This window comes from Salvelinus alpinus, chromosome 14 (genome assembly GCF_045679555.1).
Source record: "Salvelinus alpinus chromosome 14, SLU_Salpinus.1, whole genome shotgun sequence".
NCBI classification, from domain to species: domain Eukaryota; kingdom Metazoa; phylum Chordata; class Actinopteri; order Salmoniformes; family Salmonidae; genus Salvelinus; species Salvelinus alpinus.
In genome coordinates, this window is record NC_092099.1 from 14,828,281 (window position 1) to 14,972,459 (window position 144,179).

A 144,179-nucleotide genomic window follows, 5' to 3' on the forward strand; every position below is an offset into this window, starting at 1 on the left:
ATTGATCAGAAATACAGTGTAGACATTGTTAATGTTGTAAATGACTATTTTAGCTGGAAACGGCTGATTTTTTATGGAATATCTACATAGGCGTACAGAGGCCCATTATCAGCAACTATCACCCCTGTGTTCCAATGGCACGTTGTGTTAGCTAATTCAGGTTTATCATTTTAAAAGGCTAATGGTCATTAGAAAACCTTTTGCAATTATGTTAGCACAGCTGAGAACTGTTGTATTAATTAAAGAAGCAATAAAACTGACCTTCTTTAGACTAGTTGAGTATCTGGAGCATCAGCATTTGTGAGTTCGTTTAGAGGCTCAAAATGGCCAGAAACAAATAACTTTATTCTGAAACTCGTCAGTCTAATCGTTTTCTGAGCAATGAAAGCTATTCCATGTGAGAAATGGCCAAGAAACTGAAGATATGGTACAAAGCTATGGTCCTATCCCTTCACAGAACAGCGCAAACTGGCTCTAACCAGAATAGAAAAAGGAGTGGGAGGCCCCGGTGTACAACTGAGCAAGAGAACAAGTACATTAGAGTGTCTAGTTTGATAAACAGATGCCTCACAAGTCCTCATCTGGCAGCTTCATTAAATAGTACTCGCAAAACACCAGTCTCAACGTCAACAGTGAAGAGGCAACTCCAGGATGCTGGCCTTCTAGGCAGAGTTCCTCTGTCCAGTGTCTGTGTTCTTTTGCCCATCTTAATCTTTTCTTTTTATTGGCCAGTCTGAGATATTGCTTTTTCTTTACAGCTCTGCCTAGAAGGACAGCATCTCGGAGTCGCCTCTTCACTGTTTACGTTGAGACTGGTGTTTTGCGGGTACTATTTAATGAAGCTGTTTATAATTACATTGTCTTCAAACAATGGAGTAAAACAAGCTTATATTTTGGGTTCTAACCGTTGCTCATGGGGCATTTCTAAGTTATATTATACAAGAATCAATGGCTATATATTAATAATTAAAATGTCCAAAAATGGATGTACCAATCCTAGATTTCCCCTTTAATGGATTTAATTAAATTAATTAATTAAATCTGATGTAAACCAGATGTTATCAAACAGGCACCAACTCACATCAACAAAACTCTCCAATCAACAAAATCACCACAAACTAACTCTATCTCGCTGTCACACACAGACACACACGAACACGCAAAACATGAATTTAGAAATTGATAATGCAGTACATAAACATGCACACACAGACTAAAATATGGAGTAAAATGTAGCTTATGGCATTTTATCCAAATCAGATAATATTTTAACACTTGCATAGGCCTATTGATTCAACTCTAGCTAGCTCTATGGTGTCAAAATTGAATGAAAAAATCACCACTATTTCCATCAGTACATGTTATAATAATAAATGAGCTTCCAAGCTCATTCCGCACTATGAACTACCTAAACGTTTTTTGACCTAGAGTTAGACAATAAGCAAACATAAAATGACAATAATAGCAAGTGAATAATATTTATTCAATACCAACAAATATATTTTAACATTTAAAAATAATAAAATTAAACATTTTAAAACTACATTAGTTAGCACGTTTCTTTGTTGAAAAAGTTGCATGTTTGGTTCTGTTTCAGGTAGGACTGTCAACAAAACAAATAGTCCTATTATGACATCTGAGTTCCAACATGGAATTATATTATGTGTCCGAATTTTTACATTATTTCTAAGTAAAACAGAACAAAATATTACACTGGAATGCTCTTTCCACCAAATACATGCAAATAATTTCATAATTCAAACGAATGTCAGTTACAATGGAATCCAACATACTTTTTCAATCCATCATCCTCAGCCAAGAAGGGGGTGTACGAAAGTGGTGGCTGATGAGGGGAGGACGGCTCATAATAATGGCTGGAACGGAGCAAATGGAATGGCATCAAACACATGGTTTTCCATACCATTATGGTTTTGATACCATTACACTTATTCTGCTCCAGTCATTACCAACAGCCCCTTCTCACCAATTAAGGTACCACCAACCTCCTGTGGTGTACGAACTGGTAAGACTACAAATATTTTGGTGGAAAAAATGTACTTTTTTATTATTATTTTAGAATTTATTTCCATAATACAGTTTATTAAATACAGTATGATGTATTTGTTTAATGTGACTTTTTCTCTGTAAAAAGTCAGCCAGCATATATTTCCAACATCGGGCTTGACTTTGTGTGCATCCTAAATGGCACCTACAGTGCATTCGGAAAGTATTCAGACCCCCTGACTTTTTCCACATGTTGTTACATTACAGCCTTATTCTAAAATGTATCAAATACCCCCCCCCCCCCCTCATCAATCTACACACAATGCCCCACGATGGCAAAGCAAAAACAGGTTTTTGACATTTTCGCCAATTTATTACAAATAAAAAGCCTAAACATCACATTTACATAAGTATTCTGACCCTTTACTCAGTACTGTTGAAGCACCTTTGACAGCAATTAGCCTCGAGTCTTCTTGGGTATGACGTTACAAGCTTGGCACACCTGTATTTGGGGAGTTTCTCCCATTCCTCTCTGCAGATCCTCTCAAGCTCTGTAAGGTTGGATGGGGAGCGTTGCTGCACAGCTATTTTCAGGTCTCTCCAGAGATGTTCGATCAGGTTCAAGTCCGGGCTCTTGCTGGGCCACTCAAGGACATTCAGAGACTTGTCCTGAAGCCACTCCTGCATTGTCTTGGCTGTGTGGGTCGTTGTCCCATACAGCCAAGATGAATGCAAGATGGCGCCGACAGAGATGGTAGCCTCGCTTCAAGTCCTTAGGAAACTATGAGGATTTTTTATTTTTTTTATGTATTATTTCTTACATTGTTAGCCCAGAAAATCTTAAGTGTTATTACATACAGCCGGGAAGAACTATTGGATATAAGAGCGACGTCAACTTACCATCATTACGACCAGGAATATGACTTTCCCGAAGCGGATCCTTTGTTCGGACCTCCACCCTGGACATTGGATCTAATCCCAGAGGCCGACCCAAAACAATGTTGTCGCCGCAGGACAGGCAGATGGAGTGGCCTCCTGGTCAGACTTAGAAGGCGAGCATACCATCCACTGCTTCTGAGCATATTACTCGCCAATATCCAGTCTCTATACAACAAGGTGGACAAAATTGGGCACGAGTTGCCTTCCAGAGAGACATCAGAGATTGTAACATTCTCTATTTCACGGAAACATGGCTCATTCGGGATATGTTCAGGAAACAGCAGAGGGAGCACCCCCCTATCCACATCGATGGGACAGTAGTAGAGAAAGTGGAAAGTTTTAAGTTCCTCGGCGTACACATCACGGACAAAATGAAATGGTTCACCCACACAGACAGCGTGGTGAAGAAGGTGCAACAGCGTCTCATCAGCCTCAGGAGGCTGAAGAAATGTGGCTTGTCACCTAAAACCCTCAAAAACTTTTACAGATGCACAATCAAGAGCATCCTGTTGGGCTGTATCACCGCTTCATACGGCAACTGCTCTGCCCTCAACCGCAAGGCTCTCCAGAGGGTAGTGCGGTCTGCACAACACATCACCGGGGGCAAACTATCTGCCATCCAGGACACCTACAGCACCCAATGTCACAGGAAGGCCAAAAAGATCATCAAGAACAACAAACATCCGAGCCACTGCCGGTTCACCCCGCTATCATCCAGAAGGCGAGGTCAGTACATGTGTATCAAAGCAGGGACCGAGAGACTGAAAAACAGCTTCTATCTCCAGGCCATCAGACTGCTAAACAGCCATCACTAACATAGAGAGGCTGCTGCCAACATACAGACTCAAATCACTGGCCACTTTAATAAATGGATTTAATAAAGGTATCACGAGTCACTTTAAATAATGCCATTTTAATAATGTTTACATATCTTACATTACTCATCTCATATGTATATACTGTATTTTATACCATATATTGCATCTTGCCTATGCCGCACGGCCATCGCACATCCATATATTTATATGTACATATTCTTATTCCATCACCTTACATTTGTGTGTATACGGTAGTCGTTGTGAATTTGTTAGATTACATGTTAGATATTATTGCACTGTCGGAACAGAAGCACAAGCATTTCGCTACATTCGCATTAACATTTGCTAACCATGTGACCAACAAAATTTGATTTGTCCTGTTGTAGGTGAACCTTCGCCCCAGTCTGAGGTCCTGAACACTCTCGAGCAGGTTTTCATCAAGGATCTCGCTCTACTTTGATTCGTTCATCTTTGCCTCAATCCTGTCTAGTCTCCCAGTCCCTGCCGCTGAAAAACATCCCCACAGCATGCTTCACCGTAGGGATGGTGCCAGGTTCCTCCAGATGAGACGCTTGGCATTCAGGTCACAGAGTTAAAAAAAAAAAAAATTAGGTAAATACCAATTGAAATAGGACATTAATTAAACCGGTTTATAATTGACTTTCAGATTATCCATAAACTAATTTACTCTGCATTCATTTAAATAAAATTTAAATTGTTTTTGTGCTTTTGATTTTGTTCACTGCATTACCAAATAAATGAGTTTCATTTTCCATTTTATATCAATTAGATATGACATGTTGCTTAGCATATAGGTACAAAACACATACACCAGGTGCAAGAAATGGGATACATTGGCATAATGCAAGAATTTGCATTACCACAATTCATTAACATAATATCAAAAGTCTAATGTATATAATCAATATATTTCATCACTGAGACAGAACATAAAACATATTTTGAGTTATAATTCTGTTGTGTGGAAATAATTGGAAATCAATCACTCAACTACAACAACTGTAGCAGGTACAATTTTAATGTCCAACTAAGGAAGGTACAAATAAGTCATTTTTATGACAGTATTATTCACAGATTTTCATTTTATGGGTTTATACAACATAAAACTGTTTAATTAAATATGTATATGTATGCATACACTCAACCAGACAAATAAATTATATTTGTCTCCTTACAAAAAGTGAGTTTTACATACATGGCATGTGAAACCCATAATAAGCACACAACAACCAGAAGGTACTTCCTTGGCACGATAGTTGACCACTCCCTCAGCCCGATAATGGACCATCCCAGTGGTACTGTAAATGCATCACACTAACACATCTCACTGCACTGAGTCATGCTTATGACCTCCCTCTGACCTCTGATTTGGATAGACAAGTCCTTGGTAAAGCCAACCTGGGGCAACATGTTGGTCCGAGCAGGGACCGTGGTGGTAGACTACAATGGTGGTGCTAGTGGTTGAGGTTTTTTAAACTTGCTTTGCATCCACACTCTGCGCATTACAACTTTCTTCCCTCTGTTCACCTGTAGTCGCCTATCCTCCAGATTCTGAATTTCTTCCAAACCAGCATTGGAAAATAAACTGTGAACTTCATCTGTGGAAAGAGTAACATAATAATACCATCACACATTAATTACCACCACTAAATTATTTGACATTAGATTTGAAATAATGTCTACACACAATATTCACAGAGACTTTTGAATCATTTTACCTTTTGTGAAGAAATAAACACAAGTTCCATCTCCCCTTGAGTAGAAATTCTCTGACAAGCATCGACCTGTTGATCAGAGAAAAGATCTCACTGTCATTATTAACAAATAGCCACTTTAGACAATAAAATGTATTCACTACTAAGTATAAACTGCCTACCTATTTCAAATGATTATGATCTGCTGTTTTTCCCCTTTTAATTATATTTATTTCCTCTGTAAAGTGTATACTTTGTGAAAATGCACTTTATCTAAAGTTAAGATTAGAATGGCACCTTTTTTAAACCGTAGTTGTGATAGGTCATATCTGCCATAATCCCGGAAGAGTAGTATCCCTCCGGGTTTCAGGAATTGAGACAACCGGGTCACAACTCCTTGGACTCTGTCAATGAAATCAATCAAATGACAAACCAACCAATCAATTAATCAGTTCCCTTCTCAAAACAACGTTTGAATTTGCAAAGGTATGATACACAAAATTGGGCAGTCGACGCAAAACTGCATAAGGACAGTAAGACACATTTTCAGAGATGTTCATTTTATCATTCCAGAGCAAGGCTTCCCAGGAAATTAACATATACAGTACTGTACAAGCTGTAAGGCTTTGCAAGGGAGAAAAGGGGTAAGAATTTGACTGTACTCTCCTCCCCAATGTTAGCTGTTCAAATGTACAGTAGCATCTCAGCTAACATACAGTGCACTCAGAAATGATTCAGACCTCATGACTTTTTCCAGATTTTGTTACGTTTCAGCCTTATTCTAAAATGTATTACGGTTTTTTTTCCCGCTCATAAATCTACATCTTTGTCATTATGGGGTATTGTGTGTAGACGTAACAAAATGGGTAAAAAGGGAAGAGGTCTGAATACTTTCAGAATACACTGTATGTGATGTCTGACAGAAAGTTAGTGAGCATATTTCAAAATCACACAGTTATACACCCACAGAAAATGCCTGCAGTAGAAGCCTTTTGACTTTGTCTTATTATGTGACTGATAAATACAGTAACAAGCTGCTTCTAATGACTGAAGCGGATCAGCAATCAATGGCCCATTGTAGAGACAATATGCTCCATGATACTCCTGGCACTACACTCAATACTCACTTAGAGCTCAATAACAACCTGAACCATTAAAGATTTTACACAGCAAGAAAATGGCAGGTGGTACTGAGATGAAACCCCAGGACAGTACCAACTTACCTCTACATCAAATATAAAATGAAAAGTGATGGAATACAGGAAAATCTATTACGGCTTGCTGTGAGAGCTGGCTGGCAGCCAGCCCATATCCATAATTCTAATCAGCTGCAATCTTCAGGGGCCTCAGTATGAAGTGAAATGTCACTGTTTGTTACAAAAAGCAAGCATCCAAGTACCCAGAGCAAATGGATCTGCAGTTAGACTTAATGCCATTTTGAAGTGAATCATAAATAGACTGCGAATAGGCACATACAGTACTGTATGAGGGGAAAGGGGGATACCTCGTCAGTTGTACAACTGAATGCATTCAACTGATGTGTCTTCTGCATTTAACCCAACCCCTCTGAAACAGAGAGGTGCGGGGGGCTGCCTTAAATCATCAGCCACGTCATTGGCGCCAGGGGAGCAGTTGTTGTTGGGGATTAACTGCCTTGCTCAGGGGCAGAACAACAGATTTTTACCTTGTCGGCTCGGGGATTCAATCCAGCAACCTTTCGGTTACTAACCCAACACACCTACCTGCCAGGCTCCCATATTCTGTGCTACTTTTAAATGGCTACATGAACAGCACACCAGAGCTTACATCCTAAACTGATCTCAGTCAGCATGCTATTTCAATGGGTATTTTGCTTACTCACTTGCAACTGCCTTATTATACAAAACATTTGCAATTAGCAAATGCATATAATCTGTATAAATAAACCCAGAATGTTCTTGATTCAAAACACACACGTTAGTACAAAATAGCATATCCTCAGTGTGAGAGAAGGCCTGTTTTTGGAGGGTGGAGAGTTAGATTAGTAATGACATTCAGACAAAGCATGGGGAGGTGATAAATGAGAGTTGGCGCTCCTGCCTTTGTCTCCTAAACATCACCTACCGCTCGGGGTGAATGGAGGACAGCACGAAGACCAGCAGAATAACATCCAGGCTCAGTGGAGGGAACGGAAAGGAGCCCACCTCGTCACAGACGTCCTGAACAAAGGCGTGACACACAGACTGGTCATAGTCTGGGTGGTCCTACATGGGGAAAAAGAGGGGACTAAGTGGCCTCTGATTCCAAATAGCACAATGATATCAATATGTTAACAATTAAACTCATTAATTGGTTAAATGTAGTGGATAGCTTAAAACCTACTGTTGAGCTCTTATGATGGCAATTTGGATTTCTTAAAATTCTTGCTTAATTCACACAAAAAAATGGCCCTGAATGTATTAACAAGCTCCTCAAAGATTTTTTTTTTTTAAATTAAAAAGTATTTTATTTAACTTGGCAAGTCAGTTAAGAACAAATTCTTATTTACAATGACGGCCCACTTGATCAGGGGCAGAACGACAGATTTTTACCTTGTCAGCTCGGGGATTCGATCTAGCAACCTTTCGGTTACTGGCCCAACGCTCTAACCACAAGGCTACCTGCCACCATAACAAATTCTACAGTTAGTTACGAAACCAATATGGCGCTGCATTGGATAGGAGCTGTCTTACGGGCTCCTGACCAATTCTGCTATTTTATGTGTTTCTTAACGCTGATCGTAATTTTGTTTTAAACTTATTTCTCCGCCATCATTTCCTATGACCGGAAACAGATTCTGGACACCTCGATTTCGAAAGAGAGGCAGGCGAGGCGGCATCCTGACGAGACTACGTCTGCAAGCAAAAAGACCGTCATTGCCCTCTGTTCTATTGGCGAACATGCAATCACTGGAGAACAAACTGGATGAGCTCCGTTCAAGACTATCCTATTAAAAGGACCTGAAGAACGGTAATATTCTATGTTTCTCAGAGTTGTGGCTGAACGAGGACATGGATAATATACATCTCACTGGTTTATCTATACATCTATACCGGATGGCAGACTCGGGTAAGACGAAGGGAGGAGGGGTGTGTCTCTTTGTTACAACAACTGGTACGCGATCTCTAATGTTAAGGAAGTCTCAAGTTATTGCGCGCCTTAGTTAGAATACCTCATGATAAGCTGCAGACTATTTACCAATTTATGTAATGTTTTTTCCCCGTAGCTGTCTATTTACCACCACAGTCCGATGCTGGCTTTAAGACCAAGCTGTATAGGGCCATAAGCAAAAAATAAAATAAAAATACATCCACTGGCGGCGTTTCTCATGGCCAGTGATTTTAATGCAGGGAAACTGAAATCCTTTTAACAAAATTTTTACCAGTGTCACCTGTGCAACTAGAAGTGACAAAACTGTAAATCACTTTTACTCCACATACAAAAATGCATACAAGGCCCTCCAAGCCCTTCATTTGGCAAATTAGACCACAACTCTATCCTCCTGCTTCCTGCTTACAAGCAAAAACTCAAACAGGAAGTACCGGTGACGCGCTCAATACGGAAGTGGTATGATGAAGCAGATACTAAGCTACAGGACTGTTTTGCTAGCACTGACTGGAATATGTTCCGGGATTAATCCAATAACATTGAGGAGTTTACCACATCAGCCACCGGCTTCATTAATAACCAGAACCAGAAGCCATGGATTACAGGCAATATCCACACTGAGCTGAAGGCTAGAGCTCCCGCTTTTAAGGAGCGGGACACTAATCCGGACGCTTATAATAAATCCCCCTACGACCTCCGACGAGCCGTCAGGCAAAGCGTCAATACAGGACTAAGATTGAATTCTACTACGCTGGCTCTGAGGCTCAACGGATGTCGCACGGCTTGCATACTATCACGAATTACAAAGGGAAACCTAGCCGCGAGCTGCCCTATGCCGCGAGCCTACCAGACGAGCTAAATGCCTTTTATGCTCGGTTCCAGGCAAGGAACACTGAACAATGCATGAGTGCACCAGCTGTTCCGGACGATCTCGCTCTCTGTAGCCAATGTGAGTAAGACCTTTAAACAGGATAACAATTGCAAGGCCACGGGGCCAAACGGAATACCAGGACGCGCACTCAGAGCATGTGTTGACCAGCTGGCAAGTGTCTTCACTGACATTTTCAACCTATCCCTCACCCAGTCTGTAATACCAACTTGTTTCAAGCAGACCACCATAGTGCCTGTGCCCAAGAACGCCAAGGTAACCTGCCTAAATGACTATCATCCCTGTATATAGCCAGGTTATTTTTACTCATTATTGTTATTTGTTATTCACTGTTTATGTATTCCTCGTGTCATTATTATACATTTTTCTTATCTTAAACTCTGCATTGTTGGAAAAGTACTCGTAAGAAAGTTTAAGAAGCATGTGACATTTTTTTTTCTTCTTTTTTTTCTTTTGACAAACCTACATCGAATATGCATTATGTGAGAATGTAATTATTTTCATAATTAGAAGAAAAAGATCCCAAGGCATTAAAAACTATTATTCACTTATTTTCTTACATTTACTGAAAAAACATTAGCATTATCAGGTTAAAAGGGGATGAATAATACTCCTGGAAACTGAACCACTCCCCCCTAAAACAAATAAGCAGTTGTGGCAAGACCTTATACTAAATCACCACTAAAAGGTGCATATAACTGAAGGCACCCGTAAACACACCAGTACTTTACAGTATAGTTTGAAATAATTACATAATTGAACTATTATGAGGTTGTTACTTCAAGCCAGCAATAGTATTAGCAATGTGAACAAACTAGGTGTGTTCCTAGTGTTTCATGAGTAGATACGTAGCATTAATTGAGCAACATCATATTAAGCTCTTAAATAGACTTGGACAGGATTGCACCCATAAATCGCAAAGCAACTGACAACAGAGAAGGATAAATGTAACAACCTCTAATGAGGGCACACAGTCTGTTCCTAGTAGACTGCTCTAGTCTCAGATTAAAGATAAATGCCCTGCATCTCAAGGACTCTATGCAATAATGTCAAGGACTGCTGGTCATGGCCATTTGATAAAAGACTGTAAATTACAAGAGCATCAAATGTCCACCAGGCCTCAAATCAAGCAAGGTGAGATGCCTAACATTTTGAGTAGAAGAGAAGGATAATGTGAAAAACAAGACAAACAAGTAGCTTGACCGTGATGTAATAACCTGTTTGGAATTATTCAATTTCGACCAGATTTCAACCTGTTTGTAATGATGTTATTTCACCCAGATTTCAACCTGTTTTCAATGTTTGTTTGTAAGAATCTCGCTTGTTTGGAAAATTGTATCTAGATCTTAAAGAGAGCTTACCTTGACCAGCTGGACAGCACGAGGGGAAAAGTCACAGCAGTATAAGAATGCCCCTGTGTCTCTATAAGACAGCAACACAGATAGGGAACTTGTCAGCTTAATTTCATATCATTTTCACCACAAACACACCAATACAAAACAAAAAGGTAAAGTGCCTTCAGAAAGTATTCATAGTCCTTGACTTATTCCACATTTCGTTGTGTTTCAGCCTGAATTCAAAATTGAATAAATAGATCCTCACCCATCTACACACAATACCACTAATGAAAGTGAAAAATAGCTTTTAGAAATGTTTGCAAATTTATTGAAAACGAAATACAGAAATATCTCATTTACATAAGTATTCACACCCCATAGTGTTCACCTATGGGGAATCATCTTTGGCAGCGATTACAGCTGTGAGTCTATGAGCTTTGCACAACTGGATTGTACAATATTTTCACATTATTCTTGTTAAATTCTTCAAATTTTGTCAAGTTGATCATTGCTAAAACTGCAATTTTCAAGTCACAAATTCAACTTTGTAACTGTTTTAAAGTCACCATTGGCCTCAGGGTGAAATCCCAGAGCAGTTTCCTTCCTCTCTAGCAACTGAGTAAGAAAGTACACCTGTATCTTTGTAGTTACTGGGTGCATTGATACACCAGCCAAAGTGTAATTAATATCTTCACCATGTTCAAAGGGATATTCAATGTCTGCTTTTTTTCTTACCCATCTACCAATAGGCGCCCTTCAATGCAAGGCATTTGAAAACCACCCTGGTGTTTGTAGTTGAATCTGTGTTTGAAATGCACTGCTCGGCTGAGGGACCTACAGATATTTGTATGTGTGGGGACCAGAGATGAGGTAGTCACTCAAAAATCATGTTAAACATGATTATTGCAGGGCCTCCCGGGTGGCGCAGTGGTCTAAGGCACTGCATCGCAGTGCAAGCTGTGCCACCAGATTCTGGGTTCGAGCCCAGGCTCTGTTGCAGCTGGCCGCGACCGGGAGGTCCATGGCGCGACGCACAATTGGTCCAGCGTCGTCCGGGTTAGGGAGGGTTTGGCCGTATCCTTGTCTCATTGCACACTAGCGACTCCTGTGGTGGGCCGGGCGCAGTGCACGCATAACAGGGGCTGAATACTTACTGACTCAAGATTTTTATTTCATTCATTTGTAAAAATGTCAAAAAATATAATTCCACTTTGACATTATGGGGTATTATTGTGTGTTGGCCCGTGACACAAAATCTAAATGTAATCCATTTTAAATTCAGGCTGTAACACAACAAAACGTGGAAAAAGTCAAGGGGTGTGGAGTAGGGATACAAGTTAAGTGTATAATGACAGGTAGACTTAACTGTATAAGATCTACAGTAGCAATCAGTAAATATTTACTGAACAAAATAGCTCTTAATCACCCACCCAGCAGGGAGACTGAGGGACTAATACATTGGCTATCAGATAACATGCTTTCCATTTCATTGAAGAGTCATTCATAGGGTTATGCATGCAGTCCAAGGTTAAACACTTCCTACTCGTTACTTTCCTCTCCTAGCCTTGCCAAGTCCTCTGGACAAAATGTTCTATGCAAGATGACATCATGCTTTGGAACAGGTTGTCTGCATAACAAAGTAAAAATCAAAACATTTGCCTTCAAGAGAGACAATGTTATTCCAGAATAGTTTATTTTTATTTTTTATTTTATCTACCATTGAACACCACAGGTTCAGTTTGTGATGTCATGCATCAACACATTCTTCTGATCTGAGTGTATAACAATTTAAAAGACAATGAAACTAAATCAAATATATGTAATGATGTTATACTTACTTAATAGAGCTGACAATAGGATACACACTGTTACCAGCCCCACATCCAACCTATGACAAAAATAACATTCTGTCAAAATAGACGACATTTGACTCAACTACTAGCCAGTGAAATCAACACCAAAGTTCTACCTACACAGAAGCATTCGAACTACATAATATATGAACAAGTGTGGGAGGTGAGGAATAAAAGCAAGATGAAAATACCTCTAAGATCCTGAAAGTTGCATGTTCGCCTGGGAAAGAGCTGGTCTGCCTGGCAGCCCCTGCAGTGTCTCTCCCATCTTGATTACAGGACTGCTGGCAATCACTAGTCAGTGGATCTATGTGCTGATGACTGGGTGCATGTTGCCACTGCTGGCCCATCTCTTTCTCCCTGCCGGACACACCAGGCTCTGGGCATGGGGCACGCAGCCCACACGGTCTCTCCTCAGTAGCACTGCTCTCTAGCCCCAAAGGAAGAAGCTCTGGGAACTCCAAGAACAGCCACTTGCGATCTTTAAAGAACTTGTCCTGGTGCATCTCATAAAAGCTATCCCAGTATTTACAGGCGTCTATGTCATATTTGCCTTAGTGGGAGATGAAGAACAAAAACAAAATAAATATTTGTTTTCATACAATCAAAATTAAGAACATAATTTGCTAGGAACGTTTAGAAAAGGGCTACCTTGCTCTTCTAATGGAATGCGTAAGCTAGAATTATCGTCTGCCTTTTGTCTGGCTTTTTCTTTCTCTTCCTCAGACCATTTCACATGGTCCCTAAAACACAATAATGTCAACATGAACGTACTGTATGCTTGATCCAAAATACACTGCTGTGCCCTTTGACACAGCATATTATCAACTTCAGACTTCACATTGAAAGTTGCATTCAATCAAAATAATAGATGTGCAAACGCATACCACATGTTATGCTGGAAGACGTCCTCAGGGTTGGTCAGAATCCTCGCTCCCAAAGGAGCGGGGGGTTGTCCCCCTCTGCTGTTTAGTCTGCAGGGAACCCTGCCCCAAACCATAGCCACTGAGGCTAGGGAGAGGCGTCGTAATCCTCTCATTTAGACTATGGATTGGGAAAACCAGGCAAGAAACCAATCAATCCATTTTAATTATGGAATACTTAGCCCATTCAAATAGACTGTAAATGGTATTAAACATTACAAATCGGTGGTTCCAGCCCTGAATGCCGATTGGCTGACAGCAGTGGTATATCAGACCGTTTTTCCACGGGTATGACAAAACATTTATCTTTACTGCTCTAATTACGTTGGTAACCAGTTTATAATAGCAATAAGGTACCGCGGGGGTTTGTGGAATATGGCCAATATACCATAACTAAGGGCTGTGTCCAGGCACTCTGCAATGTGTTGTGCCTAAGAGCAGCCATGGTATATTGGCTATATACCACACCCCCTCATGCCTTATTGCTTAATTATACCATCTATTCACGAAGCTGTCTGCCGCCTGAAGGGATTTTGCCGACGCTCCCCAAAATGTTCTGTCTAAACGCAAATACGCCTCCGCACGCGATACAGTTTTGGAAACACTTGGAATGTAACTTTCGTGTAAGCGAGAAATCATTTTTATACAAAATATACACTTATTGTGTGCAGTTTAGGAAAGTTGCACCTGGCTGTATTTTGAGAAACACAGGAAATGTGCAATGGAATGGTCCAATGGAAATGCAATCGCAAGGTGAGAGGATGTGTCGTAGCCGAGGCGATGTGTGAAAACAGCCGGGTGCATCTTTGCATTTTTTGTACTTGAAAGATTCTTTCTCGCTTATATGAAAGTTAAGTTCCAAAGGTAACCAAAACTATATCACAAGTGAGGCGTATTTTCGTTTAGACACAAAACGTCAGGATTAAACAGAGCGTCAGGATTGTAGTTCACGAGGGAGCCAGCTGTGATCGGTACCATCAGCTGAGAACTCAAGCGGGGCTGCCTGTAAACTAGGTATACCCCACTTGGGTTATTGAGAGCTACCCAAATTGTACCATCAAATTTTGATTAATCATAATGACAAGTCTGGGCAATTCCACAGTAACGGAATTGAGCTGAGACTCTGATTTTTCACTCAAAATGTACGCCAAACAAGGCCTCCCGGGTGGCGCAGTGGTCTAAGGCACTGCATCGCAGTGCTAGCTGAGCCGCCAGAGACTCTGAGACTCAGAGTCGCAGCCGGCCGCGACCGGGAGGCCCATGGGGCGGCGCACAATTGGCCTAGCGTCGTCCGGGTTAGGGAGGGTTTGGCCGGCAGGGATATTCTTGTCTCATCGCGCACTAGTGACTCCTGTGGCGGGCCGGGCGCAGTGCGCGCTGACCAGGTCGCTAGGTGTACGGTGTTTCCTCCAAAACATTGGTGCGGCTGGCTTCCAGGTTGGATGTGTTAAGAAGCAGTGCGGCTTGGTTGGGTTGTGTTTTCGGAGGACGCATGGCTCTCGACCTTCGCCTCTCCCGAGTCCGTGCGGGAGTTGCAGCGACAAGACAGTAACTATTATTTTTTATTTTTTTAAATGTACGCCAAACAAAAACCATTGATTTCAAAGTCTAACAAATCACAACGACTACTTTTAACAATTTAAAAACTTAACATTTTACAAAAACACATTTACCAGAAGAACTGTGCAGATGCAAATTTGGTAACAGAATTTTGGTAAAATCTTCCTCTATTATTTGTGTTCATGTTTCCCAAAAACTGAAATATCTGCTCCAAATTCAAATTCAACAATGTCTGCAGAAAGAGTGGGGTGTCAGCTATGACATGGCAAATTGACTATTTAATGAACTACAGTAAGTGGATTTACACCCGGTAATGGCATTGCAGTAATAGAATTTAATTATGGGTCCCTGATCTACACATGCATAATTATGGATATAAAATGGCATTCTCTTCATGGTGAAGTATCCTAAAAAGGTACACAAAAAGGTATAAATATGTAATATCATCCATATTTGGGTACTATTCTACACACTGGCTGTTTTAATGAGCTAGAGCTGCCCCCAAATAAGGACAAATTTGGTTGGTCTGGACAGTCTAGGTTTCACATGTTTGGACATCAAAATACAGCATAGAGCTCAGTAGAGTACAGTACAATACAGAACTGTAGAGTTCAGTACAGTAAAGTAAATTATAGTACAGTAGATTATATTGTACTCGACTAGTACTGTGAACCGTACTGAACTCTACAGTACTGTACTGATCTATACACTACTTTTCCTTACTGTACTCTATTCTATTGTGCTTACTGTACTGAACTATTCTCCACTTTACTCTACTGAACTATACTAATTTTCTTTAGTGTACTACGCTGTAGCCTAGTGGTTAGAGCATTGGGCCAGTAACCAAAAGGTTGGTGGATCGAATCCCCGAGCCAACAAGGTAAAAATCTGTCGTTCTGCCCCTGAGCAAGGCAGTTAACCCACTGTTCCCCGGGTGCTGAAGACGTGGATGTCGATTAAGGCAGCCCCCCGCACCTCTCTGATTCAGAGGGGTTGGGTTAAATTCTGAAGACACATTTCAGTTGAAGGCATTCATTTGTACAACTCCCTTTCCCTAATATACTTTTCTTTACTGTACACTATGAATTCCCATTTTAGCCAATTCAATTGCAGAAATTCCGTTATCGATTTTTCTGACATTCCGTTACCAATTTGGAAACAGAATTTTTAGATTTAACAACTTAACTCAGAAACAAAGTTAATATCAGTAAAAACATTAACTAATTGATGGGTCTACCTTTACTTGTTACTTCTGTTAACTCTCATTATCCTCACTCTAGGGAGAGAAATTTGTAAATATCTTAAAGATATGTTGGGTTTTGGTAACGGAATTTGAAGGCACAAGGCAAAGTTTCTTAAACTTACAGAAGGCAGAGAAATTTCTTCAATACTAAATATACCTGTTGATATTAGTTGGCAGGGGTCTTTACTTCAATATTATTGTGTTATTTATAATACCTTTTAGGAATTTTTCCTGGTAGATATTTTATAAAGACCTCTTTCCCATCTGTTTGACCAGAAATCAAAGCCTTAGCTTTTTCCAAATTTTGGGGGATTAATTTTTTTGGGGGAAAAGTATTCAGACCTCTTGACATTTTGTTACGTTACAGCCTCATTCTAAAATGTATTAAACGTTTTCCTCAATCTACACACAATACCCCATAATGACAAAGCAAAAACTGGGTAAGATTTTTTTGCAAATGTATATAAAAAAAACAACAGAAATACCTTATTTACATAAGTATTCAGACCCTTTGCTATGAGACTCGACATTGAGCTCAGTTACATCCTGTCTCCATTGAACATCCTTGTGATGTTTCTACAACTTGATTGGAGTCCACCTGTGGTAAATTCTAGTTATTGGACATGATTTGGAAAGGCACACACCTGTCTATATAAGGTCCCACAGTTGACAGTGCATGTCAGAGCAAAAACCAAGCCATGAGGTTGAAGGAATTGTCCATAGAGCTCCAAGACAGCATTGTGTCAAGGCACAGATCTGGTGAAGGGTACCAAAACTTTCTGCAGCATTGAAGGTCCCCAAAAACACAGTGGCCTCCATCATTCTTAAATGGAAGAAGTTTGGAACCACCAAGACTTTTCCTAGAGCTAGCCGCCCGGCCAAACTGAGCAATCGGGGGAGAAGGGTCTTGGTCAGGGAGGTGACCAAGAACCCGATGGTCACTCTGACAGAGCTCCAGAGTTCCTCTGTGGAGATGGGAGAACATTCCAGAGGGACAACCATCTCTGCAGCACTCCACAAATCAGGCTTTTATGGTAGAGTGGCCAGACGGAAGCCACTCAGTAAAAGGCACATGGTGCCAAAGGGCACCTAAAGGACTCTCAGACCATGAGAAACAAGATTCTCTGGTCCGATGAAACCAAGATTGAACTATTTGGCCTGAATGCCAAGCATCACGTCTGGAGGAAACCTAGCACCATCCTTACGGTGGAGCATGGTGGTGGCAGCATCATGCTGTGTGGAGTTTATTCAGCGGCAGGGACTGGGAGACTAGTCAGGATCGAGGGAAAGATGAACGGAGCAAAGTACAGAGATCCTTGATGAAAACCTGCTCCAGAGCGCTCAGGACCTCAAGACTGGGGCGAAGGTTCACCTTCCAACAGGACAAGGACCCTAAGTACACAGCCAACACAACGCAGAAGTGGCTTTGGGACAAGTCTCTGAATGTCCTTGAGTGGCCCAGCCAGAGCCCGGACATGAACTCGATCTAACATCTCTGGGGAGACCTGAAAAAGCTGTGCAGCGACGCTCCCCATCCAACCTGACAGAGCTTGAGAGGATCTGCAGAGAAAAATGGGAGAAACTCCCCAAATACAGGCAGCCAAGCTTGTAGTGTCATACCCAAGAAGACTCGAGGCTGTTCTTCAACAAAGTACTGAGTAAAGGGTCTGAACACTTGTGTGCGTGTGTGGGGGGCGGGGAGGTTATACATTGCAAACATTTCTAAAAAACTGTTTTTGCTTTGTCACTATGGGGTATTGTGTGTAGATGGATGAGGGGGGGACTATTTCATCCATAGAATACGGTTGTAACGTAACAAAATGTGGAAAACGTCAAGGGGTCTGAATACTTTCCAAATGCACTGTATGCCTTAATAAAAAGTAGACTCAGATTTCTTTTGACACCTAAATTGACATGCTCCTATGACCTTCACATCTGGTTGCTCATAGGGTCCTTTTACATGGAAATTACTGTCTCTTGAGTGATCAAAGATTGATTTTCTACAAAGAGGGGAAATGACAAGACTCCACTTCCTCTCTGGATGAACCATAAACTCAGAAATAATAACAAACGGAAGTAGCTGGGAAAGAATGAAACTACACATTAGGGGAAAGTGATCAAAGCAAATATTGAAACCCAAATTAAACTATACAATTACATTAAACTGTTAATTAGACACGAAAGGACATTGCCATAGGTTGTTTACTTTATCAGTGGCATAGCTCTCTATCACGACTTTGAAGTATACCCTCAAGAACTGCACATACCAGCATGCAGCAGTGCATTTAAGAAACCCACGCGACTGCAACACTTATTTGAAATGCTTTTCCAACTAGTTGGATGATCAGGAAAATCTTAAATTCTAACTAATATTGGACCCAGAGTGTAAAATCTAAGATTGTTTGCTTGTTAGATATGAACTTCATAAGGAAGGAAGTTGATAGTCTCGTTCAACACATACTGCTAGCTAGCTAACATAATTGAGCTAGCTATAAAAGAACGGCTAACATCACCGTGGTCAGCTGATGCTAAGGACACGTCATTTTAGCAGTCATGATTGTTAGTTATGCCCATTTAATTACCATCCTCTAAAGGACCAGGTCTGTGTAGACGTAAATTAACCAATGAAATGGTTGGAGTATCGAATACCGGCGTGGATAACAATTGAACTGCGCTTACCTTGCTTTGTTATGGCCACACTGGTGTTCTTGGGTTGTCACTAGTTATCACAGCCACAAAGTCAAAATTGGCTATATTTAAAAAAAAAATCCGCTTTAGTCTTCATTTAAGGTCAAGATTAGGCATAGGGCTAGCAAGCATTGTGGTTAGGTTTAAAATCAGATTTTAAGAAGATACATTGTAGAAATAGGCGGGGTTTAGACATAATTATGACTTGGCTATGCTGGTAACTAGTGAAGACCTTGTTTTTGGTGGAGTGGACAAGCCCCTGTGCATTGAGCGGCCTCTAATGATGACTCAGCTAAAAGGGAACCATTTTGCTGCATATCTGGACCATTGATTTAGAGCCATTTTTTTTATGCTGACACTTTGTCAAGACTCAACTTGAAGATTGTTGTTAAAGGCTTTTATTCTTTAACTCCAGGACAGCAAAGACTTAACCAAAGTCTGGACCAAGTCCTCATTGACTTTTTTTTGCACTAACTCTCTTGCACTGACTGATTCTATGCACACACACCAGACTACCCACATACTCACACTTACACAATAATGCACGCATACACACACACTTTCACGCTCACCACATACGCTGCAGCTACTGTCTATCTATCCTGTTGCCTAGTCACTTTGCCCATACCTATAATGAGTCTCCCGAGTGGCGCATTGGTCTAAGGCACTGCATCACAGTGCTAGAGGCGTCACTACAGACCCTGGTTCGATTCCAGGCTGTATCACAACCAGCCGTGATTGGGAGTCCCTTAGAATATTGTGCTGGACACAGCATCGTCCGGGTTAGGGTTTGGCCGGGGTAGGCCGTCATTGTAAATAAAAATGTGTTCTTAACTGACTTGCCTAGTTAAATTAAAAACAAATATATATTTAAGTGTATATGTATAGTACATGTCTACCTCAATTATCCCGTACCCCTGCACATCAACTCTGTACTGGTACTCCCTGTATATAGCCGTGTTGTTTTTACTCGTTATACACTGTGTATTTATTCATTGTATCACTTTATATATATTTTCAAATTTATCTTACCTTTAACTCTGCATTGTTGGAAAAGGACCCGTAAGTAAGCATTTTACTGTTAGTCTACGAAGCATGTGACATAAAATGTGATTGTAAAATCCACAATGACTTATGAAAGTGGGAGGATTACTTTAGAAAATGGTCAGTGTTGCTACAGTATGTATAGCCCTTGATGACTCATAGATCCATTACATTACACATAATAATCATTGGAGAAGGCATATTCTGTATGGGGGAGTTTTGTTAAGAGCCCTGACGCTTGGTCTGAATATTAACACGCATCGCTTGCGCTACGGTTTTTGGAAGAATAAGGACCTTATCTTTCATATAAGCAATAAATAATTTTCAAAAAACAAAATATTAAATTAATACACACCTTTTATAGTGTTAGGGTTAGTGTAACCACAAGGCCATATTTCCATGTTTGGGCGTGTTTACAGAAGACCTGTGTTAATAATTAGTTATCTAGCATGCCCCGAACACCTGTGTGTAACAAGAAGTCCGCCAGAACCGTGTTGTCACTGAAAAATACTCAGCTGCAACTGTGATAAATGCAATTGTGTGTTTTTTTGCGTTTGTGAAATTATTTTGATGTGATATGAAAATAAAGGGCTTTATGTTTCTAGAACCGTATTGCAAATCAGAATTGATTCACGTTTAGATGGAGTATTTGGCTGCCAGAGCCAGTCTACCTCTGAAAATGAAGGAGTAATGGTAATTAAGAGTATATCTTGGGCTACAGTAGGTAATGTGTACATTTTATTTTCAAACTACATTATATGGCATTGTTATTATGCTGCATTACATGACTACCATCAGGAACTACTGTAGGTTTACTTATTTTGGATGCAACGAAACCACACCTGATTTTACATCCGTCAAATCCCATGCAGTCGCATTAAAGTTCATGCAGCCGCGTTACAAGTTCAAACACTTGAATGCATAATGTACTATTGTCTAGCCTACACCTCGATTAGATAGGCTATTAATCCCCCCATTCAAATTAACATGAAAACATGCATTAGCCTGTCATTATTTCTATCATCGATAGCGCCTACACTTTCTTTCGCTGTTTCGGACTTCTAACGCGGTAGGAATAATAAGGAAGGGACTTGCGGGTGATTCACAGTTCGATATAGTGAAGGAGTTTTCCATCACAGCTCATTGAGATGATGTGAGTTAACATAGTGTGTTGTCCTAGCATTGTTGTTCTAGCAAATCTTGCTTGACAAATTGCTCTTTGCTAAGAAGCTATGTTTGTTTCTTTTTTTAAACAATCACAGTAATTGTTGCCCAGATAAAAGAACGTATGCATTGGACCGTTAAGCATATTAAGTATGCTGCTATAGTGTGTCAAAGCCTTTTGTGCATGTCAGTTTCAGATGCAGGTGTCTTTGACAGGCATTGTCTTTAACTGTCACAACAAATGTATTACTGAGAAACACAAATAATCCCCCCAAAAAAGGATGTCTAGATGGCTCAGCTGGTTGGAGCATGGTGCTGGCAGCACCATTGTTGTGAAGCCAATTTATGCATAGCTCACAAATACTTTGGGTGCTAAGTTGCTTTGAATGAAAGCTTCTGCTAAATCATTATACACACACTTATTTGACATTCTCTGATCAAGATAATTACAGTAAATTCCCTTTGAGAAAAGGTCCAATAGGCTTTATAGTTGTCATAACTCGTACAAATATCCGCAATATTCCCGCTGTACACTTTAATACGCAAAGAATGGAATGCAAGACACGAAGCGCTGTTCTCTGGAGTCTGACTTGATCTACTTCCACCCTGATGACTCAGGAATAATCATCCATGTTGCTCCATAAAATGAGTCTAAACCCCCCCCAACGAAGTTGTCTACAAGACCGGGCAGTCACTGCGGCATTATGGTATTTAGGTCAGTTCTATTCATCAGTCAGATTTCACACAATGATATTTCTCCTATGCCTTGTCTGAATCTTGAAATACTTTCCCCATGTGTGCTGAACATTGAGTGAACTGGAGAGTGATTATATCAATATAGTAAGGAGTTTATCACAGCATATCAAGGTGATGTGAGTTAACATAGTGTTTTGGCGCGTTTTTATCCATTGGTGTAACGGTGTTCCTCCTCCCCTTCATACGAAGAGGAGGAGTAGTGATTCGACCAAAATGCAGCGGGTTTTGAATACATAATGATTTATTAAATCAATCGACGAGACACGAAAACAAACACTGGGAAGGATTACAAAATAACAAAAAACGAATGTAGACTGACCTACACCATGAGTACTTACATAAAACACGAAGCACGTAGGAACAGGTACAGACTATAACAAACGAACTAACAAACGCTACAGTCCCGTGTGGTACGCAGACACAGACACGGAAGACAATCACCCACAAACAAACAGTGAGAACAACCTACCTTAATATGACTCTCAATTAGAGGAAACCGCAAAAAACACCTGCCTCTAATTAAGAGCCATACCAGGCAACCCAAAACCAACATAGAAACAGCAAACATAGACTGCCCACCCAAAACTCACGCCCTGACCATCACACACATACAAAACAACAGAAAACAGGTCAGGAACGTGACAGAACCCCCCCCTCAAGGTGCGAACGCCGGGCGCACCAGCACAAAGTCCAGGGGAGGGTCTGGGTGGGCATCTGACCACGGTGGTGGCTCAGGCTCCGGACGCTGTCCCCACACCACCATAGTCACTCCCCGTTTCTGTATCCCCCTCCCAATGACCACCCTCCAACTAAACCCACCTAAATGAAGGGGCAGCACCGGGATACGGGCCAGCACCGGGATAAGGGGCAGCACCGGGATAAGGGACTCTGGCAGGTCCTGGCTGAGGGACTCTGGCAGGTCCTGGCTGAGGGACTCTGGCAGGTCCTGGCTGAGGGACTCTGGCAGGTCCTGGCTGAGGGACTCTGGCAGGTCCTGGCTGAGGGACTCTGGCAGGTCCTGGCTGGACGGCTCTGGCAGGTCCTGGCTGGACGGCTCTGGCAGGTCCTGGCTGGACGGCTCTGGCAGGTCCTGGCTGGACGGCTCTGGCTGGTCCTGGCTGGACGGCTCTGGCTGATCCGGTCTGGCGGAAGGCTCTGGCTGATCCGGTCTGGCGGAAGGCTCTGGCTGATCCGGTCTGGCGGAAGGCTCTGGCTGATCCGGTCTGGCGGAAGGCTCTGGCTGATCCGGTCTGGCGGAAGGCTCTGGCTGATCCGGTCTGGCGGAAGGCTCTGGCTGATCCGGTCTGGCGGAAGGCTCTGGCTGATCCGGTCTGGCGGAAGGCTCTGGCTGATCCGGTCTGGCGGAAGGCTCTGTAGGCTCTTGGCAGACGGGCGGCTTTGCAGGCTCATGGCAGACGGGCAGCTTTGCAGGCTCATGGCAGACGGGCAGTTCAGGCGCCGTTGGGCAGACGGGCAGCTCAGGCGCCGCTGGGCAGACGGGCAGTTCAGGTGCCGCTGGGCAGACGGGCAGTTCAGGCGCCGCTGGGCAGACGGGCAGTTCAGGCGCCGCTGGGCAGACGGGCAGTTCTGTAGGGAGGAGACGGAGAGACAGCCTGGTGCGCGGTACCGGAACTGGAGGCACTGGGCTGGAGACACGCACCATAGGGAGAGTGCGTGGAGGAGGAACAGGGCTCTGGAGATGCACTGGAAGCCTGGTGCGAGGTGTCGGCACTGGTGGTACTAGGCTGGGGCGGGAAGGTGGCGCCGGATATACCGGACCGTGAAGGAGGACACGTGCTCTTGAGCACCGAGCCTCCCCAACCTTACCAGGTTGAATGGTCCCCGTAGCCCTGCCAGTGCGGCGAGGTGGAATAGCCCGCACTGGGCTATGCAGGCGAACCGGGGACACCACCTGTAAGGCTGGTGCCATGTACGCCGGCCCGAGGAGACGTACTGGAGACCAGATACGTTGGGCCGGCTTCATGGCACTCGGCTCGATGCCCAACCTAGCCCTCCCAGTGCGGCAAGGTGGAATAGCCCGCACTGGGCTAAGCACGCGTACTGGGGACACCGTGCGCTTTACCGCATAACACGGTGTCTGACCAGTACGACGCCCTCTTACTCCACGGCAAGCCCGGGGAGTTGGCTCAGGTATCCAACCCGGCTTCGCCACACTCCCCTTTAGCCCCCACCCAAGAAATTTTTGGGTGTTACTCACGGGCCTCCAGCCTTGCTTCCGTGCTGCCTCCTCATAACGTCGCCTCTCCGCTTTCGCTGCCTCCAGCTCCGCTTTGGGGCGGCGACACTCCACTGGCTCTGCCCAGGGTCCTTTACCATCCAGGATCTCTTCCCATGTCCAATCCTCCTTTTCCCACTGCTGCTGTCGTGGCTGTCCGTTAACCCGCTGCTTGATCTGGGTTTGGTGGGTGATTCTGTAACGGTGTTCCTCCTCCCCTTCATACGAAGAGGAGGAGTAGTGATTCGACCAAAATGCAGCGGGTTTTGAATACATAATGATTTATTAAATCAATCGACGAGACACGAAAACAAACACTGGGAAGGATTACAAAATAACAAAAAACGAATGTAGACTGACCTACACCATGAGTACTTACATAAAACACGAAGGAACAGGTACAGACTATAACAAACGAACGAACAAACGCTACAGTCCCGTGTGGTACACAGACACGGAAGACGATCACCCACAAACAAACAGTGAGAACAACCTACCTTAATATGACTCTCAATTAGAGGAAAACGCAAAACACCTGCCTCTAATTAAGAGCCATACCAGGCAACCCAAAACCAACATAGAAACAGCAAACATAGACTGCCCACCCAAAACTCACGCCCTGACCATCACACACATACAAAACAACAGAAAACAGGTCAGGAACGTGACAATTGGTCATAATACATTTTATATGAGATATATTTTCTCCATCATGGAGATATAAGGGTTAAAAGAGCCTTTCTTGCTGCTGTGCTGGATTCATAAAACCCCTTGTCTTCTATCCTCCATAGGCTGCCTCCCAGATCAGTGTCACCTAAAATAGGGGGAGGGGGTGCTTATATTTGTCCTGTTTCACATACAATATGTACAAGTGTGTAACCTGTACAAGTGTGTGGTGTGAAATGGAAATGTGATTTTTGCATATCCCACTCCCACTGAGACACCCTTGGAGAGTGGGGTAACGGCCAGTGATCAGCCATTATCGGTCAGGGATCACCTCCTCAGGCTGCATAGTGAAGAGACGATTTCATCAGCTGAATGATGACCCAGAGCAAGAGGTAGATTCTAAAGGATTATGTTGATACTGTATAATTTCAGCCCAATCAATTTCTAAAGAAGAGTCCCATCGCAAAAGTTGTCTCACTGCCGTTAATGTGAGTCGCTTATGTATTCTGATGAGAAGTTGGACTGTTGTCCTTACCTGACTCCTGACTAAATGACTTTTAATGACAATTCAGTGGCATTCCATGCAGCCATATTGGTTAATGCTGGTGAGTGTTTGTTGATGCCTCTTGCAACATGCTACTTCAAAGATATTCCAGATGGTGGAGTATTAGAATGAGCTTGACCTTCTGGCTGTTGTGGAGGTGACCCACAGAGAGGATGAGGATTAGGCCCACGTCAGACTACACACAACAACACTGGAGCGTTACTGAAGTGGGTTCCGCTTGTGGAGTCATGGGATGTGGTGAGTTCTTTATAATATTGTATATTATATTGTGTAAAGATAGCCTGATCCACCATCCTGACCTCTGCACTCTCGCTTTGTTTTAACAGAACGAAAGCTCGGGATGGTCGAACAAGGCTAGTGTAAAGGTGGAAAATTTGTGAATCTCTCATTTTCAAATGACTTTATTAAATGTATTCTCTTTTCTTGTTTCAGACTCACAGCTACAAGCTGTTCTTTGACAGAGATACGATTGTTCATATTGAACAGACGAAGAATAATAACTTATATGCCATGTCTACAAAATCAGTCGTGGACAAGCAGATGAGTGAAATGACTTGAAGCTGGGATAATCATGGGACATTCCTTTCAACTGCTAATGATATAATTCAAAAAATATTCCTAAAATAGCCCTGTTGAATATGTTTTAATACTTATTTTTTACACTTATTTATTTGCCAATAATGACTACATGCTGTCATCCTGTTGTTCTTTTCTAGATGTTGGTACTCTAATAAAGTTTCTGAAATTGTCATTAATGTTTTGTTATTCCAATCCACCTGTTGCCTAACTGGGCTACTTCTCCATTTTATTTTGAGGACACATGAAGGAAGTCTCAATTTCATAATCTACTGAATAACAGTGTTGTAACATTTTTATAATTTAAGAAGAGCTGTGAATTAAGGTCCTGATCTGTTTATTCAGTAAATCATTTCAGTGGTTTCAAAGTCCCACAATAAGAGCTAAGATGCTAATATTTGTGTAAACTCTACATAGTTGTGTTCTGTGAGTGTCACTAAGTAGGTAACGATTAAAACCGGGTGCCAATTGAATTCGGCCAGTCCTCCATCCCATGCTAAACCTTCCTTGAAGTAGAATACCCATCTCGAAACAAACATTATCGAGACAAAACCAATGGCGGACAAAGCGAACAGAAATTGCTTGAAATTCTCCATCGCCAACACTGGATTAACGGAGGAAGTGACTTGGGGTGATGTCTCAAACTAGAGGAATTTCATGAGGTTACTCGGGGGTTGGGTCATAAATCCTGATTTTCCAAATCAGGTCTGCAAATGTTTTCAAACACCAAAGTTGTGTAACCTCCTTTGTTACTAAAGGGCCAAACAGACACATAGCAGTTAAGAAAAAGTTCACCCATGTGTTGTGCACAACATTAGAGTGAGCAACAACAGAAGGATCAGCAGTTCACCTTCAAAATAAAAGTCCCCCATTGAAAGTGATGCAAATGGATAAAATGGTGGATTCATGCCACAATTGGACAAGATAATGCTAAACAATGTTGGAATCTTTTTATAAAAATTCATCAAAAATTCAGAATTGTATTGGGGGCATATTTATACTCTGAACAAAAATATAAACACAACATGCAACAATTTCAAAGATTTTACAGGGTGACAGTTCATATAAGGAAATCAGTCAATTGAAATAAATTCATCACGCCCTAATCTATGGATTTCACATGACTGGGAATAAGGATATGCGCCTGTTGGTCACAGATACCTTATAAAAAAAAGTAGGGCCGTGGATAAGAAAGCCAGTCAGTATCTGATGTGACCACCATTTGCCACATGCAGCGTGATACATCTCCTTCACATAGAATTGATCAGGCTGTTGATTGTGTCCTGTGGTATGTTGTCCCGCTCCTCTTCAATGGATGTGCGAAGTTGCTGGATATTTTCTGTTTTATTATTTTACCAGGGAAGACCTATTGCGATCTAGGTCTCTAGGCAACTCAGGTGTCTATACTTCAACAGCAAAGTTAGATAAGACGGAAGTTTATGAAGTGGGGCCTTGTAAACAAAAAGATAGTAAAATGTAGAGATCTACGGGTCTTTAGCGAAGTCCAGGCAACTTTTTGATACAGGGTGCAGTGATTAGTATCAAAACGGTCACCTGTAAAAAAGGGTGATACCTAGTCAGTTGTACAACTGAATGCCATCAACTGAAATGTGTCTTCCGCATTTAACCAAACCCCTCTGAATCAGAGAGGTGCGGAGGGCTGCCTTAATCGACATCCAGGTCTTCGTCGCCAGGGGAACAGTGGGTTAACTGCCTTGCTCAGAGGAAGGGCACTATGGTAGATGGCATCCAAAGGTTTAAGCGTAGTAGCAGCTGTACTTTGATAAATAATATCACCATAATCAAGAACATATAAAAAGGTTGACGAAATAATCTACTTCCAACTGCTTAGAGAAAGGCACGATCTGTTTCTGTAGAAAAAGCCAACTTTAAATCTTAGCTTATTTACATAATTGTGCACTCTCCTCAAACAATAGCATGATATTCTTGCACTGTAATAGCTACTGTAAATTGGACAGTGCAGGTAGATTAACAAGAATTTAAACTTTCTGCCAATATCAGATATGTCTGTCCTGGGAATTGTTTTAGTTTCTTACAACCTGATGGTAATCACATTAGCCTACGTTAGCTCAACCGTCCTGCGGGGGGGTCACCGATCTTGTAGAGGCAGCTCATCTATATGTTTTTATACATCAAATTCATATTCATTCAGAAGTATTTATGAGCGGGAACATGTTCAATTGGAGAACCATCTAATGAATGAACATGTAGATCATTTGAAACATTCTTGCTAGAGTTTTGCCCGTGTTAAGCAAAAGTTTTGAAATCAGCAAGGGATTCCTGACTGTAGTTTTGACACAGCCGGATCAACAATCAGGGCAATAGCATACATAATAGTACCAACCACATATACTGTATATGAAGTACATTTTTTTTACAGATTGATCAATGGTGTTTATATGAATAGTGACGAGAACAGGTCCCAAAATTGACCCCTGTTTATGCACTTCAAGAAATTCAGACTTAACCCCATCAATCACGATGACCGAAGTTCTCTCACTAAGCTAACCATGAACAGGTGTCAGTGTGCAGGCCTATAAAAGACAACTTATCCAATAAAATAGCATTATCAACAGTATCAAACGTTTTTAACAGGGCCTCCCGAGTGGCGCATCTATCAAAGGCCAGTCCCTCCTGCAGCAAGCATCCCCACAACATGATGCTGCCACCCCCGTGCTTCACGGTTGGGATGTTGTTCTTCGGCTTGCAAGCCTCCCTCTTTTTCCTCCAAACATAGCGATGGTCATTATGGCCAAACAGTTCTATTTTTATTTCATCAGACCAGAGGACATTTCTCCAAAAAGTACAATATTTGTCCCCATGTGCAGTTGCAAACCGTAGTCTGGCTTTTTTATGGCGGTTTTGGAGCAGTGGCTTCTTCCTTGCTGAGCGGCCTTTCAGGTTATACCAATATAGGAGTTGTTTTACATTTGTCATAAGAAACTAGCTCCCTGGTATACAGAAAATACCCGAGTTCTGAAGCAAGCTTCCAGAAAATTGGAACGGAAATGGCGCCACACCAAACTGGAAGTCTTCCGACTAGCTTGGAAAGACAGTACCGCGCAGTATCGAAGAGCCCTCACTGCTGCTCGATCATCCTACTTTTCCAACTTAATTGAGGAAAATAAGAACAATCCAAAATTTATTTTTGATACTGTCGCAAAGCTAATTAAAAAGCAGCATTCCCCAAGTGAGGATGGCTTTCACTTCAGCAGTAATAAATTCATGAACTTCTTTGAGGAAAAGATCATGATCATTAGAAAGCAAATTACGGACTCCTCTTTAAATCTGCGTATTCCTCCAAAGCTCAGCTGTCCTGAGTCTGCACAACTCTGCCAGGACCTAGGATCAAGAGAGACACTTAATAGTTTTAGTACTATATCTCTTGACACAATGATGAAAATAATCATGGCCTCTAAACCTTCAAGCTGCATACTGGATCCTATTCCAACTAAACTACTGAAAGAGCTGCTTCATGTGCTTGGCCCTCCTATGTTGAACATAATAAACGTCTCTCTATCCACCGGATGTGTACCAAACTCACTAAAAGTGGCAGTAATAAAGCCTCTCTTGAAAAAGCCAAACCTTGACCCAGAAAATATAAAAAACTATCGGCCTATATCAAATCTTCCATTCCTTTCAAAGATTTTAGAAAAAGCTGTTGCGCAGCAACTCACTGCCTTCCTGAAGACAAACAATGTATACGAAATGCTTCAGTCTGGTTTTAGACCCCATCATAGCATTGAGACTGCACTTGTGAAGGTGGTAAATGACCTTTTAATGGCGTCAGACCGAGGCTCTGCATCTGTCCTCGTGCTCCTAGACCTTAGTGCTGCCTTTGATACCATCGATTACCACATTCTTTTGGAGAGATTGGAAACCCAAATTGGTCTACACGGACAAGTTCTGGCCTGGTTTAGATCTTATCTGTCGGAAAGATATCAGTTTGTCTCTGTGAATGGTTTGTCCTCTGACAAATCAACTGTACATTTCGGTGTTCCTCAAGGTTCCGTTTTAGGACCACTATTGTTTTCACTATATATTTTACCTCTTGGGGATGTCATTCGAAAACATAATGTTAACTTTCACTGCTATGCGGATGACACACAGCTGTACATTTCAATGAAACATGGTGAAGCCCCAAAATTGCACTCGCTAGAAGCCTGTGTTTCAGACATAAGGAAGTGGATGGCTGAAAACTTTCTACTTTTAAACTCGGACAAAACAGAGATGCTTGTTCTAGGTCCCAAGAAACAAAGAAATCTTCTGTTAAATCTGACAATTAATCTTGATGGTTGTAAAGTCGTCTCAAATAAAACTGTGAAGGACCTCGGCATTACTCTGGACCCTGATCTCTCTTTTGACGAACATATCAAGACTGTTTCAAGGACAGCTTATTTCCATCTACGTAACATTGCAAAAATCAGAAATGTTCTGTCCAAGAATGATGCAGAAAAGTTAATCCATGCTTTTGTTACTTCTAGGTTGGACTACTGCAATGCTCTACTTTCCGGCTACCCGGATAAAGCACTAAATAAACTTCAGTTAGTGCTAAATAAGGCTGCTAGAATCCTGACTAGAACCCAAAAATTTGATCATATTACTCCAGTGCTAGCTTCCCTACACTGGCTTCCTATTAAGGCAAGGGCTGATTTCAATGTTTTACTGTTAACCTACAAAGCGTTACATGGGCTTGCTCCTACCTATCTTTCTGAGTTGGTCCTGCCGTACATACCTACACGTACGCTACGGTCACAAGACGCAGGCCTCCTAATTGTCCCTAGAATTTCTAAGCAAACAGCTGGAGGCAGGGCTTTCTCCTATAGATCTCCATTTTTATGGAATGGTCTGCCTACCCATGTGAGAGACGCAGACTCGGTCTCAACCTTTAAGTCTTTACTGAAGACTCTTCATCTCTTCAGGAGGTCATATGATTGAGTGTAGTCTGGCCCAGGAGTGTGAAGGTGAACGGAAAGGCTCTGGAGCAACGAACCGCCCTTGCTGTCTCTGCCTGGCCGGTTCCCCTCTCTCCACTGGGATTCTCTGCCTCTAACCCTATTACAGGGGCTGAGTCACTGGCTTACTGGTGTTCTTTCATGCCGTCCCTAGGAGGGGTGCGTCACTTGAGTGGGTTGAGTCACTGACGTGATCTTCCTGTCTGGGTTGGCGCCCCCCCTTGGTTTGTGCCGTGGCGGAGATCTTTGTGGGCTATACTCGGCCTTGTCTCAGGATAGTAAGTTGGTGGTTGAAGATATCCCTCTAGTGGTGCGGGGCTGTGCTTTGGCAAAGTGGGTGGGGTTATATCCTTCCTGTTTGGCCCTGTCCGGGGGTATCATCAGATGGGGCCACAGTGTCTCCTGACCCCTCCTGTCTCAGCCTCCAGTATTTATGCTGCAGTAGTTTATGTGTCGGGGGGCTAGGGTCAGTTTGTTATATCTGGCGTACTTCTCCTGTCTTATCCGGTGTCCTGTGTGAATTTAAGTATGCTCTCTCTAATTCTCTCCTTCTCTCTTTCTTTCTCTCTCTCGGAGGACCTGAGCCCTAGGACCATGCGTCAGGACTACCGGGCATGATGACTCCTTCCTGTCCCCAGTCCACCTGGCCTTGCTGCTGTTCCAGTTTCAACTGTTCTGCCTGCGGCTATGGAACCCTGACCTGTCCACCGGACGTGCTACCTGTCCCAGACCTGCTGTTTTCAACTCTCTAGAGACCGCAGGAGCGGTAGAGATACTCTTAATGATCGGCTATGAAAAGCCAACTGACATTTACTCCTGAGGTGCTGACTTGCTACACCCTCGATAACTTCTGTGATTATTATTATTTGACCATGCTGATCATTTATGAACATTTGAACATCTTGACCATGTTCTGTTATAATCTCCACCCTGCACAGCCAGAAGAGGACTGGCCACCCCTCATAGCCTGGTTCCTCTCTAGGTTTCTTCCTAGGTTTTGGCCTTTCTAGGGAGTTTTTCCTAGCGACCGTGCTTCTACACCTGCATTGCTTGCTGTTTGGGGTTTTAGGCTGGGTTTCTGTACAGCACTTCGAGATATTAGCTGATGTACGAAGGGCTATATAAAATAAATTTGATTTGATTTATTTGATTTACTGTGGCTATAGATACTTTTGTACCTGCTTCCTCCAGCATCTTCACAAGGCCCTTTGCTGTTGTTCTGGGATTGATTTGCACTTTTTGCACCAAAGTACATTCATCTCTAGGAGACAGAACGCGTCTCCTATCTGAGCGGTGTGATGGCTGTGTGGTCCCATGGTGTTTATACTTGTGTACTATTGTTTGTACAGATGAACGTGGTACCTTCACGCATTTGGAAATTGCTCCCAAGGATGAACCAGACTTGTGGAGGTCTACAATTTATTTTCTGAGGTCTTGGCTGATTTCTTTTTATTTTCCCATGATGTCAAGCAAAGAGGCACTGACTTTGAAGGTAGGCCTTGAAATAAATCCATGGGTACTCCTCCAATTGACTCAAATTATGTCAATTAGCCTATCATAAGCTTCTAAAGCCATGACATAATTTTCTGGAATTTTCCAAGCTGTTTAAAGGCACTGTCAACTTAGTGTATGTAAACTTCTGACCCACTGGAATTGTGATACAGTGAATTATAATTGAAATAATCTGTCTGTAAACAATTGTTGGAAACATTACTTGTGCCATGCTTTATGATTAATGACTCATGGTGTAATCATAACAACATACAGGAACTCAAGTCCTTCTGCTCACCCGATCTAGAATTCCTTACAATCAAGTGCCGGCCATTTTACCTACCAAGAGAATTCTCGTCAGTTATAGTCACAGATGTGTACATTCCCCCTCAAGCAGACACCAAGACGGCCATCAAGGATCTTCACTGGACTATATGCAAACTGGAAACCATACATCCTGAGGCTACATTTATTGTAGCTGGGTTTTTTAACAAAGCAAATTTGAGAACAAGTCTACCTAAATTCTTTCAGCATATTGATTGCACAATGTGCATGCACAACACCCTCGACCACTGCTACTCTAACTTCCACAATGCATACAAAGTCCTCCCCCGCCCTCCCTTCGGGCAAATCGGACCACGACACCATTTTGCTCCTTCCGTCTTATAAGCAAAAACTCAGGATGTACCAGTGACGAGAACCATTCAACGCTGATCCGACCAATCGGAAGCCAAGCTTCAAGATTGTTTTGATCACGCGGACTGGAATATGTTCCGGTCAGCCTCCGAGAACAACATCGACCTATAGGCTGGCTCACTGAGCGTGATTATAAAGAAGTGCATTGAAGCTGATGTACCCACTGTGACTATTAAAACCTACCCTAACCAGAAACCGTGGATGGATGGTGGCATTTGCGCAAAACTGAAAGCGATCCACCGCATTCAACCATGGAAAGATGTCTTGGAATATGTCTGAATATAAACAGTGTAGCTATTCCCTCCGTAAGGCAAGCAAAATGCCAGTACAGGGACAAGGTGGAGTCGCAATTCAACGGCTCAGACACGAGACGTATGTGTGTAGGGTCTACAGGAAATCACAGACTACAAAAATAAATCCAGCCACGTCACGGACACCAACATCACGCTTCCAGACAAACTTAACACTTTCTTTGCCCACTTTGAGGATAATACAGTCCAACCGTTGCTGCACGCTAACAAGTACTGCGCCCAGAAGGCATCCCTAGCCGCGCCCTCAAAGCATGCACAGACCAGCTGGCTGGTGTGTTTACGGACATATTCAAATCGCTCCCTATCCCAGTCTGTTGTCCCCACATGCTTCAAGATGGCTACCATTGTTCTTGTACCCAAGAAGGCAAAGATAACTGAACTAAATGACTACCGCCCCGTAGCACTCACTTCTGTCATCATGAAGTGCTTCAAATGACTAGTCAAGGATCATATCACCTTCACCTTACCGGCCACCCTAGACCCACTTCAGTTTGCATACCGCCCCAACAGGTTCACAGACGACGCAATCGCCATCACACTGCCCTATCCCATCTGGACAAAAGGAATACCTACTGTATGTAAGAATACTGTTCATTGACTACAGCTCAGCATTCAACACCATAGTATCCTCCAAGCTCATCATCAAGCTGGAGGCCCGGGGTCTCAACCCCACCCTGTGCAATTGGGTCCTGGACTTTGACAGGCCGCCCCCAGGTGGTGAAGGTAGGAAACAACATCTCCACTTTGCTGACCCTCAACACTGGGGCCCCAAAAGGGTGCGTGCTCAGCCCCCTCCAGTACTCCTTGTTCACCCACGACTGCATGGCCATGCACGCCTCCAACTCAATCATCAAGTTTGCAGATGACACAACAGTAGTGGGCTTGATTACCAACAACGATGAGACAGCCTTCAGGGAGGAGGTGAGGGTGTTGTGTCAGGAAAACAACCTCTCCATCAACAAAATGAAGGCGCTGATCGTGGACTTCAGGAAACAGCAGAGGGAGCAGCCCCCTATCCACATCGAAGGGACAGCAGTGGAGAAGGTGGAAAGTTAAGTTCCTCGGCGTACACATCACGGACAAAATGAAATGGTCCACCCACACAGACAGTGTGGTGAAGAAGGAAGGCTGAAGAAATGTGGCTTGTCACCTAAAACCCTACCAAACTTTTACAGATGCACAATCGAGAGCATCTTGTCAGGCTATGTCACAGCCTGGTACGGCAACTGCACCGTCCTCAACCACAAGGCTCTCTAGAGGGTGTTGCGGTCTACACAACGAATCACCGGGGGCAAACTACCCGCCCTCCATGACACCTACAGCACCCGATGTCACAGGTAGGCCAAAAAGATCATCAAGGACATCATCCACCCAAGCCACTGCCTGTTCACACCACTACCATCCAGAAGGCGAGGTCAGTACATGTGCATCAAAGCTGGGACCGAGAGACCTAAAAACAGTTTCTATCTCAAGGCCATCAGACTGCTAAACAGCAATCACTAACTCAGAGAGGCTGCTGCCTACATTGAGACCCAGTCACTGGCCACTTCAATAAATGGATCAGTAGTCACTTTATACAATGTACTCTAAATAATGCCACTTTAATAATGTTTACATATCTTACATTACTCATATCACATGTATATACTGTATTTTATAACATCTATTGCACTTTGCCTATGCCGCTCATCCATATACTTACATGTACATATTCTCATTCACCCCTTTAGATGTGTGTGTATTAGATAGTTGTTGGTGAATTGTTAGATTACTCGTTAGATATTACTGCAATGTCAGAACTAGAAGCACAAGCATTTCGCTACACTCACATTAACATCTGCTTACCATGTGTATGTGACAAATAAAATTGATTTTATTTAAATAAAAAATGTGGGTTATTGAGCCAACAATGATGGGCGCTGCACTCTTAAGCAGATCTGGATCCAATTGGTTGGCCCCTGTGGATTTCTTGTTGTCTATTGCTTGCAAAGCATCCAGGACTTATTTTTCTGTAAATAACCTAAAAGAAAAGCTTTGACTATCATTTCTCTGGTCATTCAGCAAGTTTCCCCTATCAGCAACCAGCCCAGTATCATTGTGAATAGGCTTAAAAGTTATTTCAAAGCGATAAAATGGTGATTAAATGCATCAATGATGGAATTTTTTTCCATAATGAGGCCAGTGTCTGGCCTAACTGAAGTTTGCAAAGTTCCTCTTTTTGATGACACGGGGCTGAAATATTAGTATTCTCACATCTCTAACACAAAACAACTGGGCAATGGTCACTAATGGCCTGGGGCGAAGACAAGAGTATAAACATATTTTGGGATGTGCATATTGACGGGAACTGGATGTCAGGCGGTGGGTGTAGCTGGTGCATGAAGTCAGGCGCAGGAGAGTAGAGATAAGTGAACAATGCACTTTAATAAAGGCAAATGCACAAAGTAACATACCCAATGTGCGAACAAAAATAATGGTTGCCACTAAACACAGGTGAAACAGCACCCGGGAATAAACCAGCCGGAAACGTACCGACCTAACAAATAAACAATCACGCACAAAGACATGGGGGAAACAGAGGGCTAAATACACAACACATAATGAGGGAAATTAAACCAGGTGTGTGGGAAAACAAGACAACACAAATGGAAAATGAAAAATGGATCAGCGATGGCTAGACGACCGGCGACGTCGACCGCCGAACACCACCCGAACAAGGAGAGGCATCGACTTCGGCAAAAGTCGTGACAGTACCCCCCCTTGACGCCCGGCTCCAGCAGCGCGCCGACAACGGCCTCGGGGACGACCCGGAGGGCGAGGCGCAGGGTGATCCGGACGAAGACGGTGGAACTCCCGCAGCATTGAAGGGTCCAACACGTCCTCCACCGGAACCCAGCATCTCTCCTCCGGACCATACCCCTCCCAGTCCATGAGGTACTGAAGGCCCCTCGCCCAATGTCTCGAATCCAGTATGGAACGAACGTAGTACGCCGGGGCCCCCTCAATGTCCAGAGGGGGCGGAGGAACCTCCCGCACCTCAGACTCCTGGAGCGGGCCAGCCACCACTGGCCTGAGGAGAGACACATGGAACGAGGGGTTAATGCGGTAAACATGCTCAATGGGTGACATGTCTGCAGACCATGGAAGAACTGGGACATTTGTAGCTTCCAGGAACTGTGTACAGATCCTTGCGACATGGGGCTGTGCATTATCATGCTGAAACCTGAGGTGATGGCGGCGGATTAATGGCATGACAATGGGCCTCAGGATCACATCACGGTATTTCTGTGCATTCAAATTGCCATCGATAAAACGCAATTGTGTTTGTTGTCCGTAGCTTATGCCTGCCCATACCATAACCCCACCACCACCATGGGGTACTTTGTTCACAACGTTGAGTTCAGCAAACCGCTCGCCGCCACAACGCCATGCACACTGTCTGCCATCTGCCCGGTACAGTTGAAACCGGGATTCATCCGTGAAGAGCACACTTCTCCAGCGGTCCAGTGGCCATCGACGGTGAGCATTTACCCACTGAAGTCCGTTACGACGCCAAACTACAGTCAGTTCAAGACCATGGTGAGGACGACGAGCACGCAGATGAGCTTCCCCGAGATGGTTTCTGACAGTTTATGCAGAAATTCTTCGGTTGTGCAAATCCTTAGTTTCATCAGCAGTCCAGGTGGCTGATCTCAGACAGTAAAGAAGCTGGATGTGGAGGTTCTGTGCTGGCGTGGTTACATGTGGTCTGCGGTTGTGAGGCCGGTTGGACGTACTGTCAAATTCTCTAAAACGACATTGGAGGCGGATTATGGTAAAGAAATGAACATTCAATTCTCTGGCAACAGATCTGGTGGACTGTTGCCAGAGAACTGCAGTCAGCGTGCCAATTACATGCTTCCTCAAAACATGAGACATCTGTGGCATTGTGTTGTGTGACAAAACTGCACATTTTAGAATGGCCCCAGCACAAGTTGCATCTGTAGGGAATCGAACCACTCGATTTCGTCCTTACGTTATATCGGCTTTGAACACGTCACCCTCCCTAGGAGAGGGGTTGACCTCGATAATTTATTGTTTGAATGAGAGGCTGCCTGGATCTTTAATTTAAAGACCCATGCTCCTTTCGGTCTCAACGTAGACTTTGATCTGAAGCCATTCCTGTGAGTATTGTGATTTTGCTATTCATTGCAAAATGTTTGTAGGCCTATGTAGCCAAGTTGTATCTATGATCTACAGTTGAAGTCGGAAGTTTACAAACACTTAGGTTGGAGTCATTAAAACTCATTTTTTAACCACTCCACAAATTTCTTGTTAACAACTATAGTTTTGGCAAGTCGGTTAGGACATCTACTTTGTGCATGACACAAGTAATTTTTCCAACAATTGTTTACAGGCAGATTATTTCACTGTATCACAGTTCCAGTGGGTCAGACGTTTACATACACTAAGTAACCAAAAGATTCTTATATTTTATATTTGAGATTCAAATTAGCCACCTTTTACCTTGATGACAGCTTTGCACACTCTTGGCATTTTCTCAACCAGCTTCATGAGGTAGTCACCTGGAATGCATTTCAATTAACAGGTGTGCCTTGTTCCAAGTTAATTTGTGGAAATTCTTTCCTTCTTACTGTGTTTGAGCCAATCAGTTGTGTTGTGACAAGGTAGGGTTGGTATACAGAAGATAGCCCATTTTGGTAAAAGACCAAGTCCATATTATGGCAAGAACAGCCCAAATAAGCCAATAGAAACGACCGTCCATCATTACTAAGAGAGTGAAGGTCAGTCAATCTGGGAAAATTTCAATAACTTTTAAAGTTTCTTCATGTGCAGTCACAAAAAACATCAAGTGCTATGATGAAACTGGCTCTCATGAGGACCGCCACAGGAAAGGAAGACCCAGAGTTACCTCTGCTGCAGAGGGTAAATTCATTAGAGTTACCAGCCTCAGATTGCAGCCAAAATAAATGCTTCACAGAGAACAAGTAACAGACACATCTCAACATCAACTGTTCAGAGGAGGCTTTGCTGGAAAGAAACCCCTTCTAAAAGGACACCAATAATAATAAGAGACTTGCTTGGGCCAAGAAACACGACCAATAGACATTAGACCATTGGAAATCTGTCCTTTGGTCTGTTGAGTCCAAATTTGAGATTTTTGGTTCCAACCGTTGTGTCTTTGTGAGAGACGCAGAGTAGGTGAACGGATGATCTCCGCATGTGTGGTTTCCACCGCAAAGCAAGGAGGAGGTGGTGTGATGGTGTGGGGGTGCTTTGCTGGTGACACTGTCTGTGATTTATTTAGAATTCGAGGCACACTTAACCAGCATGGCTACCACAGCCTTCTGCAGCAATACGCCATCCCATCTGGTTTGCGCTTAGTGGGACTATTATTTGTTTTTCAACAGGACATGGACCCAACACACCTCCAGGCTGTGTAAGGGCTATTTGACCAAGAAGGAGAGTGATGGAGTGCTGCATCAGATGACCTGGCATCCACAATCACCTGACCTCAACCCAATTGAGATGGTTTGAGATGAGTTGGACCACAGAGTGAAGGAAAAGCAGGCAACAAATGCTCAGCATATGTGGGAACTCCTTCAAGACTGTTGGAAAGGCATTCCAGGTTAAGCTGGTTGAGAGAATGCCAAGAGTGTGCAAAGCTGTCAAGGCAAAGGGTAGCTACTTTCTAGAAACTAAAATATATTTTGATTTGTTTAACACTTTTTTGGTTAATACATGATTCCATATGTGTTTACATTTACATTTACATTTAAGTCATTTAGTTTAGATGTCTTCAATATCATTCTACAATGTAGAACATTTTTAAAATAAAGAAAACCCTTGAATGAGTAGGTGTGTCCATACTTGACTGGTACTGTATATTTTTTAAATATTTTTACATATTTATACGGCTGAGCTTATAAATATGTTGCTCATTTCAGTGGTTTCAGAGTCCCGCAATAAGAGCTGAGATGCTAATATTTGTGTAAACTCTTTACAGTTGTGTTCTGTGGGTGTCACTGAGTAGGCTGATTTCCCATTTCATAGGTGCATAATCCATAGGTTAGGCTGTACAGTGCAATATGAATGTCCAACACACAGCAGACTGACTGGAAAAGTGATTACCCACAATCAAAGTCCTGCAATAAGAGCTAAGACGCTAATATTTGTGTAAACTCTTTACAGTTGTGTTCTTTGAGTGTCACAGAATAGGCTGATATGCCATTTCATGAGTCCACAATCCATACAATAGGTTAGGCTGTACAGTGCGAATAAGTATGCCCCCAATGCAATTCTGAATTCAAATACATCCACAGTTCGATTTCAAAATATTATCTTGTCCAATTGTGGCATTATTCCACAATTTGTATCTGTTTGAATCAGTTTCAATTTGGGACTTATATTTTGAACAGCGAACATCGATTCTTCTATTGTTGCTCATGCTAATGTTGTGCACGACACATTGGTGATCTGTTTTATATCTGCTGTGTCTGTGTTACCTGGCCTCAGAGCATTTCGTATCATTCTTTACCTAAATACTTCACTCTCCATTTAGTATATGTTACATTTCGTATGGTATGTATTCATTTGTGAATGTCCTTAATCCATTTCGTATGATATGTTACGAATTACAATTCCTAGCTAAGTTGCTAATTAGCTAAAATTGTCTGATGAGATTCCAACATGCAGCCTTGGAGTTATTATACATTTGTGTTATACGCCCACCGTTCCACCCAGACCAACAATTATCCTTTTATTTTTGCCTTGTCGTATGTAAGCATACCAAACGTAACATATCATACTAATTTGAGGGTCCCGGATTGACCGATTACTATGTTACGTCTAGTCTATGAGACCAGTCTGTTCTGTCTGACCCATTTGTAACAACGAAGGTTACAAAACGTTGGTGTTACAAAACATTTGTAGATTTGTTATTGGAAAATAATGACTCATGACGCCCCCCCCCCCACTCGAAATTCCTCAAATCACTTCCTTCATTAATCTAGTGTTGGCGTTCGCGCTGTTAGAGATGGCGATGGAGAATTTCAAGCAGTTCCTGTTCGCTTTGTCCGCTGCGGTTACCGTTGGTTTTGTCTCGATAATTTTTGTTTTGAGATGGGTTTTCTACTTCAAGGAAGGTTTAGCATGGGATGGAGGACTGGCCGAATTCAATTGGCACCCGGTTTTAATCGTTACCGGGTTCATTTTTATGCAGGGAATTGGTGAGAAGTTTGTATCTGTTTATTACTCTCTCAAGTACAGAATTCAGCTAAATCTGAAGCGATTGAGTTTGGCCGACAAAGTCTTCGTTTTAACAAGTTATTTTGATCTGAAAGTTATTTCACCAAGCCGTTTGGAACCTGGAAGATTTTTCTCCCAAAATTCCGAAGTAACGTTAACTCAAAGAAAAGGGCTACATTGTATCTATTCACTGTCAGGGTACTATTATTGAAAGAAATATGCATTGTTTTCTAAACCGTTTCGGTTGTTTGCTTTATTATCATCAGTTTTGTTGTATACAAATATGTTAGAGCACGATCTATGCTAATGTTGCACTGATGCATTTCTGAGTAAAACAAGACCCTTTGATTCTTTACAAAGTTTAAGCGAATGAGTTATACTCAGATTTTCTACCAACATTCCAGACCATGTGCATTCTTCCACTTGAAGTAGGCTATTTCCTTGAGTGTAGCCTAAATGACACATTTAACTTTGATTTGTATGTGCTTGGGATTACATTAGTTAAAAAGGATTTTATTGGCCTACCCGCTTAAACTAAACAAAATGATATAATGCGATGTCCATATTTTATGTGTAGAAGTAGGCCTACCTCATAGGGATGTAAGAAACAGGATGTTACAACATCTGGTATGTATAGCAAGAATTGCTCATCTCCGAGTATTATTCACATTCAATCACTTTGGATTGAATGCATTTTCATGATTAAACATCAGTTGAATAAGTATGCTACTTTTGTCGGTTTCAGCCATTGTCGTGTATAGGTTGCCATGGACCTGGAAGTGCAGCAAGTTAATGATGAAGTTTATTCATGCTGGCTTAAACATACTGGCCTTCATTTTCGCTGCCATATCTCTGGTAGCAGTATTTGACTTCCACAACGCACAAAACATCCCCAACATGTACAGCCTGCACAGCTGGGTGGGGCTAGCAGCTGTGATACTTTATTCACTACAGGTAAGTACACCAAAATATATTGTGTAGCCTATTATAATGCTGTAGAAATGTCCTTAATGAATGCTTCGTAATGTATTATATTGTTATAAAGCTTTGTCATAAAGCATCATTCTAATAGATTTTGTTGTTACTATTTAACTACAGCTCTATGCATGGACGCTTGTGTAGGCTGTTTATGAAGTACATTTTATGGCACAGTAAGACCGGTATATTCCATTCTTCATTACAATGCTTGACACAGTTTCCTGATGTTTCCTTCTTTTACTGAGCAGCTTGTCCTGGGAGTGTGTATATACCTGATACCCATCACCCCGACATACCTGAGAGCCGCGTTTATGCCCCTGCACATCTACAGTGGCCTGTTCATCTTTACCAGTGTCATAGCCACTGCACTTATGGGCATCACAGAGAAGCTCATTTTTGGCCTGTAAGTTTTATAATATGGGAAATATGGGACATACACTAAACTTTGGTACTTAGAGACCCCATCTTATAAACATATTACAGCTATAGCTAACTCTCTTCTTTGTCTCTCAGGAAAAATCCCAGTTACAAAGACTCTCCCCCAGAGGCCACCTTTGTGAATGTGCTGGGAGTACTTATAGTTATTTTTGGAGGAATCATCCTCTGGATCGCTACTCGCCCCTCTTGGAAACGCCCCAGTGAGCAGGTCCTGCGCTCCCCGCCTACTAACGGGGGTGGGTCAGTTGGCACCAAAGTGTCTCAACAAACTGACCCGATTGACCCCAAAGGCAATGGAGATGCCAGAAGAAGGAGTGGTAAATTGGAGGACTCCGGACAGGTCAACTGAGTAACATGAAATCCAACTGCTGATTCTGTCTGTCTGTTGATGCTTTAAAAAGTTGCATTTATCTACTGGCATTCCCTCAGCAAATGTAAACCTTTGTTCCAAATAGCACCTTGAGGAATTGTTTCCAACAGTTCCAGAATGTTGATCTTTAAACAGTTTTTTTATTTGATGTAATTGAATGTAATGGACAATGATTTGATAAAGGATTTAACTAGCCTATTGAAGATTAGACAGATTATCAAATATACTGAACAAAAATATAAATTCAACAATGTCAAATTTTTTACTGAGTTACAGTTTATACAAGGAAATCAGTTAATTGAAATAAATAAATTAGGCCCTAATCTATGTATTTCATATGACTGGAAATACAGATATGCATCTGTTGGTCACAGATACCTTTTTAGTAGGGGCGGGAATCAGAAAAACAGTATCTGGTGTGACCACCATTTGCCTCATGCAGCATGAAATCTTCACATATAATTGATCAGGCTGTTGGTTGTGGCCTGTAGAATGTTGTCCCACTCCTCTTCAATGGCTGTGCGAAGTTATTGGATACTGGCGGGAACTGGAACACGCTGTCGTACACGTCGATCCAGAGCATCCTCAAACATGCTCAATGCGTGACATGTCTGGTGAGTATGCAGGCCATGGAAGAACTGGGACATTTTCAGCTTCCAGGAATTTAGTACAGATCCTTGTGATATGGGGCTGTGCATTATCATGAGGTGATGGCGGCGGATGAATGGCATGACAATGGGCCTCAAGTTCTTGTCATGTAATCTCTGTGCATTCAAATTGCCATCGATCAAATGAAAGTGTGTTCGTTGTCAGTAGCTTATGCCTGCCCATAACCCCACCGCCACCATGTGGCACTCTGTTCACAACGTTGACATCAGTAAACCACTTTCCCACATGATGCCATGAATGTGGTCGGCGGTTGTGAAGCCGGTTGGAAGTACTGCCAAATTCTCTAAAACAACATTGGAGAAGGCTTATGGTAGAGAAATTAACATTCAATTATCTGGCAACAGCTCTGGTGGACATTCCTGCAGTCAGCATGCCAATTGCACGCTCCCTCAAATCTGTGGCGTTGCATTGTGTGACAAAACTGCACATTTTAGAGTGGCCTTTTATTGTCCCCATCACAAGGTGCACCTGTGTAATGATCATGCTGTTTAATTAGCTTCTTGATATGCCACACCTGTCAGCTGGATGGATTATCTTGGCAACGGAGAAATGCTCACTAACAGGGATGTAAACTAATTTGTGCACAAAATTTGAGAGAAATTAGCTTTTTGTGCTCATGGAAAATTTCAAGGACCTTTTATTTCAGCTCATGAAATGTTGCATATATATTTTTGTTCAGTGTACATATTCCTTACATTTGTGTAACTTTAATGATGATTACATACTGTATTCTTCAGTGTTTTTAACTTACTTACAGAACAAACACATCTTTAGGTGTGAGGGGTGAATCCATTATAATCCAAATATATGTATTATTACATACAGGTCTACCTAAGGCAATATAGGCAAACACAAATTTCATCATTACTCTGTTCAATATACTATTGATTTAAATCAGTGAGGAATTCATGATTGCTGCTTAATAGTATTAAAGCATATTTTGCAAATGATTTAGTACATTATAACATTACCAGCATTTTTGTAGACATGAGGTCTATATACATTTTTGTTGCATTTTGATCACTGGCAGCTCAATTAAATAGTACTCGCAAAACAACAGTCTCAATGTCAACAGCGAAGAGGCGACTCTGAGATGTTGGCCTTCTAAGCAGAGTTCCTCTGTCCAGTGTCTGTGTTCTTTTGCCCATCTTAATCTTTTATTTTTATTGGCCAGTCTAAGATATGTATTTTTCTTTGCAACTCTGCCTAGAAGGCCAGCATCCCGGAGTCGCCTCTTCACTGTTGGTGTTGAGACTGGTGTTTTGCCGGTACTATTTAATGAAGCTGCCAGTTGAGGACTTGTGAGGTGTCTGTTTCTCAGACTAGACACACTAATGTACTTGTCCTCTTGCTCAGTTGTGCACCGGGCCTCCAACTCTTTCTATTCTGGTTAGAGCCAGTTTGCGCTGTTCTGTGAAGGGAGTAGTACACAGCGTTGTACCAGATCTTCAGTTTCTTGGCAATTTCTCGCATGGAATAGCCATTTCTCAGAAAAAGAATATACTGACGAGTTTCAGAAGACAGTTCTTTGTTTCTGGCCATTTTGAGCATGTAATCGAACCCACAAATGATGATGCTCCAGAATGTCAACTAGACTAAAGGCCAGTTTTATTGCTTCTTTAAATCAGAAAAACAGTTCTTAGCTGTGCTTACATAACTGCAAAAGGTTTTTCTAATTATCAATTAGCCTTTTAAAATGATAAACTTGGATTAGCTAACACAACGTGCCATTGAAACACAGGAGTGATGGTTGCTGATAATGAGCCTCTGTAAGCCTATATAGATTTTCCATAATATTTTTTTTTAAATCAGCCGTTTCCAGCTACAATAGTAATTTACAAATTAACAGTGTCTATACACTGTATTTCTGATCAATTTTGTGTTATTTTAATGGTAAATTTTTTTTGATTTTCTTTCAAAAACAAGGACATTTCTAAGTGATCCCAAACTTTTGAACGGTATGTATGTATATATTATCTGTAGGGTTAATGGAATTTCACACCTTGGATCCAAATCATAGTATTACATGCAGATAAATTGTCAGGACTAGGACATGTATCTCTCCGGTAACGCTTATCTTCATTAGGCGCAACTGCGATCTTAGTACTTTGAGTAGACAGTGCTCCCTACTGGCGTAGTAAGATGATTTCCAGCAAATCTCTGCTGCGGATGTTCATTTGACTGTCGCTCTTCTGCATACGTAATTCCGCAATACACATCCGTTGTGTTGGGTCATGGCAACAAAAAATATCCAGTTTTTGTCAAATTAACGTTGTATTGACTTTTCTTAGCAGGTTAGTTGAATTAACGTAGCAGGATAGGGTTAGCTAAAAATGCAACAAAAAAATACGTTAATTTGACAAAAGCTGGATCCCTTCTAGCCATTGTGTTGGGTCGGCACTAGATACCACAGCCACAAAGTCAGAAGGCCCGCATACACAACCAATCAGACGAGGGAGTGTGATGACGTGTATGCCGGTTTAAGGTTCTTGGGAAACGACCAATCAGACGAGGGAGTGTGACGCGTCTGCCGACCGGCATGCAAGGACAGACATGCATTTACACTACATGATCAAATGTACGTGGACACCTGCTCATCGAACATCTCATCCCAAAATCATGGGCATTAATATGGAGTTGGTCCAACCTTTGCTGCTATAACAGCCTCCACTCTTCAGGGAAGGCTTTCCACTAGATGTTGGAACATTGCTGCGGGAACTTGCTTCCATTCAGTCACAAGAGCATTACTAAGGTCGGGATACTTATGTTGGGCGATTAGGCCTGGCTCGCATCGGCGTTCCAATTAATCTCAAAGGTGTTCGATGTGGTTCAGGTCAGGGCTCTGTGCAGGTCAGTCAAGTTTTTCCACACCGATCTCGACAAACCATTTCTGTATGATCCACAGGGGCATTGTCATGCACAGGGGCATTGTCATGCACAGGGGCATTGTCATGCACAGGGACATTGTCATGCACAGGGGCATTGTCATGCACAGGGGCATTGTCATGCACAGGGGCATTGTCATGCTGAAACAAGAAAGGTCCTTCCCCAAACTGTTGCCACAAAGTTGGAAGCACAGAATCGTCTAGAATGTCATTAAGATTAAGATGTCCCTTCACCGGAACTAAGGGGCCTAGCCTGAACCATGAAAAACAGCCCCAGCCATTATTCCTCCTCCACCAAACGTTACAGTTTGAACTATGCATTGGTGATGTAGCGTCTCCTGGCGTCACCAAACCCAGATTTGTCTGTTGGACTGCCAGAGGAAGAAGGACTTGTCACTGCTCCAGATAACTCCTCTGTGCTTGGAATGGAATCCATTATGCTAGCGAGCTCATTTTAGGACAACTTACCCTTTTGCCCAAGACTTTTGTTATTTCTCAATGTTATGTTTTAGTGACGTTGCTAATTCTTGTTCCCGAACTCGAGACATGCCATTTCGAAAACGAGGTTTTCCCACGAAATGGAATATACGTCATCACATTCCCTCATCTTATTGGTCGGATAGGCGGGCCTTCTCAATTCGTGGCTGTGGTAACTGGTGAGGACCGTTGTGTTGGTGCTTCAGGAAAGGATCCTGTATTCAAGCGTTTAGAAAGCCAAGGAGAAATACGGTTTGTTACCAAACTACAAGTGAAACGTGGAGGTAGCGTGTAAATGAAAACGTGTGCTGAGATTTAGTCGTCAGCCAGCCATCAGTTTCCCCCGAGATGGTTGGCTAGCCGCTAGCTAACTAAGTAACAGCTAACGTTAGCCTGTTGCAGGCCAATTGTGATAGCTAGCTGATCTAAACTCTGCAACTAGGCTTGAATGTAACATAGTTGAAAGATTGGTAGATCGATTTTGTTGTTGTTGTAAGAGGCAGGTAGCGAATCAATGTTTTCAACTTGAAGAGGTCATTCCGGATGCCAAGACAAAGTCAATTCTTCTAGCCAACGTTCGCTGGCTAGCAATTTTGGTTAGTCAATCTCACAGTTGCTGGGTGGGGCCGCAGCTAACTTGCTAAAGTTATGTTAGATAAATGACAGTCCTGACAGTCTTCTAACGTTAGTAAGTAAAACAATGGGGTTTTTCGGATGTGTAGAATTTTAAGATAACATTCTCTACCTGCTCTCTACAAACCGTACTAGCTATGTAACTTAGCTAGCGCACTGGTTCAAGTGATAGCGAGGCAAGAAGATGCTGATGATGCTGCTCAATGCTATCGTTCATAGCTTGACCACTGCACAGTAAACTAGTCACTGTACTTCGCGGCGTGATTCTTGCCAGCATCACTTATGTTGGAGCTCATGATGTCCTCTTTACTTCTGTTTTTAAAATGGTTATTTTCTTATTTGATATTTTACCAATAAAATACATTTTGAATGTTTGAGTTAACTAGCTACAGTCCTTGTATTAGCTTACATTTCCTGTTGCAGAAGTCTGCATTTACATGAACACTACTTGAAAAGCTTAATTTATTGGGTGTTTTTGTATGAAAATGACAATGTATGAGTTTAAAAAAAGTTGCATCAACCACATTATCTCAAGGTGGTTGATAAAATTTAATTTACTTAATGTCTGAATGTCCATCTGAAAAGGAAGGCTTAGAAACCTAATTCATTATAAAGCTCAGAGACCTCCATTCATTGTCTTAAGTTGTGCAATTAAGTCAAATGTCTTAAAGTGGTCCCTGTGTTGGGTGTTGAAAGGGTCAGGTGCTGTGGAGGATATGAGGGCTGATCAATGCTGTATACAGAATGGTAAAGCCTCTCTTGAAGTGATCAACCTAATCTCTCTGAGCGCACTCTGAAGTTGGTTAGAGTTGAGTAGACAAAAGCGCATTGAATGGGGCTTTGGACCAGAAAACGATTTTACAGGCCAGGTGGTCAGGACCCTGCTAATGGAAGAGCATCCAACCTTTCTCTGTCTGGACAGTAGAGTGTGCTCTTGAGCCTTATCATCTGTGCCCTGCTGAAACTTCATTCATGATCAAAAACTAGCAGTGGGCCCGCTAGTTAAATGGTTTGACCTGGCAGATCAGAGCAAAGGAGCAGGTGCTATTCTCGTTGATCTGAAAGGTTAAAAAGGAGTGATCTTATTACACTTTCAGAGCAGCTCATGAAATGCTGTCGGCGAAATTGCTTCTGACCATAACCGAGTCTATATTCCAATGTGTAGCATAACTCGTGGTTGTTTTCTGAGTGAAAAATAACACCTGTACAAATGATGGCTTTTTCAGATTTGCCAACTGCTGTAAAATGCTGTAGGTCACCTATCTTGTTCTGAAATGTGTTCGTGTCCTACAGTGTTGGCATCATGTCAGACAAAAGTGAGCTGAAAGCGGAGCTTGAACGGAAGAAGCAACGCCTGGCTCAGATCAGGGAGGAGAAAAAAAGGAAGGAAGATGAGCGCAAAAAGAAAGAGGTAAGTACATGCTTATAGGGACTTTAAATGCCGGGAACTAAACTGACCAAAATGGCAGTGTGCATTCTGCTCAAAGTATCTGAGTAGGCCTATTTTACATCAGTGGAAAGAGGAAGCAGTAGCTTCGATTGCAGGGAAAATGCACAGATTCTAAGGCTAGGTTAATTGTTTTATTAAACTAGAAGTGCTGAGCGACTATTGCTTTTTGAGGTGGTTTTGGTTAGACTATTAAAAAATAATCACGTTTTGATCATTTTAATTTTTTTTGTGCATTATGTGGGTTGAATGCTGTAACACCACAGAATAAACAATTAATACAAGTTGGTAGTGATGGTAGTGACCGCCCATTACTGCTTATCTCTTATTAACCTTTATTCAGATTACTTTAATAAAATATTTCAGTTCTTGTGTATACTTTCTATTTGATGACTTCATTCGGGCTTGATCTGATTTACTGCGCATTGAGCTCACAGAATAAAAAAAATGAAATAAAATTCAAGTAATTGAACAATTAGTTGTTTAAAAAACAAAAATAACCAACATTTCAGTTAATCGCCCAGCACTATAAACTAGCCAAATTCAGACAACTCTCCATCAAACCCTCTATTCATCATGCTTACAGTCAGGATACTAACCAGTGTACCTGCTCTGGTTCTCTTCCAGGCTGACCTGAAGAAAGATGCCGCCCCACTGGATGACTCGGATTTGGAGAAAAAGAGACGTGAGACAGATGCCCTTCTGCAGAGCATGGGCATCACATCAGCTGATGTCCCTGTTGGTAAGAAACCATCTACCAGCAGTATTAGAATTTTAACAAATCTCATGAGCATTTTACAAGTATTGAGTCTCTCTTGTGTAATGTAGGCCATTTGACTATTGACTGTACATTTTTCTAAACCAAGATTTATGTGAGGATATTGTCACCAAGCTAACAGAAGGGGGCAGAAGTGGTCCATAGTAGATTCATTTATGTTGCCTTATGGCTGGCTTGGTCTGTCAGTTTGTGATAACATCAGTTCCCTACTTTTCTTTATGAATCAGAAAAGGTCATATTATTTTCTATGGTTTGCCATGGTTCCTTAGACTTAATTTAAATAGCTTAAGTGACATTGACATGATTATTTACTTGTTTGTATTTTTGAATTTGATAACTGTCTCATCCATTTACTTTTGGTATGTTGATGTGTGCCTAGCTATTTCTAATACTATTGGTATTTGTCTTACTGTTGAATTTTTACTTTTGTTTTCATAGCATATGGGGTGAAATATAACATATTTTTCTTTGTCTTTTCTCCTTTTTGCTGTTCATATCCACTCCATTTTAGCCTTTTTTGCATGACACATTTGTATTCATTTTTTGCCACTTCTGGCACCCCAAAATTGACCTACCTTTGCCCTATTGTGAACATGCCAGCCTCTTTGCATAGTAACAGGGGGATACCTGTCATTTTTTTATTTTACCTTTATTTAACTAGGCAAGTCAGTTAAGAACAAATTCTTATTTTCAATGACTTCCTACGAACAGTGGGTTAACTGCCTTGTTCAGGGGCAGAGCGACATATTTTTACCTTGTCAGCTCGGGGATTTAATCTTGCAACCTTTCGGTTACTAGTCCAACGCTCTAACCACTAGACTACCTGTTTCACTATCTAGTCCCTCCTCCCATGTCTCCGACCTCCAAATCTGTGGGCACACCAAGCGAGGCAGGGAGCCAAGACTCGGGCGACGGCGCCGTGGGATCCAGGTACAAACACCCCCCAATCTAATGTTTTAATGTCAAAATGCGTTAATATCTCTCTGCAAAGAGCCTTCATCCTCTAAGCACAGTGCAGCGCTGCTGTAATTTAGGTTGCGATGCATGCCGGGGCTTTTATTGCAGGAATGAATGAGGAACGGTCTCTCCTAATGTCTGTGTCATTTTAAAGGATTTGTGTTTCACAGGTTTGAACAGGTTTCTTCTCTATAAATCCATGTCACAGCTGGAACAGTCAATCCAGTATCTTGGTTTTTAATAAGATATTGCCAATGTTCTTACAATGAAATTTAAACTACCTTTGCATGAGTTTTACTAGATGCACACAGGTGCTTATGTAACCATTTGCCTTATAAACTATGCCTATAAACATGTCCAGTTTTGAGAACACAGTACCAGTGTTGTTCTCCAAATAACACACAAATGCCCACCAACAATACCATTGAAGATCACGATGAATAGCTTATGCCGAGGGTGTGCATGTTTATTTTGTTCGTGTGCCGTTGCATTAGGATGGTCCTAAATGAGCTATAAAACAACAGGGCTGTGGAGATGCCTGGGGGACCCCTAATTAGAGCCCCGGTCCCCCTGCTGAAACTCTAGCTCCTCCAGTGTCCCATCAGAGCCAGGGAGCTCTTCCTCCACCCCAAGGCTCTACGTGTTGCCTCGTTTCCCTCAGCAGCGTGGTCATTTCCTCCACACACGGGAGGTCATGTTTTCGCCCGCAGGGCGCTCCCTCACATGGGATTCCGAGCCGTTGGCGTGACACAGTTCAGGCCTGACCAGCCCCTCAGGCTGCCTCATTAGACCCAGTGTCTTCGCACTCTCAGGACCTGTGTGTGCGATTTTACCACTCGCTACGAAAACTTCTGTGTTTCTGAAATGTTCTGAATTGAATACAAGTTTGTTTTTTAAATTGTATTTGTCAGTATAGGCATGTTGAGTGTATACGTTCTAACTTGTTTCCTCTCTTGGTTTATGCCTGCTTTCTTGCACTAATGCTGCCTTGTTGCTGTGACACTAACCAGGACTCTACACTGGGACTCTGACCCGTCTACTCTTCAGCTTCACTCTGACTCCGAGCTGGGGTACTGGAACACTACCTTCCTTTCACTTCATCCCTCTTTCAACCTCTAGCCCTGTTGCTCCTCTTGACCCTCTCGAAAGTCATCGTTTTAGATCAGGAAAAAAAGTCATGCCGGTCATGTGTCTCTTGGTGGCGTCTTTCTTTGACCTACAGACACGCTGTTATCCTTCCTTTCCTTCTCCATAAATAAGTGATTATCAGAAGACAAAATCGCACATCCGTCTTAAAGGCGACTTCGGCTTTTGAGGTGCCAATGAAAAGGCTGGAATGTGATAGTAGTACTGTTATGTGCTGTGTCTGGGTCGCCCGGGTTCTTGTTATTGTTTCAGCTCTCCTTGGCCCTGCCGTGGGTCTGAAGGTGTGCTCTGCTTTTAGGCGTGGACCTCTGAAGCTGGGCATGGCCAAGATCACCCATGTTGATTTCCCTCCAAAAGAGACGGTGTCGTACACCAAGGAGACCCAGACGCCTGTGACCACCCAGCAGAAAGAAGGTGAGAAATCTAACCCGAGTACATAGTTACTAGGATTCTATATTTTCGGCACAACTAAAGCTGCCTGACTCATTGACTGCAAGGTCAGAGAACAGTGCAGTCGATCTATCAAGGTTTCCGAAGGCTACTCTTTTTTGATGTGTGTTGTGGCCGGCTGGCTGGCTGGGTTGTCTGATCATACGAGTGGGAGCAGGAAGTGAACACAAAGTGGAAATGATCTGACCTTACCGAGCACTGAGATGAAAGCCGGGGGAAATTGCAGGGGCCCGGGAAACATAAGAAGTCAAAGGAAAGATTAAATTCGTACACGTAGACTCACTCCTCTCAAAACCCCCATCCTCAAACCAATAGGGCCTTGCTACAATGAATGTGCAGGATGAGAGGGCCAGGGTGAATTGGGAAGAAAGGCAGTAGATTGGGGCTGGATATGAAGCACCTCGTTCATGCCCGGCTAATGCATCTGAACCATGTCAATATGTATGTAATTGCTGCACAGCAGCTTTCATGTGGTCGTCTATGCGTATCTTCAAAAAAAGCACGTTTACCCATAACGTCCACATGTTGAGCACATGTGCCACAATATGCAATATTGTGATTACACCCCTAGTTTATTTTTTTCCCTTCTAAGATGTAGTTCAGAGTGTCTCATAGGCTGAAATCTGTTGTTTACACTGCTTTATCAGCAAGACATATCAGCGACCGCTATAGAGTGCTATGTAGCATAGTCGGTTTTATTTACACTGCGAGTGAGTTAAAGAGATTCATTATTTATGCTTGATGGTTTGTGTTCGGAGGTTTGGGTTGATGAACAAAGATTGATTCCCTGCACGGGTTACTTGTCTCTTCTAAGTTCCCCCTTCACACTTCAGACTGCATAGAACCCAGTTAGATGCCTGTCAGATCAATCTCCAGTGGAAACTAGCCAGAGGACTTGGTGATTTGTCATTGGGGAATGTGAAATGCAAGCGGTCTGGCTGTGAACAGATTGTGTGACTCTGTGGATACTCATACCCAATGGGTAAAGGATAAAGAGCAGAGCTCTGTCTGTTCTGTTCTGTGGAGGGAGGCATAGAGACTATGTCTTTAGGGCATTGTAACACTGTGTTAAACAAGGATGGTTTCTGTTGGCTGTTCAACACTAGACCCCCCCCCCCCCCCTCCGTTCTCTCTGCCACTCTGTAATCATTTCATCAACTCTCTCGCTTTCCTGTCTTCTCCCTTCACCCAATAGGCACATAACAAAACACACTCAGTGACATTGTGCGCTTTCGCGCCATCACTCCTGGCACTTGGTGAGGCGGCGTCCCCTCGCCTGCTCACACCCTTCTGCGCATATTTGATGTTCGGTGTGGCGTTGGTCGCGTGCACTGATTGAGCGATTCATCATGTTGTCAAGAGGAGGCGACGGCACTGTAAACTCAAGGTCAACGGGCGGTGGCATTGGAGGAAGGTGCTGCCATGCCATGCTAGACAGAGAGCGAAGGAGAGAGATCCTAAATTGTCCCCATAGATGACCCACCATCTCCAAAAAAAAGCACAACAAGCTGATTAGTGTTCTTTTATTTTGGGTAGGGGTGGACTGGTCCTTCCAGCTCCCATCCTCTAGAACAGGGCTCTCCAACCCTGGTCCTGGAGAGCTACCGTCCTGTAGAACAGGGCTCTCCAACCCTGGTCCTGGAGAGCTACCGTCCTGTAGAACAGGGCTCTCCAACCCTGGTCCTGGAGAGCTACCGTCCTGTAGAACAGGACTCTCCAACCCTGGTCCTGGAGAGCTACCGTCCTGTAGAACAGGGCTCTCCAACCCTGGTCCTGGAGAGCTACCGTCCTGTAGAACAGGGCTCTCCAACCCTGGTCCTGGAGAGCTACCGTTCTGTAGAACAGGGCTCTCCAACCCTGGTCCTGGAGAGCTACCGTCCTGTAGAACAGGGCTCTCCAACCCTGGTCCTGGAGAGCTACCGTCCTGTAGAACAGGGCTCTCCAACCCTGGTCCTGGAAAGCTACCGTCCTGTAGAACAGGACTCTCCAACCCTGGTCCTGGAGAGCTACCGTCCTGTAGAACAGGGCTCTCCAACCCTGGTCCTGGAGAGCTACCGTCCTCTAGAACAGGGCTCTCCAACCCTGGTCCTGGAGAGCTACCGTCCTGTAGAACAGGGCTCTCCAACCCTGGTCCTGGAGAGCTACCGTCCTGTAGAACAGGGTTTGTGGTTTTATCCCTAGCACTACACTGCCAATTCAAATAATCAAAGCTTGATGTTTAGTTGGTTATTTGAATCAGCTGTGTAGTGCTAGGGCAAAAACCAAAACGTGCACCCAGGGAGGGCCCTAGGACCGAGTTTGAGAAACCCTGAACTAGGTTACTAGGAGTCCAGTGTAGATGCAAATTTTGTGACCTGGTGGGAAAGAATCTATTAGTTAGAGACGTTTCCCCATAAATCGTAAGTTCCACCAATATTTATAAAAGCAATACTCGCTGTTTTGCTTGGATGGTTGAAATTCCCACTCCAGGTCATACAAGGAAAGGCAGTGAATCAGGATAGTGTGTAGAAATCAAACGTAGTGGTAGCCTTGATATAGAACACTGTTCAGGCTACAGCAGTGGACTTTATGCAATGTCAGTAAGTGCTGCTTAGCAAGATGTAATTATGGAAAAAATATATGGGGGAATTCATCGAGTGTCCTGCCTGAAGCTCTGTTTAAAAAGGCTTCAGGCAATACAAGAGAGAGTAGAGCGTTTGAGTAAATTTGAAATGTAATTAAATGTGATTTGTTTTAATCACTTGGATTCGGGGGAAGGTCATAACTTTTAATCACTAAAGGAACTCAACTCAACAGCCTCTTGTTTGAAGTGGCACTCTTTTGAACATTGTCACCTTTCATACTCTTGGCACTTGTCGATTAGTCCCCCTTAACTGACTGTATTGTTGAATTAAATGTAGGCCTAGGTTACCATTTAACTACAGTTTCAGCATGCTCATCAATTATAGTGGAGTTTATTCAAAGACACGAATGTGAGAAAATAACCAGAAATAGAGATTTTATAGGGTAAAAACATTTGCTGAATCCCTATCACATCTTCACAGAAAGGTCTTTTTTTCCTTTTGTCTCAATCCTCTGTCTGTTGAGAGAGAAGGAAAGAGCGAGAGAGACGGGGGTAGATACACAGAGAGAGCGAGAGAGGTAACCAGTGCTCCAAGTGTGTAAACTCAACAAAAGCCTCCCATTTCACAGCTGACTGAACCCTGATTAACCTGCTCGTCAGAACGGCTGCAGGGCCACTGCTGAAATCTCCCGGGTTGGGTCGGGTCGTGGTGGCTTGATGTATTTTCATCTGCTACCTCGCACAGAAAGAAAACATACCATGACCATTATGCCAACTGGTCATTGTCCCTTCAGTAAATCCCTATCTGACACTGTAGTAAAAATGTGATGCAGGCCTGTGCTATGCACGTAAAGATATTCTGTTGGTACTAGTAAAATACGTGTACATTTGCAGCATTGTGATTATTATTATTTTAGCTTTTTTTTAGCCATTTTTCTTTTTAGCTGGCAAACGCATGTAATGATTAAAAGGAATGTTCTCATATGCGATTTGTGAGCAGTTATGAGTAATGCTGCCTACTTTAGACTCAAAGGGAAGTACATTTTCATTTACGGATTGAAAACGAACTGTGAATCGATTGAAGCCATGGTGTCCTCTGTGTTTAACACTTAATTAGGGTCTCTCTGTACTCACAGACCGTCTACTCTCCACACTCCTCCACTGCAGCTAGAAAAGACCAACAGTGGACGCTGGTTTTGGTGCAACAGCCTTTAGTAAACTGGCATGTGGAAGTCCGATTTGTGTTGTCCAATCTGTGGATGAGACGAACACACCTGCAGTGGGGAGTGAAGGTCATTAGTTTTGTACTTGAACAACACACTGGGCCCACTTTGCTTTTGCATTAATATAGTGTCTTGACAAAGACCTGTGATTACACCTCCCTCCCCCGGTACCACTCCGCCCCAAAAAAGCATTTCTTGGTACAAAAGCCATAATTGGGCCTGCTTTGAGGGGAGGTGTCGGTGTGCAGTACATGGTTGATCCGGGTGAATTCTGTTAAATGCCCCCTCCCCACCCCCTGGTTCTGACCCCCACCCCCGACTCCCTCCAGCGGGGTCACCAGGATCACTAGATTTTTTCCAAATGGCCGTTTTGGCTGGCAGGTGCATTATACCCTTTATTTTCAGATTGTCCTTCCGCTCCTAATGCCTGGCAGGTTGATTGCTCTGCCTGCCTCGCCGGGGGAAAGGGCTGACGAGCGCAGCCGGGCCCATCTGAAAGACAGTGATTACTGTTTTCCTTTAAGCCTGATTGAGGCCCTTGAAAGGAAGGATTTTAACCTTCTCCTTTGGGTTCCAGGGTACGGCCGTCCATTGAAATGGCTTGCCATCAACCCAGTTCTGTAAACTCATCAGAACACCCAATGCTCCCCCCCCCCCCAACCTCCATGGGAGACAGGAACGAGAATAACTTTATATAGGCAGATGTCGTTATCAGTTAGGTGTCAAACATCCGGCCCGTGGGCGGAAAGAACAACCGTTTTAAAATGTTTATTTTACCAAATCAAAACTGTGTATAAATTATAATGGACCATTCATACAGTTTCTTGACTGTGCCCAGCCCACTAATTATCACTGAAATCAAAGCTATTGACAGTCAGGGAGCATAGAACATTCCCCAAGTTATAGATGGAGGACAATTTATAAAAAAAATTAGCTAAATTTGACGGCGAGGAAATATAACCAATTTTCAGTGGGGCCCTTGAGACCTCGTGGAAGGCCGACTGCGGCTCCCGGGGAAAAAGTGAGTTTGGCACCCCTGATTTTAGATGATCTCAGTGGAAATGGAACAGTTGTGTGCAACGCTGCTGCCGTCATAGATGAACTGTACCTAGAGCTCTAAAAGGTAGACAATTGTACATTTTTCTCATCCACATGAATGTGTTTGTTGTAAACAATCTATTTCTACGTTGAATGGGCGTGTATGGAGAGGAGACGGTGAGGTGCTTGTTTGAGATAGGAGAGTTGTCTAGTGTGTGAAAGTCTGAGCCAGTGTGTGGTTTGCCAGCTGGTCGGGCCTACAAGCTGTATTTTTGTCGTGCGTTCTCCGAGGTTGAATAGCAGTCTGTGGACCCCCTGGTGGGGTGGTAATTGCACGGGCTTGCCGTTCAGAGAGACTTGTCTAGGGGCGGTCAGGCGGAAAACCTCTGTGCCATCCTCATGCCACCTTTCTGAGGCCAACAAGACAATCAAAGCAGCGCCATCTGGCTAGCACCCGTCCTGTCAGCTGGTCGGACCAATGGGAGTGGGCCTGGGCAGCTGCTCCTCGTCCTCTGTCCCGCTGACCCCGGACCCTGGCCTGGATGGAAGGGGGCAACTTGTCGCTGGGACATGGAGGAGATAGCTACACTGAGAAGTGCAAAAAAACAACAACTGTTGAATAGCTGGGCCTCATTATCAGCGAGAGGGGGGGGGGGCAACACAGCGGGGGTCTGGTCCTAGGGCCCCCCCTTCACACAAATGACAACCTCCAGTGCTTTAGAGGCACAGGTCCTTTCAGAGAGGTGACATTGAGTTGGCAAACCAAACAAATGAGAGGCAGAGGCACATAATGATTCCATTCCCATACCCATGCTAGCCTGCTTACCATTCAGTGTGCACGTTGAAGAGAAACTATGTTGCAGATGGAGACTAGTTGTAGACATTAGGAATGAACCAAACATTGACACAGAGTTGCAGGATCAATTGTCACTTTAAAACCATTGTCATTGAAATCGTCTGCGGTTTCTAACGTTTGTCATTAGCCGCTGTCACATTTGGCATGACTAATCTTGTATAAACCATGAAATGTGAAGCGTTGCCAGTTTCTTTTTCTTATGTAGTGTTGAATTGAAATTGTCCACCTTTTACCCAACAGAGGAAGACGAGGAGGAGGAGGAGGAGGAGATTGCTCCACCACAACCAGTGCTTGAGATCCAAACGGAGAAACCAGACCAGAAAGAGGAGGAGGAAGGTAGGAGTTGTGGTGCGAAAAGATTAACGATTGAACTTCTTTGATGTCATCTTCATTGAAGAATCCTACCAACCATTTTGGCGGGATTTTGACTTCCAAGTGTTGTATGATGCCCCCCCCGAATATAATTTGAATAAGACGACCCCAATCTGTTAGATGGCTCTGTATTGTTTGTCCATAACTTTTACCGTCTCTGTCTAGCACCTCCACAAGAGCTGACTGAGGAGGAGAAGCTGCAGATTCTCCACTCTGAGCAGTTCATAACCTTCTTTGACCACAGCACCCGCATCGTGGAGCGGGCCCTGTCCCAACACGTGGACGTCTTCTTCGACTACAGTGGTCGCGAGATGGAGGAGAAGGAAGGGTAGAGAGAGAAGATATTTTTTTTCTTCCCTTCTTCCATTTGGCATCACCTGAATAGTAAAGGCAGAATACAGTCGCTGTTTTAGTCATAGGAAGGAGTGCAGCGTTGTTATTATTATGACTGTGACTATGCTGTTCCCTAGTGAGATCCAAGCTGGGGCCAAGCTGTTTCTGAACAGACAGTTTGTGGATGAGCGCTGGTCTAAGCATCGCGTGGTCACCTGTCTGGACTGGTCCCCTCAGGTAAAACACGCTCCTGGGTGAAGTTTGTCCGTGGTGCAGATCTAGGATCAGCTTCCTCTGACCCAATCCTAACCTTAACCATTGGTGGGGGAAAATGCAAAACTAACCCAAGATCAGCATCTAGGGGGAACTTCACCCTACACCGGTTAAACACAACACCATTAGTCACCATTGGCTCATCGTCATGACGCGACCTTTTCACTGACTTAGTCACTGAGTCAAAACGCCAGCAGTCGTTGTTCATGGTTTCACTGGCCCCTGTGTCTTTGTGAATCATGTCACACTGCGTCGCTGCGTGTCCGAATTCAACCACAAGTTGTTTACTGTTAGAAGGAAGTCCGTTAACACATTGAGTCTTTAGCTACCTCACCACTGCCCTAAATCTGTACCATAAACACAGCACTCGTTTTTCATATTAGACATTTAGCCACGTTCCCCCGGGAGCCGGGGCCGTGTCGTGCACAAATTGTCACTTAGTATGAGCCCGTAATCATTTGTTTCCCCTTATGTCTCTCTTCATTTGATCCCAGTTCTACAATGTCTTCTGACAGTGATTGAACACCGACTCATTGTTCGCCACTGCGTTGCTTGCTCAGAGGGATATCCATTCCCTTGTGCTAAATTGTGTATTCGCCGACTGTAAACTTCAGTTGTTCCAATATGAGAAGCAGCAGAGGTTAATGGTTTGTTTACATCTGGTAAGTGTTTGAGAGCAGGTCTTTCAAGCATTTCTTTCCTCAGCCGTTTCTCCCTGCGTTTTTAGTGTGCGCTGGGGTTGTGTTTCAAAGGTCTCCAACGACTTGCAGTGGCCAACTTTACTACCGTGGTTCACTCATCTCTCTCAGAAGTCTAGTCCCCCTAGTCCTTTAACATTATGCCAAGCCGTAGCATCCAAACGTTATTTACCAGACTGCGCTGTTGGGGGAAAAGTTTCCCGGCCATAAATCTTGTTGGAGAAGGGGGTGGTTACGCATTCTGCTCGGCATTCACCGGCACTGCTGAGGGCAGGCTTGTTCACATGGAGCCAAGCCTGGAGGCCATGTCTACTTCCTCTTGACATTCATTTGGGCTGATTTGTCTGTCACCAGTATCCTGAGCTGCTGGTTGCCTCATACAACAACAACGAGGAAGCCCCCCACGAGCCGGACGGGGTGGCCCTGGTCTGGAACATGAAGTACAAGAAGAACACTCCGGAATATGTCTTCCACTGCCAGGTACTAAAGCCACCCAGGGCCCCTCTCTCTCTCTCTCTCTCTCTCTCTCTGCCCCCTTCCTCCCCTTCCCTCTGCCTCATGGGTGGCTCTCTCCCTGACGGGTGTGGCACACCGCCAACCATCCCTCCCACCTCTCTCTGCCTCTCTCTCTTTCTCATCCACATTGTGATTTCACCGGGCTGGCGTTGACCACCACATCTATCCACATGTTAGTGAGGCGCCGGAGAAGAGCAGTGGTGCAATAGCTGGCCGGGGTTTAAGGGGCTGCAGCAGTAGTGTTACGTGTGCTGTGCTGCGCAGTGCTGGAGTGGTTATCATGTGTACCTAAACAAGGGCCCTGTGTTCAGCAGAGAGAGAGCAGCTCCTCCACTCCTTATTATCCTGCGTGCCCTGAGGTTCCCAGACCAAGACGGGTTGAGTAGAACCACATGTTGCTTCCGCCAGAGCGGATGTAGTCCCAGGCACATTGCTTCGACTAAATAAAACTGAGCAGAAGTGTGAACTCATTTTTCTCTATGCCGCCAAGTGAGCTGGGAATGTGTTTTTAAAATAAAATGTCATTTTTTTCTCACCTTTTTGGAAATAAATCGACTTGGATGGATGGATGGATGAATGAATGATTACATATGGCTAGGTTTACGGGGGGTGTGTTTCAGGCTACGGGGAAGGTAGGGCTTGGACCAGGCAGCCAGAGACCAAGTAAAGAGACCACACATAATAAACTAGCACGAATAATGTAGACATAATCCATACCATATATATCCTGTCGTGAGTAGCTTCCAGCAGGAGGCTCTGCCATGAGGGGTGTCATGGAAAACACAGGAAAACACAGGATAGTTGAAGTGTAAATGAAAATGAGCAGCCGGCTGTACAGCACACTGGCATACTGCTGCGCTACCCTGAATGGCCCAGGTCTGTGTATTATTTTGAGCTGGTCTGAAATAGGGGGGGGGGGGCACGCAGATGTTTTTTGATTGGAGGTGACATAGACGTACATCACCAGAGAGCTGTCGCTGTTTCACCGTGCGCTCGTTAGTCTCAGCAGACGCTGACATGGCCCTGTCTCTTACGCACACACACTCTCTGTCTGTGTGTGCGCCAGTCTGCAGTGATGTCGGCCGCCTTTGCCAGATTCCACCCTAACCTGGTGGTGGGGGGCACCTACTCGGGGCAGATCGTTCTGTGGGACAACAGGAGCAACAAGAGGACCCCCGTGCAGAGGACCCCTCTGTCAGCAGCAGCACACACGGTATAACACAACACACTCATCTGCCAATCAACCATCACCAAAATGATTTTATCTCAACAGTTACATTGAACACACGGTCAGACGAGCAGAGTGCAGAAACAATGGTGACGCCGGTGTGTTGTAAACAGACTGATCGTGGGGGGCCTTGTTCCCCTGTCTCCCCCTCTGTGCAGCACCCAGTGTACTGTGTGAACGTGGTGGGCACCCAGAACGCCCACAACCTCATTAGCATCTCTACCGATGGCAAGATGTGTTCCTGGAGCCTGGACATGCTGTCTCAACCGCAGGTAGGTACCGCCCATCACGCTCCGCCTATTCGCCACACACTTCACGTCGGCCCATTTTTATAGGGCATGTCAAACACCGGGACCTCACTAAACCCATTTGTTTCAGCCGCTACGTTTTTGTTTTGGGGGGGGGCACTCACTAAACTTATTTTTGCGCTCAAATAATTTTTTATTTTTTATTCAAGGAAATGAACTCTGCTAGCAATGGCAATCCAACAGCGCTGCCGAACCCACACGTCAAATGTTAATCATTTATTTAAATTGCTAGCTGAATTTCGGTTATGCAGTGTGTTAACATGCAGGCCGGGGCAGAGAGAGAGCTGGTTGGGAATGTTATTCTACTCTGTTCCCTCCCTCTAATCTACAGGACAGCCTGGAGCTGGTGTTCAAGCAGTCGAAGGCCGTCGCTGTCACCTCCATGTCTTTCCCCCTCGGAGATGTCAACAACTTTGCGGTGGGGAGCGAGGACGGGTCCGTCTACATGGCGTGTCGTCATGGAAGGTACAACAATATTAACCAGAACCCCAGCCCCCTGCGTCCCCATTGCCTCCGGCTAGGCAGATAGGAGGATAGGAGGAGGCTTGTTAGGCCCCGGTTTAAAACAGTATTTCGTCATAGGTTCCTGCCTTTCTAGGGAGTTTTTCCCAGCCACTGTGCTTCTACATTGCTTGCTCTCTGGGGTTTTAGGCTGGGTTTCTGTATAAGCACTTTGTGACATCTGCTAAGGCAAAAAGGGCTTTATAAATACTTTTGATTTGATATGTCAAATAAATACACCCCCCTCACTTCCCCAAGCAATATGAATCCAACACTTGATCTCCTGGTGTTTTGAGGTTTTCACTCCTACCCCAGTCATCCTGTGTTGCTTCGCTTCTGTCAGTTATGTTTGTAAAGGTCGCGCAACATAAACGGGACACACATGGAGGGGAAAGATATCATTTCTTCTGGAGGAGTCCTCCCTCGGTGTGAGGGAGTTTGTTTAAAACCGGATGTCCCAAAGAGACTCTCATCTGAGGATCGTTACACAATGCTCTCGTTTGAGAGCGAGAAAGACAGAGGGTGGCCCAAGCAAACAGTCAGTGTGTCCACTTGTGAGGCGACAGAGCCGCGTGGCTTGACTCGAGTGCTTCCTGCCTGCGATGGAGAGACAAATCTCTGAGCTACGGTGCTATCGCTTATGTCCTGCGTTGTGCCCGGAGATCGCCGAGGGGGATAGTTGCCAGGTTCTGCGTTGCATGATCACCTCTGTAATTGAGGGACTAATTTTCCAGCTAATTTTCTAATGGTATGATACTCTCATCCCAGTTAATAACGCATAAGCATCTCTCATGCTGGGTATTTATCTCTCGAGGTAATTATCAGAGCCACAGCCTAGTAACAGCTCTGCAACATGTGGCTCTTTAGATGAAGACTGCCCCTCTCTCACCACCGAGCTGGGAATCTACATCCATGGCACATTAAAAGGGGAGTTCTTTCAACTTAAATGTTATTCCCGACGTAAATTGAGACAAAGTGAGGTCTTGACCAAACCTTGTGTGCTCTGAAAGTCAGAAATATATGCTCGAATATTTCATGTATATTATTTTGGTAATGATATCACGTTATATATGCTAATTTTTCATCAGGGGGAAATTAATGTAACGTGGTGTTGGCTATGTATTGTTTTCTTATCCCCTGTGTGTTGTATGTTTGGTCCACAGTAAAGCAGGGATCAGTGAGATGTTTGAGGGCCACCACGGGCCTATCACAGGGATAGACTGTCACACAGCGACCGGGCCCGTTGACTTCTCCCATCTGTTTGTCACCTCCTCCTTTGACTGGACCGTCAAGCTGTGGAGCACCAAGGTACTGTACCCCCTCGCCACTAGAAAACCTGCTGTTACTGTGATGCGTCCCAAATGGCACTGTATTCCCTACATAGTGCACTACTTTTGACCAGTGCCCTATGGGTGCCATTTAGGAAGGAACATGTACACTGAGTGTACAAAACATTAAGAACACCTTGCTCTTTCCATGACAGACTGACCAGGTGAATCCAGGTAAAAGCTATGATCCCTTATTGATGTCACTTGTTAAATCCACTTCAATCAGTGTAGATGAAGGGGAGGAGATGGGTTAAAAAATGTTTTTTAAGCTGTGAGACATGGATTCAAAGGCACTTAAATATTTTGTCTTGCCCATTCACCCTCTGAATGAGCAAGACAAAAGATGTAAGTGCCTTTGAACGGGGTATGGTAGTAGGTGCCAGGCGCACCGGTTTGAGTGTGTCAAGAACTGCAACGCTGCTGGGTGTTTCACACTCAACAGTTTCCTGTGTGTATCAAGAACGGTCCACCACCAGGGTCTAAAATGTACTTTTTGGTCCATCAGCGACTATGGCAGGTAGATTAAAAAAATCTACCAGCCACTCAGATTTTTTTACATTCCAAAATATTTTTCCCCTGAAAAAATTACACCAACAAAACACAAAAACGGATGAGCAATGCTTTGCAATGTTTCTAAAACAATAAATGCGTTACTAGTAAGAAGCAAAGGTGGGATCAAGTAAGTATTATTTGAGTCACAGGGTCCGAGTCAAGCGGAGTCCCAAGTAGAACGAGAAAAGACTGAGTCCAGTCCAAGTCGTACATTCTACGAGCAAGTCAAGTAAAAACTAAATCTATATATGCAACTACTTGTTCGATGACAAATCTTTGTCTATTTATTGACGCTACCAGACAGCCCTTTTCATTATTTTGTCTACAACATATCTTTAGTAGCCTATGTAATTGTAAAATATGGACATGTAGCAGCCATTAATAAGGGTGTGAAATCAGCAGAAGGTAAGGCAGGTTGACTTGATCAGTCTACATTTATTTACAGGTCTTGGTGATCCAATGGTGAAAGGGCCATATCATACAAAATATACAAGTAGAGTGACCAAATATACACAATTGCAATAGCCCAAAAGAAATAGCCTCTGTATCAGGCTTAACCTGTCCTATCTGAACGGACACAGGTAGAGGGCAAGACTGTACAGCCTCCCCTTGAGAAACCAAATGGACTCTGTCTAACAGGTGCTCAAACAGGTAGGCCTACATTAAATGAGCACTGGGCACCCAGGACCATACAATTACCCAATTTGGCAATTACAACCAATAAACTGGTTCTACAATGTAAAAGGCAATTTCCACATCTATTGTTACATTGGGACATTCGTCTTAATGATTATTAACAATCATTTTCTCTTATTCAACGTTCTGACTCTGAAGTGTGGTGCGCAGGCCACGCAGCCTTTTTCAATGCTCACTGAGGTGCGCACAACAAAAATGACAGAGACGTTGGACTTATGCCCCGTTCAAAAAAAAACTGTGAACTCAGGGAAAAATACGAGGTCAAATCATGACGTCAGTTAACTTTCTGTTTTGAAAGTCGGATCTCGAGAAAGGCCCGAGTTCCAGATTTGGAATTCCAAGTTGGATGACCGTTCAAATCGATTATTTTTCCCCCAGTCGGAGCTTGTTTTTTTCCCCCCCAAGTTCCTTGTTGTTTTGAACGCGGCAACAGACACACTGAACTCAGGAAAGGCAAATATGAACAAAGGAAACCAGACATTGAATTAAATAAACAGAACTTCTACCGCATGAGTCTTGCGAATGTTCATGTGCACTATAAACTTTGCGCCCACTCGGAGCAAGGTAAGAAATGGTTGGCTATAAAATGAAAATGTATCGATGGCCTATGAAACAGAAATGTCTACATGTTGCAATAAACGGTATGGGGATGGAATGATGAAACGCTAGTAATTATTGTATTGGATGGAATAGATTTACCACATAGGGCCTGCATTTAAACGTGTAAAAGCAACAGCAAACATTTCAACAAGTGGAGAAAAAGCACTCTCCACTCTTATGGTGTGTCTCCGCCACTGTGATACTTAAATTTAACAACAAATTCCAAATGCAAGCTTTATAATTAAATGATACATTTCAAGCAATTGTTACATACCAAAAAAACAGTAGGCCGATGATAGTAATTGTTGCCCTAGTGTGCTTTTCACTAGCCAATCAGTTGCAGCTTCTTCTTTTTTTTTATGTTTTTTTTTTTTGTACGGTCAATGCTGCGGTTACTGTCTCTGGCTGCGTGTAGAGTAATCCACGTAGACTTTGTTCCACAAAATGAGTGACAAAACATTACCAAACCTGGCCAGACATCAGTCTCAAGTCAAAGTCTAGTCCCAAGTCTTGAGGGTCAAGTGTCAAGTTATTTGCTTTTCAATGAAGTCGAGTCTCAAGTCATCACATTTTTTACTTGAGTCAGACTCGAGTCTACAACTCTGGTAAGAAGTAATGTGGTATATTGTTTCATTTTCTTTTTTGTGACCTGAGTCTTAACCAAAATATCAAAGAAGAGACAAAAAAATGTCACCTTCCCCTTTAAGGGCAGGAGGTTACCGTGGTGATGCGACTCTAGTCATGTTTGTGCCTGTGAGATTGAGTCTGACTTAGTAGCAGCGTTGTCTTCTCTTCCCTAGCAGTTGAAACTCAAACATAGAAAAACAACCTCGCTTGTGAACAAAACAATGTAAATAGCCAAGAAACACAAGGACAGTCTCACTTCAGTAGACTTTCATTTCAACTAAATTAGTCCAACTTTTATGCCTGTGCCTTCGAAAAATGAATCTTTCACATGAGCACAGCTCCCAGCTAGGCAGTGTTGCAGGGTGAGGTGTGATAGGCTATATAGGATTTGTGCGATTCATTTACCAGCTATGAAACAAAACTGCAGAAATACTTGGAAACAGCTACTGCAGCATTTATTTTACTATAAATGCCAACATGACTGGTGAAATAGACATCCGCCAATGCTAAAATCCACCCGCATTTGGCAGGTGGTGGGTGTTAATTTTATGCCTTGTCCACCACCCAAAGGACATCCTGCCAACTTAACACAACCGTGGGAAGAATTGGAGTCAACATGGGCCAGCATCCCTGTGGAATGCTTTCAACACCTTGTAGAGTCCATTCCCTGACGAATTGAGGCTGTTCTGAGGGCAAAAGGGGGGATGCAACTCAATATTAGGAAGGTGTTCTTAATTTTTTTTTGTAAATTTGGACTCCATTAGCCCCACAAAGATCCGTGTGCGTCTGTGTTTTAGCTTTAATCCAGATATTTTGTATTGCGCACGGTCAGTTCAGAGTGGATGTGTTTTCACGCGCCGCCTCCGTTTACTCTCTTCCAGAACAACAAGCCACTGTACTCGTTCGAGGACAACTCGGATTACGTCTATGACGTCATGTGGTCCCCCACTCACCCGGCTCTGTTTGCGTGTGTGGACGGAGTGGGCCATCTTGATCTGTGGAACCTCAACAACGACACTGAGGTAACGTTACCTGGCACTCTTTCACATGCCCCCTTTTTATACGTGTTGCAGCATCTGTAGGGGGGGGGTTTCCCTGACACAGATTCTTCATTGAGAATGTTTTTTAGTCTAGGACTAGGCTTGATCTGTGTCTGGGGAAACCGGCCCATAGTGTCACAGATGTCAGTGAATCAGTATTGGTGTTGACAAATACGTTTTTTTTTCTTTTGCAGGTTCCTACAGCCAGTACCACAGTGGAGGGGAACCCAGCCCTGAACCGCGTGCGCTGGGCCCACTCTGGCAAAGAGATAGCCGTGGGAGACTCTGATGGACAGATCCTGGTCTATGATGTTGGAGAGGTGAGTGGGTTAAAAGCCTTTACTGTGCCATTAAAACGCATGGCATTCTTCATATGTTTTGGTAAGGGTAATCTCCAGGTGTGTTGCATTCAGACAGTTTAGACAGAATTGAGATGTAGGCTAAATCTAAACAGTTTTGTGAAGGTACTCCATTTCAGGCAGAATGATACAAATAAGTACTTAATTAATATTAATAAAGTATTGAAAAAAGAAATGCACTTATTTTGAGAGGTTCAACAGGGTTATTCCTGTTTTTTCTCTAGTGAAGGGGTTCTGGTAATACTTTATGCTCCATTTCTTCGGACAACAATTAAGCCATTGTCTTGTCAGAGGCTAGCTATCTGGACGGAGACGTCTCCTGAGGGTCTGAGTTTCTGTGTCAGTCAGGTCAGTGAGTGGTGAGCTGCAGATAGAGAGCAGCTCCCACCCCCTCCTGATTTCTGCCACTGACGGGTCAAGTCTCTGTGACAGTTGGAAGATTGCCAGTGATCCCCTTGCACCCTGAGTGTCCCAGCTTCAACAATATGTTAGTATTTTCACCCATATCAATATTTTTATCCCCCCCCCCCCAGCAAATCGCTGTTCCACGCAACGACGAGTGGACCCGCTTTGTCCGAACCCTGGCGGAGATCAACGAGAACCGGGATGATGCCGAGGAGCTTGCCGCTCAGCGCCTCTCTGCCTGATCAACCATGAAAACGCCGGTCTAGGGACCAGTGACAGGCTTCATAATGTCAGCCTCGTTTTGATTGGAGGAAAAGGCGCAATTGCAACAGTGTTTAGGCATGTGGACATCCTTTCTTTGGAAATGTACTCAGATTTAATACACATACTTAACTTCTCCTTTGGCTGGTTAAGCACACCAGTCTGATGGGATAACTAACAGGGCTATCTATCAACCTACAAGAAACAAAGCCATCGTCTTACTCTGCAATACAAATCAGTTGAACTCAAGATCCATAATGCCTTAAAGGCACCGTGTCAACTCCATACGGTAGTGTTGTGGGTTTAGCTGCAGGTTCAGTTTCACTGGCCACTCTAGTTGTTTGTGGTTACACAACCCTGAGCATGTTTGCTGTCATCATGACTGGTGTTTGTTGTTCACTCTGTGCTTCAATGCCCATGTCCACTTGAAGTGTAGTAGACTAGATCTATCATCATTACGGCACAGAGGAATGTAGTGGTTTCATTATACTGTTAGCCAGTGTTTTTCTATGTTCGTTTAACCTAGATGCGCCAAATGTCCACTTGTTTTGTAATATATCCCAAAATGTTACCTTCACCTTTCTTCTGAATGTCTTTGTACATGACTATTGCTCTGAAACAAAAATGTGACACTTAGGATATCAGAACCAGAATCTGTAGAATACCTCAGGATATAATGCTGTATTGGAAATTTGCTTGATATCTGCGGTATGGATTCAGTATCCATACTGCCTGTATGTAGTGTCTAAGAAAGGCTTCCCTTTGTGTGACCCAGAGAGCGTCTTCCACATATCGTGTCATGAATCTCAGAATGTACTTTTCACACAATTAAAATGAATCCATTGACGATTTATTTCAACAAAATAAATACATTACAATTATTTCCCAAGACCCTGGTCATGATTTTAAAATAAATACTTTCGAAACACATCTATGTCCTTTCAAGTCTCGTCAATCACATTTCAGAGACATCCTCACCAAAGCCTCGCTTCAAGAAACATGGTAACGCCACTCCTTTTCAATGCTATAATGTAAGACACCCTACTCAAAGAGTTGCAGCCATTTAGCAGTAAAGTGTTGAGGGAAAGACGGCCTACGAAGCTGTAGGCTCCTTTTTGGGCACTGCTGGGGCTTGGCTAACAGACAACGCTCCAGAAGACTTGAACTTGGGTAGGTGTAGACCAAACTTATTCTCCACGCCAGCGAACGTGGCAGCAGCCAGACGGTAGCCTCCTACGTGGTCGGCACTTACAGGGGGAAGGTCGGAGATCCTCGACTTAGGAGTTGGCTCAGAACCGGTGGGGCGACTGGGGGGAAAAGATTTGTGAAGGATAATTAACATACAATGCCAGACATCCTTGTAAGTGTACTTCAGTTCACTAAAGGTGAACCAAGCAGAAATACTCACTGTCCTCCAAAGTCAATGTAGAACCATCTCTGCAAGAGTTCATAAGTCACCAAGGTTACACCAAACTGTGGCGAGGACCTGCAGACACGGGCTGGTGGGAGAGAGGTTCAAATTACAATGTGGGATTTCCCATTTTCTCTGATGTCTTCAAGAGAGCAATTATGGGAGCCACAGAGTGCCTAATTTCCCAGTCATGAAACTGCTCATTTGAGGAGTCTGTCCCTACCTCCTGCTCCCTTCCACAGGGCCCTGAAGCCCTCCTCAGCAATGATCTTCCCGAAGCAGTCTATGACTCCGTTGTATGTGGTCTGGCCTGCGCGGGCCGCCACCTGAAGCCTGGTCTTGACGACATCGGCAGGGGTCACCAGGGAGGCAGCAGGTATACCTTAGGAGGTGTTGCACAACCCACATAATGAGGCACTCTCACTATGCAGGAATAGTATCACCACTGACGGCAAGCAGTGCAGTACATTGGCAGGTTTAAAATAGAAAAGGAACAGAATATCCAGTCATTTACTGTTATAGAAAGTAGATTACAATCATTGAATATATGGTATATGATTACAAATTCTTAATTGATTTGAAGCATTTCTTCGGGGCTAGTGTCGATGCTATGTCTATAGGTTGAGATGGTGAGGTTTGCAGCTGTGGTTGTTAGCGCTAGCTACCTGCTATGGCACCAGCAGTGAGCAGCTGCAAAGGCCCAATTCTGCCCTGTTCGTCTGCAAACTCAGCCTTGGTGTGGGCGTACACAGGGAAGTAGATGGCAGAGAACGGGATGTCACGCAGAAAACAGGCTTTTGCTCCCTAGGACACACAAACGCAAAGGATTTATTATCTATATCCCAAAATAACTAACATCGCATTTTCATGGTCCATGAAATGTAAAATGCATTTGGACCTGCCTGGATCTCTATAAGATATTTTCTCATGATAACGCTTTGAGTGCTTTAGAAAAAGATTCTATACTGAAAATACAGTACAGTATATTGCACAATGTTAATGTGGAATCATCAACATCAAATGAGTTAAGTAGTGTCGACATCTGGTCTCTTTAGTCCAGGTTTAGACTACTGTACTGAATATTCTACTGTAATTCATATTTTCCAATATGTTTGACCCGGATGGTGTCGAGGGTAATTGCAGTGGTTGAGGCAGCCGCTGTGGCTATGGGATCATCTGGCCTGGGAGCTCCAGTGGATTATTGTTGGCTGGCTGTGAGCCTCAGCCAACCCACAGAGGAGCCTGGCGGTGTGGTGGGTCACAGAAGATGCCAGAAGGCCCCCAGGCAGCGCTGCTCCCCCGTGGTTTCCGCCGGGGCCCCCAGAGAGCTCCCTCCCAGGCCCAGCACACAGTCTCTCAGACACTCACCGAGACGGCATTAACATGGACCCGTGGTCTACTGGGCCCATCCACAGGGAGGAAGTCAGTCTCTTTTAACAAGCTCCATATTGTCTGCTTCTCATTAAAATATGGACCATGAGCACATTACTCGAGATGTAAGTAAACCCACAAGAACTTGGAAAAGAACAGTGGCAAAGCATAAACCCCCCTAATTTTCTGTTGGTTGTTGGCAGCCGTGGTCTCTGCATGTTAAACACTGTTTTGGAAAGACATAATATGATTGTAATAGTCAGTAGGGAATCTAGCTAGTCATCCTACTGCATACTGTGCCTTCTCACCAGAACTCTCATATAACTTGTGTAATATATAATATCTGCATTGTTACACAGTCATACAGTTTGTATTGTTCAACATCCCAGCAACATAAGCTGCCCTTTGGGGTGACATCATGCAGGGGTGGTTGAGTTAGGCTATAACAGAGGTTTTAAGAGGTGATGTGTGAGTGGTGCTGCGATGTAGAGGTGTTTACCCACCTTGTAAAGGCCAAAGAGGCCCAGGTCCCTGACCACGGTCAGGGCACCGACCCTTCGGGACGTGGTGATCTCTCCGGCCACCTGGAGACGGATTTTGACTATCTCCAGAGGGTTGGTGAAGATCACCTGGGAGCCTCCGGCCTGCAGGACACAACCCAGGTTAAGGGTGAGAAGCAACAGTACATGTCACAGAGCACCAGTAACAGCAATGTTATAAGATCTTAGTTCTCAATCCGTCGAACCACTTGAATACACTATTTCTGTCTTACTCACTTTCCGTCTCACAAATAAATCTAGATTTACAATGCTAAACTTAAATTGTCAAATGAAAGTACTCACTTATAGTAATTCAATTCTTTATTTATTTTTTACTTGTGTCCTATGATTAAGGGGTCAGCCCATGGTGAGGATGATAATGAGTTATGGTGCCTTAGTATTTCACCCCAATAAGCATTTTCAAATTAGCTTTGTAAACTTAAACACAAAAGACACTCTTTTCTAAAGCCAATGTCGCGCTGTCAGAAAGTGGCCTTGATGGGAGCAGGAGAAACAAGCAGGCATTGAGGGAGGAAACAGTGGGGTAAGGGAAAGACAGGCGTGGTGTGAGGAGAAGCTTGGCTCAAGGCTGGAAGGCCCTGACCCCGGCACCAGCCCTCTGCCCCTTCCCTCTCCCCCAGGCACCTCCTGTGGAGGGCCTCGCCCCGCACACTTCCCCAATTCACTCCACTCCCAGGGGAGAGCGCTGACTCACCCTGCTCTGCTCAGGGCCAAGACAGGGATGCCCCAGGGCACAGCCCCTCTGACTCAGGGACATTTATCACCCTCTCCAAATCTAATCAGGCCCGTGGAAGCCTGGTGACACAGAGGGCAGGGCTCCTATCTGTAAACATCCGAGCGCTGTCCTAAAAAAAGCTCAGGCACGTTTAGTCATTTTCAAAGTGGAAGGGGAATATCCGCTACTCTGAAGATTTATGCATTCATCCCTCTGTCGCTATCTCCCTTATATTCTACACTTATTATTTCAGTCAGTCAGGATAACATTACAGTCCATCTCAAAAAACTAGCAGAACATTTGCCCCTTTACAACAGGGTTATTCAACCAGGGGTCCGGGGACCCCTAAGTACTGCAGGGGGTCTGTGAATGTTTTTATGAATATCGCTAGCAACAACAGAACACATTTTTTTCTCTTTTTACACGCCTACAGTAAAAAAGAGGAGAATGCAGGATCTTCTTTGTAATGATGTGAACTTTATTTCTCTACTCCTAATATTGAGCAAATTACACTCACTGGAATATTTGACATTGGTTTTGAAAAAGCACACACAAATAGGCTACTAGTGTGGCAAGTGTTGCTGGCTACCGCTAAGCTTTCTTGACTTGGCCATTCATTTTTTGCCAACACATGGCTAACCAGCTAAACAGATGCTCTTTTACCAAAAATATATTTGGAGTTACCTTTCTAGCTAGTATGTTAGAGTTAGAGTTTACACTTCCTCTTCCAATTATAATGTGGGGAGGTCAAAATAATGAAACTGTCTACCAAATCTATTCATTTTAAAATGTTGATTCTTCTCCTTGCCAATATCATTCACCTAATGATAAGACAAGATATGTGATTACTTTTGTGGTAACATATGGTGGGGTCCATGGGCAAGAAAAGGTTGAAGACCCCAGCTCTAAAACGTGAAACTACTTTACATAAAGACCATGTTCATCAGATGAAGAAATTAATACTATGGGGAAAATCTCACAAACATGAATATCAATGCTTATATAATACATTAGGGAAGATAATATTGCAGGGTGGAGTCCTATAACAAAAAAGCTATAGGGTTCATGCTATGCTAGTTGTTGTACTTGTATGGTGTATGGACCTGTGGGCCAATGGCAGATCAGGCCTCAGGTATGTGCAGTCCTGTCAAACTCAATCACAGTGAGGTAGAGCCAGCTCCATCCCATGGCCCTCCAGCCCTTCTTCCTCCAATTACAGGCTGACAGGGGTCATAACCCCACAGACCCTGCCCTCCGTAGGCAACCTGCAGGCTCTCCTCCCCGCCCTGTCTGTTTCGTTTCACTTGGACTCATTTAGTAGAGAGGTAGGCAGAGGGAATTGCGCGCTTTTTAACCAATGCACTCACCAAACGTTAGTGTGCCAAATTAGCACGCTGAGGTAAAAATAGTCCATTCACAGGCATCATTTCTCAAATTGTGCCCAATTATAGGGTTCAGAGACCAAAGAGCACCTTTCTATTCATCCCCCCTACTTATTTAGGATGTCAATACACTGGTGGGACGCTTGATTTAGAGATTACATTTATATACAACAACTCAATATCCATAATTCAAATTGAAAAGGAAAAGCTTATAATTGTAGTTTCAGATCAGTCAGAAAGAATTAAGCTAAACCTTGAAGTTGAAGGGAGTTTGAAAACCACAACAAATTTCCCCGTTCTTGGCTCAATGTCTGGAATTCAAAATGTACACCCATGAGATGCAAATGTTCATAAAACTGAAAGAGAACATCTTACAGAATGTTTTAGTTTCAACAAAAATCTTGTTCCACTTACCCCACATTCAAGGTCAATTAGATTTATGCGAGTCAATGAAGCAGCTGCCAAGGCTTTCCCTTCGCTTTGCATGAAGCACAAGAGTATTTTCAGCCCTCACTCTGTGTATGGACAGACTGTCTATAGGAAGACATCCTCGCGCCAATACTTACAGTTGCACCAGCCAGGACTTCTGCAAACAGGGGAATGGTGTTGTCCTCTGTGGTGAATTTGTCTCTTACAAAGTCATTCATCTGTAAGACGAGAAGAGAATCAGACAAGCACAATGCGCACTTACGAAGAAAGAAATACTCCAAGGAGAATGACAATGAGTGCATCTGGTCACCTCTTGGATTTTGGAAGACGTATTGTATTTTCTGTGCGATGGTATTCATGTTTGACACAACGTTTCCTTACTGTGCAATGAAAGTGAAAGCACTCTAAGGGAAATGATTGTAATGACTTGCCGTGAGTTTGATCGCTTTCTCCGGGGCAACACCGATAAGCTGTGGTACGAGACCTGCAAAAACAGTATTCATGGATGGAGTCCATTTAGATTACCTGACAGTGGAAGACACTGACTGGAAATGAATAATTCCATTGACAGTCCATACAATGACATCAGCATGGCTCTTGTCTGGGTAAAATAAACAATCAATATTTACAGGTACAGCTGATGCATCTGACGCAGCAAACGATAATGCCTCCCATTCAAATGAACAAAAATATCAAATATGACACTGGCAGTTGTATGGGGTCAGCATTGTTGTGGCCTGATCCCAGTGTGGTGTGGAACAGAGAGAGCTGTGTGGCCCTGGTGGTGGTGGTGGTGGTGGTGGTGGTGGTGGGGGGGGGGGCAGTGCTATAGCGCTTGATAACCACCATACTGTTTCACCGTCCGTCCTTCAGTGAGCCAGATAAAACTTCTGAAGGAGCGAGTGAGTGACTGCTCATGGTATGCAGCCAGAAAACCGTCAAGCGTGTCTGTCTCTCGGTCAATCCCCCTCTCATCAGTGTGGAAAGATAAAGAGGGAGGAAGGAGGACAGAGCAGAGAGGACGAACAAAGAGCTGCAGTGGCGGAGGCAGCAGTAGATGGCAGTCTTGACTTCCTTCGTCTGAGAGCCCTCTCACAGTGGGAGTGTTACATTTCACAAGCCTTCAGCACCGTTATCACTACACTGGAAAACATGGATCTGACAGTACTACATGAATTCTGTTTGCGTTTTTCCTCTGGGACGTTTTCAGCTAGCTAGGTAATGACAATGTGGCCCTCTTTGGAATTGGTGAATTTAGAACATGAAGGCAAAAGTTTCTGCTGTTATGCAAACCATGCGGATGATGATACCGGCAGAACAACATAACCTGTTTTGGAGGACCCGATGACCATATCTAGAATTACATCATAGAAACACATTCACCAGGCTTCAGTTTATACCTCTGTAGAATCCAAAGAATCCCTCATATCGGAGCACCTTCTTGGCACAGTCGAAGCTGTTCTTGTACATGAGCTCTCCTACGAAGGAGCTGGTGGAGCGCTGGTTCTGCATACGGGTCTTCACCAGGTCAATGGGGTACACAGCCGTCGCACCCGTGGCTGCAAATCACACACCATCAACAAACAGTATTCCCACCATCAACATACTGTATTCACACCATCAACAAACTGTATTCACACCATCAACATACTGTATTCACGCCATCAACAAACTGTATTCACACCATCAACAAACTGTATTCACACCATCAACATACTGTATTCACACCATCAACATACTGTATTCACACCATCAACAAACTGTATTCACACCATCAACAAACTGTATTCACACCATCAACATACTGTATTCACACCATCAACATACTGTATTCACACCATCAACATACTGTATTCACACCATCAACAAACTGTATTCACACCGTCAACATACTGTATTCACACCATCAACATACTGTATTCACACCATCAACATACTGTATTCACACCATCAACATACTGTATTCACACCATCAACATACTCTTCTTGGTGATAATGTTCTATGATGTTCATATATTCACAGCAAATATTTGTATCCTTATTTAACCATTTAGCAGACAGTTTTTAGGTACTAAAGATTGGTTAGTATAGTATAGCTAAAGATTGGTGTTTTATTGTTTTGCTGTGGGCATATAAACAAGAAAAACAGTCATTAGGCCTAGACAGAGTATTGACTATGGAGTCTGTGGGAGAGCCGTTGTGTAGATTGTGTCTACTATCTGAGGAGGAAGCCATGCAGCAGGTTGCCCTAAATGCAGCTCTTAGCCACAGCGGCTTGTCATGTCTTGTCTCTGACATCAAAGGCCTTGTAATGACTCTGGCTCTCAAGCATGCAGAGAGCTGACACCCTTCGTCAGCAGGAGAGGTTGAGAAAGGTCTCATCATCGCCATGGAGATGCACCGTTTTCCCTCAACTGTCCATTGATCATTCAGAGCTGATCACCTTCCTCGGCTGCTGGTTCAAAGACCGACAGCCCACACAGACATAGGGTCTTAGGAAGTTGCATGTTGGTTGCACACACACACACACACACACACACACACACACACACACACACACACACACACACACACACACACACACACACACACACACACACACACACACACACACACACACACACACACACACACACACACTCTCTCTCTCTCTCTCTCGCTTTCTCTCTCTCCGTCTGTGCCTATCTCAATGGCTGTCATGTCAGAGGTTCCTTGTATCAGTTCCTCCCAGTGTAATTAGACGGAGATTCCAGAGCGGTTCCGGAAGATTTGTGTCATTCCAAAGCTCCGGCTCCAAAGACAGCCTGGAGCCACCAGTGGCACAGCAGCACAATGCGGGAGCCTCAGATCAGAGCACCTCTCCCTGCAGCACAATGGGCTGACCCGGCCCCAGGGACTCAGTGCGCCAGTCTGACCGGCTTGGGTTACCCCTCAGTGGGCCGGGGGCTCTTCCGCAGACATGTCACTCACCTCCAGCGAGTGCGCCCAGACCGAACCTGTAAGCAGACTCTGCAGCCTGGAGCAAGACAGACCGATGTGGATCCCCGTGAGCTTGCTGTGGAGGGAGAAAAGACGGGGGATCAGAACACCAGGAATGAATCGACTTCTATTAAACTGTAGTGAACCAGATACATTGTGGAAAGAAAAATGTTATGGACCACTCAACAGAGGAGGGAAGCTATGGAATGTAGACATCTCGTCGTAGTATAAGTCTTATTCATAAGCCAGTATTGTATGTCACTACATAGACACTCTGGCTACGGATACAGTACATGGCTGTGTAGGAGAACTTTCCAGAACTATCCATTGATTACGGTGAAGCTAGTGAGAGGTTGGAGGCTTCAGGCTTAGTTGACTAAGCATGATTTTGCGTTATCTGCCTGATCTCTGGTTTTGTTCTTGATGTTGAAAGTGGAGACCCTTTATTTTCTCTGTGGTGCCGTGTAACAGATTAATCTCACAAGCCCTTCCCATGTAAAGATACGTATCTACATTCATTATTACACCGTCTAAGTAACAGTTAGAGTGTGTCTGCCCTCCTTGGGGCAGTGAGCAACATCTCCCAGATCAGGACCATCCACCTCCCCAGCTGCTTTCACTGAAGGCAGCATGCTAATGAGATCGAGGCCTTGATCAAAGGGTTTAAGCAATTAGCCTACTTCCACAAAGGGCCAGACCTGAGAACACCAACATGTTCTTGTCTTTCCTTTTCCCCCAAAACCACATTCCAGACCTCTAAGCAGAAGTCCTGGAGCGTGAGTGGACCAAGGCCAGACCACAGTCTGATTTACAGAACTGTGTCGTCCGGAAAGATAGGAACTATTTCCGCCTCCAGGAGCCACATCTCTCCAGCACTCTCACTGTGCTCCGAGCCTCCTACTCTTAACAGACTTAGCCAGAGGCTTCATACACCAGCAGACCCCTGAAAAGCCATCCTGATAAAAGCTTCCCAGATATGTGATAGCGTCTGATGTATATGTCCACACTGAATAAAATGGGACAGGCTTTTAGAAAAAGGGAACATTGCAACAATCCATTCCTCTTTTGTACCTATAATTGGGAGGGGGGGTGGACTTTTATCCTAGGTGTCCGTAATGCACATTCACAAAGGAAGAGAAAACATCAGCACTCGGCTAATTCCATCATCAAACACTCCCTTTCGTTGCTCTCTAATGAGAAGTGGGAGAAGAAGGTATGCAGTAGTTAAAAGGAAGCAAGTAAGCTCCATGTGGACAGTCAGTCAGGCAGGGTACCTGTCTTTGGATCTCAGCCAGGTGGTATGGGAGTGCGCCCTCCTCCAACGGTGCTATCCTCTCGATGTCCGCCAAGTTGAGCTTTCTTCAGAACAGCAGGGGAGAATCACAACGTTACGCCAGGAAAACCAAACACAGCGTCCCTCACACGGAGGTGATGCAAGATTTTCCACAGACATTTTACGGCCTTATAACTTCAGGTTATTGCAGCTTTAATATGCGTTTGTATACACAACAGACAAACAAAGCTGGATATATGCCCACAACTTAAGCAGTAAATAAAGCTGTCTTAATGCCAGCGATACACAGATATTCCCCACTGGCCCAACGCATCGGAAAGTCTGTATCCATGCTTACGTTTCTCTTGTAAATCAACTAGTGGAGCCACAGTTGTTAAACTGAATGGGCAATAATTTACATCCAATAAATATAGATGTAACTTTTTTTCCATTCACAGATTCATCAGAAAAAGCTATTTAAAAATAAATGTGTTAAATATATTGAATTCATGTGGAGGACAGTAATTAAATATTTGGCAGCGCAAATGCCATGTTGTATGCGTGTGAGTAAAAAGTACAAAGCAGCAGTGATGTGTCACTGAGACTGGAGAGAGTTTGAACCTCACCCAGAATGAGCGTGGAGGCCAGAGAGCTGGTACAGGATGTCAATCTCCATTGGATTGATCTGACCAAACTTGTTGGCAGCACTAACAAACTCCTCTGTGGAACAATACGGAACAGAGGAAGGCATGTTATGTAAGAAAAACCAGGCAAGGGGTCACTTATTAAGACTAGGGATGTAGAGATACAGTGGGTAGGTAGGCCTGCTGCAGGGGTATCCAACCACATCAGCAGTACACGACAAAGGTGAAAGGGAAAATATAACATAGATAACTATCAGAACAGGTCAACTATCAATACCACAGATCTAAGGGAACAGACTAAACTAATAAAACATCATATTACAGTGTTCATTTACCTTATTTACTTAGAGCTAAGGGAAAATGATCGTGTGTTTCCTGACACCATTCTGTCAAGAGAGGTGAAACACCCATGATGGTACTGCACAGGCTCAGTTCATGTCAGAAATCACATTTCCTCAAATTAGGCATGAGCAGGAGTAGGCTATAGATGTAGAATCTTAATTTGATCAACCTGTTGAAGGAGAACTTTCATGCAAAGCAGGACACTTAAAATGTGTAGTGTTTTTTTCGTTTTAAAAAGGTTTCTGAAGTTTGACATTTCCACTTACAAATTTAAGACTTATTTTTCTTTCAATTTACCAACCCCTATAAAAAATGTCAATGAATTACAATCCACACAATTATTCGCATTTCCTGTTGCTGCAGGTTTATTTCCTGCCGTAGCAAACTGGCTCAAATTTAGATCCTACATGTGTACCTTTGGTGACGAGGGTATCCTTGTATGTGCCAGCTAGTGTGCTGTAAATCTTGCGGATCAGCTCCATGTTGTTAAGGAGGGCGTTGAAGGCATTGAAGTAGGAGAAGCTCACCATGTGGGAAGTGCTGCCTCCAGCCGCCTATGGCGAGAGGAACAGACACTGTGAGGTCTCCTCATGCATGCTGTGCCCATACAATCATCTCATGTTGAAACTGGGAGACCATAGCGGTCTCTAACTCACTGAGACCAGGTTCTCCTCCACAAACGGGGTGAGCATATGGTGGCGGATGGTGGCCATTATGTCGCTGAAGTCCATGGCAGAGATGGTACCGCTCTTGCTCTTATCCTTCTGGGCGAAGGCCTGGCGGGCATGCTCCAACTGCAGCTCCTACAATGAGAGGAAAGGGTGTATGTTTGAACAAAATATCCAAAGAGCAGGCTCCTGTGACATAGACGCATCAGATTACCTGGGATGAAATGGAACATTGGAAAAAAACACGACATTATGTTGGATGATGTCGGACGCTGTTTTGGAGCATGTGGAAGCATTAGATGTGACAGTGTTAGACCCTGGCTCTTGTAATCATCGCTGTCTCTCAGGAGTCTAATAAAAACCATGTCCCCCCGAAGTCTGATCCCAGGCCTGTGCAGGAGAGCAGGCAGGTGTGTCAGGAGGAGCACGGGGATGATTCAATAGTACAGCCATGCAATCAGAGGGGAAGCAGGGGGGCCACTGCCCCAGGGTCAGCTCTGCTGTCAAAGCTGATCACATACTAGCAGCGGATACCTCTCATCTATATACATAACTCATTGTGCCATAACAGAATACAGTGCATCATGCTAACTTTTTTCTATACTATACACTTTTACTCCATATCTTGTAAGAGTTGGGGATTACTTTGATAACCAAATGCAGGTACAGATGTAGGATCTTAATTCAAGCCAGTTTGCTATAGCAGGAAAATAGTCCTGCAGCAACAGGAAATATTAATTATTATGTGGATTATAATAAATTGAATTTTTTTGTAGGCGCTGATACACTTTTCGTTAGGGCAAATCAAGTCTGACACTTTAAAGTGGAAATTACAAACTTTAGAAAGCCTTTTTAAACCTCAAATATACTACAGGTTTGCATTTCCTGCTGTGCAGGAAAATTCTCAGCAACAAAAGAGTGATCACATTAAGATCCTACATCTGTCCAGTACTAAGACGCTGCACTACAGATGGATACTGTAGCACATAAGACCCACATTACAGGCACTGTTTATTTTCCTTGTATACAAACAGTAACTTTTTTGTTATTGCAGTTAGACTGGAACAATGTAACCTCCACGAGGTGGCAGAACTTATTCTGTTAAAAAAATGTTTTTGTTTTGTTTACAACTACGTTAGATTGAGCTGAATCACGTTCAAGAATGTGTACGCTGGAAACAACGTTGCAAAACGTTAGCAGCGAAATAACAGCTAAACCAAATGTTGGTTCGAAAGAAAAGGGTCCCAAACAAGAGTCCTTGACGCATTGGTGGGAACCCTTAGTAAACCATGATCCACCGCAAACTGCTATGAGGCTTTACACACAGTAGAGTAGTGGAACCACAGCCAAGTCATTCCAACTCCCAGACCACCCAGCTTCATCTGAGCCCACAAACCCCTTCCCTCCAAACCAGCTACGTCCACAGCCATACTACTGCTTTTATGGCTCATATAATACTCACATACATACCACACCCTGTTTTGGGGATTACTTATATTTGTTACAACTTCAATACGTTACATAATGGTGTGTTTATTATGCTATTATAATCGGACCATTTCTATCTAAACCGTGATAGAAGAATTGCCTCCAACATGTAAGTTATAAAAAATAAAAAAACATGTATTTGTACTGTTCATATGGTGGCTGGTAATGTCCATGCCTATACTGTACCTGCAGAAACTGGGTGAACTCCAAGTAGCTGAGGTTCTTCTTTCTGTCACTGCCAAAGTGGAGCCTGACGAACTCACAGTCCCAGTTGAAGGGGATGTGGTGGTGCACTGTGGTCTGGCTGAAGATGTCCCGCACATTGGCTGCCAAATGAAAGATTGATGAGTAACATCAAGAGATTGAAAGAAAAACTAAAAAACATACAGTGTTATGTCCTCATCTCATTTCTGAGAACCTACAAATCCAATCGATATGCACAGAGGGGGAATACGGCCTTGCTGACAATCCCATCGCCTTCATATTGTGTGAGTTCTAAGCATATTTAGGACACTGTGTCTGAGCACTGCCTTCATTTTCTATCGCCTTCATGGGGGCCCGTGCTGCACAATGAGCATTGTAACCAATCTTTTGTCCCTGTTTTTGTGACACGCTGGATTGATTTCTCCCCCTGTAAAATGTGACTTATTATGAGGTGGTATTACCCACAGCTGCTCAGAGCTGACACTATTCTTCTCTTAGAAGACACCTCTAGAATAGAAGCTGCAGTCTCCAGAAGCCCAGTATAGAGAGACACATTAACACACGAACTGAATACACACTAAGCACACATGAGAGACCTAGATTTATTTTCTACACTGAAAACGGCTATACAGCAACTTTTTTGCACAAGGTCCTTAGTTATACATGCGATATATGACTCTTATATCATCCACTACTTGCATAGAAATGGGTCTTGCACAATGGGAGTGTGCCCATTAGCTATGACATGAAACAGACAGGACTGGGATGCAACAGGACGGACATCCCCACACACCAGGTCACTGGACATCCCCGTGTACATACCAAATGAGATGTCCCCTGTGCCAGTCTTGTCAAACAACTGAAAGGCAACTATGAAAAGGGCATCCGGGACACACAGAACCGATTCAAAGGCCAGAAACTCCTGGAAAGAGATCAGTCTGTTTGGACAAGAAAGAAAGAGTCCTATCTGAAAAAAAGAAATTTCTCTGCAAATCCAAAGGTACATCAGGAACCCTTAATTTGAGCACACAAATAACTGTAGCCTACCTGTATCATTTACATACAAGAGAGCAAAAGTAACAGTCGATAAAACAACCACTTTTAGATTTTGGAGCATTTTGTTTTCAAGAAAAGTTCAAGTGCTGTATAACAATTTATTTTACTCATGTTTATTATATGCTCTACAGTCTATGGTGTAGATAGGAACTTGCTGTTTAGTGGTATTTAAACGAGATGCTATCTCCAGTCTTTGGCATTATGCAAATAATATGTCCGCTTATCTTATCAGGTGGATATTCAATAAAACAAACATGGGAACTAAACAACAGATCCATATGGTTATTCAGGCAATGTGAACAACCTTGTGATGAATCATTAACCACTTTCTCCTTGTGACTGATTTCTCTTTACCAAGCCGTGTCTATGCCAATACAGATGTAGGATCATAATTTGAGCCAGTTTGCTACAACAGGATAATTCTGCAGTAACAGGAAATGTGAATTATTATGTGGATTATAGCGCTGAAATGGTCACCGGTTTCACGACAAACCACGGTAAAATTCACGACGATTAGTATTACCGTTTAAAATTTGAATTATCATAAAAACCGTGTTTGATTACCATGGTTTGAAAAACTCACTGTAAATATTGCCCAGCATCATCCAAAGTTAGCAACAGTCTGACGCAGGCGCAGCATGCAACGTGGGTTTTGTTTTGTGTGAAAACATGGCGGAAGGCAGTGACAGCGCTCGGGAGATTTTTCAGCCTTCTAAGAGGACTAAGTCTGAAGTGTGGTCGTATTTTGGGTTTTACAAGAGTGCTGAGGGAAACTTAATCGAAGATGGTCACCCGGTCTGCAGAACATGCAAAAACAAATTGCTGCGAAAGGGGGCAGCACTTCAAATCTCTTGAGTCATCTTCGTGATGACCACCCACTACTTTATAGCGAATGCAAGGTAAGTTAACTTTTAGCTCAATGCATGATGTGGGGACTTCGGAATGGGGGAAAATGTCATGGTTTGTCTGTCTAACTTGCTAATAGCTTGTCAATAACGTAAACTGAAGCTTTCAGTGTTACCTACTCTTGTAAAAACACTACACGTTGTTCTGCTGCTGTATGCGTCATGTGTCTGCAGACTATTCGCCCATTGCACACGATAACACGTTATGTAGTTTAGTCACCCAACCAACATATTTTGATCATTTAAAATACGGCAGACGTCGACTTGGTTGTAAAAGTGTTCCAACAGGAGAAACACTGTAGACTCCTATACAAGCCTCCTGTATTTATGTAAATTGTTGCGCTCACTGTAAATTGTGCATGGGGTCATTGCATATGTGTGTGTGTGTGTGTGTGTGTGTGTGTGTGTGTGTGTGTGTGTGTGTGTGTGTGTGTGTGTGTGTGTGTGTGTGTGTGTGTGTGTGTGTGTGTGCGTGCGTGCGTGCGTGCGTGCGTGCGTGCGTGCGTAAGTGAATAATTAGAATTAGAATTAGAACGTTTACAACACCAATAATAATAATAATAATGCATTTGCTATTTCCTTGTTCACAGAGTGGGCGTGTAGCAGGCAAACCCAGTGATGCTACTAGTCCCTCCTCATCTACAGTTGTGACACAGACACTCCAGCAAGCATTTAAAAGGCAGGCTGCTTATGCACCCACATCAAAAAATGTTCAAGATCTCACGGCAGCCCTTTCATATTACATTGCAAAGGACATGATGCCATTTTAAATTGTTGAGAGGCCTGGCTTTCTGAGGCTGATGAAGGTTACAGTGCCTCACTACAAAGTGAGTGCTGCTAATGTTATTTGTTGTTTGTTTATTTGTTTTGCTTACTTAAGGTTGTGTTCATTAAAACCTGCACTAGGGAAACTTTTACCTCTCATGGCCACATGGTGCCATCTTTAATGTTAATGTTATTATTGTAATGTTTATGCACATAAAAAGTGCATAGTCTGTCACGTTCCTGACCTTATTTCCTTTATTTTGTCTTTGTTTAGTATGGTCAGGACGTGAGCTGGGTGGGCATTCTATGTTATGTGTTTCTATGTTTAGGTTCATTGTTAATTAGCCTGATATGGTTCTCAATCAAGGGCAGGTGTTTTACGTTTCCTCTGATTGAGAACCATATTAAGGTAGGCTGTTCACACCGTTTGTTTGTGGGTGATTGTCTTCCGTGTCAGTGTATGTACCGCACGGGACTGTTTCGTTTGTCTAGTCTGTTCCTGTTCGTGCGTTCTTCGTTATATGTAAGTTCTCATGTTCAGGTCGGTCTACGTCGTTTTTGTTATTTTGTAATTTATCAAGTGTACTTCGTGTTCGTCTTGTCTAAATAAAATCATCATGTCTTCACAACACGCTGCGTTTTGGTCCGATCCATGCTCCTCCTCAGACGAGGAGGAGAACAATCGTTACAGAATCACCCACCTACCAAGGATCAAGCAGCGTGGGAAAAAGCAGCAGCAGTAATTGCAGGATTTCTGGACATGGGAGGAAATACTGGACGGTAAAGGACCATGGGCACAAACTGGAGAATATCGCCGCCCTCGTGAAGAGCTGGAGGCAGCTAAAGCTGAGAGGCGGCGGTATGAGGAGGCAGCACGGAAGCAGGAGCAAAATCTGGACTACACTACGTGGGAGGAGATCGACAGGTGGGCGATCGACCCAGGGAGAAGGCCGGAGCCCGCCTGGGATTCTCTGGCGCAGTGTGAGGAGGGATACCGGCGAATGGAGGCAGCACGACGACGCGGTAGGAAGCCTGTAAGTCAAGCCCAAAAATTTCTTGGGGGGGGGCTAAAGGTTAGTGTGGCGAAGTCAGGTAGGAGACCTGCGCCAACTTCCCGATCTTACCGTGGAGAGCGAGAGTACGGGCAGACACCGTGTTATGCGGTAAAGCGCACGGTGTCTCCTGTACGTGTGCATAGCCCGGTGCGGGTTATTCCACCTCCCCGCACTGGTAGGGCTAGATTGGGCATTGAGCCAGGTGCCATGAAGCCGGCTCAACGCGTCTGGTCTCCAGTGCGTCTCCTCGGGCCGGCATACATGGCACCAGCCTTACGCATGGTGTCCCCGGTTCGCCAACACAGCCCAGTGCGGGTTATTCCACCTCCCCGCACTGGTCGGGCTACGGGGAGCATACAACCAGGTAAGGTTGGGCAGGCTCAGTGCTCAAGGGAGCCAGTACGCCTGCACGGTCCGGTATATCCGGCGCCACCTCCCCGCCCCAGCCCAGTACCACCAGTGCCAACACCACGCACCAGGCTTCCTGTGCGTCTCCAGAGCCCTGTTCCTCCTCCACGCACTAGCCCTATGGTGCGTGTCTCCAGCCCGGTACCAACAGTTCCGGCACCACGCACCAAGCCTCCTGTGCGTCTCCAGAGCCCTGTTCCTCCTCCACGCACTAGCCCTATGGTGCGTGTCTCCAGCCCGGTACCACCAGTTCCGGCACCACGCACCAAGCCTCCTGTGCGTCTCCAGAGTCCTGTGCGTCCTGTTGCTGCTCCCCGCACTAGCCTTAAGGTGCGTGTCCTTAGCCCGGTACCTCCAGTTCCGGCACCACGCACCAGGCCTACAGTGCGCCTCAGCCGGCCAAAGTCTGCCGTCTGCCCAACGCCGTCTGAGCTGTCCGTCTGCCAAGCGCCGCCTGCGCTGCCCGTCTGTACTGAGCCTTCAAAGCCGCCCGTCTGTCCTGAGCCTTCAAAGCCGCCCGTCTGTCCTGAGCCTTCAAAGCCGCCCGTCTGTCCTGAGCCTTCAGAGCCGTCCGTCAGTCAGGAGCCGCTAGAGCCGTCCGCCAGACAGGAGCCGCAGAGCCGTCCGCCAGACAGGAGCCGCTAGAGCCGTCCACCAGACAGGAGCCGCTAGAGCCTTCCGCCAGACAGGAGCAGCATGAGCCGCCCGCTAGCCATGACCAGCCAGAGTCGTCAGCCAGCCATGACCAGCCAGAGCCGTCAGCCAGCCATGACCAGCCAGAGCCGTCAGCCAGCCATGACCAGCCAGAGTTGTTAGACAGTCCGGAGCTGCCCCTCAGTCCGGAGCTGCTCCTCAGTCCGGTGCTGCTCCTCAGTCCGGAGCTGACCCTCAGTCCGGAGCTGCCCCTCAGTCCGGAGCTGCCCCTCAGTCCGGAGCTGCCCCTCAGTCCGGTGCTGCCCCTCAGTCCGGTGCTACCCCTCATCCCGGTGTTGCCCCTTAGTCCGGTGCTGTCCCTTAATCCAGGTGGGTTAATTTGGAGGGTGGCCATTGGGAGGAGGCTACGGAAGCGGGGATTGACTATGGTGCGGTGGGGACAACGTCCTGAGCCAGAGCCGCCACCGTGGACAGATGCCCACCCAGACCCTCCCCTATAGGTTCAGTTTTTGCGGCCAGAGTCCGCACCTTGAGGGGGGGGTACTGTCACGTTCCTGACCTTATTTCCTTTATTTTGTCTTTGTTTAGTATGGTCAGGACGTGAACTGGGTGGGCATTCTATGTTATGTGTTTCTATGTTTAGGTTCATTGTTAATTAGCCTGATATGGTTCTCAATCAGGGGCAGGTGTTTTACGTTTCCTCTGATTGAGAACCATATTAAGGTAGGCTGTTCACACCGTTTGTTTGTGGGTGATTGTCTTCCGTGTCAGTGTATGTACCACACGGGACTGTTTCGTTTGTCTAGTCTGTTCCTGTTCGTGCGTTCTTCGTTATATGTAAGTTCTCATGTTCAGGTCGGTCTACGTCGTTTTTGTTATTTTGTAATTTATCAAGTGTACTTCGTGTTCGTCTTGTCTAAATAAAATCATGTCTTCACAACACGCTGCGTTTTGGTCCGATCCATGCTCCTCCTCAGACGAGGAGGAGAACAATCGTTACATAGTGCTGCTAATTTTATTTGTTTGTTGGTTTTCAATATAAACCTTGGTGAAATGATTTCAGTGTGTGTATCAGTACTTTTTGAAAATTTCCAGCACATTTTAACAATAATAATACTGATAACCGTGATCATTTGGTCACTATAATTGTGATATGACATTTTCATACCGTTTCCTCTCTAGTGGACTATAATTAATTGACATTTTTGTAGGGGTTGATACATTTTTCATAAGGGAAAATCAGGTCTGAAATTTCAAAGTGGAAGTTATTAACTTCAAAAGGCTTTTTATACCACAAATACACTGCACGTTTTACATTTCCTGAATTGCAGGAAAGTTCTCCTGCAACAGGGTGATCAAATTAAGATCCTATATCTGTACATGTAACATTTTGAACCACAGTGTGTATCGCAGGGTTACATTGGATTCTTGTAGATAGTGAAACTGTCATCAAAATGCTAGTGTTAGTCTCAATTCCATTTCCGCTGTATGATGTCTTGTAGAAACTCTTGTTAACCCATTCTGTATCAGGGTCACTAATGTTGAAGATTATCTACCTCAGACGTAGTGGAAGTCGACTTACCCATCCTTGCTGGTGTCGGCTACTCCAGCGATCAGCTGCACAGTCTTGCGATTGTGGTCGGGCTGGTTGTGCAGACCCAGGAAGTTCTGCACAAAGTCCCTGGGGGACATGTAATGCTCCCCGTCCTCAACCACACTGGCATGCTGAAGGGAGACAAAAGACCCAGATGAGTGTAAAATGTAAATGCTCAGAAAATCAATATAAAATTCATACTCTTACAAAACTCCATGCCTGGAGTCACTGTTCCCTCAACACCTACTGTATCTGACAACACTTACAGTAACTTTACTTCTGACAATAATGATTTGTTCAGACAACCTGATGCAGTGTGTCTGTGGTTCTATCTTGATTTTGTCTCCATGGTTATACTTTGATTCACATTATGTGCTTCTAGACATTTCATCAATGCTAGGCAAAAAGACCATAGTTCAAAACAATCTAGTTCTCGCAATTCATTGTGTTCCAGTAATGTATTTGAGTTGTTCAGTGAATAAACAGATAGAGAACTTCAGCTACTTGCTTTCAAAACACTTCAATAAAGTATCAAGCTGTATTATTACCTTCATAGATAGAAATCGTTTTTCTTTTTTTTTACCCACAACGACACAGCACAAGATGTAGCATATCTAGTCATCAAGGCAACAAAGCTTCACAAACCACTATCATGTTAAGTGTCACAATCATGTATGGAGATAAGTGCAATGCAGTATACTATATTTCATACACAATATGGGATGTTGTAAGTACAATGTAACAGATAAGTACTAGAGCAGCGTATAATGATATGTGTGACATTAGGGCTTCAGCTGTGGCATTGCAAGGGACTGCCAAGTCATCTGAAAAATATATTTCTAAATTAAGACACGGACAGTGATAATCAAATCCATGTATAACGTTACACATAATGTGCAATGAATGCATGCACACTGCTTAGAAAGGAAAAAGCAACAGCATTTATGTTGTTGCTGCTATGCTGCTGCTGCTGCAGAACATGCACCCCATGCACTGGTGGTGCTAAAACTGACCTCTAGTCTAGGCTTAAAAAACGAAAGGTCAGTTTTAGAGTCAGGTTTGGGTTACAAGCTGGAACAGAGATAGCTCAGGAAACACAAGCACTGCATGAACTGGCAGCATAAAGGCCAGGCTCTGGGTATACAGCCAAGCACAGGGAGAGAGAAAGTGAGTGAGCGAGAGAGAGAAGGGAGGTAGTGAAAGAGAGCGAGAGCGAGAGAGTGAAAAAGAAAGGAAGAAAGAGTGAGAGAGAAAGTAAAAGAGAGAGAAAGCGACCTTCACGAGGAATGCATGAGACCACATCTCACTGCACACTCTTGAGTTAATGTTTTAAGATAAAGTATTAATTCCAACCATCTTATTAACCCATTTATTCACTACATAATTTGCTATCAATTTGCCTTCACAGTAAGCCTCAAGTGCTTCTTGATCAGATTAGGCAGATTGGACAAAATGGCCCCCTTTCATCCTTTAATTAACTAGCTATTTCACTGTGATATGTTTATTACTAACTACAGGTGCGTATTAAAACAGCTATGCCTAATATTAATTACAGGTGCATATTAAAAAAGCTATGCCTAATATTAATTGGGGTGCTTTCAGAATTAATCAGTGCAGTGTTGTATGAAGAAAGAAGGCGGTCCTAAAATAGCACTCGGTCAAATAAGGAGTCCCTCCCTTGTGCTGTCTGTTGCAAGAAGCATGTTTACCCTCCAAACAATGGCCTAACAGCCTTCTGCTTGTTACTATGTGTGGCTTTGTAAAGCACAAGAACGTATGTTTGAATCTTCCCGACATCTGAAGATCCAAGCATATGTCACACCCTAAAAGAAGTTAGGCAAGGAGAAATTCCTTGGTGAAGGGGATCCAGAATTAGTCCAAGTATTTGTGTGACCTTTCCTTGTAGTATTGAACAGTAAAGACAGCACACTCAGTGTATCTCTCTCTCTCTCTGTGTGTGTGTGTGTGTGTGTGTGTGTGTGTGTGTGTGTGTGTGTGTGTGTGTGTGTGTGTGTGTGTGTGTGTGTGTGTGTGTGTGTGTGTGTGTGTGTGTGTGTGTGTGTGTGTGTGTGTGTGATAGAGAGAGAGAGAGTTAAATGATGGTCTCAGTAGGTCTCCTGGCAATAATATAATGTAAAACTTTTTTCAACTGTAGCTTTTCCATACTCTAGCTTTGCCATACAATCAAGGTTATAACCTTATATTATTAAAGACAATAAATTAAAAGATACATGCTATTTTAATGAATCCAATTACGGCTGCAGTTAAAGAATCCAAGAATATAAATAATGACTATTTATGTGCCATAAAAATATTGGGTCCTCTGAATGACAGTCTTACCTTCAGAAATATAGTCCTCAGTTCATTGGAATCGCCTCTTGCGGTTGTTTCCACCTAAAACATACAGTTGGAGTCATCAAATCCAAACCTTGATGAATGTGGTAATACAATGACAGTATGAGAATTCCATAGGACGCAACGACACTGCATAGGCTACAATAGAATAAAATAATTAATGCGGAGACAGCAATCGGTTGCTTGTCTTTGAAGTTTCGATGTTTGGAAAAGCAGTAATAGGCTACAGGACTCGTAGTCTACATTTGAATATCAGCCCTGCCACCAGCAACATAGTCGCCTTTGCCAATATAATTACTGAACCGCCTACTCGACCTTCACCACAATAAACGTGCTATACAATAAAAGTAGCGGAATAACTTCCATTAGATCAATACAAAATACACTGTAACAAGGTAAACATTACTCAATTCTCTCTCCAAGGCCGACTTGCCCACGAAAACATGCTGAAAGATGACCATTCTGTTCCTTTAAAAAAAAGCAATAATATATGCGTCCGCATCGGTAAGCTAGCGTCCATATCCAATAGAAATAAACAGTTTAAATACAGGTAATATTCATTTCTGATAAGAAATATTGACGGAGTCACCTTGACCGCCATGCTGAGTGTGACGTCACGTTGACTAGCAGTGCAGGCGCTTGGCTACTGTAGCCTATGATTGGGACATGACAGCATGACAATATTGAGGAAGACCTTAATGACAATGTATTTTAGGCAATACTGTAGCCCCGTACTGTAGCGTCGTGGTTTGCCTGTTGACGAGATACAGTGCAATGGGAGTGTTGCCAGCTGTCAGCAGAGTCTGGCACGATTCCTGCGCACGTGGCTCATATAAGGACATGATGCACTGCTGTGTGGTTTATATGTACCTGCAGATATTTTATAGCATGCATGCTCAACTTAAACAAATCATCAGAGGACTAAGCTATGCTAGCTGTGCACAGTGTAAAGCGACTCCTGTGTAAAAACCTATTTACAAATTATGCTGTCCAAAATGATTGTACATTTTTCATCATCTTAATGAAATGTGAGCTCGAGTGAGGTGCACTGAAGGTCAAATGTTGCATTACTATTCATGTCCATCCAGTATTCACGGACTAAGGGGATAAAAAAAATTTAATGAAGGACTTTGTGCACTTGGAATCTGAAATGTCATGAATAAATAACATTGAAAAGGCAACTGTCTGGCTTGTTTTCTCTTTGGTTTCATTATTTTCTTTCTCATAAAACCAAACACTGCTTTTAAAAAAATATTGCAAAAGAATATACTTTATTATCTGCTTTGTGCAGAACCTTTGTATAATAACGTTATGTTACCACAAGGATACAAAATGTATGAAGGTTAAAAGAGGAACACAGTCAAACCGCAAATGGCAATAAAATACATAAACAGACACAAACATATTGCAAAAATTCTTGACAGAAGTTTAGAAAAGACAATTCTGCTTTCAACAGAAATATTTCATAAAGGTTAGAGATCAAGCTGCATGTATTGACTCCATACTGTCATACCATAGCACATAGCAAGAGAGTAAAAGGCATTGTAGCCTATGCAGGAAAGGGTTATAATCTAGTGCTGTCAGAGTAGTAGGTAGGGGTAAAATAACAGTGGCTTAAACATGACTGTGTGGGTCAGTCATTGGTGCTTCTGGAGGACAGAATTGCCATGCCAGGGATGATAGCACAGCATTACCACAGTTCAATGTTCAGCCATTGCACTCTCTCCCAGAGAGACCATTTATTTTATTGAGCTATCACTGTACTGTAATCCACTTTTTGAAAGACAATTTTCAAGGTTCAAATTCTTAATTTAAGTCAGCGGTAGGGTGGACTGTCATAATGGGACAATTAAAGGGTACATTTTGTTTACTACAACAGAGTGCTTAGGTAAGCTACATATTTTTTGACAGTAACCTTGTGTTTTTTTCTCTTTATGGTAGTACTATAGGAAGAACAACTCACGCGAGGAATGTTTAATCTTATTTAAACTTTGAGTGTGTGTGATGAGGTTGGTTGTGTGGAAATCAAATACATAACAATAGTTAATAGTTAGTGTTAAATTGTGGGGGAAAAATCTAGTTTTTATATTTTCAAAGGATTCACATTTTTAGGCTTCCAGTAGCCTATGTCAGAAAATAAAAAATAAGAATACAATTCAGAATATAATAGAATAAAACATCCGCACAGACACAGCACCAAATCATCTCATCAGTATAAAAATAACGAGATACACTTGCGCGGAGAAGAGTTTTCTTTTTTCCATCGATTGGTGATGCGCAATAGTACGTGGTTAAACTGTAGCACACAGTGGAAGGGTGACAAAACAAATCGATGGAGAGCGAGCGATGAGAAAAATTATGGATTTCTTCCGTATACATCAGATGCGGCGGAAACACGTGGACAAACAGGAAGTCTTCGGTGCGTATTTTCCGCGGGCCTTTGACAACAACAGAGATGCAGCAGTGTTCAGGAGTCAGTGATGATGTTGTGGCTAGGGACAAGCTACGCCATTTATAGACACGAACTGCTTTAGCGCCTTTTGACGATAGTATCTTCTTTACTTCTTTTTTTTTTTAAGAGCCCGACGCTCGATCTGAAAGTTAACACGCATCGCTTGCGGTAGTATTACGGTTTGTGTTCCCACACAGGCCATATCTCCATGTTACAGGAGTTGTTTATGGAAGACGAGGCGACCACTAGCTTTGGGACACATCGGGAGCCAGAGTATTGGTTGTGCATCGTTCTGGTGGTTGCCGAAGGAAAGTAACCATACCACAATATAACTGGCTTCACCAAAAAATGTGCCGTAAAATGTTTTGTGAAACTTACTTAAAGGTAAGGAAAATAAGGGGGTAATGTTTTATACAACCCGGCCCAGGACCTTAAGAACAGTTTGCAGTTCTCCAGAGATCCCGAAAGAAACTTGCAGCAAGATGACGACACACTGTAAATCCTCTCGAGATGACACCAGCACTTTCTGTGAATCATTACTAACAATAACTGGCGAAACAGATTATCTAAAGGGACAATCCCGGAGGAATAACAACGTTGTGGATGGCATACCATAATCTTCACATTAGATCTTGGCACAGTCTGAGGAGAAAGTAATAAAAATGATCACTGAAAAGTAGGGCTGACCCCACTTAGTCATTGTTTGGTTGATAGGCTGTTGGTCACAGATTTCTTTTGTTTGTTTTGTTGTTGAGCAGTGGCAAATGGATAAAAAAAAAAATTGGCACACAAGACACCTGTCTGATTCGCACCTGTCTCAAGTGGCATTAGTGGACAAAGTACCCAATTGTCATACTTGAGTACTAGAAAATGACTGACTCAAGTAACAGCAAAATACTGTTTAAAAGTATTTGGTTTTAAATATACTTAAATATCAAAAGTAAATGTAATTGTTAAAATATACTTAAGTATCAGAAGTAAAACTATAAATCATTTCAAATTCCTTATATTAAGCAAACCAGATGGCACAATATTTTTTTATAGCTAGCCCGGGGAATACGCCAGCACTCACATAATTATTTTTGTAGCATTTTTTTATATATTTTTTGACTTATGGTATCCAATTGGTAGTTACAGTCTTGTCTCATCGCTGCAACTCCCGTACGGACTCAGGAGAGGTGAAGGTCGACCCAACCAAGCCGCACTGCTTCTTAACACAATGCCCGCTTAACCCGGAAGCCAGCCACACCAATGTGTCGGAGGAAACACTGTGCACATGGCGACCGTGCGAGCCCCAGCTCGCAACGGGAATTACTAGAGCGCAATGGGACAAAGATATCCCTGCCGGCCAATGAGATATCCCTGCCGGCCAATGAGATATCCCTGCCGGCCAATGAGATATCCCTGCCGGCCAAACCCTCCCCTAACCCGGACCAATTGTGCACCACCCCATGAGTCTCCCGGTCGCGGCCGGCTGCGACAGAGCCTGGATTCGAACCAGGATCTCTAGTGACACAGCTAGCAACTGCGATGCAGTGCCTTGGACCACTGCACCACTTGGGAGGCCAGATATAATTTACACTCTGCCAGATCAGAGGCAGTAGGGATGATCAAGGATGTTCTCTTTAAGTGCGTTAAATGGACAATTTCCCTGTCCTGCTAAGCACTCAAAATGTAACGAGTACTTTTGAGTGTCAGGGAAAATGTATGGCGTAAAAAGTACATTATTTTCTTTAGCGAATGTAGTGGAGTAAAAGTTGTAAAAAATATATAAATTGTAAGGTACATATACACAAAAAAATTACTTAAGTAGTACTTTAAAATATTTTTACTTATTTACTTTAAATTAGTGATGCACTGATATTACATTTTCGGCCGATACCGATATCCAATTATTTTCCTTGCCCCAAAAAACTATACCGATAACCGATATTTAAAATTTAAGCGGCCTTTTAATGATTCTAGTACAGTTAAATAGTTAAAACACACACAAGGACGCAGTGGTCTAAGGCACTGCGTCTTAGTGCAAGTCCCTGGTTCGAATCCAGCCGTGATTGGGAGTCCCATAGGGCGGCGCACAATTGGCCTAGCGCCGTCCGAGTTTGGCCAGGGTAGTTCGTCATTGTAAATAATAATTTGTTCTTAACTCACTTGCCTAGTTAAATAAAGGTTACACACACACCACTCTGACCAAAACGTTATTTTGTTGGCATTTACGTATGTCCCCATTACCAGTAAAACATAATCAAAACCTATTTCTTTCACTTACTTGCTGTGCTGTATCGTTGTTCAGTCGTTTCATTCTCAAGCAGGACTTCTAAGGAACGGCGTTTGGGTCTTTGCATGCCAAAAAAGATACACGTCAAATAACACTGTTTGACGTGTCAAATAAGCTTGTTGACCAGTCAGGACCTGAATATGACTGCATGTCACATAATAATTGAACGCGTTCATAAAATTTTTACGTAGTTATTACACATTGATTACACTATCACTCGTATTTCATATGTCACAACGATTCATTGATACGTATGCTGTGATGCTGGTGAAGTTGTCTCGCGCATCTACATTGCTGGTCATAAAAAAAGATACCTAGCTCATGGATGCAACCAATGTTCTTCCCCAAAAACATAGTAGAACGACAATCGGTTTCAGGAGCTATAGTTAGCTAGCTAACTATATAGCTAGGTGTCATCATAATAACCCAAAAATATAAGACAGTTCTTATTTGATTAATAGTGGTTGGACCCATCTATGTGAAGCTAGCCACAATAAGGATTAGCCACAATGGTGGACTTTGCGGTTAGCCTTCAAAATAAAAGTATGTCATTGACAGTGATGCAAATTAATAGAAATAGTATAATTTAATAGAGCATGCTAAACGATGTTGGAATGTTATATAAATCAACAAAAGACAATTTGTTAATTTGACAATCTGTTGAAATCACACTGGATGTTTTGCAGTGGGGGCATACTTATTTCACTGTGGATCAATGACATGGGGTATCAGTCTACTCAGTGACACCCAGAGAACATTAGTATCGTAGCTCTTGTTGCAGGACTCTGAAACTACTGTGAATTGAGCCACATTTATTGTCAACCTATGTATTGAACACCTTTTTCCAGAGGAAAAACAATACTGCGTGGATCTTTTGGAGTCTGATAACTCTGAGGTGGACGTTGGGAAAAAATATATTGGGTATTGAGTAGACTGTTACCCCATTTCATTGATCCCCAATCCTTAGGTAAAGTTGTACAGTGCAATATGAATGTCAATACACACAATAGGCTGACTGGGGAGGTGATTTGTCACAGTCCCGTGATAAGAGCTATAACGCTAATATTTGCGTAAACTCTTCACAGTTCTGTGGGTGTCACCGAGTAGACTGATACCCCATTTCATTGCTTCACATTCCAACCTTGTTTAACATTATCTAGTCTAATATATACCGTACCCATTTCATTGCTTCACATTCCAACCTTATCTAGTCTAAATATGGCATGATTCCAACAATTGTAACCTTCTGCATCACTTTCAGAGGTACTTTTATTTTGAAGGCAAACTGCAAATTCCACTATTGTGCCTAATCCTTATTGTGGCTAGCGTCACAACACAACCCGGTCAGGTCGAGCCTCACTAGCCAGATGAAGCCAGCAGGCTGCTTATAATGTTAGCTTTGGGCAACAGGGTTAAGTAGCTGGCTATCTATTTATTTTCATGAACTGAAGTTCAATTTCAATAGGCAAACAACAAGTGGCTACCTAGCTAATACTTACTCACAAGGATTCCTAAATCATTGCTGAGAATAGTGAAAATGACTGCAGTTTCTACTTGTCATTGTTTTCAGACTGGTTGTATTGGTGCTATTTAGGTACCAAGCTTAAGCTAGCTAGCTACCCCAGAAGTTGCGGTCGAACAAATAATGCTTTATTACCAACGCGGTATTGTAAACACATCGTTCATGGCCGGTGTTTGCTTGTTTGCAGACTTTTTTTGTACAGCTTTGAGTGCTACTGATAGTAGTAGTGGTGCTTGACTTGCACGTGCAAATTCAGAACACACAACATTCTATATTAGAACTGTGTTATTTGACGTGTCAAATTCTAAGCTTATTTAACGCGTCAAATAGTGTTATTTGAGGTGTATCTTTTTTGACACGCAAAGACCCAAACGGCTTTCCATAGTATGTCATGAAGCTAATAGCAGTGACGCTATTACTGGGTAACTCCGGTAGGGCAACATCTGAACAATAGGGCACTTGTTAGTGTGTACCGGTGCTCGAACAGCTGCGAAAGCCAACTTGACCCACGACAGAACGGTTGATTGTCAAGGGCAATGAATTCCATTATCTTGCCGTTTTAATGGATTTCGCCTTTGAGTTGTCTCGCTGAAATGTTCTTACTCTTTCAAATGACTGCTCGACTGGTTGACTGCTCGATCCACACAGCAGACATTGCGGGCTAGGTTAGGAATGCTGTGATGCACGTGTAGCGCAAAATTGTATGTGCCGTCATTACGTCATGTACCTACGTTATATAGGTATGCACGTCAGCTTTGACATCGGTTTTTCACATTGGTGTTAAACTTCTTACGGCTGAGATCCCGTTAACGGGATCAATATGAGCCAGTGAAAGTGCAGGGCGCCAAATTCAAACAACAGAAATCTCATAATTAAAATTCCTCAAACATACAAGTATTTTACACCATTTTAAAGATAAACTTGTTGTTAATCCCACCACAGTGTCCGATTTCAAAAAGGCTTTACGACGAAAGCATACCATGCGATTATGTTAGGTCAGCACCTAGTCACAGAAAAACAGCCATTTTTCCAGCCAAAGAGAGGAGTCACCAAAAGCAGAAATAGAGATAAAATTAATCACTAACATTTGATGATCTTCATCAGACGACACTCATAGGACTTCATGTTACACAATACATGTATATTTTGTTCGATAAAGTTCATATTTATATCCAAAAATCTCAGTTTACATTGGCGCGTTATGTTCAGTAATGTTTTGCTTCCAAAACATCCGGTGTTTTTGCAGAGAGCCACATCAATTTACAGAAATACTCAAAATAAACATTGATAAAAGATACAAGTGTTATGCATGGAACTTTAGCTAAACTTCTCCTTAATGCAGCCGCTGTGTCAGATTTCAAAAAAGTTTTTCGGAAAAGCACACCATGCAATAATCTGAGTACAGCGCTCAGAGACCAAACAAGCCATACATATACCCGCCATGTTGTGGAGTCAACAGAAATCAGAAATAGCATTATAAATACTCACTTACCTTTGATGATCTTCATCAGAATGCACTCCCAGGATTCCCAGTTCCACAATAAATGTTTGTTTCGATAGAGTCACAAAATGTTCACCGATATATCGTGCATCCCTACTTTACACCACTGTTCAGTGGACTAATCTATTGAGGATGCCACGTTCCAAGAGGGGGAGTGTGTGTAAAATGCACAAGGCACGTCTCTCTCCAGAATGTGCTCTCTCCCGCCATGTCATGTGCATTCAGTGTTTCATAACTTCATTGTGTGAATTGTTTGCCCTTTCATTGTTATCGTCTGTCAATTCCCCATTACATATACCACCAGTAGTAGCCTACATTTACCGTTAATTCCCCTAATTTCTGATCTACAATGTTTGGTTGGTTACCCTTTTTCCGCTTCTCAAAGTAATTTGTTTTCACCTCAAACAGCAAGTAAACAAAGTCTGTTTTTGAGTCCATAGAGAATTACAATAGCTCCTTGACGTATTTGAAACATATTTTCTGCCCTCTCCCTTTTGATAACCACTCAGCATGAAAGGGAGAAATTGTAATGCTCTGATGTAGTTAAAATAAAATACCTAATTACTTCTTATCCCTTGCACAAATAGCCTACAGCTGTGTCTGTCCTGAGCTCACTGGTGCGGGAAACTCTGAGGGCCCAGAATATTTCATACAATGTTGCAAGTTTGCAAGCATGAGATAAACATATGTTTTTTTTTTAAATTAAAAATGTGAAGTTTCTCTGGTTAGGATATCTTGATCTCCTGCTTCCTCTTGAGTCATTTGTATCTCTTCATTATTTAATCAAATGGCGCGCTTAAAGCATCAGACAAGCTCAGTACGTACAGTTGATTTTATTAAAACACAACTTGTATTTTTCCATATATAGAAACACTATATATGGAAAAATATAACTCTAAATACAACTCTCTAGAAAAGACAACTCTCTATCGACCAAGATTTGTTTTAGTTGGGGACAGCCCTACTGAAAAGCTGCAGATGGAAGATTGAGATGGAGTGTGCCCACAGGTCTGGAAAACATGTAACCAGCCTAGGTGACAGTTCCTGGTCACGTTCTAGAGGTTTAAGGGCAAGGTGGCTGTTCTGGAGAGCCAAGAACTTGAGAGGAACCAACATCTTCCTCAACGAGGACTTCTCAGAAGCTATGGGCCAGATGCGGAAAGAACTTTTCCCAGCTATGAAAACTGCCAGAGAGCATGGGAGCATTGCTTACATCCGCTACGACAGGCTCATTGTCCACCCTCCCTCCCAAAAGCCTTGTGAGGAATGAGATAGCCATGCCTCAGGGTCAGTAGCTTCAGCACAACATCACACGCACATATATTGATTTATTTTGTTAAGAGGTCTATTTTCTGGGTGACCTGAACATTGACTAGTTAGCAACTAGCTCTCCAATCTGACTAATGTCTGTAATATGATACAGGTTCACTCAGCCAACTAGAGTGCATACCAATAATGTTGGTTCTGTTACATCTACTTGTATTGATCATATCTTCACTAATACTGCAAAGCTTTGCTCCAAAGCAATACCAGTTTCCATTGGCTGTAGTGACCATAACATTGTGGCTTTAACAAGGAAAGTGTAAGTGCCAAAGGTTGGGCCTAAAGTCATACAAAATGTTTCCTCGATTCTTTTGTTGAAAATGTATGTTGGTCTGATGTGTATGAGGAAGATAATTCAGATGCAGCACTGGAAGTATTTGTAAAAAATGTCATGCCAACTGTTGACAATGTACCCAATGATTGATGATGGTTCAAAGAAAGAAATTATGCAAAAGTTGGCTGCTCAGCTGATTAGTTGGCATACTCTAAATTGAGAAATGTTGTGACTAAACTTAACAAAAATAAGAATAAAATATATTACCAAACAAAGATAAATCCTTTGGAGTACCATTTATTTTAAAACCTTTAGTTATTGCTAATCATTTCAATGACTATTTCACTAGCGAAGTGGAAAAACTGAAATGAAAACATTGAACAGTGAACCATCATATTTTTTAATAAAGGATCTCATAGTGAAAGAAGATGATTGCTTTTGTGAATTTGGTCAAGTTAGTAAGGTAGAAAAACGATTGTTATCCATCAAAAATGATAAGCAACCAGGTATAGACAACCTTGATGAACTATTGGGAATGGTTGCAGACTGTACTGCCGCTCCTATTTGCTATATCTTTAACCAAACTTTAAAGGAGTGTGTGCGTGGAAGGAAGCTAAAGTAGTTCCACTGCCTAAAAATAGCAAAGCACCCTTTGCTGACTCTAACATCCGCCCAATCTGTTTGCTGCCTGTTCTTAGTAAACTAATGGAGAGGATTGTGTTTGACCAAATACAATGCTATTTTTCAGAGAACAAGTTAACTACTGACTTTCAACATGCGTATAGAGAAGGGCACGCAACTTGTACTGCACTGACGCCAATGAATAATGATTGCTTAAAAGAAATGGATAATAAGATCATAGTTGGAGCCTTTGATCTTATTGATCATAAATTGTTATTGAAAAAACTTGCCATCCCATGGCTGGAGAGTTATTTATCCAATAGAACCCAGAGAGTGTTCTTCAATAGAAGCTTCTTGAATATCAGATGTACAGTGCGGTGTCCCTCAGGGCAGTTGCCTTGGGCTGTTAGTCTTCTCTATTTTTATAAATTATTTGCCACTGGTCTTAAACGAAGCTAGAACGACTATCTATGTGGATGATCTCGCTCTCCATGGCAGATTTTGAGCTAAACGTTTAAACAGGTTAACAATCACAAGGCTGCCGGGCCAGACGGAATACCAGGACGCGTTCTCAAAGCAGGTGCAGACCGGCTGGCAAGTGTCTTCACAGACATTTTAAATCTTTACTTGTCCCAGTCTATAATCCCAACATTGTTTCTGTTCTCAAGAGCAACAAGGTAACCTATCTACATTACTATCCCCCTGTAGCACTCACATCTGTAATTATGAAGTGCTTTGAAAGGCTGGTCATGACGCACATCAACACCATCATCCCAGACACACTCCAATTCGCATACCGTCCCAACAGATCCACAGATGATCCACAGATGATCCAATCTCAATTGCACTTCACACTGCCTCCTCCCACCTGGACACAAGGGAAAATAACAATGTCAGAATGCTGTTCATAGATTACAGCTCAGCATTCAACACCATAGTCCCCTCCAAGCTAGGGACCCTAGGACTGAACCCCTCCCTCTGCAACTGGATCCTAGCCTTCCTGACGGGCTTCCCCCAGGGTAGTGAGGGTAGGCAACATCACCTCCGCCACACTGACCCTCAACACGAGGGACCCTCAGGGGTGTGTTCTTAATCCCCTCCTTTACTTCCTGTTCACTCACGACTGCGTGGCCACGCACGACTCCAAAACCATCATCAAGGTTGCTGACGACGCGACGGTGGTAGGCCTGATCACCAACGGTGATGATTCAGTCTACAGGGAGGTCAGAGACTGCAGTGTGGTGCCAGGACAACAACCTCGACGACAGTAAGACCAAGGAGCTTATCGTGGACTATAGGAGAAAGAGGCGAAAGTACAGCCCCATCCACATCAACATGGCTGTTGTTGAGCAGGTTGAGAGCTTCAAGTTCCTTCATCACTAAGGACCACATCACTAAGGACTTAACATGGTCCACACACACACACCCTCAGTCGTGAAGAGGGCACGGCAGCACCTCTTCCCCCTCAGGAGGCTGAAAAGATTTGGCATGTGCAATCGAGAGCATCTTGACTGGCTGCATAACCACTTGGTATGGCAAATGCACCGCCCTTGACCGCAAAGCGCTAGACAGGGTGGTGCGGACAGCCCAGTACATCACTGAGGCCAATCTCCTTGCCATCCAGGTCTTCTATATCAGGTAGTCAGAGGAAGGCCTGAAAAATTGCCAAACTCCAGCCACGCAAGCCATAGACTGTTCACTCTTCTACCGTCCGGCAAACGGTACCAGAGCATCGGCTCTGAGACCAATGGGCACTGAGACAGCTTCTACCCCCAAGCCATAAGAGGCGTTACTATAGACCCGGGTTCGATTCCGGGCTGTGTCGCAGCTGGCCGCTCTTGCGACTTCTTGTGGCGGGCCGGGCACATGCACGCTGACTTCGGTCGCCAGCTGTACGGTGTTTCCTCCGACACATTGGTCCGGCTGGCTTCCGGGTTAAGCAAGCAGTGCGGCTTGGCAGGGTCGTGTTTCGGAGGATGCATGGCTTTCGACCTTCACCTCTCCCGAGTCCGTACGGGAGTTGCAGCGATGGGACAAGACTGACTACCAATTGGATATCACGAAAAAGGGGTACATTTCTTTTCTCTTTTTTTGTTGTCAATTTATGGTCCCCAAACTATCTGCACTGACTCTTATGTTGCACTGACCCTACGCACACTCACTAGACCATATATACACTCACTAGACTATATATACACTCACACACACACTACATTGACACTCACAAAACCCACACGTATTCACATACAATACACACACACACAGGCATACCGACAACACAAACACACATACATACTCACTCACACACACAAACTCTTACACATTTGCTGCTGCTACTGTTCTTTATTTTACTCGTATTGTTATCTATCCGGATGCCTAGTCACTTTACCTTGCCTTCATGTACATATCTACCTCAAGTCCTGGTACCTCTGCACATTGATCTGGTACTGGTATACAGCTCCATTCTTGTGTATTTTATTCCTCTTGTGTTACTATTTTATTTTGCATCATTGGGAAGGGGTCGTAAGCCAGCATTTCACGGTAAAGTCTGCACCAGTTGTGTTCGGCGCATGTAACATTTTATTTTATTTTGATTCCACACTCTACATGTCAGCACTCCAAGCCAGTGAGCTCACTGAAATTCTAAATAAGGAGTTAGTCTGTATCAGAATGGGTGATTAATAATAAACTGGACTTAAATACATCTTAAAATAAAAGCGTTTTATTTGGTTCAAAACCTTCTCTAAAGCCTAAACCTCAACTGGAGTTGTACATAAAGGGTGTGACCATTGAGCAAGTTGAGGAAGCTTAACTCCTAGGTATAACATTGGATGATCAATTATCATGGTCAAGTCATTTTGACAGAGTTTTTGGTAAGATGGGGAGGGGTATGTCTGTTATAAAAATATGTTCTGTGTTTTTGACACAATCAACTACTAGATGTTCAGGCTCTGGTCTTGTCCCATCTTGATTACTCTCCGGTAATATGGTCAAGTGCAGCAAAGAAAGACCTAGAAAAGCTGCAGCTGGCTCAAAACAGAGCAGCACGCATTGCCCTTCACTGCACATACAGAATTAACATCAACATGCTTGCCAGTCTTTCCTGGTTGAGGGTTGTCGAGAGATTTTAACTGCTTCTCTTCTAGTTTTTATGAGAAATATTGCAGATTGTCTGTATAATCGAATAACATTCAGTTTAGACACCCATACATACCCCACAAGACATGCCACCAAGGGTCCCTTCACACTCCTCAAGTCCAAAACGAATTCACGGCAATGCACAGTTTAATACAGAGCCATGATCGCATGGAACTCCCTTCCATTACTCAAGTTGACAGGAAAATTACCTTTAAAACAACTCATGGAATGACGTGTACTGTGAGGGGCACACAGACACATTTAGATTTTTTTTACATTTTTTGGTTTGTACAATTATTTTTTTTGCGTTGTTTCTATATCATTGTATTTTGAATGTGACTTTTCCTAGTGTATCAGTGTTTTGTTACTTGTCATGTTTTTTGTGGACCCCAGGAAGAGCAACGGCTGCTTCTGCAAAAGCTAACGGGGATCCAAATAAATAAACAAAACAATTAAGCTAGAAATGCTGTTTGTTTTGCTCCACAGGGATGAACGAAATGGAGAAGAAGTTGGCAGAATATAAGTGTGACACCAACGAAGCAATCTGTTTAAAACTAGGTTTGTCTCATGCGTCTTCTTATTTAGCTTTGTGTGTAAACTCTTTTGTTTTAGGATGTGGAGATAGTAGCTACTTGCACTGCATTTTGTTGTTTGGTAAATGGTGCTTTGAGTGTTTCATATACAGTGAGGGAAAAAAGTATTTGATCCCCTGCTGATTTTGTACGTTTGCCCACTGACAAAGATATGATCAGTCTATAATTTTAATGGTAGGTTTATTTGAACAGTGAGAGACAGAATAACAACAAAAATATCCAGAAAAATGCATGTCAAAAATGTTATAAATTGATTTGCATTTTAATGAGGGAAATAAGTATTTGACCCCTTCTCAATCAAAAAGATTTCTGGCTCCCAGGTGTCTTTCATACAGGTAACGAACGGAGATTAGGAGCACACTCTTAAAGGGAGTGCTCCTAATCTCAGTTTCTTACCTGTATAAAAGATACCTGTCCACAGAAGCAATCAATCAATCAGATTCCAAACTCTCCACCATGGCCAAGACCAAAGAGCTCTCCAAGGATGTCAGGGACAAGATTGTAGACCTACACAAGGCTGGAATGGGCTACAAGACCATCGCCAAGCAGCTTGGTGAGAAGGTGACAACAGTTTCTGTGATTATTCGCAAATGGAAGAAACACAAAAGACCTGTCAATCTCACCTCAGCCTGGGGCTCCATGCAAGATCTCACCTCGTGAAGTTGCAATGATCATGAGAACGGTGAGGAATCAGCCCAGAACTACACAGGAAGATCTTGTCAATGATCTCAAGGCAGCTGGGACCATAGTCATCAAGAAAACAATTGGTAACACACTATGCCGTGAAGGACTGAAATCCTGCAGCGCCCGCAAGGTCCCCCTGCGCAAGAAAGCACATATACATGCCCGTCTGAAGTTTGCCAATGAACATCTGAATGATTCAGAGGACAACTGGGTGAACGTGTTGTGGTCAGATGAGACCAAAATGGAGTTCTTTGGCATCAACCCAACTTGCCGTGTTTGGAGGAGGAGGAATGCTGCCTATGACCCCAAGAAACCATCCCCACCGTCAAACATGGAGGTGGAAACATTATGCTTTGGGGGTGTTTTTCTGCTAAAGGGACAGGACAACTTCACCGCATCAAAGGGACGATGGACGGGGCCATGTACCGTCAAATCTTGGGTGAAAACCTCCTTCCCTCAGCCAGGGTATTGAAAATGGGTCGTGGATGGGTATTCCAGCATGACAATGACCCAAAACACACGGCCAAGGCAACAAAGGAGTGGCTCAAGAAGAAGCACATTAAGGTCCTGGAGTGGCCTAGCCAGTATCCAGACCTTAATCCCATAGAAAATCTGTGGAGTGAGCTGAAGGTTCGAGTTGCCAAACGTCAGCCTCAAAACCTTAATGACTTGAAGAAGATCTGCAAAGAGGAGTGGGACAAAATCCCTCCTGAGATGTGTGCAAACCTGGTGGCCAACTACAAGAAACGTCTGACCTCTGTGATTGCCAACAAGGGTTTTGACACCAAGTACTAAGTCATGTTTTGCAGAGGGGTCAAATACTTATTTCCCTCATTAAAATGCAAATCAATTCATAACATTTTTGACATGCGTTTTTCTGGATTTTTTTGTTGATATTCTGTCTCTCACTGTTCAAATAAACCTACCATTAAAATTATAGACTGATCATTTCTTTGTCAGTGGGCAAACGTACAAAATCAGCAGGGGATCAAATACTTTTTTCCCTCACTGTACATAGTCAACATATCAAATATTGCACTGAGTATTGACCACACTCTCTTCCTGAAATAATTAAATACAACTATTTCTCTCAGTCCGTTTCGCAGAGGAGGTGGATAATGAAAGCACGACATTCCATCCAGAGTACAGCCACCAGCTTTATGGTGATGAGTGAGTATCAAACATAATTCAGCCAGTAAGATCTGTGCATCTCATTACAGTAACTCCATGCGAACTCTACGGCCGCGTTCCACAGCTGAGGCGACGCAACAACCAATGGTTGCGTGCCACCTCATTGACTGTCAGCGACTGACAAATAGCTATAACATACAGTATATGGTTAGCTAATATATAACGCCTATCCAGGCGTGGTAAGATCGGTCAGGCGTCAGCAACGTCAAAACTCTTGAAAGCGGCCTAAATCTGTGTGCTGGTTGCACGACGGTGAACTGTTGAGAACTGAATTATGTGAATGCTAACTCATCTGCAGTGAGCTCCAAAACTATTAGGACAGTGACACATTTTTGGAAATGATACTATGAGGTTAAAGTGCAGACTGTCAGCTTTAATTTCAGGGTATTTTCATCCATATCGAGTGGACCGTTTAGAAGTTACAGCACTTTCTGTACATAGTCCCCCCATTTTAGGGGACCAAAACTATTGGGACAAATTCACTTAAAGTAGTCAAAAGTTAAGTATTTGGTCCCATATTCATAGCACACAATGACTACATCAAGCTTGTGACTCTACATATTTGTTGGATGCATTTTCTGTTTGTTTTGGTGGTTTCAGATGTATTATATGCCCAAAATGGAATCACTTTTCTTTTGTAAATAAGAATAGAATATGTTTCTAAACAATTTGGATGCTACCATGATTATGGATAATCCTCAATGAATCATGAATAATGATCAGTGAGAAAGTTACATGGGGCATAAATATCATTGTTATGGGTGAGAGGTTAGCGTGTCTTGGGGGGTATGATACGGTTCACTCGATATGGATGAAAATACCCTCAAATGAAAACTGATAGTCTGCACTTTAACCTCATCGTCATTGTGTCATTTCAAATCCAAAGTGCTGGAGTACAGAGCCAAACAAAAAATGCCACTGTCCCAATACTTTTGGAGCTCACTAGCTATTTATCCACTTTGTTTTAATTTATTTATTTCCTCCTCAGTTAGGTGGCTTTTGGATACAAAGACCTTCAGATTCAACTGTACTACAGTGCTGGGAACCTGATCACCTTCTTCAAAGTTAAATATTCAGCCAGAGTCACAGAAAACTTTGATTGCGTGGAGGTAAATAAGTTGATTTGAAATGCCTTTTTGTCACTTTAGCCGAGCACAGTAACACGGACGTTACCTAAAAAAAAAAGATGTCCTGCCAAACTATAATCCATTCAGAGATAGACCCCAACTCTTATGTCGTGAGGGTTTCTCAGCCACGTGACCTGACCAGGGAAAACTCTGGGTCTTCGCGAAAGCTTAGTTTTTCCCGGTCAAGTGAAAAACCACCCTCAGTACCCTTAGCTTCTCTTCTGGAACTTGTCCAGTTTCCCAGCCTGCTTTAGCTCGAGGTGAGCTGTTTCTGGAGCCTTTTCTGTGGGCTGCTTTGTGCATGTTTCTGTGGGCCTTCTGGAGTGAGCCAGAACCTCCCTCTGAGTGGTGGTATTATGCAGCAGATATGTAAGAGATCTCATATTTTGTCAGACTAATCCCAGTCTATCATAGGCCCCATGGGCCATTGGTGCACTAATCCTATCCCTCCCTCTAAAGGGAAGGATCAGAGTTGGATCGGGTGGTCTTGGCTTATCCATTGATTTGAGTGGCTCTGTGATAGTCTGCAGGAAGTGGAATATGTCCTGCTGGGGTATGTTTCCCATAAGTGTGTTTTGTCAGGAGGGAGATGTATCACCGGAGGACTTGGTTATAAGAACGAACCCAAATTACAGTTCTGAACCTCTGACCAGGTTATCCTGGTCAGTAGCTAATCTGTATAGTGCTTTCAATTGAAAGAAATCCTTGTAAAGTGATGGCCAGTAACACTTCACTTGCTTTACACATAGTGTAGCTGTAATTGCTCCATTGCATTAACACTTTGTTACATTGTAATTTAGTCATTGTATGTTTTTTTTTATTATTACAAAATATCAAGAAGAAAATGTTAACTTATTCCCCGAATATAGTTACAGCATTTCTACATTTCTAGGTGTAGTAGGATAGACTGAATGTCAAGTGTTACCTGAAAGTTTTCTTGTAGATTCATTAAAAGAATGTCGCAATGAGAAGCAATTGTCTAATTGAGTGCATAGACCGTAGTAACATTATACATGAACAAATAGCAGCAGGAAAATCCAATTGTTTTTATAGACACAGAGCAGTCATCAGTGAAATATTTTGTTTTGATTCATTTTTCTGTAGTTTTCTTCGTTAAACATTTCCCAAACTGCCTATTCTGTTCCCAATACTAAACAGTACTCGGATGTAAAGCTGAAGAATTTCCAGTGAGGATGACGGCCAGGCCAACGTTGACCCACGAGTGTCCACCTCGTTAAGGGTTTAGTGCAGCTGGTGCGAGGTAGAGAGTTAGGGAGCAGCAGCAGAGTTCAGGCTCCATCTGATGAGTGTTTGTCTGTGAGTGCATGCTCACTGTGGCTGGGTGTAGTGCAGCTGGTGAGGGAGAGGAGGGGAGCTGTGGGACAGAGTTCAGCATGCAGCTGCTACTACTCTAATGGAAGACTTGTCAGAGATCACCTTTACCCTAAACCAGCCAAACGCTATAATGATGGACTCCACACAGTCGGGCATCGTTTTTGTTCCAGTCATTGTTTCGTACTGGGTATCCACTAGTGGAAATCTGAAACGGACATCAGTGATGTGTAAATCAAATATGAGCCTCAGTCTAAAATGTAAAGCTGTTAATATACAAATGTTTGGATTGTTATTGCAATATGTAGCTCACGTTTTAAGTCAGCCAAAATCATTGTCAATGGAGATATTTTTTGTATGACAAAGAAATCCAATAAGAGCTTTTAAGCAGATAGTGATCAAATGTAAAGTTCAATTGAAGTTGGACGTTTAGAAAAATGGCACAGTTGGGTTAAAGGGTAGGGCCGGGACGATAACCGTATCGTGGTACTCGTTAGTATCACGTCAAGGAAACAAAACACAAAAGAAACGCGAAGCAGATTTAACTTCTTTGGAAAATGTTGGCAATAAACCGTTATTATGTTGTCATCCAGTCACATGTATTTATTTTCCAAGCTATTTACATTTAAGTCATTTAGCTGACGCTCTTATCCAGAGCGACTTACAAATTGGAAAGTTCATACATATTCATCCTGGTCCCCCCGTGGGGAATGAACCCACAACCCTGGCTTTGCAAGCGCCATGCTCTACCAACTGAGCCACACGGGACCACAAGCTATAGCACACTATGTTACATACACAAGGTTTTTAAAGGACCAAAGAGTTGTCTGCTTTGCGTTTTCATTTTTGCCACGGAACAAATATTTGCGACCCTGTTGTCGTCCCGGCCCTACTAAATAGGCCTAGTTAGTGCCTCTCTGGGTCCTGAGAGAGATCTAATTGAATATATTTGCTCTATAGGTACATGTAAAGTCGCAAAATCCATGAATTGTGAAGGACAACGCGATCTGATTTAGTGTTCTTTTTACTTTCAAAACGTTTTCACTACTCCTAAATAAGATATGTACACATGATCAATTATATCCCGACGATAAAAGGCATTCGGATGGAACAAAGCGTTTCTAAAGATTCATTGTTACGTCATTTATACCGAACTATGGCTTCTTTTATTCAGGATTGTGCAATTTAGTGTCTAGTATATCGGAGAGTGCCTCGGACAATATGACTTGTTTGTCCATGGCCTTTTATTTCTGATCCTTATTCCTCAGAAATGCAGTTGAACAATTGCAATGGTGAAGTGGCATTCAGCTGCAGGTGCATTACTTCCAGTTGGATATTAGCTGATGTCTGAAAGGAGAGGAATTAGCAGTGTGTTGTATTAGCCTTTTGTAGTGCATTTTGTTCAGGCCTTCTTAATTTCCCAGTTTTTCTATGGCGAGCAGAAAGGGTCTCGGTATAGAACTAATGCTCATCGTGCATGTAAATGGTGTGAAAGGGCTGCTTAGCAAGTTAATACAAAGTGTTCTCATGTCAATCCTTGTGGAAATGGATACAATGCAAACATCACAGCTGAACCAACCACACATTCTAGTGAGTAAAAAGTCCAGGGGGAGGGGGGCCCTTTGTCTGCCAGGCTCTTTCATTTGATTGAGTTGCGCTCGCCAGGATTAGACGAGAGGCCTCTATTATGGATGCCCGAGGTTTGTTAAGTTGAGATCAATTCATTACATTTTATTGCCCAGTGAAATGCAGAAATACGTTATTGTGGGGGCTTCATCAAATATTCATGGTTTAACGTAAGTAGTAAATGTATTCAATTAAGTGCTCTTTCACCAAGGGGTTGGGAAGGGGGGCGGGCGGCTCTGCTCTGCTGACTGTCTTAATTGCCTAATGGTTCTCCTTTTTGTGGCACAAAAATATGTATTCTTCCACTTTAATTCCTCGTGTTCTCTGTCAATCAGGGCTGAAGCATAGCCTAATGACCGAACAGTAGGAACTGTGATTAGACATGGCAGCGGAAAATAAATAAATAATGTCCACAGATTTCCTGATTTATTCAATTTCAGCAGTTAGTCCATGAAACTAGATAGGCTCTGCTCTGTAAGGTCTTTTTGTAATAAAGACCTTGGACATGTTTAATCTATATGATCCAACTATATCAAAGAACAAACGCGTACTACATTTTGAAGAAATACGTTTATTTCAAATGCATTATTGACTTTAAAAGTTATAAGACTGCAGTTTTCGTCCTAGCAAATACTTATCTGGCTAATCGGCATACTTTTTTTTTTTACAGAAAGGGAATATAAATACAAGGCTACTTTCCCTTATACAAGATGCTGTCGCTTTGTGTCATGTTCTAGTAAGCCCTGTTCTTTCCTCCCTGCAGCCTGATGATGTTGAAGGGAAGATCCGGGAGATCATTCCTGCTGAGTTCAGCTGCAACACGGACGACTTCATCTCATTGTTGGAGAAGGAGGCCAACTTCAAACCCTTCGGCACCCTGCTTCACACATACCACGTCCACAATGTGGAGGCGGGAGAAGACTTTACCTACCAGATTCACAAGGTTCACATTCTAGTCCTTGGTCCTACAATATACAGTACTTTATGTAATTATATACAGATAACAGTGCGTTCCATGTCGCCTGAATGACTTGCAGATTATTTCCGTATAAGGGAGGGTGCTCTGCTTATTTATCATGACTTAGACTGTCCTCAGACCTGCTATGTGCTGTGTTCTCTAGGTGGACGTGTTGTGCCCTGGATTCCGAGACTACCATGAGCGCCTGCAGACCTTCCCCGTGTGGTTCATTGAGACGGCCAGCTTTATCGACGTGGACGACGATCGTTGGGACTTCTTTCTCGTGTGAGTGGTGCCCTCCTTAACCAACGTCACTCTCCCCGAACCCGTTCGTTGACTCATTCAGAAACAACGGGCTCCTTTGAGGCGCTCGCGACCAATTACCAGGCCAGTTTGATTATATTTTCCCTGGTTATTGGAGAATTGTTGATCTGGCAAGAGGCACCTTTTGTGTTGAAAAGCCTTTTCATTCATTTTTTTCAGGGCAAGAGCTGAATTGAACACGGTTGTCTTTTGAAACACTGAATGACATCTCAAACAGTAAAAAGAGCCTCTGCCAGTGTTTTCTTTATCCTGGCACCTATTTATAGTGACAATGGGTAAATGGACTGAAGTGATGTGGAGGACCCCGATTCCCCCCTCTCTACCCCTCTTCTCCTCTTCTAAGTTGCAGTCCTCCAATTAAGTGCTTAATGTATTCAGGTTGTAGCAGGTGTACGGATCGGGACGGGCCTGGCTGCTCCAGCATGCTGACACTGGAAAAAGCATCCCAGAGAATGGAGAGGGGAAAATGGACGCGGCATTGGAGTGTGCCTGTAATTGTCCTGCTTGCCTTTTGTGTTTTATCTGCAGATTTGAGAAGTACAATAACGATGGGGAGACTCTCTTCGCAACTGTTGGCTACATGACAGTTTATAATTACTATGTGTATCCAGACAAAACCCGACCACGTGTAAGGTAATTACTATGGGAGCACGTGCCTTCCTTTTCTTTTGTACAAAAAAGGAGAGGAAAATTATATATTTCTCTCTCCCTAGTCTTACAAAAATCTCAAATTACTGGCTTATGTATCCAACCATCCAACCCCGCTCTGACTCATATGGGAGCCAAAATGATCAGTATCTTCAACAACAAAAAAAGCGTTTGCCTGTAAATAAGCATTTTGTTTGATGTATTGATGGACATGACATAACAATTTGTTACGTTTCTTATAATCAAGTGAAAAGGGCTCCCTCAATTTCAATTCATTAGTACAGTGCCTTAGAAAGTATTCATACCCCTTGACTTGTTCCACATTTTGCGTTACAGCCTGAATTCAGAATGGATTCAATGGATTTATTTTCTCACCCATGTACACACAATACCCCATAATGACAGTGAAAGCATGTTTTTAGAAATTGTAGCAAATTTATTGAAAATGAAATACAGAAATATCTAATTTACATAATTATTCACACCCCTGAGTCAATACTTTGTAGCACCTTTGGCAGCGATTACAGCTTTGAGTTTTTCTGGGTAAGTCTCTAAGAGCTTTCCACACCTGGATTGTGCAACATTTGCCCATTTATTCTTTACAAAATTCCTCAAGCTCTGTCAAATTGCTTGTTGATCACTGCTAGACAACCATTTACAGGTCTCGCCATAGTTTTTCAATTAGATTTAAGTCAAAACTGTAACTCGGCCACTCCAGAACATTCACTGTCTTCTTGGTAAGCAACTCCAGTGTAGATTTGGCCTTGTGTTTTAGGTTATTGTTCTGCTGAAAGGTGAATTAATTTCCCAGTGTCTGGTGGAAAACAGACTGAAGCAGGTTTTCCTCTAGGATTTTGCCTGTGCTTAGCTGCATTCTGTTCCTTTTTGATCCTGAAAAACTCTCCAGTCGTTAACGATTACAAGCATACCCATAACATGATGCAGCCACCACTATGCTTGAAAATATGGAGTGTTGTACTCAATAATGTGTTGTATTGGATTTGCCCTGAACATAACACTTTGTATTCAGGACAAAAAGTGAATTGCTTTGCCACATTCTTTGCAGTATTACTTTAATGCCTTATTGCAAACAGGATGCATGTTTTGGAATATGTTTTATTCTGTCCAGGCTTCCTTCTTTTCAATCTGTCAGGTTAGTATTGTGGAGTAACTACAATGTTGTTGATCCATCCTCACTTGTCTCCTATCACCACAATTAAACTCTGTAAATGTTTTAAAGTCACCATTGGCCTCATGGTGAAATCCCTGAGCTGTTTCCTTCCTCTCCGGCAACTGAGTTAGGAAGGTCGCCTGTATCTTTGTAGTGACTGGGACTATTGATGCACCATCCAAAGGGTAATAACTTCACCATGCTAAAAGGGATGTTCAATGTCTGCTTTTTTATTTTTTACCCATCTACAAATAAGAGCCTTTCTTTGCAAGGCATTGGAAAACCTCGCTGGTCTTTGTGGTTGAATCTGTTTGAAATTCACTGCTCGACCTTATAGATAATTGTATGTGTAGGGTACAGAGATGAAGTAGTCATTCAAAAATCATGTTAAACACTATTATTGCACACAGAGTGAGTCCATGCAACTTACTATGTGACTTCTTAAGCACATGTTTACTCCAGAACTTATTTAGGCTTGCCATAACAATTGTATTTATTTTTATTTAACCATTTAACTTAGGCAAGTCAGTTAAGAACAAATTCTTATTTACAATGATGGCCTACCAAAAGGCCAAAGGCCTCCTGCAGGGACGGGGGCTGGGATTAAAAATAAATAAAATAAAAAATATAGGACAAAACACACATCACGACAAGCGAGACAACACTACATAAAGAGAGACCTAAAACAACAACATAGCATGGCAGCAACACATGACATCACTGCATGATGGCAACACAACATGGCAGCAGCACAACATGGTAGCAGCACAAAACAGGGTACAAACATTATTGGCCACAGACAACAGCACTAAGGGCAGGAAGGTAGAGACAATACATTACGCAAAACAGCCACAACTGCCAACAAATGGGTTGAATAATTCACTCAAGTCATTTCAGTTTTTCATTTTTTATTAATTTGGGGGGGGGGGGGAACTATTCCACTTTGACATTATGGGGTATTGTGTGTAGGCCAGTGCCATGAAAAATCTACATTTAATCAATTTTAAATTCCGGCTGTAACAACAAAATGTGGAAAAAGTCTGAAGGCCCTGTACATTACTCCATGCTATCATAAATTACAAAAGTGAGCTTTTTCTTTCTCAGATAATTATCTTAACATCAAGATCTGATCAGTCATATACAAGGTTGCCTTTTTTCTGTGAATGACAAGGGGTTTGATAGGTCTTGCTGAGAGGTCAGCAAGGCTGTTCTTTCATGTCTTTGTGTATGTTGGCCTGGTGTCCTTCTGAACAGCCAAATGCTGATCCTGCCGCCGTTCCAAGGAGAGGGTCATGGAGCCCAGCTGCTGGAGGCAGTGCACAGGTTCTACTGCAATCTGCCTGAAGTACAGGACATTACAGGTGTGTGTTTGTGGACGTGTTTAACTATACTTGTGGGGACCAGAAGTCTCCACAAGAATAGTAAACAAACAGAAATGTGACTAACTGGGGACGTTTTGTTAGTCCCTACAAGGTCAAATGCTATTTCTTGGGGGTTAAGGTTAGAATTAGTGTTCGGGTTAGTTTTAGGGTCAGGAGCTAGGGTTAAGGTTAGATTTTAGGGTTAGGGAAAATAGGATTTTGAATGGGACTGAATTGTGTGTCCCCACAAGGTTAGCTGTACAAGACTGTGTGTGTTAATGTAAGTAACACAAAATTAGTTGATGTCTTAAGATGTTTCATTTTGGGGAGGAGGCTGTAACTGTGCTAGAGTTTCACATACTATTACATGTATTTACATGGTTAAATACAAAGCCGTTACACCCAAATAATTGATTTGCATAGGAAAATGAAATTAATTTATTTTGTATTTTAGTTTTTTTGCCAGGGACAACAAAACATAAGTCTCAGAGATGAGAAGTGATGCGTTGCACCAGATTTAGCTGACAGCTCGTTTTTAAAAAATAACAAAGAAGCATCCCTATTTTCTTGTCTATTTTTCTCTACTTTGAATCTGGTCTTTTAATTTTTTTAAATTTGATTTATTTAACCTTTATTTAACCAGGTAGGCCAGCTACTGCTGGATTTAGGTATTTTTATTCCAGGTGGCTTTAAAACCTCTCCATGTTGCTCTGTAGTGAATTTTTTTTCAAAACCGCAGTGGGAGCTGGGTAAAATGTCAATGCAAGCAGCTTTCGCAGAACTGCGCTTGACACATGCAGCCACAATCATACTCTGACAATGGCGTAATTATTTGACTGTTTCAGGAATCAGTGGGATTTGAATATAAGCCTGTATTGAAAACTAGCCTTGGATGTCTTGGGGTGGTTGATGTGAACAGTTTGATAAAACATAAATTGAGTATACCTAACATTTCATGTAATTGTATGTAATGTATTTATTTTTAAATGGAATTTCAAGCTTGTGTCTAATTATTGTTTTCTGTTATTTTCAGCTGAAGACCCCTCAGAGAACTACGTGAAGCTGCGAGACTACGTTCTGGTCAAGCTCTGCCAAACGCTGCCGTCATTCTCCACAGACAAGCTTCCTCTGAGCTTCAGTGACGACATGGCCACAGAGGCCAGGGAGAAGTTAAAGATTAACAAGGTCAACCTCAGCTTTAACCATAGAGCCTAGAGGAGGATACATTTGATTACTGTACTTTTCTCACTCATTAACCCAAGGCTCTCCAGTCCTAGAGGGAACATGTACCATTTTATTTAAAAGGGTGGGCACTGACTTATCTTACTGCACTTATTCTGTGTCATGTTTTCATTTTTGCCAAATGGTTGTTTCTCACTCCGCCATGGCTCTTTCATGAAGCTTCGGGCACCTCAACGTTGTACAAGAAGGTTCTGAATAGCTCGACCAAGCTAAGAAATCGTCTTGTCTTTTCTAGATGATTGTGGAGACAGACTGTACGGGTTCTAAAAGGCACTAATGGCCCTGTCCTGTTTTTTCCCCCCCTACTGAGTGTATGAAATCCTCCGACTGAGGGTGACGGACATGAGCGTTGAAGCGAAAGCAAGAGATTACCGTCTGGAAGTCAAGAAGAGGCTATTTGCCCCGACCAAGGTATGTTTGAAAGAAAGGACCGTAGCTTCTCCAGTGAAATGCATTCCTCCATCCTTTTGCAGTGTCAGCCTTGCGCTCTAGTTTCTAGTCAAATGGAATTAGCAGATTGTGTCTACTGTGTAATGGCTATGTGTTTCCCTATGGACTTCATTAGTGGTGAATGGCTGTTAGTTGCACTATATAACCTGGGATCAATTCAGAGTTGATTTAATTTGATAATAGGGCGAGTCCAATATTTTTGGCATCTCAGATTGTTCTGGCAGTTCTCACAATAGAACTTCATTGGGAGGAAGGGATGTTTGAAATGCTTTTTACGTTTGTATCACAAATCATAATAAAAGTGGCCATTTTAGGCCCTTTTTAGACCTGTACATGCCTCCTGTGAGACCCTATGATCCGTACATGATACAGACAACATCTTGGTTTCATTATACTCCTTATAGTGTGCTCTAACATATGGAGTATGTTTAGATTCTGAAAGACACATTTATCTAACATAAATATGAATATCTCTCAACTATCCTTTTTTGATTTGTCTTATTTTTAGACATATTGTTTGTAACAATATACTCTTCAAACGCATCACATGTCCAGAGTGGCTCTCTGTTATTTTTAATTATATAACCCATTTATACATAGAAAATTACATAGGTCGTTCAAACTCAACTCTGGAGCTCGAAGCCAGTTCTGCATTTTTTTCATTATTCCCCTCTAATCAGGGACTGCTTTAAACCTGGGTGAACCAGGTGTGTGCAATTTTAATTATCAGGTAGAACAGAAAACCAGCAGGCTCTGGACGTCATACTGTAAGAGTTGAATACCCCTGTTGTAGGTCATTAACCAATCACAGCCCTCCTTTAAGATTGCAAATCATCAGCACAGGGAGTTCCCTTTTGAATCCATTTTCCCATTCACTGTGTTGGTGGTGCTCATAAAATGTATCATAACTTCATAGCCCGCTCCGGAAATTTGATGTATTTGTATATTGTTCCAAACAATGTCTTAAAAATTAACAAAATCTAAAAGGCTCGTTATGCAATATTAATATTTTTAATGTTGAATAAATGAATGTGAACATTTGTCTTTAAGAATCTCGACATACTCCTTAAGTTAGAACACACTATAAGGAGTATAATGAAACCAAGATGGTGTCTGTATAATGTATGGTTCATAGGGTCTTACAGGAGGCATGTATAGGTCTAAAAAGGACCTAAAATGGCCACTTTCATCATGATTTTCAAAGAAATGGTTTGATACAAATGTAAAAAGCATTTCAAACATCCTTCCTCCCAATTAAGTTTCTATGTGAGAATTGCCAGAACATGCTGAGATACCAAAAATATTTTCCTCTGGCGTAGAATCCACCCATTAACTGATTTATACCACGCTTTTCCAAAATATTTAGTGTTTGATGACTTATGACTACCCACAATGCATTAGCATGGTTTCAGAAATGGCCAAGGATGAGGCCAAGAATATGACGCACACTTTATCTGCTTAGAGCTACTTCTTGTTGCGTCTTGTAACTTATGTTCCATTACTTTTCTAGAATCAGGAGAACGATTATTCCCCAGTTGCAGGAAAATGTCTGGAGTACCAAATGCTTATTATTGAAGATACAATGGAGCACGACAGGCCTCCACAGTAGTGTTACCCCAGGATTCAGTTCTATTCAGAGCAGTGTCATTATGCAGGATTTGCATGTCATTAGGAGGGAGGAGTAATTTAGGTGGAAGTAGGTTGCTAACAGCACACATTCAAGCAGTTAAAGAATCTGCTTGCCAAATAGTACAAGTTTCATATTAGCATTCTTACTGTGCTTTTTGAAATTTGATTAGACAAACTGTTACTAATTTTGTATTTACAGGATAACATTGATTTACATATGTATGTTCCATGACATGTAATTTGAGTGTCTCATTGAAACCCAGCATATCAGCCGTTACAGCAGGGTTCTTCAACTGGTGGCCCGCGTGCCGAATTTGTCCCCCTCCCCGCGGGTCTTTTTATTTATTCTAAAAAATTCAGCGTTGGACTAAAAATATATATATTATTATAAAAAATTTGATTTTAATTTTGGAAATGTTGTTCCCAACTATTCCCACGCCTAATAGAGAGACGCGTGATCATATACAAATGTAAGCAGTAGAGGTAATTTAGGTAATATGTACATGTAGGTAGGGGTAAAGTGACTTATGTCTGTTTGGGCTTCTTGAGGTCAATTTGCAGTCTACAAATGATTTGTAATTATGTTCAGGCTCCCTGACCGTCTGCTCAAGAAAGACTGCCCGCTGCTGAGTCTAGTCGATGATTTTACATTTTAGTAATTTAGCAGACGCTCTTATCCAGAGCGACTTACAGTAGTGAGTGTGTACATTTTCATAAAGGGGAAAAAAAGTATACTCATTCATGATCTCTGCATTAGAGGATTGCTGTCAGCAGTGTAACCACATGTCTTGAAAAAGGCCAATATCTGCGGAGGGAAAAAAGTGTGTGATGAAAAAGGAAGTAGGAATTCCTTGGGAGACTGGCTGTGGAGTGGAGGAGAGATCTGGCAGCCAGATGCAGCAGGCTGTTTTGTTTTTGGGGAGGTTTGGTTTGTAGTTAGCTCAGCGGAGTCCTCCTCTCTGTGAATGTGTGGAGAATTTCACGTCTCTGCTCAACTTCTCTTCCCCTGATTCCCAAGAGAGTGGGAACTTTTTTGCACTGGCCCCAAAATACATGAGTGAGGACTCTTGGTTCATGTCCAGAAGCTTTCAGCACTCCTGCAGACTCAATTACAGAATCCTTTGCTTCCCCTCTGACTATTTGGTTTTAAGACACTAATGAGATGCAGTCAGGTCTGCAATATGAGGACCTAGAGGAGGAACAATATTAACTTGCTCTTGTCAGTTGAACGTGCATTATGTAAGATTCCCTGCTGCTAATTGCAATCAAAACTTAACCGTCACGTTTGCAAAATACCATACAGCATTTTTGTTTTGCTTCAATAGAAAAACCTGGCTAACAAGCTAATAATGCAACGTTTTTGGGGAAACAAGCCCAGGGATTTTACACAAACGCAGTGCATTAACCAGTGTATGTGTTTATTGCGTGCTTAGAAGAACCAGCGGGAGCTGACCAAGATGATGAAGTGTCTGCGGCCAGAGGAGCTGGCATCCCACATCAGTCAGATGGACACGGCGCTGCAACAGGAGGAGCTGGAGAAAAGCTACCAGGAGGTGCTGGCCGATTACAGGAGAGTCATTGAGAGGCTAGCACAGACCTGATCCAGGGGGCCTAATGTCGGCCCTGCCTACCCCCTGTAACACAACCCCCCCCACCCTGGCCCCATCTCCTTCTCTTCCCACTGATGGTCCTAGATATACAGTAGAGGTTGAGCAGCGCTGTGCAGCTGGCTGGCTGCCTGGGGAAGGCCCACTGTGTCCCATGTGTGTAATCACGCTGTGTGAGATTTAGTGATTGGTAATCATTCACAGGTGATAGGAACACCATCCGTACGGTCTGGCTGTGCAGAACATGCCTCCTTTTGATATAGAGAATAACAGAGATAGTGATTCTTTTTTCCCCCTAAAATATCTGTCTAGCTTTTTCCTGAAGACGTGTTTGTTTTTAAGCACTTCATACTGAAATAAATGACATGTTTTTTGTACATTGATCAATTGGGTTGACCTATTCATTGATGCTGTTCTGAAGTGTCATTTCAGATTCACATGTTCTACTGTTATTGGGACAATGTGTATTATGTGCAATAATTATTGCACTGTGATGATTATTGTACCGGTAGCTACTATTGTACTGTTATTGGTACAATGTACAATTATTCTTTTCTCAATGTTTTGGTAAACTACCGTATTCAACTTCATGTATTCCTACTGTTAACTGCATCCTGATTTACCAGATCAATTGTACTTTTAAGCACAGTGTGGAGTTCAACTGGGCTGAATATGCATTTATACAATATCAGTTACTCCATTTAGTCTAATCAATTTACAGATATAATTTTGTTCAGGCACCCTCTTGTGGCTAATGCAACTTCTGATTGCCCTTTAGGCTGAGTGTTGAGCTAATGAGCGTTATGGTTTTCAATTTAAAACCTCTTTGCCTCTGCATTGCCCACTTGTCCAGAGCGCTGTGATGAATAGCCATCTCTGGATACTTTTGCACATTGTCGCTAAATCAAGGTTTCCAGATTAATTCATCCCCCCCCCCCCTGAATACTTGACCAGCTCGGATTTGGATTGATTCAATCCACGCGTGGCCACCAGGGGTGTCGTTTCACTGTCGGAGACCAGACCATGTATTTTTCTTTAATGATGTGAATATTTAGCTACGGTAGAAGACGAACAGACGGCTGAGAGATTGGCTTCATTTTATTGGGGAATAGTGGTTGCTGACATCTTGAGTTCTGACTTCGTGTTGGGACTTGTCGCCGTGCTGTTGGACAGTTTTACAGGCCTTCTGTGATGTTGTCAGAGTGAGGGGGGGGGGGGGGGGGGTTATGCTGTGGGACTGGGACCCCATGCCTCCCTCCAGACCAGACCACACAGTGATGTTTACAGAAGCCCAATTACTTCCCTAGAACTCTGCCATTCAAATCAGGGGAGCCCAGTCCCTCAGTGAACCTGCCTGTAGTAGGTTATAGTGCTGGGGAGTTTAGGAGTGAATGTGGCTCAGATTGATGCAAGGCTGTTGACATCTAGTCAGCAGGGAGCATACGAAGATATTTCTAAGGGCTTGCTTGATAACATGTTACAATGACAAGTGTTGCTTTAGTGCACTCATGTCTCTCAAAACCACTAACCACATTTACACTCTTGAAAAGAGATGACAAATCAGACTTTCTATTGAACAGTAAGCATGTTTCTGTATTCGGGTGTGGTCGACGAGAGACAAGGTGGAGCTATTTTCTGACCAGGGTCTATTGTATTACATACAGTTTAGGAATCAGATCTTGTCCCATGCACTGTGTTAAAATGGACCTATTGGGGTTGTTGTGATAATCATGTTTAGCAAAAGAGACATCCAGACTTCTCTGTAATGTTATTGGACATCTCTATCGCATGTTATTCTCCTTCTGCAGTCAATCAACCATTCAGGTGCAATTAATTGAAATATTAAGGGGACATACCAGGTTCTCCCGGTGACGAGCCCATCTTAGGTAATTTTGTTTATTTATATATATATCTCACTCACACACAGTTGAAGTCGGAAGTTTACATACACCTTAGCCAAATACATTTAAACTCAGTTTTTCACAATTCTTGACATTTAATCCTAGTAAAAATTCCCTGTCTTAGGTCAGTTAGGATCACCACTTTATTTTAAGAATGTGAAATAATAGTAGAGTGAGTTATTTCAGCTTTTATTTCTTTCATCACTTTCCCAGTGGGTCAGAAGTTTACATACACTCAATTAGTATTTGGTAGCATTGCCTTTAAATTGTTTAACTTGGGTCAAACGTTTCAGGTAGCCTTCCACAAGCTTCCCACAATAAGTTGGGTGAATTTTGGCCCATTCCTCCTGACAGCTGGTGTAACTGAGTCAGCTTTGTAGGCCTCCTTGCTCACACACACTTTTTCAGTTCTGCACACAAATTGTCTATAGGATTGAGGTCAGGGCTTTGTGATGGCCACTACAATACCTTGACTTTGTTGTCCTTAAGCCATTTTGCCACCACTTTGGAAGTATGCTTGGGGTCATTGTCCATTTGGAAGACCCATTTGCGACCAAACTTTAACTTCCTGACTGATGTCTTGAGATGTTGCTTCAATATATCCACATAATTTCCCTTCCTCATGATGCCATCTATTTTGTGAAGTGCACCAGTCCCTCCTGCAGCAAAGCACCCCCACAACATGATGCTGCCACCCCGGTATAGGTCTCGTTTTACTGTGGATATAGATACTTTTGTACCTGTTTCCTCCAGTGTCTTCACAAGGTCCTTTGCTGTTGTTCTGGGATTGATTTGCACATTTCGCACCAAAGTACGTTCATCTCTAGGAAACAGAACGCATCTCCTTCCTGAGCGGTATGACGGCTGCGTGGTCCCATGGTGTTTATACTTGCGTACTATTGTTTGTACAGATTAACGTGGTACCTTCAGGCGTTTGGAAATTGCTCCCAAGGATGAACCAGACTTGATGAGGTCTCCAATTTTTTTCCTGATTTCTTTAGATTTTCCCATGATGTCAAGGAAAGAGACACTGAGTTTGAAGGTAGGCCTTGAAATACATCCACAGGTACACCTCTAATTGAATCAAATGATGCCAATTAGCCTATCAGAAGCTTCTAAAGCCATGACATCATTTTCTGGAGTTTTCCAAGCTGTTTAGAGGCACAATCAACTTAGTGTATGTAAACTTCTGACCCACTGGAATTATGATACAGTGAATTATAAGTGAAATAGTCTGTTGTTTAGACAATTGTTGGAAAAATTACTTGTCATGCACAGAGTAGATGTCCTAACCGACTTGCCAAAACTATAATTTGTTAACAAGAAATCTGTGGAGTGGTTGAAAAGAGTTTATTGACTCCAACCTAAGTGTATGTAAACTTCTGACTTCAACTGTATACTGATAAGGTTGGATCAATGAGGACAAGCAATAGGATGCTTAATTTGAATATTAGAGACTTCAACTGTATATACCAGTCAAAAGTTTGGACACCTACTCATTCCAGGGTAAACCTACTCATTCCACATAAAGACCTGATTAGTGGAGAGATGGTTGTCCTTCTGGAAGGTTCTCCCATCCCCACAGAGGAACTCTGGAGCACTGTCAGTGACCATCGGGTCCATGGTCATCTACCTGACCAAGGCCTTTCTCCCCCGATTGCTCAGTTTGAGCGGGTGGCCAGCTCTAGGAAGAGTCTTGGTGGTTCCAAACTTCTTCCATTTAAGAATGATGGAGGCCATTATGTTCATGGGGACCTTCAATGCTGCAGAAATGTTTTGGTACCCTTCTCCAGATCTGCGTCTCGACACAATCCTGTTTCGGAGCTCTACGGACAATTCCTTCAACCTCATTGCTTGGTTTTTGCTCTGACATGCACTGTCAAATGTGGGACCTTATATAGACAGGTGTGTGCTTTTCCAAATCATGTCCAATCAATGAAATTTACCACAGGTGGACTCCAAGTTGTTGAAACAGCTAAATAATTATCAATGGAAACAGGATGCACCTGATCTCAATTTCGAGTCTCATAGCAAATGGTCTGAATACTTATGTAAATAAGGTATTTCATTTTTTTATATATAAGCATTTAAAAAAAAAAAACTAAACCTGTTTTCGCTTTGTATTGTGTGTAGATTGGTGAGGGGAAAAAACTATTTAATACATTTTAGAATAAGGCTGTAACGTAACAAAATGTGGAATAAGTCAAGGGATCTGAATGCACTGTATATGTATATAGTGCATGCATTATGTGTGTGCATTTTCTATGGAGGTTTTCAATTAAATACGTGCTTATCATTTCTGTTGTGTTAACAAAGGCTGATTTGGTGTGTGCATTGTGCATGGGCCAGAAATGGGTCTTATTATTGATGACTAGTGGACAGTATAAAGCTAGACTTTAAGTCTCTGGTTTCACCTGTTGGCATGCAGGTTGTCTGCTACGGTTACCTGATGGCGCCTCCCTATCCCTCCACTGAGACAGACAGGGAGTTTTGGACCCCTCCCAGCTGTACTGAAGGACCTGAGGAACATGATACCTGTGTTGAAGAACCCCGATGTCTAAGCCACGTCTTAGCCTCTGGATTCCCAGGAGAGTGAAAGGGAGGCATGTTGGTGCCCCCCTCCTCCCTCCCTTGTCCTCCTTATCGTGTTCCAGTCCTATTGTGCTCCTCGGTTACCCACATAGCCCGGGCCCCCGTCGCCATCATTGAACCTGGTCAGTTGCTTTCTTTGCTAAATGAGGCCTCTTTAAGATAATGTTTGTTGCGCTGACAAGCAGAACCAAAACACTGTAAAAGAAGCTAGGTTTGACGACATCTTTTAATTGTGTGCCAGAAAAAGCATGATTGCAGGTCTTCGACTGGTTGAGATCATGCTCCTGATATGGTCATTTGCTCAAGTAAAGGATGTGATGAAAGTAGTGGTGTTGATCACAGTAGACGTCCCTGGAGACCACTGTGCATGTGGCTTGCTTCACATTATCCATAAACATGCAAAGATGGTGCAGGCAGTGCACATTGTCTTTATTTCAGTAAATGACATGTAGTTTGTGTCAGCAGAAATACAAAGTCATAAATAAAGTTATTTGATTGGTATTGAATGACACAAACGGGTGGCCGACACAAGTTCAATAACTGAATATTTGAAAAATGCATCTGTGAAGGCTGATGGATTGCTATCCATACCGTCAGGATCTGTTTGGAAAATATTGGAAACATGTTCATAATTCCATCATTTTGTGATTACATCTGCGTTGAATATGTTATTGTGATTAAACTGCCAAGACGTCATTGGAAGCGTCCATACTGAGGGGTTTAGAATATGAAGAAAAGAAAAACATTGAAAAACAGAATTGTATTGTTAAACTGAATTCCTATTTGAACGACCGTACAGAAAATCAGTGGTGTGCATTGGATTTAGTTCTAATGATTGACCGTGATTGAACAGCTCCAGTGCAGGACTTGTTCTTTTTTTGTCGCCGGTGATGTATGTTGGTAGTGCTGAAGATCTAAACAAGCCTTTCCTGTATCACAGCTCGATAAAGATCCCGTTTCAAACCCCAAAGACCACTTTGTCTTGACCTGGCAGCACGGCTTGAATAGTTTTTTTTTGTCGGCGTCGTCCGATGTACTCATTTATTATCTTTTTTTTTTGTTGCTTTTTCCTCTTGGTTAATGTTCCACTTTTTAAATGGACTTGAACCAATGTAAACAATCAGATGCTAATAGACTGAACATGTGTGGTCATTAATGATTTGAACCGGAGTGGTGACATTTGGCTTTCATTTACTGGATGCGGGGGTACATGTTGCCATGTGTGGCATGATAAAATCAGCCAGGAAGTGGCCTTGAAATATTAGGAATTATGTTTGGATCTGGGGAGGAATGGCTTCCTTAACTGTACAGCCATCCAGGGCCTGAGCATTAATCTCTTAAATGAGCCATGTTGTGGCGGTGGAGGAGAAGCAAATACTTGCTCAATGTAGTTTTCTAATTAAAACTGTCCCATTAGGCTGTAATTGGTGCAGCACTATCTGGAGTTATGATGGGGGGGGGGGGGGGGGGGGCTAGGAGGAGTCACATTGAGATGGTATCAGGTCTATTCTGTGTTCTACAGAAGTCGCTCCACAGGACAGGGCACCTCCTCTCAACTCCTGTCTTATTGCACCCTTTTATGTGTGTTTCTAATGGAGCCTGGCATAAATTCAACCTGGTAGATGTTTATGGTAAAGAGTGTTGTCATGCATCTTCATTACTAATTGATAACAAACATTTACAGAAGTTTCCCATATAAAGGTCATAGACTGTTCCGTGGAGGCATAACCTAATTATAACATGTTTATCCTGTGTATTAAGTGAGACACAGTCAAATGTTTTTGGAGTGCCAAATATAAGAAAGATCATAAACACTGACAACTGTGGTGCAATACAAATTACTTTCTTAATAACAGGCGAGACCTATCTCAGGAGACAGATTGTTAAGTACAAGTGCACTCTCTATTAAGGTGGATATGTAAATACCCAGGTCATAGGCAACACAACAGGCTATAGAGGGCAGACTGTTTGCAGAGTTCAATTGCTGTTTTTCTCATGTACTGATGTGCTCAGTTTGGACCACTGGCTTGAACCACAAGATGTGAATAAGATATTGGGTTTGGCTGCAGGGAAGTGTTACTCTGTGGACATACTCTTTTCCATGTTTATCTTTGGAACAACATAGTGGGAAGTTTGTTAGGAAGGTGCCTATGAAGCAGTGGCAGTCAGTGCCTTTTAAGAATAGGGTGTTTCTTTTTTTCAAAAATGAGAATGGCCTTATTTCTACTACAGCATATTGGATGACCATTCATATTCCATTCACCCAGCTCAATGTAACAGCGATAGGTTATAAAACATTTTCCCTGTACCCGTCATGAGGTTACTACAACCTAGCCTATGAATGAAAGTTTATATCGTAGGTGCACAGGTCAAGAGAACAATTTGAGTAATCAAGGTGACAGACAGTGACACATTCCATACCGCCTTGCACACTCTTGCCTGCATCTAGCTGATCTAGGGTGTAGTCATTAGTCCAACAGTTGCAAACGAGAGTTTCTATTGGACAAATTCAGGTATGTTTATCCCCGTTTTGGTTCCATTTGCTTCCGTTCAACCCCCTAAGGTTGATGTCTGCACCCCCGCGGAAATGTAATTAGCACAATAACACAAATCCCCATCAAAATCTGTCAGTTTAAGCTAGAGATTCTGTATTTGTTTTAGTTTTTTCGCATTGGATGTGTCTCAATCTACCGCATCCGTCTATGTCGCACTTCCACATCTGCGGTGAAAGGTGCTAGAGTGATGTTTGTCAGACCATGAGGCATCCCGGAAGTCGGTCTTCTCACAAAATTGTCTGGAGTGTCCGAATGGTCGAGACTCTCATGAACACGATGGTGTTCTCTGTTTTGCCGTACGACCCCCACAAGCGTCTTGGGACTCGTCTACAGTCGATACAGCTGATCTGACAACTTCTGTCTGTAGAGTCCGAACAGTTTGGGCTACACATTAACATGACCCCTCTGTGGAAAGGTGAGACTCTCACGAACACATACATGTCAGGCCTCACAAGACTCGTCTGAAGGTCCCCAGTTGAAAAAATGAATGGAAGTATGGAGACTGTTTAGTGCCAGAAATAAGGGGTAAATACATGTTTTTTATATATATATATATATATATATGATCTTTCTTATAGAACAGAGACTTCAGAACAAACTTCCTTTAGATTTTTTTGGGGGGGACAATCTGTTGTTCCATGTAGTAAATATGTTATTCAATGCGTTTGTATGGGCTAATAGCAGTAAGGCAAAATCAAAATGTTCATCAAATTTTTTGCTACTTAAAGGGGTCTTAAAATTCTAAACTAATTCCCTCTCCTGGCTTAGACATGGCTTAGATGTTTTTCAACAGAATCAGCTGAATGAATACACTCCTGATCTTACTCACATAGTTCACTTTCATAACAGCCACACACATAACAGCCACTCTTGCGGCGGGTGATTCCCTGATCCACCTCTACGCAGACGACACCATTCTGTATACATCTGGCCCTTTGGACACTGTGTTAACAAACCTCCAAACGAGCTTCAATGACATACAACACTCCTTCCGTGGCCTCCAACTGCTCTTAAACGCTAGTAAAACTAAATGCATGCTTTTCAACCGTTCGCTGCCCGAACCCGCCCGCCCGACTAGCATCACTACTCTGCACGGTTCTGACTTAGAATATGTGGACAACTACAATTACCTAGGTGTCTGGCTAGAGTCTAGCTAGACTGTAAACTCTCCTTCCAGACTCATATTAAACATCCCCAATCCAAAATCAAATCTAGAATCGGCTTTCTATTTCGCAACAAAGCCTCCTTCACTCACGCCGCCAAACTTACCCTAGTAAAACTGACTATCCTACCGATCCTCGACTTCGGCGATGTCATCTACAAAATAGCTTCCAACACTCTACTCAGCAAACTGGATGCAGCCTATCACAGTGCCATCTGTTTTGTCACCACAGCCCCTTATACAAACCCACCACTGCGACCTGTATGCTCTAGTCGGCTGGCCCTCGCTACATATTCGTCGCCAGACCCACTGGCTCCAGGTCATCTATAAGTCTATGCTAGGTAAATCTCCACCTTATCTCAGCTCACTGGTCACGATAACAACACCCACCTGTAGCACGCGCTCCAGCAGGTATATCTCACTGGTCATACCCAAAACCAACACCTCCTTTGGCCGCGTTCCAGTTCTCGGCTGCCAATGACTGGAACGAATTGCAAAAATTGCTGAAGCTGGAGACTTATATTTCCCTCACTAACTTTAAACATCAGCTATCCAAGCAGCTAGGGTAAACAGAGTTAGTTTCTAGTAATCTCTCCTCCTTCAGGCTTCTTAATGCGCCTGCTATAGGCCTAAAAAGTTACGTTACTGATTACAATTTTGTACAGATAACTAATAACTGTAACGAATTACATTAAGAAAGTAACCTACCCAACCCTGGATATATGAGAGCAGCAGTGTGATTCACATCAGTGCACTATGTAGATATCAATAATAAGTGATATCGGTAACGCCGTAAACTACACCACTGCTGTCATCCTTACCTCCAAGCATTTATTCAAGTTGGATAATCTTGGATGCCGACAGCAGCCATACCATTGGAAGACATAGCTTGGACTGTAGCCTACAAAAGCCTATTCCTGCTCTTTTCCCACGATCCATCAAATACATTTGGTGTGTCATCATAGTGGCCTCTGACTTGTGGTCAGACTCGCTCAGGTGGAACAAACTTAAACTTGCGTCTTTTTTCAATGCTGATTTGAATGTCATTGAGAATGAGAAAAAATCTTTGACACTTCTGTTTTTTCACAAACATCCTTTCTGAATTTAAAAGTAATCCTCAAAGTAGTTTTTCAAAAGTATCTGTAATCCGATTACAATATTTTTGCTGGTAAAGTAACAGATTCCGTTACATTTTTTTTGTAATCCCTTACATGTAACGGATTACATCTAATCCGTTACTCCCCAACCCTGTTGGCAATATACAGTACCAGTAAAAACTTTGGACACACCGACTCATTCAAGGGTTTTTCTTTATTTTTACTATTTTCTACATTGTAGAATAATAGTGAAGACATCAAAACTATGAAATAACATATGGAATCATGTAGAAACCAAAAAAGTGTTAAACAAATCCAAATATATTTTATATTCTTCAAAGTAGCCACCCTCTGCCTTGATGACAGCTTTGCACACTCTTGGCATTCTCTCAACCAGCTTCATGAGGAATGCTTTTCCAACAGTCTTGAAGGAGTTCCCACATATGCTGAGCACTTGTTGGCTGCTTTTTTTTCACCCTGCAGTACAAACCATCTCAATTGGGTTGAGGTTGGGTGTTTGTAGAGGCCAGGTCATCTGATGCAGCACTCCATCATTCTCCTTGGTCAAGTAGCCCTTATACAGCCTGGAGGAGTGTTTTGGATCATTGTCCTGTTGAAACACAAATGATAGTCCCAAGTGAAAGCCAGATGGGATGGCGTATCGCTGCAGAATGCTGTAGTAGCCATGCTGGTTAAGTGTGCCTTGAATTCTAAATAAATCAGACGATGTCACCAGCAAAGCACCCCCACACCATCACACTTCCTCCTCTATGTTTCACGGTGGGAACCACACATGCAGAGATCATCCGTTCACCTACCCTATGTCTCATAAAGACACGGCGGTTGGAACAGAAAATCGTACATTTGGACTCATCAGACCAAAGGACAGATTTACACCAGTCTAATGTCCAGTGCTTGTGTTTCTTGGCCCAACCAAGTCACTTATTCTTTGTGGTTTCTTTGCAGCAATTCAATCATGAAGGCCTGATTCACACAGTCTCTGAACAGTTTATGTTGAGTTGTGTCTCTTACTTGAACTCACTGAAGGATTTATTTGGGCTGCAATCTGAGGTGCAGTTAACACTAATGAATTTATCCTCATGAGAGACAGTTTCATCATAGCGCTTGATGGTTTTTGCGACCGCACTTGAAGAAACTTTCATAGTTCTTGAAATGTTCCGCATTGACTGACCTTCATGTCTTAAAGTAATGATGGACTGTTGTTTTACTTTGTTTATTTGAACTGTTCTTGCCATAATATGGACTTGGTCTTTTACCAAATAGGGCTGTCTTCTGTATACCAACCCTACCTTGTCACAAGACAACTGATTGGCTCAAACGCATTAAGAAGGAAAGAAATTCCACAAATTAACTTTTAACAAGGCACATCTGTTAATTGAAATGCATTCCAGGTGATTCCCTCATGATGCTGGTTGAGAGAATGCCGAAAGTGCAAGGCTGTCAAGGCATAAGGTGGCTACTTTGAAGAATCTCATATAAAATATGTTTTGATTTATTTAACACTTCTTTGGTTACTATATGATTCCATATGTGTTATTTTGTAGTTTTGATGTCTTCACTATTATTCTACAATGTAGAAAATAGTAAAAATAGAGAGAACCCCTTGAATGAGTAGGTGTGTCCAAACTTTGGCTATACTTACAGTACCAGTCAAATCTCCATTATGCCCACAAACCTGATGGCGCAGCAGGAAGGTTGACTCACAAGTAATCAGCATACAGCGGTATACTGTTCATTAACATTATCACCTTAATTTAGCTGTTAAAGTACAGTAACTTGTTGTAGATTTATTGTATTTTCACCGCAACTAAACAAAAACCTCCAGGGGACCGTGACACAACATTCTAAGAATGTCCTAAAAACGTTCTTGGGAACGTCCCTGGAACATCTGGGAACTAGACAAAACCTGCTTACGAGACCATCACTGTTTACGTTGAATTAATGTCAGTTATGCCTTTTTAAAATAAAATATTCTCAATTACATTTGATACATGGGTTTTCATGTTTCATGGTATCGCATGTTAAAATGTTGCATCCCCATGTCACATTTATTTCACATGAGATCATGTTTCTACAAGTGCTGTCACGTGTAGTTTCATGTTATCACATGAAGCTTCACGTTATCACATTAACTTCACATAAAATCACGTGTTCACGTGAAATTCATGTGTTTTTTCTGTAAGGGTTGTTCTAACTCACCAGTAAAAATATCTAAATCCCTGTTAATAAAACCAGGGGAAAGTAAGATGAGATGCCATTCCATTCTGTATGGCACTCACAATAAGATCGAAGTAGGAACACTCCCTGTCTGAAACGTTCTGAAGCTCCCAGTGAATTTTCGAGCTGAACCCCAGCTTAGTAAGTAAATAGGAATGTTGCCTATGCTGCGAGAAGACGCTGACATTTGCCAGATGCTCTGTTCTAATTAGGGCCAAGTATTCCCTCTTGCGTGGCGTGTGTGAGAAACCATATCAGACCTGCCTCGAGTGAAACGTCAGTGTTTGGACTCCAACCACTTGAACATAACAAACACTGCTTTATTATTGGCTTTGTAAACCAGAAGTGTTATTCTAGAGAAGGAATGTGTCATTTCATTGTTCATAGACATGCGAATGGTCATACCATCCTCCTACACCTTAGCTGGCTCCCCTACGTCTTTAATACTTTCAGAGCTCTATATTTGGAGCCGTTCGAGACGACCACCTTGTAGGACTTCAGTTACTGTTGCAGTAGCAGCTCACCCACTTGCTCTTTGTGTTGTGAGTGGGCTGGGTCTGTATCCTGATGGGCCCAGAGCTCCAGAATATGGAGACCAGTTCTGGCAGGAGGCTAAGTTGGAGGCATTAGCGGTATCCTTTCTACAGGATGCCTCCCGCTGAAAGGTGCAGCCAGACTCTGTAGAGGAGGACTGTAATTAAGGATCCATTGGCTCTGAAAGAGCCACAGAGGCAGCGGTTTCCGCCTGCCTCACTGCTGTGCCTTTGTGTGTGCCACAAATACAGCAGCACATAGTGTGGAGGAGAAGCAAACGGCCATTAGTCCACGGCGGAGATGAACTTGTCCTACTCAGGCCTCCGTCTCTCCGGTGCGAAATCATGTATTTTTCTTACCTCATCTGCAGGTGTTCACATGTCCAAGTCGTTTTACCATGAAGATTAGTGGCAATGTCAACTGGAATGACATTTTCCTCAACAATCAATACAAACAAATATTTAGATTCTCCTAGAAGTCTGTGAATTTGTTGGAGATTGACCTGGAGCCCTGTTGTAAGGAAATAGTATATAGAGCAGGAAGTGAAAGGAGACCTCTGAGCTGTAGCCACCCACAGATCCCCTTCCTCCCCCTCCCTGCCGGGTTCTCCTGGGCTGCAGCATGGGGCTGTTGCCTGGCTCCTGTCCAGTCTCCAGCACTGTGATGGGGAGGGTCATGGAGTGCCTGACCTGGTCTCTGCATGTTGGATGTTGTTATTATTAGTGCTCCATGCCCCCCGGCTGGCGGTCCCCATTGCAGGGGGAAGCGGTGGGCTCTGGAGAAACTCTGGACCTGGTGAACAGCTGTGCGGGTTAGAGGCTGCAGGGGCCCCGAGCACTCCTGGCTCCCCTGGGGCCTCTGCACGGACCAGGTAGGAGGTACAGCTCTGCACTGCTATTTATACACTCTCAGTCCCACTGCACATACTCATCCTCACACCACAGCAGGCCAGGGCCAGAGGCTGGGCCAGAGGCAGGGCCAATGCCAGCTTAACAGCAACACCTCACGCCCAGCCCACTCTGTTGGGAAGTTGAATTATGAGTATTCACTTTTCTGTTTTAGGAGGAGGATGTATGATAGACTCATTTGCACACATGACAACTGCTCTTGACATCATGTAATTAGGGATGAACTTGATTCATTATTTTATAGTCCTGAAAATTGACACATTATTCAGGCTGAGACTATCATGGCCCTCAGACTTTTTCATTCGCATAAAAGCCACTGCTTTTTGAAACAGACAGTACACAGGTCCTACGATCACAAATGACTTCTAATCTGAGAACAGTCAATGTCCTTCTTAAATTACAGTGGGCATATTCAATGGAGACCACCTTACTATCTTGATTCGGTCTATTCCTGGCAGATCTCGAGGGGGCCTTCTCAACTGTGTAAATAGCTCTGGAAATTACACATGCCCTTTGACTGTGTGTGTAATTATGAGCCTCTTGCAGTATTTTGCTTGGCAGCCTGAGAGGTTAACCCCGGAGGGCTGGAGACCTGGGGCTCCCTGTCTGACTGGCAGCGGTCTCCTCAAAGCCCGGCTTGTTCCCCTGCTAGTCGGGCTGCCTGGGCAGCTCTAAGCACGGTTGATCCTCTGGTGGCTGGACCCTGGGGAGGGGTGGAGAAGGCTGTCACATCCAGCCACAGCAGAGGCTCCGCTGGCTGGGCGAGGGCTGCAGCATTACAGGCCCACAGACAGACACCGTGCCTGGGTCCCTGGGAGCCCATTGCATTGCTACAGGGGTCAACAGTGCTTGTCCCATTATCGTCTCCATGAGAGTGTTCCGTACCACCACTCAGCCTATAATAGGGCAAGCTCTCACCTTCTTATCTGCGCCATAATCAGACTGTATCCATCGCATGTGTGGTTGGTGATAATGTACAGGTGGACTACTGTAATCTTTGATGGGTGTTTTATGTTCCTATTCTGGGCTCGCTATTCTGAGGTGTTATAAACATCAGCTCATGATTTTAATCATTACCATCTGATGAGGTTACATAACTACTTGTTTAAATGAGTGTGTGTACATTACTGAGCTGAAAATAATAGAGCATGTTTTCAATTGAAATGAGCCTTCTCAATGCATACACATCCAAATAGTACAGTGTATTTATACATCCAATAATTACACCATTTTGTTACCCTGTCACACAACGGCCAAAATAAATGTTCTTTAGGTTAGTATTGTGTAAGAACGCGTTGGATTTTGTCCGTCTTCATCTGAGAAGAATGTGGGGTCATGTAAGTAACGTGAAGAGTAGAAGGTGCAGTCTGGCCTGTCTGACGTGATTGATGATGTAGCCGTATGAAATGGCCTGTGAAGATGCAGCCTCTTTTTGGAGTCACAGCAGAGACTGTAAAAAGGGAACATGTGCGGTTTCTTCTCTGGCTTCCCACATTGTTCTCCAAGGCTCCCCTCCCACGGGCCACGGCGTTCTCTAAAACCCCAGACAAAAGTACACTGAGGAAAAAAAGAGTAGGCGCTCAGACTATCTCTTGTGAGAATAGCCCTTTATGTAATGCTGCCAAGTGGTGTAGATTTTCCTCCGCTTTGATTGACAGAATAAAATCGTTACTGAATATTGTGTCAGGCTGGGCCTGAGACTGGAATAACAGTAGCTTGGGCATTCATGTCTGTGGTGTTAGCCTTTGGAACACACAGAGACATCTACCTCTGGATCTCTCCTCCTCCTCTACCTCTTATGTAGGTGTTGGTGAGGAGAAGGCAGTGTGTGTCTGTGGTCCTTGTCCTCTCAGCAGCAGCGTGGCCAGGGCTGGGGATGGATTGGGGACATGGGATCCGTCCGCCCTGTCTGTCTCAGGGCTCTGTGCTGGGGAGGATCAGCAGCTGTGTAATCAGTGCCTGGCACTGACCCTACCTGAGCGGAAGGGCTTCTCTGCCCTCCGTCATGTCCTCCTGTCACACACCGCGAGGAGAGCGGGCCCCTGATGAACTGGTCGCGTGCAACCTCTGAGGAGCTTTGTCCTGGTGCTTGATTTACCGAGGCTACAGGTGCCTGTGGGCCTGAAATCAGAGGGTCTAGAAACGCCCCAGCAACTAGCCTGCTCTTGTTATTTTCCTCAATCATTGACGTACAGTGTCATCATTGGTGTACAGTATTACAGTATAGTGACTGTAATTCACAATTCCAGGGACTCAAATTCTAGCGCTTGCATATTCCATATAAAAATTGATATTCTATATTTGTCATGGAAATGTTCACAATATCCCCATATTCCCTTCTGTGTTTCTATTCGTAGACATACTTGGTGAATAGACCCGCTGTTGACAGAAGACGACAAAAGAGCCAACTGGATGTGGTTGAATGCGGATCCTCATGCTGTCCCTGCTGAGAACACTAAGCTCCATATTTGCACTCCTCTTGGTGGAGGATAAAAGCCTCTCCAGCCCAGGCTGAGAATGGAGCTCCCCGTCGCTGCTCCCTCTGAGGCTGATTGGTGTGGTGATGAGCGAACGAGCGGCGTGAGCCCAGGCCAGGGGAGCCCCCACACTCTGAAAAAGGTTAAGCTGCCGGTCAGGGAGGAGATCTGCTCTGTGTTCAGGATGTTGAGTGGTGCGCTGGTGTGCTGTTAAGCCGTATGAGGCCTCGGCGGGCTCCACTCGGGCCCTGATTGGGCTTGTAAGATCACAGGCCCCCTCTCTGCCCTCCCTCAGGGCTTCTCGCCCCACATCCTCCCTGCTGATTATCACCACTGCCAGCACTGCCTCTCGTTCTCCAGCTGCTGTTCTCACTGCCTCTGGTGCTCGGGCTAATTTAAACAAGCCGTGTGGAGGGAGAGCACTTTCTCACACGGCCCAAAGAGCATTACACACTACGCTACACAGCTCCTCTCAGGCTGTGGCCATCTGGCCTCTCTAACACCACTGCCCTTCCTGCTGCTGTTCACTACAGAACTGGTTCACATAAATGGGTTGTTTTGTAATTGATATAATTAACAGGTCATGGTGATACTTTCCCTGGTAGAGTCTCCCGAGGTCCGTTCAGACAATGTCCTGAGCTGTTGTAGAACAAGGTCGTCATCTTTCACTGCTAGAGAAATGCAGACCTAGAAGAACATCTTCAACATGTGGTCTGTGCAGGTGTTTCCTCCAGAGGGTCTGGGGATTAGTTCCTCCAGCGGTGTTAGAGCAGTGGTGGTGTACCCACCCAGTCTCAAAGGTGAATGGATATCCACAGTGTCTTCAAAGGCCAACTGAATCAACAACCGTAATAGTTACTCTCCCCATCTACGCATTGTCAACCATATCAAGCGAAACTATTTGGTGTGTGCTGGCATTGTGTATGCAGTACAATATTCAAGACATTCCACATGCCCAAAGAAGCAATGTCGGAGAGTGTCAAAGTCAGTTGAAGGTGTTTTGTATTTCTCTATTTAACATGTTTGGTATTAAATATTGTAACTACTTTCCATTCTGTTGCATTTCAAGTTTCAATGTTGATGTTTACAATGTTATTTAATACAAATAAAGTTGTTTGGAGGGGGATTGTCATAAATTAGAGGGGGGGGGGGTTAAATATATATTTTACACTGTGAGGGATGGAAGCATCCGAGTAATTGCAGTGTGGGAACTTGACAAATTATGATAAGTGTCTAAATGTGGATCGAAATGAATATTTTTTTCTTTCCGACATACATCATTTGTAGCAAATCAGTTTTGGAAAAGGTGCATGACATAAATGTGTATCAATACTGAACAAAAATATAAATGCAACATGCAACAATGTCATAGATTTGGCTGAGTTACAGTTCATATAAGAAAATCAGTCAATTGAAATAAATTCATTAGGCCCTAATCTATGGATTTCACATGATTGGGCAGGGGCGCAGCCATGGGTGGTCCTGGGAGGGCATAGGCCCACCCACTGGGGAGCCAGGCCCACCCACTGGGGAACCGGGCCCAGCCAATCAGAAAGAGTTTTTCCCCACAAAAGAGCTTTATTACAGACATAAATACTCCTCAGCACCCCGCACTTCCCCCTCTGACAATCACGCAGGTGAAGAAGCCGGATGTGGAGGTTCTGGGCTGGCATCGTTACACGTGGTCTGTGGTTGTGAGGCAGGTTGGACGTACTGCCAAATTCTCAAAAATGACATTGATGATGACTTATGGTAAAGAAATTAACATTCAATTACCTGGAAAAAGCTTTGGTGGATATTCCTGCAGTCAGCATGGCAATTGCACGCTCCCTCAAAACTTGCGACATCTGTGGCATTGTGTTCCGTGACAAAACTGCACATTTTAGAGTGACCTTTTATTGTCCCCAGCACAAGGCGCACTTGTGTAATGATCATGTTGTTTAATCAACTTCTTGATATGCCACACCTGTCAGGTGGATGGATTATCTTGACAAAGGATCAAATGCTAACTAATAAGGATGTAAACTAATTTGTGCACAAACATTTCTGGGATATTTTATTTCATCTCATGAAACATGGGACAGTACATGTTGCGTTTATATTTTTGTTCAGTGTACAGTACCAGTCAAAAGACTGGACACACCTACTCATTAAAGGGTTTTTCTTGACATTAAAACTATGAAATAACACATGGAATCATGTAGTAAACCAAAAAGTGTTAAACAAATCCAAATATATTTTATATTCTTCAAAGTAGCCACCCTTGGCCTTGATGACAGATTTGCACACACTTGGCATCCTTTCAACCAGCTTTATGAGGAATGCTTTTCCAACAGTCTTGAAGGAGTTCCCACATATGCTGAGCACGTATTGGCTGCTTTTCCTTTACTCTGCGGGTGATTGTGGAGGCTAGGTCATCTGATGCACTACACCATCACTCCTTGGTCAAATAGCCCTTACAAAGCCTGGAGGTGTGTAGGGTCTTTGTCCTGTTGAAAAACAAATCATCCGTTCACCTACTCTGCATCTCACAAAGACACGGCGGTTGGAATAAAAAATCGTACATCTGGACTCATCTGACCAAAGGACAGATTTCCACTGTTTAATGTCCATTGCTCGTGTTTCTTGGCCCAAGCAAGTCTCTTCTTATTATTGCTGTCCTTTAGTAGTGGTTTCTTTGCAGCAATTTGACCATGAAGGCCTGATTCACACAGTCTCTTCTGAACAGTTGATGTTGAGATATGTCTGTTACTTGAACTCTGTGAAGCATTTATTTGGGCTGCAATCTTAGGTGCAGTTAACTCAAATAAACGTATTTCTTTCTTTCCTGTGGCGGTCCTCATGAGAGCCAGTTTAATCATAGCGCTTGTTGGTTTTGCGACTGCATGTGGAGAAACTTTCAAAGTTCTTGAAATGTTCCGCATTGACTGACATGTCTTAAAGTAATGATGGAGTGTTGTTTCACTTTGTTTATTTGAGCTGTTCTTGCCATAATATGGACTTTGTCTTTTACAAAATGTGACGATATTCTGTATACCAACTCTACCTTGTCACAAGACAACTGATTGGCTCAAACGCATTAAGAAGGAAAGAAATTCCACAAATGATCTTTTAACAAGGCATTCATTGAAATACATTCCAAGTGATTCCCTCATGATGCTGGTTGAGAGAATGCCGAGAGTGTGCAAGGCTGTCATCAAGGCAAAGGGTGGCTACTTTGAAGTATCTCAAATATAAAATATATGTTGATTTATTTAACACTTTTTTGGTTACTACACGATTCCATGTGTTATTTCATAGTTTCGACGTGTTCACTATTATTCTACAATGTAGAAAATAGTAAAAAATAAAGAAAAACCCTTGAATGAGTAGGTGTGTCCAAACTTTTGACTGGTGGTGTACATCTGGTTGCAGATAATAAACATCAAGTCCATCCACATCAACTCTCCACTGGTTGGTATCCATACCGCTAGCGGCTAGATGGATGATTGCCAACAAGCTCCAGAGTTAAGCCCAGTATCACTTGTTATTGTGTGCCAGACAAACATTATATGATGGTCTGGGAGTGTTGAGGGGAATTGAGTCCTCTGTCAGTCCCCAGGGCTCTGGAGTCTTTCTGCTAGAGCTGCCCTGGGTTGGCCTGGGACATGGAGGGCAGGCTGCTTCTGGTCCCCACACCCCCATCATGCTAAATGGCTGCATTGTGACTGCAGACCTGCTCTCATCTTCATCGTACAATCTCTTTTTCCCCTGCTCCCAGCACATAATGACCCCAGACTATGTGACGACAGGCATTGTATCCAACTGGGGCGACCACAGAGAAATTAAAGATGAAGATCGGATTCAGGGGCTGCTGCAGCTCCTTTAGTTGGCGTGCCATATCCTGCCACTGGTTCAAATGAATGTAAGGTGTGTGTTTGTTTGTGTGTGTTTGTGATTTCCTGCACATGTAGTAGTTAACATCAGATCAGCTGCCCAGAGCAAGAAATCAATATTAGGTTTAGCCCTGTAATTTGATGCATATATTGGTTAACAGGCAGGCTTGGCATAAAAGTCCTATTGTGATATAAAATGTTATATAATGATTCACAATAATGACAATCCCTGTAATTTCCATTATTTATTCATGTTAGCTCAGAGAGTACCTTGTCAACATCAAAGACTTGTAAGGAAAGAGAGCAGAGATTCTACATGCAACTCCTCTCTGCAAAAGAACAAATACAGTGGCAAGACAAAGTGTGTGAACCCTTTGGAAATACCTGGATTTCTGCATAAATTGGTCATCAAATTTGATCTGATCTTCATCAAAGTCACAACAATAGACAAACACAGTCTGCTTAAACTAATGACACACAAACACTTATACGTTTTCATGTCTTTATTAAACACACAGTGTAAACATTCACAGTGCAGGGTGGGAAAAGTATGTGAACCCTTGGATTTAATAACTGGTTGACCATCCTTTGGCAGCAATAACCTCAACCAAATGTTTTCTGTAGTTGCGGATCAGACCTGCACAACGGTCAGCAGGAATTTTGGACCATTCCTCTTTACCAAATTGTTTCAATTCAGCAATATTCTTGGGATGTCTGGTGTGAACTGCTTGAGGTCATGCCACAGCATCTAAATTGGGTTGAGGTCAGGACTCTGACCAGGCCTCTCCAGAAGGTGTATTTTCTTCTGTTGAAGCCATTCTGTTGTTGATTTACTTCTGTGTTTTGGGTCGTTGTAATGTTGCATCAGCCAACTTCTGTTGAGCTTCAATAGACGGACAGATAGCCTAACACTCTCCTGCAAAATGTCTTGATAAACCTGGGAATTCATTTTTCCGTCGATGATAGCAAGCTGTCCAGACCCTGAGGCAGCAAACCAGCTACAAACCATGATGCTCCCTCCACCATACTTTACAGTTGGGATGAGGTTTTGATGTTGGTGTGCTGTGCCTTTTTTCTCCACACAGTGTGTTGTGTGTTCCTTCCAAACAACTCAACTGTAGTTTCATCTGTCCACAGAATCATTTGCCAGTAGCGCTGTGGAACATCCAGGTGCAGTTTTGCAAATGTCAGACATGCAGCAATGTTTTTTTTTGACAACAGTGGCTTCTTCTGTGGTGTCCTCCCATAAACACCGTACTTGTTTAGTGTTTTACGTATCGTAGACTCGTCAACAGAGATGTTAGCATGTTCCAGAGATTTCTGTATGTCTTTAGCTGACACACTAGGATTCTTGTTAACCTCATTGAGCATTCTGTGCTGTGCTCTTGGAGTCATCTTTGCAGGACGGCCACTCCTAGGGAGAGTAGCAACAGTGCTGAACTTTCTAAATTTTTGGCCAATTTGTCTTACTATGGACTGATGAACATAAAGGCTTTTAGAGATAATTTTGTAACCGTTTCCAGATTTATGCAAGTCAACAATTCTTAATCTTAGGTCTTCTGAGATCTCTTTTGTTCGAGGCATGGTTCACATCAGACAATGCTTCTTGTGAATAGCAAACTCACATTTTTTTACTGTTTTTTATAGGGCAGCTCTAACCAACATCTCCAATCTCGTCTCATTGATTAGACTCCAGGTTAGCTGACTCCTGACTCCTAACTCCAATTAGCTTTTGGAGAAGTCATTAGCCTAGAGGTTAACATACTTTTCCCAACTTACACTGAGAATGTTTAAATTATGTATTCAATACAGACAGGAGAAATATAATAATTTGTGTGTTATTAATTTAAGCACACTGTGTTTGTCTATTGTTGTGACTTAGATGAAGATCGGATCAAATTTGATGACCAATTTATGCAGAAATCCAGGTAATTCCAAAGGGTTCACATACTTTTTCTTGCCACTGTAATTATCCATGCTACCATTAGCATCTCAATGCCAGAAGTGCGTTCAGCATGCATAGACCACATACATTCACCCAAACGAGTTCTGAAAACCTATTGGGCCTACTTTACTAGAGTCTCAACATGTGCATGGGCAAGTTATTGCTCATTACTCATGATTGGAGTTGAGCTGCACTCCGTTGTTTAATCTTCAGGTTGGCATGACAACTGAAGAAACAGACATAAATTGTTCAGCAAAAAAAAGCCATCAGTCTTCTCCTCTCTGCTCCACAGAAGCTTCCCCAAATCAATCTTTACCCCAGTGAACAATGTGGTATGTCACGGTATACCTGACAGGTATTCACCTCCTTTTAGCTGTACAGTCTGGCTCCGGCTCTGGCTCCAGCTCCAGCTGGGAAACCCCCTCTCTCCATTATACCAGCGCAATTTAGGAATCAACCCCAGGAATAGTGATGGCTGGCAGTGGAGTTATGAGAAGATGTTTTTCGTTTAAATAAAGCGACATGGGTATAGAAACAGGGGAACACACAGCCCATTGTGTTGCAGATAGGTCTTGGAAAGGGTCCCTGTTGTCATTGATAGGCTTGTCTTTTGCAATGAAAAAGCTCATTGATGTCCTATCCTTCCAATGAAACAGAAACAAATTACATGCAGGTTAATGTAATGATTTGTATGGCATATGAATATAGCACATTTTAATGGAAAAAATATGCATGAGTATGTATGGAAGACATAGACATAGACATGACGGACTAGAACAAATATAATATCTCAGACTCCTATTTAACATGTCAAGTTCCTGATATAAAGTACATGGAAATAGAACTTGAAATGGTTCAGATTGTATCAGTCATTTAAAAATAAAAATATTTTACTTTGGTAGACCTCAAGTTCAACCATTTCCTTTCGTTGGATGAAGGTCTTTTTGCATCACTACCACCTCTGTTTTACATGATAACACTAAAAGAGCAGACTGACCTAGGATATAACATCTTGGGTCTCAAAGGACGATTAAAAAGAAATTAGACTAAATTGTTTCTAATTTTATGTCGTCTACTTTTTCTGTATGTTTATCTTGTTCAAGGTTTCGCAGAAACTCCCACTTTCTGAATTGCTCCAAATGTTTTTGTTTGTTATGCCTCTGGATTTCCAGACCGCCACTTCAGGCTAGAGATGTTATCAAGAATGATGTCAGTGTGACTATTTCTCTCTCTCATACACATTCATACACATACAGTCAGGGCGGTCATTTTTCAAGAAAAATACTTGAACTCAGTCAGGGTCTCAATTTACTGTTGAGAGTTAGAATAGAAGAATACACAAGGTGAATTGTCTAAACTTGGGTGCAGCAATTTTCATCTTGTTATATGTCACTCACTGACAATCACTCAATTAGCCCATGTCAGTTAAAACATTTTAGATTGGTAAATTAGTCTAGTTAGTATAAACATGCAATCTAAACTTGCAGTAGGCTGATCATGGCTGACCACCAGGCGGCCCCCATTGATTTTCCTAGTCACTCTCACTCAGATATCATTTTCACCTAGCTTAAGTGGTGGCAAAATGTGTAAAATAGCAGGAAATAAGCTTTAAATTAGCTTCTAACTTCCTCCCCACCACATGGCAAAATGTGTAGAATTTCAGGAAAGGGGCAGTAAAACTGCGACAAAAAAAATAAGTTCTGTAAAACATATTTGTTTACCTTTTGTTCATAAAATACTTATTCTGCTCACAGATCCCACTGTACATATTCAGTTATCATTTTTAATCCCGGTGCTGAGTTAATGTGTAGCGGCTAATAGTATAGCTAATAGGCTATGTGTTTGTAGATCGACTGAGGGGAATGAAGCTACAGCAACCAATGTGCTGTTCTCCAAATGGCCTTTTAGAGTTTTTAAATGATATAGAAATGCAGTATTTGAGCTTCAACTTTCTAAACATGTATTGGACCAGACTTCACTAAAAACTCTGACCCTGGCTATATATAACATAGCCTACATAGGTCAAGCTTTGATCCACTTTGATCCAGTTCTTGAATTGCCAGTAGCGGCAGGAAAAACAGTAAATTGAAAACGAGGAATGCACAGAGGGGTGTGCTGTTTACTTGTACGCCGGCAGCTGGTTAGCTGCTCCCTCTGCTACTCCCCCCCCCCCCCGCTTTTCAATTCCAGCCAGACCCCAGGCTCAGGCACAAACTGGGGGCTGAAATACTGTGTGCTGGGATCAATGCAGTCCTGAGTGAAATGTCAAACGCGTCCCTGCTATGTGTCAGGCTGTGGAGGAGTCGTAATGGTTATTGATCCGCTGTGCGCTTAATGCAGAGCTCCCTCGCCACTCTATGGGCCAGCTGCAGCAGATAGATATGTATGAGATGAGCTAGAACGGAGAAGATAGAAAAGAAAGAGCCTACCGTTCCCCCCTTCCATCCCTCCCTCCTTCACTGCAGATTGATCTTCCTCTTCCTGCTGATTCTGACTGGGGTCCGTCATTATCTTCCTCTGTCATTAGGCGCTCCATTGACAGCCTTGGCCTGTCTGTGTCACTCTATTGAGACAGCAACACTTTTCCCTCACAGTGCTCTTACGTTTATTAAAATCCCTGACAGGCTAGCTGGCCTCCGAGTGCATTAGGGACACCTTAACCCTTGCTGCTGGTGAGCTTTCTCTGGATAGCCTGAAGAAAACTGTGGAATGATTAGTAAACACGCTAACCTCAGGAATGGATTCAATAATAGGGTACCTGTCCTTGTGACAGTGCTAAGGTATAGATGGTGTGGTTTCCATTGCGTGATGGGATAAGATGACTAATCATCGTAGTTCAAATTCAAATCACCTGTCTGGTAAGGTCTGTAGTCTGTCTGGAGTCATCCAGTAGGGTTACTGATACTGCACTGGTGTTTAGTTGGTCTGGATGTTTACACCCGTCTAGGAATTACATGTGTGCATGAATTTGTGTGTAAAGCCATTTTTGATGTATGAAAATCTTTCCACAAAATGACAACTGATGATTTTATCGTACAGGGACAGTTCCTTTGTTTCCTTCACTGTGAGTCAACCATTTATCTCAATCGTCAATTAATGTCAGGCAAGCAGAATGTTACCAACCCCTTGAGGTGTTTGTATTTTGTTAGTGTGTCAGACAAATAAACCCTGCTAGTGGTAGCAGGCAGTTTCACAAGTCAGCAGTGGCCTGGAAAAAATATAAGTGTATTTTGATTTACCCCCATTAGCCTCATATAGTGGCTATATGAATGACATGTGCTTTCAATTTAAACATAGAAGTCATCAATGGCAAAAGAAACCAATATACAACCTTTTCGCAGCCCATAGAGGAAATACTGTACGGCTTCAAGGCTCTCTATTTCTTTAAATTGTGAACATTGTGAACGTCAGTGTTTTCATAGGCTTTTTATTTCCGCATCGCTGCTTGAATATGCTTTAGTGCTATTCTCTGTTTCTGGCCTATTACCATGGCAACTTGACAAGTTGTAGACATTTCTGGTGCCTGCCAGGAGAAGCGCTGCTGGGGGGCTGCATGGAGATGCTTGGGTATGCTGGGAGCTGGACACCCCTCTACATGTCATCGGAGGCACAATCAGGTGGGACCAGGGGGTCTCTGACTGGCTGGCCATGTAGCACACAGGCTGCTCAATGGGCCAGAAGTTATTGGGGGGTTGGGATGAAGCTGATGACATGGCTGGTGACAGGAGACTCATCATTTGAGTGTGATACAAGCAT

General features: G+C 43.0%; 4 protein-coding genes and 1 pseudogene across 11 annotated transcripts; 3 read left to right on the top strand and 2 right to left on the bottom strand.

The window, feature by feature from the left end:
- Nucleotides 1-4,782: 4,782 nt before the first annotated feature.
- mettl8 (methyltransferase 8, methylcytidine) lies at nucleotides 4,783-19,224 on the bottom strand. 2 transcript variants are annotated; one of them, XM_071340581.1, is made up of 10 exons: nucleotides 19,087-19,224; nucleotides 13,569-13,725; nucleotides 13,333-13,424; nucleotides 12,873-13,234; nucleotides 12,667-12,716; nucleotides 10,853-10,913; nucleotides 7,580-7,719; nucleotides 5,774-5,880; nucleotides 5,501-5,566; nucleotides 4,783-5,380 (listed from the first exon to the last, which is right to left on the bottom strand). In XM_071340581.1, exons 2-10 carry the CDS (start codon nucleotides 13,718-13,720, stop codon nucleotides 5,223-5,225), a joined length of 1,188 nt encoding a protein of 395 aa, XP_071196682.1. In that variant the 5' UTR covers nucleotides 13,721-13,725; nucleotides 19,087-19,224; the 3' UTR covers nucleotides 4,783-5,222. The 2 variants fall into 2 exon arrangements, with proteins under 2 accessions (XP_071196682.1, XP_071196683.1); XM_071340582.1 differs by lacking the exon at nucleotides 19,087-19,224 and adding an exon at nucleotides 18,990-19,061.
- Nucleotides 19,225-40,570: 21,346 nt separating this feature from the next.
- Nucleotides 40,571-42,933, top strand: LOC139538488 (plasma membrane ascorbate-dependent reductase CYBRD1-like). Its single transcript, XM_071340584.1, has 4 exons — nucleotides 40,571-40,805; nucleotides 41,570-41,778; nucleotides 42,051-42,205; nucleotides 42,316-42,933. The coding sequence occupies exons 1-4, from the start codon at nucleotides 40,613-40,615 to the stop codon at nucleotides 42,587-42,589; spliced, it is 831 nt and encodes a 276-aa protein (XP_071196685.1). The 5' UTR covers nucleotides 40,571-40,612; the 3' UTR covers nucleotides 42,590-42,933.
- Nucleotides 42,934-45,850: 2,917 nt separating this feature from the next.
- LOC139538490 (dynein, cytoplasmic 1, intermediate chain 2a) lies at nucleotides 45,851-68,759 on the top strand. 7 transcript variants are annotated; one of them, XM_071340586.1, is made up of 17 exons: nucleotides 45,851-46,893; nucleotides 48,568-48,685; nucleotides 49,349-49,463; nucleotides 50,339-50,429; nucleotides 51,467-51,526; nucleotides 51,901-52,016; nucleotides 57,973-58,068; nucleotides 58,270-58,432; nucleotides 58,575-58,674; nucleotides 59,763-59,888; nucleotides 60,991-61,137; nucleotides 61,311-61,424; nucleotides 61,792-61,925; nucleotides 63,125-63,269; nucleotides 66,646-66,786; nucleotides 66,999-67,124; nucleotides 67,697-68,759. In XM_071340586.1, exons 2-17 carry the CDS (start codon nucleotides 48,578-48,580, stop codon nucleotides 67,808-67,810), a joined length of 1,896 nt encoding a protein of 631 aa, XP_071196687.1. In that variant the 5' UTR covers nucleotides 45,851-46,893; nucleotides 48,568-48,577; the 3' UTR covers nucleotides 67,811-68,759. The 7 variants fall into 7 exon arrangements, with proteins under 7 accessions (XP_071196687.1, XP_071196692.1, XP_071196694.1 ...); XM_071340590.1 differs by having other exon boundaries at nucleotides 45,870-46,129; XM_071340587.1 differs by having other exon boundaries at nucleotides 46,800-47,237.
- On the bottom strand, nucleotides 68,658-90,794 carry LOC139538489 (electrogenic aspartate/glutamate antiporter SLC25A12, mitochondrial-like). The gene is made up of 18 exons (XM_071340585.1): nucleotides 90,677-90,794; nucleotides 90,073-90,126; nucleotides 87,721-87,863; nucleotides 82,118-82,233; nucleotides 81,278-81,417; nucleotides 79,592-79,738; nucleotides 79,351-79,489; nucleotides 78,576-78,669; nucleotides 77,951-78,035; nucleotides 76,668-76,752; nucleotides 75,098-75,256; nucleotides 74,129-74,181; nucleotides 73,835-73,915; nucleotides 71,115-71,255; nucleotides 69,906-70,044; nucleotides 69,464-69,622; nucleotides 69,238-69,328; nucleotides 68,658-69,136 (listed from the first exon to the last, which is right to left on the bottom strand). The coding sequence occupies exons 1-18, from the start codon at nucleotides 90,686-90,688 to the stop codon at nucleotides 68,923-68,925; spliced, it is 2,052 nt and encodes a 683-aa protein (XP_071196686.1). The 5' UTR covers nucleotides 90,689-90,794; the 3' UTR covers nucleotides 68,658-68,922.
- Nucleotides 90,795-103,580: 12,786 nt separating this feature from the next.
- LOC139539220 (histone acetyltransferase type B catalytic subunit-like) lies at nucleotides 103,581-119,522 on the top strand (annotated as a pseudogene).
- The last annotated feature ends 24,657 nt before the right edge of the window (nucleotides 119,523-144,179 follow it).

Bases quoted from the DNA above. Each gene is read 5' to 3' on its own strand.
- mettl8 (XM_071340581.1), bottom strand. From the start codon at position 13,720: ATGAGAGGATTACGACGCCTCTCCCTAGCCTCAGTGGCTATGGTTTGG. The intron at 13,235-13,332 runs GTAGCCCTTTTC...TCTCCCACTAAG, and splicing joins CATTCCATTAGAAGAGCAAG to GCAAATATGACATAGACGCC. The intron at 5,567-5,773 runs GTGCCATTCTAA...TCTGATCAACAG, and splicing joins ACAACTACGGTTTAAAAAAG to GTCGATGCTTGTCAGAGAAT.
- LOC139538488 (XM_071340584.1), top strand. From the start codon at position 40,613: ATGGCGATGGAGAATTTCAAGCAGTTCCTGTTCGCTTTGTCCGCTGCG. The intron at 40,806-41,569 runs GTGAGAAGTTTG...TGTCGGTTTCAG, and splicing joins CATTTTTATGCAGGGAATTG to CCATTGTCGTGTATAGGTTG. The intron at 41,779-42,050 runs GTAAGTACACCA...TTTACTGAGCAG, and splicing joins TGATACTTTATTCACTACAG to CTTGTCCTGGGAGTGTGTAT.
- LOC139538490 (XM_071340586.1), top strand. From the start codon at position 48,578: ATGTCAGACAAAAGTGAGCTGAAAGCGGAGCTTGAACGGAAGAAGCAA. The intron at 50,430-51,466 runs GTACAAACACCC...GACACTAACCAG, and splicing joins GACGGCGCCGTGGGATCCAG to GACTCTACACTGGGACTCTG. The intron at 67,125-67,696 runs GTGAGTGGGTTA...CCCCCCCCCCAG, and splicing joins TGGTCTATGATGTTGGAGAG to CAAATCGCTGTTCCACGCAA.
- LOC139538489 (XM_071340585.1), bottom strand. The intron at 82,234-87,720 runs GTAAGTCGACTT...TTGTCCAAACAG, and splicing joins GCCGACACCAGCAAGGATGG to ACTGATCTCTTTCCAGGAGT. The intron at 74,182-75,097 runs GTATAAACTGAA...CTGTTTTTGCAG, and splicing joins ATTCTTTGGATTCTACAGAG to GTCTCGTACCACAGCTTATC.